General features: G+C 42.3%; 2 protein-coding genes across 5 annotated transcripts; one reads left to right on the top strand and one right to left on the bottom strand.

The window, feature by feature from the left end:
• The first annotated feature begins 21,658 nt into the window (after positions 1-21,658).
• Positions 21,659-55,524, top strand: PWWP2A (PWWP domain containing 2A). 4 transcript variants are annotated; one of them, XR_013998807.1, is made up of 5 exons: positions 21,659-22,315; positions 40,218-41,182; positions 50,615-50,734; positions 53,327-53,892; positions 54,230-55,509. XR_013998807.1 is itself a non-coding variant. In XM_081137426.1 (4 exons), the coding sequence occupies exons 1-4, from the start codon at positions 21,744-21,746 to the stop codon at positions 53,338-53,340; spliced, it is 1,671 nt and encodes a 556-aa protein (XP_080993552.1). In that variant the 5' UTR covers positions 21,659-21,743; the 3' UTR covers positions 53,341-55,516. The 4 variants fall into 4 exon arrangements, 3 of the variants coding, with proteins under 3 accessions (XP_080993552.1, XP_080993553.1, XP_080993551.1); XM_081137426.1 differs by having other exon boundaries at positions 53,327-55,516; XM_081137427.1 differs by lacking the exon at positions 50,615-50,734 and having other exon boundaries at positions 53,327-55,524.
• Positions 55,525-62,129: 6,605 nt separating this feature from the next.
• On the bottom strand, positions 62,130-95,193 carry TTC1 (tetratricopeptide repeat domain 1). The gene is made up of 8 exons (XM_081137429.1): positions 95,107-95,193; positions 93,717-94,073; positions 80,777-80,837; positions 79,572-79,684; positions 75,803-75,839; positions 72,357-72,505; positions 70,201-70,255; positions 62,130-62,742 (listed from the first exon to the last, which is right to left on the bottom strand). Exons 2-8 carry the CDS (start codon positions 94,041-94,043, stop codon positions 62,609-62,611), a joined length of 876 nt encoding a protein of 291 aa, XP_080993555.1. The 5' UTR covers positions 94,044-94,073; positions 95,107-95,193; the 3' UTR covers positions 62,130-62,608.
• Positions 95,194-105,252: the final 10,059 nt, after the last annotated feature.

The raw sequence follows: 105,252 nt of genomic DNA, 5'->3' as shown, positions 1-105,252 counted from the left end.
TGTACTTTTTGCCTTTAGATCTACTCCCTACCCTTCCCCCACTGGGCTCAGCATCTAGGGAGCTGAACTACATTTCCCAGACTCCCTTGCCCACTGGCTCTTATTAAGTTTGGCCAATGGGAGGTACTGACAGATTAGAGATGGGGTGGGGAGAAGACAGGATGTAGCCCCCCCAACCCCCCCACACCAACAATTCTGCAGTCTCACCACACACACACACACACACACACACACCAACAATTCTGCAGTCTCACCACTGCCACCACCACCACTACCATCACCACCCCCACACACACCCCAACAATTCTGCAGTCTCTGGCAGGATGGCCTCTTCTCTACCCCTTCCTCCAGTGTCCTAGCTCTCACCAGGTGGCCATGGCTCTCAGACAGCAGTCACATCATCGCTTCCATTATCCCTTCAGCCCTGAGGAAATAGTGACTTTCTACAGTTGTTAATCTCTAGGTTTCACCCCCTTTCCCTGGTTTTCATCTCTTCTGGCGCCTCTCTGGCTAGTTGCCCACAGTAAATTCTTTCTCTCTGGTGTAGGTTTTGAGTTCCTGCCTGGACCACACTGATGTGGGTGACAATGTGGACTCAGGTGGGAATGCCTGGATGCAAATCCCAGCACTACCACTTACTATCTTAAGACCCTGGGCCACTTACTAACCTCTCTGTGCTTCAGTTCTTCAGTCTGTAAAGGCGGAATAAGGGCACCGCACCTACCTCCTTGGCTTATTGGGAAAGTTAATTGGACTAATAGTTTGTAAAGTGCTTTGAATAATGCCCAGAACATATTAAGCACAATATTAATATTAGGTTTATGTTTTCCCACTTAATTTTTGCAACTCCTCTGAAAAACAGGGGCTGTTAGTATCCTGGCTTTATGGACAAGGAGATGGAAACCCAGAAACATAAAGTGACCGGAGTCACTCAGCTGTAACGATGGGATTCAGGCTCTGTCGTGGGACTCCAGTTTATGTCTGCTCTACCTTGCAGCCAACGCAAGTGACATTCAGCGGGCAGGCTGGGGACCTTGGTGGGGCTGCTGCAGCTTCCATGCTGGCTGGAGGAACTGAGTGCTTTGGCCTGTCCATCACCACATTCCTTATCCCCCATCCAGCCCATTCTTGCAAATGGGAAGCCAAGGCAGCCAGCAGGCTGCTCCCCGGGTTGGAACGAAGGGGGTGAGAGTGTTTCCTGGGAGAGAAAATGATGGTGGGGGAAGGAGCATAAGACCATGTTCACCCTCTGCATTGGACCCATCATTCATTGAGCTCTTCCTGTGGTGGCACATACTGTGCTCAGAGCTTTACAAGCCAAGCGACTTAAGATTCCTATAGCTGCCTGTAAAGGAAACCCAACTAATTGGCCTGGGGAAAATGCTAATGATTTAGCTCATGGAACTAGGAAGTCCAGGAATGGATTTGGCTTCAAGCAATGCATGATGATATCTTCATCATCATCATCATCACCATCATCATCTTGGTTCTATTTCCTTGTAAGAAATGACTGCATCCTCAGATGGACAGGCTCATCTCAGACTCGTGTTTTTCCAGCTCAGTTACTCCAGGGAGGAGAGAGCCTTTCCCAAGGCAGACTCTGGTTGACCTGTTGGAGTCTTGAGCTCATCCTAGAGACCAATTGCTGTTGCCAAGAAGGGGATATCATGATTGTCTGGGCATGTTCAGTGTCCCATCCCTGTGGCCAGGAAGAGGCCCAGGCCCTGTGACTGAAAGTCTCAACAGAGCACATAGAATGGTGTGGATCGCAAAGAAAGGAATGCTATGCAGACAATATAAAAAGAAAGAGGAAAGGAATGAATTCATGACTCTGTCAACATATATGCATTACTTTATTTAACCTGTGCTAATATTGGCTTCCTTTTGCAGAGGAGGAGGCCGATGGAGGTTGACCATTAAGAAGGTCACACTTAATGGCCCAGCCAGGATTAGGACCCAGGATTGCCTGACTCCAAAAGTACCTACTTTATCCATGGTAGTGCCTGTTCTCACTGGCCCTGCAGAGCTCAAGGACACACACGGGGAAGGGGGGAATCCAGGAGGAACCAGGAGTGGGAGAGAAGATAGAAGACTTTTCCCTGCGCCCTGGATTCACTGTCCTACAGTCATCTCCAATAGGAAGGTCCAAGGTTTCTCTGTGGGTAGGGAGCTCACCAGTATATTGTGCTCAAGGGCTCTGCCATACCCCCTTGACTGAGGACCCTGGCTGGGGATCCTCCAGCTCGTTTTCTCCTCTGTGAGCATGAGTCAGGCTTTTCCCTGGCCTCGGGTTCAGGGCTGAGCTGTGTTGCTTGCTATTTGTGTTTTTGTACACACGAGAAGCAGTCCTCCTCAAAGCCAGCTTGTCAAACATGGCCCAGCCACCCTGTTCCCTGATGAGGGTCCCTGCACCTCTCCCCAGCCGCTTCCTCTGACAGGCCACAGCCTCTCCCATCGCCTGGTGTTTGTGTCTCCTTTTGCCTGCATGGACAGCATTTCCTCTACTCTCTTTCTGGCTGACTCCTCATTTCGTGGACTCCAGCTCAGGGGGTCACTTCCCTTAGGAAGCTTGTATGACATACCTGTTCTCCCCTGGTCTAGAGGCCCCCTTTTCTAGCAGAGCATAACCACATTCTAGTAAAATTCTTTTCACTGGTCTCTTCCTCACCAAATCTTAAGATCTCTGAGGACAAGAACTTCATTTCTGCCCAGCCGAGCGTGGCTCAGGGGTTGAGCGTCGACCTAGGATCCAGGAGATTGGGGTTCGATTCCCGGTCAGGGCACATGCCTGGGTTACGGGCTGCAGCCGATCAATGACTCTCGTCATTGACGTTTCTGAACACAGTTGGTGCTCCATAAATGTGTGTGCAATTAACAAATGAATGAATGAAGGGCACCACTGGGACCTGGGACATTCTGTTTTGCAGGCTAAGACAGCAACCAAGACTGCTTAGGGTGTATGTTGTGGATGCAGACAGGGCAGGAATACAGCCAGGATCCTTGAGGCTACATGGGCAAATCCCTCTGATTTCAGAGGCCCAGGTCATTGCTGGCTTCTCTATGCCTTATAAAAAGTAAAGTAGAGTTTAGTTCTTAGGTAAATTATACAATAAATCAAAGACTTATGTGGAATATTGGAGTCATGGAAGCTGATGTCAGAAGGGGAATTTTTTTACTTATATAACTGAGGTCAGGGAGGAGAAGCTTTTCCTCTGCTCTCTCAGGTTCTGTTAATTCGGGGCCTGCAGATTAGCAACAAAAAGGACAAATTTAATTACATTCATACAGGAGTTTACAGAAAAAATATGACTCAATAAGGTGGTTAGAATTGGGGGTTTATATACCATCTTAAAAGGGGAAGGGGAGGAGGGAGAAGGGCATTTAAAGGAAAACAAATGACTTTTATGAAAGCTAATTGGGCCCTTAGAAGAGATGGGAGATATGATAGTTTTATGGCAATATCTGTCTAGGCTGGTGATTCTAGTCTCTAGTCAATCTTCCCAGGTTGTTCCCCAGGGAGGGCATTTATGACAGTTGAGTTCTTTTGGTGCTCTATGTTTTTAGGCAGATAGGAGATATCAGGAACTCAAATGCCTTCTGCTTAAAATAATTTTTATGCCAATGTGGCATATTCTGACCCCTTCACCGAAAGTCCAGGGATTTAACACTTCATCAGTTAAAGCTGGATCCAGGGGCTCAATGCATTTTGCCAAATTTCAGGCCTCTCTCTCTCATACACATCAGTTAACGGGTCAATCTGTTCCCCTCTCTCTCCCTCCCTTTCCATGTTGTCTTCTTCTGTGATGGCTCCTCCCATAACATGGCCAGATGGTCTCCAGCCCCTCCAGATGTACATCAAGCCAATTGCTGGCAATTTCTCTTTTCCCAAGAGTTCTAGCAAAATTCCTTGGGTTTGGTCTCATTGGACCCAGCAGGGGCAGAAACTGGCTGATGTACCCACCCTGGAGCCAGGAGGGTAGAAAGGTCAGGTGAGCCTCACCCAAACTGCGTGGACTGAGAGTGGAGGAGGGTGGTTTCCAGAAGGATAACTAGGGCGCTGCTAACAGAAGGAGCGCAGTGGATTCCAGGCAAGGGAAAAACCACAGATGTCCTTTATACAGAGAGCCATCTACAGTACGAGAAAAGCTGAATCATAGAGTTGTGTGATCACAGCCTCAGGAGTTTGGAACAGAAAGATTCCTTAGAAGTGGGCTCATGCAGCCCTTTATGTGGTAGCTGTTTGCCTGGTGCACTGAGGAGGCCCATCATGTCCCCGACTAATGCCTGAGTCCTGGGCAGCCTGAGGGATCCTGGCCAGGGTCTCCCTGGTGTTCCCTCTCTCTCCTCACTGCTCTTCTGCTGGAAGATTCTGGGTCACAGCTGCCCACGAGGGACCCTGTTTATGTTCCTTCCCAGTGAGCTCTGGGCTCTGGCCATCTGCCAGGCTGGCGGTCAGCCACATTGTCCATGGGCTATACACTCCCTCCTTGATACAGAGGCCCAGTCAGAAATACATCCGGGGCTCTTGGGGAACTAAAAGCAAGCCAGGGAGCAGGGAGCAGCCAAGTCTGAGGCTGGGGCTCAGAGCCCTCCTCTGGCCTAGGATGCTGAGCGTTCCTTTCCCTCCTCTCCCTCCACCAGCCCTGGGAGCCAGGGCCCCGCCTCTCCAGCCACAAACCAGAGCATTCTGTTCAGACCTGCTCACACACTGCTGAGGCCTGGGGCCATTGTGTTTCTCCCAAGTGAAAGCTAGAAGCTGGAGGAAAGAATGGTTAACCCAAACAAAGCCTTACAGCATGAAAAAGCCAGGCCTTTCCCTCTCCACCACCTTCTGCTGAAACTGCAGAAGCTCAGAGGCTCAGCAGAGGCTGAGCCAGGACTCAGAGAGGTTTCCCTGCGGTTCCTGCCATCCTTCCTTCCTTCCTGTTCTCCTTTCCGTTTTACTTCTCCATCCACAGAACGTTCCAGTAGAAAGAGAGCTTTAAAAATACCTCCTCCAGAGATTGCAGACTGGCAGCTCACTGCTCAGAACATGTTGTATTTGGCCCTCCCACGGTTTAAGAAAAATTTGAGCCAACATTTTAAAAACTGGGAGATTTCACATAAAAATGCATATGTCCAACTTCTTTAGAAAGCTTGGAAGATCTCTTAACACCGGGCTTGTATGTCCACATGGCACCAATTGTGATGCCGAGCAGACAAAGAGGAGGCATCCCACAGCTGCTCCTGTGGACAGGGAGTGGGTTGCACTCCCCCCTTGTCCCTCCCACCGAGAGCAAGTGCCAGTTGCCATTTTCCTTCACCCTTGGCATTGTTGTTTTTATTACTTTAGATAGTTTGCCTCTATGGTGCCTTCAGAAATCGGGAATGAGAGCCTGAGAGGGTGGCATGTTTTAAGGAAATCAGAAGAGAACCTACCTCTTCGTAGAAGAAATGAATAGTCCTCGATGTTTCTATCATTAGCTTGGCCCCAGTGAGCATTTGGGTTTACAACCCCAATCTAATCAACCCCCCTAGTTTTGCAGAAGGATTCATATGGGCCCAGAAAGGTACAGTCCAGTCTCAGGTATTCTCACCTGCACTACTTGGATGGGGAGGATGCTTGAGGCTCTCTCCAGCAACACCTGCCCTCAGCAGAGACGAAGACATCCTTTCTGAAGCAGCATGGCCCTAGTCTCGGTGCCTCTCACTTTAAGAAGGAGCCTGTGCTGAGGAGACAGCAGAGGATGAGAGGTCTGGGCCCCTCCCTTCCAGAAGCCTTCCAGGAAGGAGGGATGGGATGGGCTGGACCGCGCAAGGGCTGTCATCTGAAGAACTGTCTGGGAGCTGAGAGCTGACTTGTTCTCTGAGGCTTCAGGCTCTGTGCAGTGCCTCTGAGAGCAGGCGTCTCACGAGAGGGAAAAAGTCTCTATTGAGTCTTGCTGTTTGAAGAATGAGCTGCCTGGGGAGGTAGGAAGCTCCCACTTTTAGAGATGGTCAAGCAAGACTGAAGGCCACTGCTGGAGATGTTGTAGGAAATTAAGAGGTAGAGTGTCTGGGCTGAGTTGAGATGACCTTTCAGAGGTTCTCTGGCAAATATCTGAGGCTTTTTGAACCCTAAAATTACAGAGTTATGTGCCTGAGAGAGTATTTATGGCTTTTATTCAGATTCACAAAGGAGCAGCTGAGCCTACAGAAAGGTATTAAGCAAGCGGGTAGGTAGTCAGCACAGGATTGCTTGTGGCCGGGGTTCAGTGTCTTGCTCCATTTACCAGTCCTGCCCTCCCAGTGACTGCTCTCTCAACCTCTCTCTGCTTCTGTTTCTGCATTTGCAAGACAAGAATAATAATGGTAGCTACTTTGTGGTCTTGTTTTTAAAGGTTAAGGGAACCTTGTGTTTCTCCCACTGAACTGCGAACATCTTGAGGGCAAGGACCATGTCTAATTCATCTTGATATTCCCAGCACCCAGCTCAGTGCCTGGCTCTCGACTGAACGCAATAAAGGTTTGTCGGATGAATGAATAAGTGAAATATAAACTATACATCTCACCTTACAAATAATGACATTTTTTAAATCCTCACCTGAGGATCTTTTTTTCATTGCTTTTCAGAGAGAGTGGAAGGAAGAGAGAGAGAGAAACATCGATGTGAGAGAGACACATCGATTGGTTACCTCCTACATGTACCCCAACCAGGGTGGGGGATCGAGCCTGCAACCAAGGTTCATGCCCTGGGTCAGACTTGAACCAGGGACCCTTCAGTTCGTGGGCCGATGCTCTAACCACTGAACCAAACCAGCTAGGACCAAATACTGACCTTTGAGGAGAAGAATCCATATGTGGGTCCTTAGTTGCCCAGAAGGGCTTGCACTTGGTAGATATTTCTATTAACATCCACATTTACATATCCCTTATTATTATTGTTCACCATCACCACACACTGACAGATGGGTTGCTAAGGGAAACACAGGTGTTTGGGGGTACCCTAACTTTTGAAGTTGAGGATAAAGCGGCAGCATGGGGTAGTGGGTCTAGGACAATGCTGACCAGTAGAACTTTCCACAGTGATGAAACTGTTCTAAAGGAGGCAATTTCCCCCAGGTCATTCTAGCTCCTGAGCTCCCAGTAATGACCTTTTTTGCACCTACATCATAATTCACTTTCTCCCCTGCCCCATCCTACTTCCCTGTCTTCCCATAGCTGTTGGTTCTGAAAGTATCTCCAGTAATTTCCTGCATGCAGACCTCTCAGTCTACTTCCCAGAGAGCCCAGGTCTCAAACGGCACAGTGATAGGGGGTGTGGTGTTTGTGGAGGAATCGGTGATATTTGGGCCATGAATTTGCCATCTAGGGTCTAGAGAAATTATAAACCAGCTTTCCCCATAATGGCCCCTGGTACCTACACTGAGAGATGAAAAACAGCCCAGCCACAGCCCTGCTTCTCGGTACCAGGTTCCCGCCTGCACCCACACCTGGTGCCGCTGTCCTTAGGCAGCCGCTGAGCACGCGCGCCGAGGGAAAGCCCACACTTCACTAATCCCCGACGGTTCTCTCAAGCTCCTCTCGTGCTCCAAAGACTGCCAAGTGTGCTCTGAGTTCCCTGGCGTGACAGCAGGCCCCAGGGAGCTTTGGAAGGGCGGAGAACAATCTAACATCGCCAGAAGAGACAGCCTGTGGAGGAGGGGACTCTAGGCAGCACCAGTCAGAAGACTTGTGAGGGCTTCTCTGCTGTGTGGGAAGGAGAGGATAGCACTAGCAGGATAGAAGACCAGTCCCTTGGTGTACACATTTGCTGGGTGTGTCTATGTTCCATGTGCAAGCAATAGGTACCTTGTAAGTATTACCTAATTTAAATGTTTTACTTATTGATTTCAGAGAGAAGAAGGGAGAGGGAGAGAGAGATAGAAACATCAATGATGAGAGTCATTGATCGGCTGCCTCCTGCACGCCCCCTACGGGGATCGAGCCCGCAACCTGGGCATGTGCCCTGACCGGTAATTGAACCACGATCTCCTGGATCCTAGATTGATGCTCAACCGTTGAGCCATGCCTGCCGGGCAATATTACCTAGTTTAATTTGTACAACCCCTTATGTGTCAGGAACTCTGATCTTGTTTTCAAAGAGAACTCACCCAAGATTGCATAACTAGTAAGTGGAACTGCTGGGACTCAAACCCAGGACTCTCTGATTCTGAAGCCTGTGTTCCTTTCCTACCACTCCCATACTGGCCTCCTGCTGTGATTGCAAACCTAGAGGCTCAAACGCATCAGAATATCAGAGCTGGACCGGCCCTTTAGAAGCAACCCAGATCAGGCACATAGCTAGTAGCTGCTAAGCTATGTGCCAACACTGATCCATTGGTGTATATGATTAGAATACTGTGTTGAGAAGGACTCTGAGGCTGATTCTCAAGAGCACCATGATCAATTAGTGGCGTCCACCATGACAGGACTACGTGTGGTTGAATGTAGTTCTGGTCTTAGTCATCCCAGAATTGGTCTGACCCCCTCACTTCACAAACGGAGAAACTAAGATCCACAAAAGTGATGAGACTTAAGTAACATACAGGTTAGGTCGGTGGCAGAACCAGGACCAGAATTTGAGCAATGTATTCTTCCCATTGTCTCCTGAAGTCAGTCTGCCTTTTGTGTCTCTCCCTCAGATCCTGGCATAGGGGCTGCTTGCTGTACTTAAGCTCAGATATACCCACTTTGGGTGGCATTCAAATTGGTGGTGAGCCCTTAGGAGTCACGGGTCTCCGAGCCACCTAGTGCTATCTGATCACTGGACTGGGATTAGAGTCCTCATAGGGAAAGCCATGAGCTCATAAAGAAACTCAAAGAACTGTTCTGCACCACCCAAGTCTGGACCCCAGGGCCCACTGGAATTGTTGAACTGGGACCACGGCCTAACCAACTATTGGTTTCACTCTCTGGGGCTCCATTTCTCATTTGTCAACCAGGTTTATGTAAGATATAGGGAAATTCTCAGGGGCTTGAACAAAACCAGTGTGTTTAGTCTGTGGCACCCTCTTTGAGAAAATATTTGTTGTATATTCCGGTTTTCTCTCTAACTGTTGAATGATTTGTACTTCACTGTCCCAATGGGAAACAATTTTTGCTACCCCCTCCCTCCCACAGACAGAGGAAGGGAAAGATGCCACGAAGACTTTTCACAAAGCAGATAGGCACTGACTTGAGCAAGGAAACAGTAGTCAGTCAGAAAAAGCACTGGTTGAAGCTGAGTTGGCAATGGAATGAGTTCTTATCACAGTGTCTGTAGAAGCACAAAGGATGTTTGCATGAATGAATGAGTGAATGACTGACTTACTGACTGACTCAATTAAAGGCCACCACCTCAAACAAGCTTTGCTTGGCAACACTATTTAAAGTAGCTAACGTCCCCCTTCGACCCTTCGACCCAGTCACTTTCTATCTTAAAACACCCATTTCATTTGTTTGCAGCCGGTGCCACTATCTGAGATGATCTCTCTACAATCTATTTGTTTATATTCTGCCTCCCTTTATTCGAATGTTAGCCTTGTGAAGGCCGGAAACCACTGTATCCTCAGTGAGAAGAATGGTGGCTGGCACATGGTTGGATTTCATAAATACTTAATGAATGAATGACTGAATGAGGCACTGAGTCCCTGAGAAGCCATGTGGTAATACAGGTCTTATTATTAATGTTTATTATAACAGCTTTATTGAGATATAATTCAAATACCAGTCATTCATTTAAAGTATATGGTTCAGTGCTTTTTAGTATATGCAGAGTTGAGCAACCATGACCAAAGTCAATTTTAGAATACTTTCATCACCCCAAAAAGAAACCTCTACCCATTAGCAGTCACTAACCATTTCTCCCCCACTCCCCCCAGCCCTAGGCAACCACTATTCTACTCTCTGTCTCTATAGACTTGCCTATTTTGAACATTTCCTATAAGTGGAATTGTACAATATGTGATCCTTTGGGACTGGCTTTTTTTCAGTTAGCATATTCCAGGTTATAGTATGTATCAGTACTTTATTTCTTTTTATTGCCAATTAATATTCTATGCCAGATGAACCTGCTTGAGGTGGCTTTAGCGGCAGTCATGGTGGTGGTAGATAGGGTGGCAGTGGTGGTGGCTGTAATGGATTTGGTAATAATGGGAGCAATTTTGGAAGTGGTGGAAGCTACAATGATTTTTTTTAAAAATATATCTTTATTGATTTCAGAGAGAGGAAGGGAGAGGGCAAGAGAGAGATAGAAACATCAATGATGAAAGTCATTGATTGGCTGCCTCCTGCATGCCCCCTACTGAGGATGGAGCCTGCAACCCTGGGAATGTGTCCTGACCAGGAATCGAAACCTTGATCTCCAGCATCATAGGTCAATGCTCAACCACTGAGCCATGCAGGCCAGGTGCTACAATGAATCTGACAAATAAAAATTTATCCTCAAATTTTGGACCCATGAAAGGTCCCAGGGGCAGAAGCCCTGTCCCCATTCTCAGGATAAATTTTTTCCTATTGACTCTTTCCTTTTTGGCTTCCCCATGTGTCCACCTGCTTTAGCCACCTCAGGGAATTGAGTGCCAGGCCTAACAAGTCTGTATCCTAGCTACCTTGGAGAAAGGAAAGGACCTTGATGAGAGAGGAGCTAGAAATAGCAGGGGGCAGGCACATGTGAGCAGAGGCCACAGCTGTCTTTGTATCCCAGCTGGAGAATGTTCCTAGGAAAAAGCTAGAGCTTTATTAGAATTGTCTTTAGGCTGAGATGTCAGAAAGACAGGGACTTACTAAAGAAAGGAAACAAATGTGTTGAACACCTGCTGCCAGGTGTGATGCATCATGGCAAGTGGTTTCATGTACATTAGGTCATCCAATCTTCATAATATTCTTGAGGGTAGAAATTATTAACCCACATAGCAGATGGAAGAACTGGGGACCAGTGGGTAAGTGAAGGGACCAGAATGTAATCTCAAGACTGCCTCCAAAGTCTGTTCTTTCCCAGGGTACCTGGCATCTCTGAGGGCTGGTGCTCTGGCCACATTGCCTGGATACACTGATCAGCCCTATCTGGTCAGGCATTAGCTCTAGTCTCCAGCAGATGAATTGTGGGTGTGGCTGTACCACAGGCTATTAATTAAACCATCAATCTAGACTTTCAAACTTGGAGTTCCACTGCCTGGGTTTGAATCTGGGCTTTGCCAGATTCAAGGATATACCAATAGCTTGGTATATTTGAGCCTTTTAAGTGTAAGTGACCACTTGGTGTTTCTATGCCTCAGTTTGCTCATCTGTGAAATGGGGATTAGAGTGTAGTAAGAATGAAGTGAGTGAATATATATGAAGTGCTCAGCACAGTCACTGACCCATCGATGGAGGTCTATAAGGATTAGGTATTATTTATTGAGTGCCTACTACATGCTAGGCCTGGGGCTTAGGTTTGGAGATAAGCAAAACAAGGCCTGGTATTTGTTCTTTTTGGCCTAGTGCAAGAGGAAACAAGTAAATAATCACACAAATAAATAGAAAAGGCTATGTGAAGGACACACAGTTCCTATGACTGGGTAAGAAACTATGATCTGAAAGATGAATGGGTAGATGCTAAAGAGACAAGGAGGAGGGAGCAGCGCTCCAGGCTGAGTGAAAGGCAAGTTCCCTGAGCTCAGAAGATACTAGATCACCTGGTTTGAGACCTATTCTGTTAGAATCCGCTGAGCCTGTGTGCCAGTTTCCACTGGTCAAGGGCAAAGTCACATCTTCAAAGTTGATTATTGGACGAAAGCCTTCACAAAGACCATGAGTGGTTCTATCCGAGATTCTTGTGGGGTAGTAATAAAGTATGATTACTACTGGCAAGTAAGTGGTTAAAGGGTGAGTTTTAAGTTAAGACTGACCTGAGCCTAAGTCTTCAACTTTTGGTAGATTTCAGGTAACCTGTGGAGACTTCAAAACATCCCAGGGCCACACTCTGGGAAGTCTCGAGTTGGTGGCCTTATGTGGGTCTGATAATTTCCATTTTCTCATGTTTAGTGAGTAACGAAAACCCCAGAGTTCTCACTTTGAATCCTGGCTCCACTACCTACCATTTGGGTGAATTTGGGCAAGTTTTTTAACCTCTCTGAGACTCAATTTCTTTAATGAGAATAATAATATCTACCCAAAGGGCTATCATGAAGATGAATGATATGAGTCCTTGGCATGTAGAAAACATTCCAAACATGGTAGTTATTTTTATTAGTATTTTTGGCTACCAATGGAATGAATATTCTTTTGTTAAGTTTGGCAATGGGAATGATTTATTTTGGGAATTCTGATCCATTGCAGGCTGCCAATGGTTCTTATACCAGTTGCCAGGTAGATCAGAGCTATTTTCTTCTTTTTAAAAATATATCTTTCTTTATTATTATTATTATTATTATTATTACTTTAACATATCTTTATTGATTTCAGAGAGAGGAAGGGAGAGGAAGAGAGAGAAATAGAAACACCAATGATGAGAGTCATTGATCGGCTGCCTCCTGCACGCCCCCTGCTGGGGACCAAGCCTGCAACCCAGGCACATGCCCTGACCTGGAATCGAACCTCGATCTCCTGGATCCTAGGTCGATGCTCAACTGCTGAGTCACGCCTGGCTGGGCATCAGAGCTATTTTCAAATTAAGTCCCTGTCCTTCCCTTCTCAATTTCTCTTCTTTGAACTACTGATTCTAAGTGAACTTAACAGCACTTTGGCCTTAGGGGAATGTCAAGGTAGGAATGAATTAATTTATTTTACAAATCTTTGCCCTACTGACTGCCGGAGACTGTTCTAGCTGCAGGGGGGGGACAACTTGGGGGAGGGGAACCACAGTGACAATAATTACATATGTAAGTAGAGAAGTAAATAAGATCTATCATTTGATATAGTGACTAGTGATGAAAAGAAAATGAAACAGGTAAAGGGGTAGGTAGGAAAGGGGGAGGTGCAGAGTCTGGATACATTATGACCCTTCCTTCAAATTAGTCACATTCGGCTGCTTTACTCTTATTCCAAAGATGTTGATACTGTTCACTATGATTTTCCTTCTCTTGGAATAGCTTTCAGAGACAGAGCGCGTACTTCTGAGAGCATGTACTCTTTAAAGTAACCAACATTGCCCGGCCGGGGTGGCTCAGGGGTTGAGCATCAACCTATGATACAGGAGATCAGGGTTCGATTTCTGGTCAGGGCACAAGCCCGGTTGCCGGCTTGATCCTCAGTAGGGGGCATGCAGGAGGAGCTGATCAATGTCTCTCTCATCATTGATGTTTCTATCTCTGTCCTTTTCCCTTCCTCTCTCTGAAATCAATAAAGACATATTTTAAAAAAAAAAAAAAAAAGAAGAAGAAAAAAATTAAGGTCCTTGTAAATATTATCAAATTGTTTTCAAAAGGTAAATATCAAATTGCAGAGGCCTGACTGAAAATGCTCATCTAATCACTCCTTGACTCTTATTTGCTATTATCATTTTTTAATCTCTACAAGTTTGCTGGGGAAGCCATGGCCTCTCATTTTTGTTTTAATTGAACCAAAGCTTTCATAAAGACCATGAATGGTTCCACCACTTACTAGTTATGATGTGACCTTGAGCAGACAGTTCTAAGCTTTGGAGTCTGACAGTCCAGATGTGGGATCTTGGCTCAGCCATTACCAGCTGTGTGACCTTGGGCAAGTTACTTCACTTCTCTTAGCCTCAGTTTTCTTGTATATATGATGAACAAGATGGACCTCCGAGGTTGCTTGAGGAATAAATGATACCATGTTTGCAAAAGCACCTAGCAAGTAATAGTCATTGTAGTCACAAAGCCCAAAATGACTAAAAGGCTTGGTTATCATGGCCTCCCCTTATACTTGTAGCTTTAAAATGCCAGCTTCCCTAATGCCTGCAAATCTGCAACTTCAGGGTTGGAATTTGGAATTGGAGAAGGTGATTGCTGAGCAGATTTCCTCCCAGCTTTAGAAGTCAGGCAGCTCTCCCTAAGGGCTGAGCTCTGAAAGCTCAAAGCCCAGAGGTGGACAAGTCAGAAATCAATTGTAACTCAGGCATGGGGAGCTCGGTTCTAAATCCTGTCAGGTGGAAAAGGGGCTGACTTGGAGCAGCAACCCTGGTCCCCCAGGGCCTCAGGCGCTTCCTGGAAGGATACAGATGAAGCCGTCAGCGAGGAGGAGGCAGGAAGCCCAACTACGGCCTGGCCTTCACTGGATGTGGGGCACCAGGGCCTTCTCTGTGGGCTCAGTTTAGCAGTCAGAGCTTCCTGACATTTCCCATCAGAAGAGAAAATGAGAAGGGCTGGTTAGATAGAAATCCCTCTTCCATATTCACGCAGGATGGAGGCAAATGTGTTTGATTTCTTTTTAAGTACTCCTGTCACTTCAACTGTAATTACCCTTTCCCAAATTCAAGTAAAGACTGGGGGGGGAAAGGATATGAATCTATAATGAGATTCTGAAAAAACACAAAACTCAAAACTCATCTAATTTATAGCCAAATGCAAACTGCACTCACTTCCTGGGACAATTTTGGGGAGGTAGATGTGATGGAAAACGGGCTTTAGAGTTTACCAGTATGGGGGGGCATCAGAAATAAGCCACCCCAAGATGTGCCTCAGCGGTATTCAGATTACTTTGAGCTAAAGGCAGTTTTAGCTTCAGGCTCAAGAGAAACTCCTGCCCCTCCCTTTAACTACCTAGAAGAACTTGAATCAGGAGCCTTGCTCATAATAAGAGATTATCAGAGATAAAATTTCTGACCTAACTACATGGCAAACTTTTATTTACTGAACATCTGCTATCTTATTACCCTGCAATAACTCTCTGAAGCCCCCAAGGTGCATTACCTCATCCCTAGCTGAGGATGTCTTCTACCTCAATTCCCCTTTCTGTCTCTGAACCTCTCCTGCATGTGGGGTCTCTGAAGTTCTCATGTATGTGGAGTTCCCATACACATGTATGTATTAAGTTTGGTTGTTTTCTCTTGCTAACCTGTCTCATGTCTATTTTATTATTAGTCAGAAGAACCTCGTAGGGTAGAGGAAATTTTGTCCCTCCCCTTCACCAGATGTGGGTTCCAAAACTACAGCCTCCATGTATTAGCCAAATGGTTCTCAGAGCCTCAGTCTCCTCATCTGTTAAATAGGGATACAATGGTACCTGCCTCATGGGTTCTACAAAACCGAATGAGAGCCCAGCTGGTGTGGCTCAGCAGCTGAGCATCAGCCTAGGATCCAGGAGATAGAGGTTCGATTCCCAGTCAGGGCACATGCCCAGGTTGCGGGCTCGATCCCTGGTGATTGTGAGTGGGGGCATGCAGGAGGCAGCTGATCAATGATGACTCTCTCATCATTGATGTTTCTATCTCTCTCTCCCTCTCCCTTCCTCTCTTTGAAATCAATAAAGATATATTTAAAACAAAACCAAACCGAATGAGATAAAGCAAAGTAATAAGCTCTTAAGAAATGCCAGCTGTTTTTATTGGGAGACAGCTGTGAGGGGCAATGTACCATTTTACTTAGTTGAAATGTTCAATTTTGTTAGTATTAAAAACAGACTTTCTTTTACGAAATCATGATAGTACCTAATAATAGTGGTTTCTGGCAACCTTACCTGGCAAAATGAAGGGTTGGCATCCCTAAGCTTGTTCTCCTGGAGTAAAACGTAGATAATACCTTCCAGACAATATTGTTGTGAGATGCCCTACGCAGGTTGGCTGAGCTGGAATTGGAGTTTTCTGTGCCAGCTCAGTCTTGTATATATAACGGGAGCCACATACGTAACTGAAAATTTTCTGGTAGCCATATTTAAAGCATCAAAGCAAATGGGTAAAATTAATTCTAATAATGTATTTTATTTAAAATATTCCAACATGTAATCAGTGTAAGTGATCAATGAGATCTTTTATAATATTTTTCTTCCACTAAGTCCTTAAGATCTGGTATGTATTTTATACTTACAACACGTCTCAGTGTGGACAAGGTATGCTTCATGTGTTCAATAACCACATGAGGCTGGAGGCCAATGTGTTGGGCACAGCTCTAGAGGGTACAGCAGCAAAGCTATAGAGAGATACCAATTACAACACTTCCCCTCTTTACCCTTGTCTGATTCTTTTAAAAATGCAAAATCAAGCTATGAAAGCATCTTTCAAATTCACTTTCCTCTCTTTGGAATGTCTTCTCCCCCCCCCCCCCCCCCCCCCAAGTACTCAGTTCCTAGGCTGACACAAAGGAAGGCCTTGGGCTCTGGGTGAGCCTGGAATGGAAGTGGGATGTAGATTTTCTTTTTTGTCGATGACCAGCAGTTCTAGTAGGAGAATACTTTCTAATTTGGGAGTAATAGAAACCACTTATTAAGTGTGTCAGGCACAATGCTCAGTGATTTACATGCATTACTTTACTTAACCCTCACAATGACCCCAAGAAATAGGTTCTATTATTATGCTCTTTTTACAAATGGCTACTCAGAGAAGTTAAGTAACTTGTCCAAAGTCACACAGCAGGGAAACAGGCAGGACTAGATCTCACTGAATCTGAAGTCATTGCCAATACTAATGAGCGATTATGCCATTCTTTATCATTAGAAAGTTGCAGAGTAGGCCTCAAGTTCTCCTCTGACTCCCAGTGGTTCATTCAACCACTCTCTGAAGCTTCTGGTTTCTCAGTTTAAAACGGAATAAAGTCACTTTGCAGAGTAATTTTGAGAATTAAATGAGCTAACTTACTTGCAAATCTGTACCGGAAACGGAAGAGTTTTGTCTCACTACAGGAGCTCTAGTTCACTAGGGGCTCACGGTCTGATCACCGTAAATCCCGGTAATCTTCAGTGGCAGTCCCAGAAGTGCGACTTTGGTGCTTGGCACCAAAGGCCAGTAAGTTAGAAAATCTGGGATGAGACTAGTGGGCCCTGCATGCTCCTGTATGACGGGGCGCAGTGAGCACTGCGCAGGGAGTCAGGGCGCTCCTGTTCCACTCAGGGCTGTCCCTCAGAGGGGCTGAGCAACCTTGGGCAAGTCCCCTCTCCTAAACTGAGGGCCCAGGGCCAGAGAAATCGGAATCCCTTCCTAGCTCTGAGCTTTCCCTCTGCCCCGCAGGGGACCGCCCCACCCTCACCCACCGCACACACAAACACGCGCGGTTTTGACGCGTGTCAGCCGCGTCTGCAGATGCGCGCGGTGCTCTGTTCCCCAGCGGGCGGAGAGCGCAGAGGTGGCCTTATTGTGAATGAACATCGAGCAAAAAGCAAGCGCGCTGAGCCTTCAGAGAGAAGTCACTATGGTGACCAAAGCAGAGCGGGCGAGCGAGGGCTCCAAGAGCCCCCCAAGGTCTCCCGCCTTTCATTCCAGAGCCCTGCGCGCCTCCCCGAACAGCGAGCTCTGCTGAGTGAAGTGCCTCAAGGTCAAGGGAACAAAGGGAGACCGACGGCTAAATTGGCTTGTCTGTTCCCTTCTTTGTCAGCGCCCACAGACCTGGGTGGAGTGGGCCGAGTGGGAGAATTTCGGATTTGGATAGAGGAGTCAACTCAGAGAAGGGGGTCGCTTCTAGAAGTTCAGGGGCAGTGGCGCTGGGGGGGAGGGGGGAGCGGGAGCGCGCTGCTCCTAACGCCGAGCCACCGAGACAGCCAAGCCCCGGGCCTGCGCTGCAGCAGGAGGGCTCCTTATGAATCATGCAGAGTCCTTGGAGAACTCTTCTGGGACTCGCCGCTCGCCTTCCCCCAGCAAACACACCACAGCAACAAAGATGCGACTCAAAGGAGAATGGAAACAGCAGGCTGGTGGAGCCTCCTGCCCCTCCTCCCCAGCAGATGCCCCGCACCCCAGGCCGGCCTGGGGCTCTCTGCACACCTGCCCATGTTTGGAAATCCCCCTGGTACATACAAGACTACCCAGGCCCCCGTCTTATTCACTTATTTATGTATTTATTTGATGATGAAGTAAGAATTTCAACATTTCCCCCTTAGAAAAACACGTTCATTGTAGAAGAGTGAAAAAATTAGGAAAAGTGGGACGTGCAGATGGGCAAAAAGAAAAGAAAACCCCGTGATCCAAACCCCTGGAAGTAACGATACGCTTACTGAGCCATTTGTTTATGAGGTCTACGTTTTTGAAGGCCTACTGCATGCCTAGCACTGTGCTCCCTGTGAGAGGAGCAATAATGGAGAGAGGCCCAAACACGGGTTTTTTTCTAGGTAGAGGTGTACATGCATTCCTTTCTAAAAAAAAAAAAATCTCTGCTTTTTAAAAAAATATATAATAAATAAATAAATAAATAAATAAATATATAGTTTTATTGATTTTAGAGAGAGAGGAAGGGAGAGGGAGAGAGAGAACCACCAATGATGAGAGTCATTGATCGGCTGCCTCCTGCACGCCCCCTGCTGGGGATCAAGCCTGCAACCCCTGGGCATGCACCCTGACATGGAATCAAACCTCCATCTCCTGGATGGTAGGTTGATGCTCAACTGCTGGGACACGCTGGCTGGGCTACTCTCTTTGAGTTTTTAGCCAGGAAACTATAGTACAACTACAGAGCTTGAGATCAAAGTTCACTTGTGACAGTGAGGATGTTTTTGAACAGTCAGCTGGATTCCTTTATCCCTGCCATTCATCTACCCACCCATCTACCCGTCCATTCCTTCAACAATCCGTCCAATCAATCAACTATCCATCTGCTATGCTCTGAATGTTTGTGTCCCTCCAAAATTTCTATGTTGAAATCCTAACCCCTAAGGTGATAGTATTAGGAAGTGGGGACTTTGGGAGGTGATAAGGTCCTGAAGGCAGGGCTCTCATGAATGAGATTAATGCCCTTCAAAAAGTGACCTAAGAAAGCTCCCTTGCCTGTTTCTACCACATGAGTATACAAAGAGAAGTCTGCAGCTTGGAAGAGGGCCTCCATCTGACTATGCTGGTGCCTTGATCTTGTACTTCCAGCCCCCAGAACTGTAAGAAATAAATTTCTGTTGTTAATAATCCACCATGTTTGTGGTATTTTGTTCTAGCAGCCTAAACAGACTAAAACACCATCCATTCATCCAACTGTCCATCCAGCCGCAAATAACCATGTAGCTATCCATTCCACAAATACTGAGGGCCTCCTCTATGCTGATTCTATGTCAGGAGGAGGCTGAACACAAAAGTGACCAGGATACAACAATACTTATGAAAGCTGGGTTCCCACTAGATGTGGAACTCCCTGAGGGCAGTATCTCTTGTTTTTGTATCTGTAGTGCATAAAATATGATTTGGCTCCGGTCTTCCTTCCTTTTCAGGCGTATCTCACCCACTTATCTTCTTGCTGTTCCTCTTCAATGACATTGGTCTCCTTTCTCTTCTGGAAGAGACCTCTTTTGCCTCAGGATTTTTGTAATTGCTGTTCCTTTTGACCCAAATATTTATCAAGCAATGCCAATAGCTGGCGCCTTCTTATCCTGTGCATCTTGGCTAAAATGTCTTATCCTCAGAGATGCATTTTCTGACCATCTTATCTAAAGTAGACACTCTCTTCTCCCCAGTTACCCCCATCACCTCACCCTATTTATTTATTTTAAGGCATTGTTCACAATCTGTAATCATACTATTTATCCCTTACTTATTTTCTAATTTCCTAACCAGAAAAATAAGTCCTAGGAGGCCAAGTATTAAGTCTTTCATGTTTTTTTTTCTTGCATGGCTTCTGCCTCCCTATTTCCATAACCTACATGTAGTAGGCCTTCAGTATTTATTTTTTGAATAAATGGATGAAAAAAATTCATGACCAGATCTTTCCAGTATTAGGAAGCTTGAAGAGTTGTAGAAAACAGACCTTGAAAGATAGAGTAGAAAAGAACAGAGAGGCCCTTGAAAGACAAGCAGAAGAGGGTACACTTGATGGGAGAGCAGGGAGCTAGTAGAAGCTCTTGAGATGCAGAATGAAAAAATTATTTAGGAGGGTAACTTGGTATGCCCAATCTGCCATAAATCCTGAATTTTAAATAATTCCCTGCTGTGTCTTGCAGTGAATCACTACAAGAGGTAATCAGGTCCTAGGACCTGAACTGTATTTTTCTCCTTGTGTTTAATTGATAATGCTGAACTATAGATGAAATGATCACGGTGAAAACCCTGTAAGGTAGGATCCATGCCTGTTTCCTGCAGGCATCAGGCCTGCAAGAGATAAACTGTTCAGTAAATGAGTGCGTAAAACAATCATGCACTTAGAAAGACCTTGGTTGTACAGGATTTGCTACTAGCCATCGGTGTGACCTTTAAGAAGATCCTTAACCTGGCTAAGGTCAGTTTCCTTATCTGCAAAACAGAAAGAAGACTTAACTCACAGGATTTTAAATGAGAGCTTACGAGAAGGTCTTTGGCACAGAGTGGACCTCAGTAAATTCATTTCTTACTGTTACTCTGGATATGCTGAACATGCCCCAACAGGGATTTCCTACTGGCCTTTTCCCAACAGCCCCGTGGCTTGAAACAGTCAGAGCATATGGTGATATTTACTTTTTCTATTTTCAGTCTTTCCGACATAGAGCCAGAATTGTGACTCTGCAGCTTGCTAGCTGAGTGACCTTGGGCACCCTCTCTGTGCCTCAATTTCTTTATCTACAAAATAGGTATAATAATAGTACCTGCCTCTTAAGAATATTAAGGATTACATGAGATGGTATACTGTGTGTCTGTCCTAGTGCCTGGTACAGTGTAGGTTCTTAAATGGTAGCTGGAATTCTTTAGAATTTTATTTTTTACTCTCCTTCCTACGGGCAGCTTTTCTCCTCTCCCTTCTGTAGGCATTCTCAGCGCCTGCAGTCTCTTCTGGAGAGAACACTGGTGACTCTGAAATCTGAGAGAAATGGATTCAGTAGCTTCTTCCAGACAAGCAAACCAAGACCTTAAAGTAGGAATAGAGAAGTAGGAGCGCTATGACACTGAAGAGAGGCACTTTTTGTACCTGTACCGGCTGCACCCATTTTCCAGTGGTTTTGAGAACAGGCGGTGCTGGCGTGGGAGCCCAGCAGTGCCTCAAGACTGCTTTCTGGAGCCTTCATTAGATTAATCTATTGTGCTTTTCATTAGCATTTTCCTGGAAAGTGAAGTCAAGGAAAACACTCCTTGTGGGGCTGCAGTAGCTACCGTGAGGTTATAGAGGATGTTTTGCACATCATTTTATGCCCAGCACCTAGCACAGTGCCTAGCTTAGCAGGGACTCAAAAAGTGTTTGTAGAATTATTTTCAAACTTTAGTTGTCCTTCCCAAGGAAACTCGCCGTGCCCACATGCGGCCAGAAGCAGGTCGGCGCCTAGAAATAACATTTATTCTAAGGACCTCCGCGCAGGGATTCTTGGGAAGCAGTTTCCCTCCGTCAACTGGTTGTTGCTCCGCCCCCTCGGTCGCCTTTGAAAGGACTGGCGCGCCACGTGATTCCCTCCTTTCTCCCGCCTCTGAAAGCCTCAGCTTTTTGACTTTCCCCGCCCACTTTGAGCCCGCCCCTCCACCACGATTCGACAGTTGACAACTCACCCGGCCAATGAGAAGTTCCTACTCTGCATGGGAAGGATGGACTGACTAGATAATAGACGGCGGATCTGGCCAATGGGTTATCACAAGTGAGGGAGGAGTGTAGGACGGAACCAATGGCGCGGTGCCAATAACGAGCATCAGTGAAAGGGCGGGACGAAAGTGTTCGCTGGAGGGAGGGGAAGGCCCAGGGAACCAAGCAGCGCTGCCGCCACCGCCGCTGCAACCGGAGTTGGAGGAGGGAGAAGCCAGGAAGAAAATGGCGGCTGTGGCTGCAGAGGCGGCAGCGACTGCATCGTCCCCCGGGGAGGGGGGCGCCGGCGAGGCCGAGCCGGAGATGGAGCCTATCCCCGGCAGCGAGGCCGGTACTGACACCCTCCCGGTCACGGCCACTGAAGCATCTGTGCCGGACGGCGAGGCCGACGGGCAGCAGTCCTCTCCTCAGGCCGACGAGCCGCCGCTCTCGCCGCCGCGGGAGCTCGCCCGCAGCCCGGAGGCGGCGAGGCCGGAGCTGGAGGCTGAGGAGAAGCTGCCCGCCCGGGTAGTGGAGCCGGCGGCAGCCGCGCCTCAGGAAGGGCCTGACCTTCCACCTTCCCCTGCACCGCCGCCCGAGCAGCCTGCGGCTCCTCAGGAGCTCCAGGAGCCGCCGCTGCCTCAGCCCGCAACCCCGGCGCTCGTGCCGCCGGCGGGCGGGGACTCGGCGGTGTCGCAACTCATCCCCGGCTCGGAGGTGCGGGTCACGCTGGACCACATCATCGAGGACGCCCTCGTCGTGTCGTTCCGCCTTGGGGAGAAGCTCTTCTCCGGGGTCCTTATGGATCTGTCCAAAAGGTACCGCGCCCACCCCCAGCACGCGCCCTGGGCGCCCCTGTCCGCTGGGTCCCCAGGGAGGGTGTGAGCCAGGGCGGCCTCTTCACCCCCGCCGGCCGCCTCCCCGCCGCCCCCACCGCCCTCGGGTCCCGCGTGGCGCGCGCTCCGAGTGGGGCAGGCGCGCGAGGCCGGGAGAGGGCGGTCCCTGCCCTAGGTGAGCGCCCGCCAGGGCAGGTGTGCGGCCAGGTGAGGGGCGCGGGGGCGCGTGGGCAGCGCGGGCGGGGGTCCCGCGGCTCCCACCCCTCGCCCCTGGTCTCGCTCGGCGCAGCCCAGCCACGCTAGGGCGGGGTGGGGGTGGGCTTTAATGCAGAAGGCCAAGGGTTTTTGCTGAGCACGGGGTGCTGGGCGGGGGAGATCGCGTGTGAGGCACTTGTGTTCTGAAATGAACGCATAACTTTTAACAAGGTTGGAGAAAGGGGTGTGCGCATTGGGGTTCCCAAAAGATTACCTGTCATTGTTTATAGGGGAAGAACATTTATTTAAAATGAGCCTTTTGACGGTTATTCTTACTGTTAGAACTAATTCTCCTTAGGTAATCGTTCAACAGGAAACACATTTGGCTAATTATGATGATAGTTTGAAGGAAAGTCTAAAGACGAGAACGGATTTTTTAAAAACCTTGGATATCAAGATGGTGTGGTATAAGCGTTCGAATACTGATCTCTAATACTGTAGATATAGTTTAAATTTATGTATTAAGGACAAAAAGGTTGAGTTCACCCGCAGACCTCTGACTTAGCCAGCACATTTTCATCCTTTGATTTGAAATGTTTATGAGCGTTGCGTTAAATAGATAGAGAAGATAGCCTAAGTGTAGAGTTAACCTTTTTACTCTTCTTTTGCAGATATGAAGTGCAGACTCCCATTCACTGCTCTCCATTCTGTTTCCTACAACAGCACACACTCTGATGGTATCTCACCTGTTTGGAAATGGCTTATTTTAGTATGTTTTACTTTTAACTCCTTACCCTCGCATCAAGAAGCAAGAGACCTTTCCCATTTGGGGAAAAAATCTATTTAAAATACGTTTCGAAGCATGATGTTTGGGGCTAAAAATGAGGAACCTTTACAATTATTTCTTCACGTTGTTTAATCTCAATTTTTTTTAAGTTTTTTTAAATTTTGACTTGGGACTTTCGCACTACGGTTTTCATAGTTAGGAAGCAGAATAAGACTAGTGTGCTTTCTACTGATGAATTTAATAGCGAAAAAGAGTCAGTAGTGTGTATGCTATTGAATCAAACAGAAGTGAAGGCTGGTGATTGTGTGAGAATCTGGATTTCAAATCTGCAAAAGGAAGGTGCAGAAAGGTAAGTTGTTTCTGGAAATGGAATGGGTAGTGCTCTCCTCTTCTGAAGTGCTCATTGTGTTGGCGTTTTACATTTTAAAAAATTTTCTTTGGTAGAGAATTGCAATTTATTTTTTGAGTTTTGGTTTATTTTGCTAATTAGTGCTTCTTATAAACACCAGTTTCTTTTGTTGGGGAAGCTATTTTTATTATTAACCTTTTCCATTTTAATGTTTTGAAGTGAAATTTCAAAACATTAAAATGTAAAAGGTTAATATTAAAGTATTTTTTTAAGCCATTAAGAAGGACATCAACTTTTCATTCAACAATTATTTACTGAGCCACATCTGTGTGTAAGACACCCTCCCAGGTTTTCCTCATGCATTGCACTTCACAGGTGTTGCTTTTTTCTTCTTCTTACAAACTGAAGGCAAAACCCACCAGCAGCCACACTGCCTAGGGCGATTTTGTACCTTCAGGTGCACTTTTGGGGTTAGCTAATGATCCAGTAGATACCCTTTGTAGACTCCCAAGACCATACTATAGTCATCAGTTGCTTTAAAAATAGTTTGTATTCTATTTGAATTGGCCACTGAGTTTAACCTTTAGGTAAAAATAAGAGCTTCCTATTAAGTGCCTAGTATGTATTAGGCATTGTACCACATGCTTTATTTAGTCTTTATAACTCTTGTGGTATTTTCATTTATATAGGAGGAAACTGAGGTTCATTTAATTTGGCCAGTCATTTAGCTTACAAATGGCAAAGTAAGGATTCAAATATAGGTTGATCTGAATCTAAAAAGCCTATACTATTTTCATGTTAAACAGTCGGGCTGGCAAATTTTCTTTTAAGTAGTAACTAAAGAATTGCATATTTCTGAAATTTAGTGCTTATCTTGATTTCAGTACCAGTATGGGGTAATCCAGAGGCTATGGGTGTTAGAGCCAAGCAGACTCTTTAGCAGGTTAATAGCCTTTGGAGCAGTCTGCCTGGAGACTTCCCATTTGTTTAGCTGTATATTGGAATGCAGAGTAAGTGCTGAAGTTTTGGTTCTTGCCTGTTCAGTGAGATAGTCAAGAAAAAATTAACATTTGGGAGACTAAGTGCATCAGTGTATGTGTTCTTCAGTCTAAAAAAGGGCCAGTTATTGCTTTTATTAGTTATTTTATTCTAATATGCACAGTACAGAAATGCCTTTTAAAGTTGGAAGAGTTATTTACCATGTAGAAAGCATTTGATGCTAGAGTACAGGATTTCATATACGTGTGGACTGATCCAGAGTCTCCTTTTTGGCATTTGACATTCTTCCCTTTCCTTTCATTGTATTATTATTTTTTGCCTTATTTTTAGAGTTAGCTGCTTGAAGAACACATTTTTGAGGAGAATGTTTTTATGGAAAAAAGGAGCAGGACACATGTAACTAAAAAACTGAAAGAAAAGACAGTGGTACTAAATAGTAGATCCATCTGGACAGTGTCAGTGTACTTGGCTTCTAGTACTGGCCTCCAATTAACATTGTGACTTTGGGCAAATCTGTGCCTCTCTGCACCCCAGTCTCTAGTTCTTCTCAGGCTAATTCATTTTGACTTTTGGCCATTCACTTAAGCACAGACAAGCAAACAAACTTTATGCCTCAGTTTATTTATATGTGTAAAGGGAATAGAGTGACCAGTTGGTCTGGTTTTCCTGTCTCATCCTGATTGTTACTTCCTCCTTTTGTTCTTCAATGTATTGGCTTTGGCCAATAAATGATCCTAAAAGTGAGGTTATTTGAATATCTGGTTAAAACAGATTTTTCAAAAAAAATATGTTTTATTGGTTTCAGAGAGAGATGAGGTGGGGAGAGAGAGAAAAAGAAAAAGATCAACGATGAGAGAGCCATTGATCTAGCCTCCTGTTCCCTTCCTGCTGGGGATTGAACCGGCAACTCAGGCATGTGCCCTGACCAGAATCAAACAGTTACCTCCTGGGTCCTAGGTCGAGGCTCAACCGCTGAGCCATGCCAGCTGGCAGGTTAAAACAGATTTTATGTATCATATAGTATTTATTTGAAACTGAATGCCTTTAAGGTGAGCCATTCATTCTCTGGTTTACTCTAGGCTCCCCCACTATTTTATACCAGCCTTCTTAGGTAGTTTAAATTACCTGCCTACTCCTGAATTCATTAGCAATGTCTAATGACAATAGTGTAATACTAGCAGATAAAAATAATCAACCCACAAATTTAATTTAGTTTTCCTATTCCCTTTTCTTCCTTAACGTTATACTTTTGAAATTTTGACATAGGTACATTTGTTTCTTCATTTAGCATTATATAATCATACCTTCAAGTTGTTAAACCATCTTAATGATTTATTTTACACAGAATAATAAATCAGTGGTTTTTGCTTAATTTTTTATTATGAGAAGTGAACATCCATGTATGTATTACCCTCGTTTTGACATTTATCAACCGTTAGCCAAACTTGTGTTACCATATGTTCACCTCCACTGGATTATTTTGAAGCAAATCCTAAACATATCACTTGACCATAAATATTTCAGTATAGAGCTCCAAAAAGATAAGGACTTTAAAAACCGAAACTGTACTGCAATTACCACACCTAAAATAACAGCAATTCCTTTACATCATATGTCCAGTTAGGGTTAAAATTTCACAGATCTGTGTCAAAATTAACAGCTCAGTCAGCACCTGTTTTAATTAGGATCTAAGTAAAGTTTATATACTGCCACTGGTTGGTAAGTTTCATAAGGTTTTTCATCTGCAGTTCTCCCATTACTTTATTTCCTTGCAGTTTGTTAAACCATAGTTTGGTAGAATTTTCCACATTCTGGATTTTTTCCTATTGCATCCCCTTGCATGGGTTTCCATAATGTTTTTAAATAGTTCTTTTCCCTCAGGAGCAAACTGTGAAGGGACAACAACTATAGTCCTGTGAGGGCCTCTTTCGAAAGCTTTATTTTGAGTCACTAAAAATAATATGGATATCTCTTGCTTGCAGAAAAACTTTTAGACCTATCCCTTAAATATACCTCCAACTTCAGTAATTCCAAACACAGAAAAAATTAACCAGTCAAGATTATCTGCAAAGGCAAGAGTTTTCTCAGCCTTCTCAATCCATACCTGAAGGACAGTATTTCCTGGGACCTATGGTTTCTTTATGCACAGACGGATCATTTAAATTGTTTAGTACTGTTCTCCATGTCTTAAAACATAATTATAAAGCTACTTTGAAATCCTGAAAAATCTTTCTTAATTCCATTTTTTGGACCTGATATAAATTAAGGAAGGAATCATGAAGTAAATGCTAATGCTTAAAAATCCTTGTGCATTTATAATTTTATGGTACATGCTTATTAAAAGTTGTAGTTAGTTGTATTTCAGAATTTATCTTTTATAAATGCTGACTTTTTGTGTGTGTATGTGGGATACTGTTGCATTAAAAAGAATTGAGGTAATTTCTTTAGAAAACTTCAGATTTCACCAAGTTCCTTAATGCAGTTTGTAGAAAATTTACCTGTTTTTTAAGAAAATATAAACCAAGACAATGATTTTTTTTCTTTACAGAGACCATGAAACGTATGGTGCAATAGCCCTACTTTTGGTGGGAAAAATATACAGCCATTCTGGTGAAGCAGTGAGTAGTGGTATCAGTAGCTTACACTAAGCATCCAGGTTGAGCGTTTAGGCCCTCAAGTAGTATGCTTGAATGATTGTGTTGGGTTGCACATATTTAAAACAAATATTTCTGCCCACCCGGGGTGGCTCTGCCGTTGAGCTCCAACCTGTGATCCAGGAGATTAAGGTTTGATTCCCAATCAGGGCACATGCCTGGGTTTTGGTCTTGTTCCCCAGCAGGGGGCATGCAGGAGGCAGCCCATCAATGATGTTTCTATCTCTCCCTCACCCTTCCTCTCTGAAATCAATATTTATTTAAAAATAAAACAAATATTTCTTAGTGATTATTCTGCGCAATGTCCCAAGGTGTTGATAAAGGCCTCACACAGTAAAATAGCATAGAGGAAAGTGCTGATCACTTTCTGACCCAGACAGCTGTAGGACACCCACTACCATACTAGTATATATGTATATATATACACACACATACTATATTGAGAGTGAGCTCTTCCATTGCATGTTGGACTGAAATGAATTTTTTTGGAAGTGATTAGTTGTTGGACATTAAAAACCCAGTTTGAATCTGAGTGTAAAGAATCCTCTACATCATATTAAATTTTATAACTAAATTTTAAACTAGATAACTAGATGTGTTATATACAAACTACGCTAGGCATGTTTTATTGGACTTGGGATTTCTAATGAGGTTAATTTTCAGCCTTTTTTGTGTAAATGAGACCATACTTCACTGTGTACTGTGTTCTCGATGCAACTAGGTTTAATCTTAAGATCAGTTTTTCTGTGTGGGGCTTTTAAAGAGGTTTTGTAGTATGTGCTCATCTTCTCTGTTATGGCTGAGTTATTTTCATATTAATAAAAAAATGAAAAGTCCGTAGTGGTTATTTGTGCCTGTAAAGTGTATCTTTATTTCTTTATATTTATTGGCCCTGTTCTCCTTAAATTCCCGAATGGATATAGGCACACATTACCAGAAGAACAGAGCTTGCTCTAGTGGCAGATCTTGCAAGAAATTGAGTGGAAGTTAAGTTATATTCTGGGTGGATTTAATATAGAATGTTTTTGCTAAACAGTTTTTTTGGGCAGTGGGCCTCAAAAGAAATGTGCGTAAGATTTCTGAGCTCCTCTCCACCACTGCTTTTTTTAAAAAAATTATCTTTATTGTTGAAAGTATAACAGATGTCCCCCTTTTTTTCCTCTCCATTGATCTCCCCCACCCAATATCTGCCCCACCCCCAGGCCTTCCCCATACTATTGTCTGTGCACTTTGCATTTTTAACCTTGTGATTCTGATGCTGGTGATTCTCAGACTGTATTTGGAGATAATTGATTTTTTAGGGGGTGAGGGGTTGTTGTGCCAAAATAGTAGAATGATAAATTTGTTAAACCTGTTTAAAAGTTACTGGTTAATTTCAAATGGATGTAATTACAAAGAAGCAATACATGTGGGGATGGGCCACTTGGGTGGCAGATATAGATCCTTATTACAGCACTGGTAATTAAACTTGCAAGAAGTTTCTTAAATCTGGTTGACCACTAGAAATTTCGGTAGACTATAATTTTCACCTGTTTCCCTTTAGACCAATTTATATCACTTTACTGCAGAAGAGTGTTTTTTAGCTTTTGAAATTTGCACCTCCTATAATACTTGATTTCACTTTTCTGCATATTCCCAACATCTAAGAAGGCTGCCAAGCTTTACTTTCTGTAATTAATAATAGCTACTATGTATTTCACCCTTTTTTTAATCCTCACCCAAGGATATGTTTTCATTGATTTTAGAGAGGAACAGAGAGAAAGAGAAAGGGAGGGAGGGGAGGGGGAGAGAGAAACCAGAACATCGATGTGAGAGAGAAACATTGGCTGGCTGCCTTCCATACATGCCTGACCAGGGATTGAACCCGCAGTATAGATACATGCCCTGACCTGGAATCGAACTCGAAAACTTTTGGTGTACAGCACAGATGACACTCCAGCCAAATGAACCACCCTGTCAGGGCTGTATTTCCCACTGTTAATGCATGCGCTGTGCCAAACACTTTGTATACATTGTTTCATTTTACTCTGGAACATCCAATGAAGTGAATTCTAATCCCATTTCACAGATAAAGACACTGAGGCTCCCGGAGATTTAAGTAAATTGCTTAAATTTAAGTGGCAGATACTAGGTATATTGACAATGTTTTCTTTTTTTTTTCTTTTTAAAATATATCTTTATTGATTTCAGAGAGAGGAAAGGAGAGGGATAGAGAGATAGAAACATCAATGATGAGAGAGTCATTGATCAGCTGCCTCCTGCACGCCCCTGACCAGGAATCGAGCCTGCAACCCGGGCATGTGCCCTGACCAGGAACCGAACCCTGATCACCTGGATCCCAGGTCGATGCTCAACCGCCGAGCCTCGCCCGGCTGGGCGACAATGTTTTTCTGAATGATAGACAGTTCTCTAAGATTTTAAAACAACCCTGTTCTAATATACTTAACTATATTTTATCACCATTTTAGCTTATGATTTTGGTGGGGCTGTTACCTTGGTAGGTAGAAATGATAGAGCTCTCTGTTCTTCACACAACCAACCAGGCAACTGCTGCTGCTCTGAAAATGTGAATTGCTGTTCAGTTCAATTTAGTGACCTCTTTGGGCATTTTAGAAATGAGGATTTCTTGTTCATGTATGGTCCTGGGTCTTAAGTTAGGTATCATTTGTTTTGCCTTGGCTGGCCAGGCCCTGGCAACAATGGAGTCCACTTGTTGAAAGGAGTCAGATTTGGAGCTCCTAAGAGCACGAGATCAGCATTTAAGTGCTGGATGATTGAATTGGAAAAGGATTTTAAAGACTAAAACACAGTAAGTTGCTGGACTACCTGTTTATGGTAAAATAGGACTGTGAAATAAATTAATTGATTACATTTCTTTTTAAATGTATTTCTCCATCTGTTGAGAAATACTTAGACTTCTGTGTGGTGGACCCTACTGTACATAACAAAAGAAATGTTGAAAATACATAGAAATCATAATGGAAACAGAAAACTTAAAACTGCTTATGGTGTCTTAGAGCCAGGATCAAGGGAATTCTGTTCAAGTATTTGAAAACTGTGATGAGTATTTACATTAATAATTAAAAAGGTCCTTTACAGCAGTGTTCATTTTCTGGGAAAATGTCAAGTATGTTGCTCTAAGTAGTGTACAAAACTGAGTCAAGATGTGTCTGCTTGTAAAAATATTTTGCTACTTTGTGGCTGTTGTTATTTTTTTGGATGGTTATTTTAAAAAGAATTTAGTAGTATAATTGAACACTATACAAATGTTACTATTTTTTGCTTTCCAAAAGACTGAGGCATGTGTTTTCTCTATAGTTTCCATTTTTACTTTCAAACCTAGTTATCAAGGTAAGTTTTTTAAGAGGATTGTTAGAAGGTACATGACTGGGAGCTTGAAATCTAAATAATTAGTGTTTAACCTCTTTTCTTCCACCTTCAAAAACTATATGTGATTTTTTAAGGGACTGAGTACATTTTTATGGTAGAGAGATGTTTTTATAAGACTTTAATGCCGTCCCCTTCCCCACTCATTAATTTACAAAGATCTTTCCTCGTATTCTTGTTCATAATTGGTGTATGCTTTGTTTTTATGTTGCTAACATCATCCTCCCTTCTCACCTATTTGGATACCCATAGTCCTTGCAGATTGCCCTTGTATTAAGAACATCATTCATTTACTTAATAAAACCTAATACATTTTAATTTTAATATAGTAATAGTTCCTATGTATTCTGTCTGCTTACTGTGTACTAGGCCCTACGGTAAGCAATTATGTATATTCTTTAATCTTGATGACAGTTCTATCAAGTTACTTAACTGCAGTTTGAAAATCCTAAAGCTCTGAAAACTGAACTTTTTGTTACTTTTTTGGTGGCAAAAACCTATCATAACCTGAAATTATGTGAGGCTATTAGATCTATTTGTCCATTTAGTGTGAATGTTTTTTTCATTTCACTAGTGAAATAATAATATGCTTAATAATAGGGTGCTTATTACCAGGAAAATCATGAATTCTGAAGCCGGTCAACATCCATGGGATTCAGAAAAGAACATGTGGACAGCTGCCCTGCTCCCTTAGTGGGGAAGCTGGTGGAGGAGAGGGTGAAGGGAGGTGGTAGTTCAGAACTTGACTTTGGGATAACTGCTTGGATTTATATCCTGGCTCTGCTGTTTACTAGCTGTGTGGTCTGGGGAAGATCACTTACCCTCTCTGTTCTTAGTTCCTTCAACTATAAAATGGGGGTAGTAATAGCACTTTAATAGGGTATTGTGATGATTATCAATTACTGTAAATGAGTATATATTTAAAATAGTGTGTTCCACATGGTGCTGTATAAGTGTTAATTATTATGAAGTGTTAAGTGGTAGAACTAGGATGAATGTGACAACAGCTAGTATAGTCACTTAATATGGGTTCACTTGAATAGCCAACCAACCTAGATCCTGTTGCAGTGTGGGCTACCGTGTAATTTGCATCTTTAAAGTATCATGAAAGAGTCTGTAGAAACTTCAGGTAATACTGGCAAAGCATAACTTTCCTCTTTAATAAGGAAGCATGAAGTTTATATTTTACTAGGGATGAGATAACTAGGAATTGCTTGCAAATGGAGGGTGGGAGATGTTTCTCAGTCTTTTTCCCCCACTAACCCCTGGGGCACATGGCTTTGTGAGGAAATTTTGGGTTTTGTCGTGAAGAGAAAAAAGTCTCACTAGGGAAATTGAATTCTTTACGTCTCTCTGCTTCTTGTATGCTTTTAAAACCTAACAGAAAAGGACTCTTGAGAACGACATTCCAAAGTTAGGGAAAGGAAATCCTTTTTGTGCTCTTCGTACTTATTAAATGATGGGACCAGACTAGTATGTATAGCTGAGCTTAAGTTTTTAGCAGTGATTTGGACACTTTGAACCCTTTCACTGAACTCGCCTTGCTGAGACTAGTGTTCTCCGTCCACCACACCTACCTAACCTTGTAGCAGCCTCCTCTCTGCCAGGTGGCTTACCTGTCTTTCATTGCTTATTCAAACCCCTGAATCCTTGTTTGTCTCCTACAGAGGAGGGAATCATGCTGCTAACTGGTGGCTCCTGGGCTACATCTGATACCTCTGTTGACTTTCAACCACCTGCTCAGTGTTTTATTTTATTAAACCAAGTTAATTGGTTACCAACATTCAAAAATGGGTAACCACTCTTCACCATTTCTTATTTCATCTCCTAATCAGCTTTGGCCCTTCTAGGCGTATCATTTCCTGCAAATCCCACTGCTTGATGGCGATTCCGCAGTGCTTTCTTTCCCCCTGAAGTCTGTAGCCTCTTGGCAGTGACTAGAGCATTCTAGTCTTACCTACTGAAGTTGGGTCCTAAGGCTGGGACCTAGTTTTTTACCCTGACTATAATTAGCGTACTTGTACTTAAATGTAGATTTTGTTTACACTGGTATTTGAGGTGGGTTTTGTGGGTTTTTGCTTAAAATATTAAATATTAAATGTTTTGGTGGAATTGAGGTAAACTAAATTTAAGATTATACTTTTTAAAAAATTTGTTTTTTAAATTTTCTATTTTGAAATTAGTTCAAATATACACTCCATCTAGATTCACTAATTTTTAACATTTTGCTACATTTGTTTTATCATTCTTCATAGAAACATTTTTCCTTGAACTCTGAAAGTAGGTTATGTACATCCTCCTCCTTTACCCCTTAATACTTAAGCATTTATTTCCTAAGATCAAAGATATTCTTGTATGTAACTATAATATAGTTTTCAAATCCAAGAAGTATTGATATAGTACTTTTATCTAATTTGCAGCCCATATTTCATTCATTTGCCAATTTTTCCAATAATGTCCTTTAAAGATTTTTTTCCCTCCAGTAGATGATCTAGTTGCAATATATGCAATATAAAACAGAGCCTATGTAATAGGGACTCTTCTTCACTTGAGGTTTGTCTGATATTTGCTCAAGAGGATTCAGTTCAGGCAGTGTTGTTTCAGGGTACCTCATCTGCAGGCACACAATAGCTGTTTTCTTATTGGTGATGCTCACTTGGGTTCTCGCTCAGGTCAGGGTGTTGTCCTATCATTCCCCAGTGTAGTTACTATAATTTTTTTTTAATGGATGCTCAATATATCACAGCTGTTTTTCTTTTTAAATACATCGTTATAGGTTTCAGAGAGAGGAAGGGAAGGGAGAGAGAGAGGAATATCAATGATGAGTCGTTGATCGGCTGCCTCCTGCACACCCCCTACTGGGGATGAGCTCGCAACCCGGGCATGTCCCCTGACCCGGAATCGAACCTCGATCTCCTGGATCATAGGTCACTGCTCAACCACTGGGCCACGCCCGCCTGGGCGTTAGAATAATTTTTTGGCACTAATTGCTTTACTACCATGAAAATACACTGCTTCTCATCAAAGCTTCCCCTCTACATATCAGGGAGATGAAAAATTTTTAAAAATTTTAATTGTGGTAAACACATAAAATGTACAATTTTAACCATTTTTAACTTTATAGTAAATGTTAAGTACATTAATATTGTTGTGAAACACATCTCCAGAACTTTTTCTTGCAAAACTAGAACTATACCCATTAAACAGCTCCCTGTTTTCTCCTCCCTCCAGCCCCTGGCAACTGTCATTCTACTTTTCTCATTCTATGACTTTGACTACTTTAGATACTCTAAGTGGAATGATACAGTGTCTGTTTTTTTGTGACAAGACTTATTTCACTTAGCATAATGTTTTCAACGTTCATCCGTGTTGTATCATGTGATAGGACTTACTCTTTAAGGCTGAATAATGCATATATATGTACCATATTTGGCTTACCCATTTGTCCCTCAGTGGACACTGGGACTGTTTCTACCTTTTTGGCTATTGTGAATAGTGCTGCTATGAACATTGGTGTGCAAATAATCTCTTTGAGACCCTGTTTTCAATTATTTTGGATATTTACCCAGGAGTTGGGTGTGCTGGCTCATATTTTTAATTTTTTGAGGCATAGATGTACCTTTTTCTTTTGTAAAATTTTCTGTTACATATGACTGACTTGAATTTCATTTGTGCTGAAGTTCACTTGGACACAACCAATCTCAGATGAAATGTGGACCAAAATAAGCTTGCTTCACAGTTTTTCCTCCTTTATGGTTTAACTTCTTGCTAATTTAAGGAGAGGTAGTTTCTGAAAACCTCTACTTGAAATGAAATAAATCTGGATATTATTTGTTAAGTTAATTGAATATAAATTTTTTTCTTACTGTAGGTTCTTTAAGAGAAAAGAATTTTGGAAGGGAAAGTTTTCTTTTTGTCCTCTGTTGATCTCTTTAGTGGAGAGAGGTTTGGTCCAGCCAGAACACTGGAGGCCTGTCTCAATGACCCTCCTGAACTTTTTTTCCTGAGCATTGAATTCCCCAAGACCTCTGTTTGCGCACCTAAAGTTTATAGTGCCTTAGTTTTTTGTTGCTTTTAGTGTATAATATTTTTAAAAAGAATCTCCTGCAGTTGGAGCTTGGCTGCAGTCAGAATTGGAGGAAAGTATGAGAATCATTGTGCACTATTAAACTGTTGTAAACAGGAAGGAAGACTATAACCCTAGGTCAGAGATGAGTTGCAAGTTAATGCTGATGAACACTATAGCAGCATTTAAAAAATACTTTCAGAATACGAGTAGGAATTATAATATGCCTGGTTTTTTAAAGAATTGAGTAGTTTATGACATTTTTAGTTTTGGTCGAGGTATTCCTTTGGAAAGAGAATTTGGATGATGGTTATGAGCTTCATTCCAAGAAGTGATGCATATATTTAGGTATAGGATTGATTGCTAATGCTAGAAATCTTGAGTGAATACCACAATTTTGTAAAGCTTATCACTGGGCAAATAAAACCTTCATTTAGTCAAAGCTAGAATCAATACAATTCATATATCTAAAGTGGAACCTAAATAATAGAAAACATTCTCCTACTTCCTATAATAGCCACATTTTGAATTCTGGCTTCAATACTCTACATACACATTTGTTTCACCTTTACATAAGCTGAGGATTCTTTTTCATAGTGATTTTTCTCTTGCCTTGACACAAAATAACTGTTAAGCCCAAGTGTTCTTCCTCCTCAAAATTTTGGCACTCGTTACTCCTAAATTATTAAGAAGATGGCTACATTTAAAACTTTATATAGGTTCACAGGAAGTTGCAAAGATCGCACAGAGAGGTTTTTTGTACAATTCATCTGGTTTTCCCCAGAAACTTTAAAAAAAAAAAAAAAATCTTTATTGATTTCAGAGACAGGAAAGGAGAGGGGGAGAGAGAGATGGAAACATAAATGATGAGAGTCATTGATTGGCTGCCTTCCGCACTCCCCCAACGGGATCGAGCCCACAACCCAGGCATGTGCCCTGACCGGGAATCGAACCCCTATCACCTGGATCCTAGGTCGATGCTCAACCACTGAGCCATGCCCAGCTGGGCCAGAAACTATTTTTATTTATGCCATAATGCCTGAATATTTTTCCTTTAACATTTTTGGGTAGTGGTTAAAGAAGACTGAAAATGGGTAGGTGTAGACTAGGTCACTAAAATATTAATAAATATTTTCATGCTGTACAAAGAAGGGGTGGAGAAAAGAGGAGAAATACTTTGTGTCTTATTACTCAATTCCTGGAATATCTGTAAAACGTTCTTGTAAAAAAGCTTAGGCAAGGGATTTTAATCAGCCTTCTTCCTTACCATTATCATTAAAATCTTCCTCTGCTGAGGTTCCCCCTTTGAGCATTCATATGGAACATAAATGTCTTCACCTTAGAAGAAACTAAAGCAAAAAGTATTTGTTAAAAATTAAGATCCTGGTTCCAACTTATGAGAGTCTTGGCCTTGGGTCTTGGAGGCAGGCTTAGGCATCTGCATTTTCAAACACTACAGAGTATTATGTTGCAGATTTTCACAGACTACACTTGAGAAATTAGATTCAAGGATTTTAAGAATTTCTTTTTTTAAATTTTTATTTATTGATTTTAGAGAGAGAGAAAGATTGACTTGTTCCACTTATTGATGCATTAATTGGTTGATTCTTGTATGTGCCCTGACGGGTTCGAACCACAACTTTGGCATATCAGAATGATGCTCTAACCAACTGAGCACCCAGCTAGGGCATACGGTTATAGTTTCATAGGTTAGTAGCTTTCAAACTTTTGAGCATAGTTACAAATACATTTTACATGCATGTGAATCCATATATACACATATATGTGAAACAGATTCATTATTGTTACATATATGTACACTGATTTTAAAATTTCAGTCACAGCTGCAATCCTTGAGATTGATTTCACAACCATCACCACCCTCAGTTTGAAACACGGCCATGGTATTAAGTGTTGTCCGTATAGGGCTGACAGCATGATTGCTGAGATATGCAGCAGGATATTGATAACCCTTTCCCCTAAAAGTGATTTATCTTCCCTTCCTTTGAGGAAATGTTATTCTTTAAAACTGTTTTTCTGCTTTTCCCAGTCATCCACCACCCAGAATTACCAGTTTGTACTTATTTTTTTCCTTTTTCTTTTGGTGCTAGCAATTCCATTACACAATTAAGCGATCACTATGTTATTAAAAACATTTAAGGCTTGTATTTTATCTGCTTAAGAGGGAAAGGCAAGGGGGAAAAAATCAACCCAGCTGAGAAATTAATGTTCTTATTAAACTCCATGAGGGTAAACGGTTCAGATTCCATAGCTTATTTGATATAAATAACTTTAATAATTGGTTGGGTCATCGCCTGAGATTGATGATTATAAATTAAAGAGATAGAAAGGATCCCAAACTCCAGAATTATTAATTGGAAATAAGGTCAGATTATATGAAGTAAATTTTAGCCAAGAAAAATGGCTAACATTTATTAACCTGAATCCTTAAGGTAGGAAATAGTGTTAACCCATTTACACATGTGGAAACTGAACTTAGAGAGGTTTAGTAACACCTGAGGATACAAGGTTAGTAAGAGACAGCTGTGAAACTTTATGACAAACGGTGACCTGGTTATGGTTTAGTTATTCCTAAAAAAAGGGAAGGAAATTTGTTGATTGTTCAGCTATGGAAACATCATGTGAAACTGTAATGACAAAATGATAGCTTTTTAAAATTATTATTTTAAAAAAATTATTGATTTTAGAAAGGAGAAGGGGGAGGGAGAGAGAGAAAAAGAGACAGATACATCGATTTTTGTTGTTCCACTTATTTGTGCATTTATTGGTTGATTTTTGTATGTGTCCTGACTGGGGATTGAACCCCACAACTTTCGCATATTGGGACAATGCTCTAACCAATGGAGCTACCTGGCCAGGGTAAAGTGATGGCTTCTTATGAGCTAGAAACTTTTGTTTTTTTTAAAATATATCCCCATTGATTTTCAGAGAGAAGAAGGGAGAGGTAGAGAGAGAGAAACATCAATGAAGAGAGGAGTCATTGACTGGCTGCCTCCTGCACACCTCGCACTGGGGATCGAGTTTGCAACCCAGGTTTGTGCCCTGACTGGGAATCGAACCGGGATCTCCTGGATCCTAGGTTGATGCTCAACCGCTGAGCCACGCCCGGCTGGGCCAAACTTTTGTTAATACAAATAGTGGTCGTACCTCAGATAAGTTGTATTGTTTTATGTAGCTCTACATTGAAACATAAAAATTACCTCTCCTCTGTCCTGTCATCTTGAAGAAGTATTACTGAGCACCTATATATAAGAAAAGGCTAAATGCTTAAAGTGTCTTGCAGTTAAGTAGTCAGGAAGCAAACACTTAGGTACAGCTGCTTTGCTAGAATAAAAAGCCACTTAATTCAAAGTTTGATAATAGTCAGAAGGGTGTCCTTCCTTTGTGGACTAGCCCAGACCCAAACTTGTCCCATCTTAGGTAAAAAAAAAAAACTTTCCTCTTCCTTTGTGGTTTCTAAGTATTTGCTATAAGTTGTTGGTTTGTGATAACCAAGCTAATAAGATTTTAAGAAGAAAACTATGTGTTAGATCCAGATATCCTGGTGGTGGTGGCTCTTCCTATATCCTTGCCTGATTTTAGCTGTGTCTGAATTAATGTGTCTGTAGCCTAGTCATAAGTTACCTAATGTCAAGAATTCTTCCAGCCCAGCCGGGTGTGGCTCAGCGGCTGAACACCAAAATAGGATTTCAGAGATCGAGGTTCGATTCCCGGTCAGGACTCATGCCCGGGTTGCGGGGCTCGATCCCCAGTCAGGGGTGTGGAGGAGGCATCCGATTAATGACAACTGTCTCATCATTGATATTTCAACTCTCTCTTCCCCTCTCCCTTCCTCTCTCTGAAATCAATAAAGATATATTTTAAAAATAAAAAGATACATTAAAAAAAAAAAGAATTCTGCCTGGCCGGGCGTGGCTCAGCGGTTGAGCGTCGACTTAGGATCCAGGTGATTGGGGTTCGATTCCCGGTCAGGGCACATGCCCAGGTTGCGGGCTCGATCAATGACTCTCTTATCATTGATGTTTCTCTCTCTCTCTCCCCCTCTCTCCTTCACTCTGAAATCAATAAAGATATATTAAAAAAAAAGAATTCTTCCCAACAAAGGTATACTGAACCTTTTGGGGGGCATAAGGACATTTTAGAGAATATGAGAACCAAAGACTCGTTCTCCAGGATAACAGACATATACAAAACATTTGCATCCAATGTCAGTTTCTGCCTGACTATACCTGCAGCTACTCCCTGGGTTCTGAGCACCTCTGCATTAAAGGATTGGCATTATAATTGTATTGTGTTTAATGTTGTTTGACTCAAATAGTGTTTAAAATTAACATGTTAACATGTATATGATGAAATTATTTGGTAGTGTGACTTATTTTTATGTGCAGGAATCTTGAGTATAGCGGGTTTAGTTTAAGGGTTGGTTCTTGGTGTTTAGCGCAGGCAGATTAAGCCAGTTATTTCTAATTCTATATAAGAAACAAGGTTATTGACCCTGTTTTATTAGAAACTGAGAATAGTATAAAGATTTGTGTTCCATGCCATTGCTTTGCAAACTGGGTCTGGACCTGTAATGGAGTTTTGAAATCCATTTGATGCATCAAATAAATAGACAAGAGTAGAAAAAATTATCATTATGTATTATATAAGGTTAAGTATTTAGTGAAACTTTTGCTTAAGTGTGTGCATTTATATATGTATAGATGCAAGCACGTATATATAAATAAGCATTTTTGGATACAGGGTGGGGCAAAAGTATGCTTACAGTTTGTATGGAAAATGTAATAATTAATAAATAATACAAGAATAAACTATAAGTAAATTTTTCATGTACAAGTTGCCCTACCCTGTATTATCTGAATTTCTAGTACTTTTGTGGGGAAGTGGTGTGATGAAAGGCTTAAGAGTTGGGATACAAGAGTAAAGGGGCAATTATTTTTGAAACTTTAGTGGTTAATAAAGTAGAGATGTGATTCTACTGATTCAATATTTTTTGGGGAGCTAAGGCTGAATTTGTTTTGTGAAGCCTTTGAAAGCTAATCAGAGGAAGATATGTATATTACAAATTTATAAATGCGTTATGTGTTTAGATGTGTTATGTGTAGTCCAGTGAATGAAAAACAGATGTTAATATTAAGGTGTCTGGTATCCTTTGTCATTCAAGACCAGGAAGGTCTATTCTAAATAAGTTCAGCTATTCTGGCATTGCTTAGAGCGACTATTTGAGTATTTCTGTTGTAACCTAAAATGTGGGACCTATAAAATATGGAGGGCTTTGGAATTTTTGTGGGGAGGTGGTTGGTGGGTTTTTGTTCATTAATATGAAATAATTTTCAGGAAAGGTCATGCAAATAAATATTAGGTATTGTTTAAGAAATTGTATTATAGCCATTAATAGCTTCCTTTTTCTTTCATTTCTTTCAAAGGTTTGGGCCCCATGGGATCCCAGTGACAGTATTTCCCAAAAGGGAATATAAGGATAAACCTGAAGCCATGCAGCTCCAAAGTAATACATTCCAAGAAGGGACAGAAGTCAAGTGTGAGGTGAATGGTGCTGTTCCCAATGACCCTTCTCCTGTCCCGCCACCCGAGCCGAGCTTGGCTGAAAGCCTGTGGACTTCCAAACCACCACCACTCTTCCATGAAGGAGCACCTTACCCTCCCCCTTTGTTTATCAGGGACACATATAACCAATCAATACCTCAGCCACCTCCTCGGAAAATTAAACGACCCAAACGAAAAATGTACAGGGAAGAACCTACTTCAATAATGAATGCTATTAAACTACGACCCAGGCAAGTTCTGTGTGACAAATGTAAAAACAGTGTTGTTGCTGAAAAAAAGGAAATTAGAAAAGGTAGTAGTGCAAGTGACTCTTCTAAATATGAAGATAGAAAACGGAGAAATGAAAGCGTAACTACTGTGAACAAAAAACTCAAAACTGACCATAAAGTGGATGGGAAAAACCAAAATGAAAGCCAGAGAAGAAATGCTGTGGTTAAGGTTTCAAATATTCCTCACAGCAGAGGCAGAGTAGTCAAAGTTTCTGCTCAGGCGAATACATCGAAAGCTCAGTTAAGTACTAAAAAAGTACTCCAGAGTAAGAACATGGATCATGCAAAAGCTCGGGAAGTGTTGAAAATTGCCAAAGAAAAGGCACAAAAGAAGCAAAGTGAAACCTCTGCGTCCAAAAATGCACATTCAAAAGTCCATTTCACACGTCGGTATCAGAATCCTAGCTCAGGTTCCCTTCCACCCCGGGTTCGTTTAAAACCACAAAGGTACAGGAATGAAGAAAATGACTCTTCTCTGAAGACGGGACTTGAGAAAATGCGGAGTGGCAAGTTGGCACCCAAGCCCCAGTCTCGTTGCACCTCTACCCGCTCAGCAGGTGAGGCCCCTTCAGAAAATCAGAGTCCCTCAAAAGGCCCTGAAGAGGCCAGCAGTGAGGTTCAGGACACAAATGAAGTGCTTGTGCCTGGTGAGCAGGATGAACCACAGACACTGGGCAAAAAGGGCTGCAAAAGCAATATCTCTGTTTACATGACCCTAAATCAAAAGAAATCTGACTCTTCCAGTGCTTCAGTGTGTAGCATTGATAGCACAGATGATTTGAAATCCTCCAACTCTGAGTGTAGTTCTGAAAGCTTTGATTTTCCTCCAGGCAGTATGCATGCACCTTCCACTTCTTCCACCTCCTCCTCTTCAAAGGAAGAGAAAAAGCTCAGTAATTCCTTGAAAATGAAAGTCTTTTCCAAAAACGTCTCTAAATGCGTCACACCAGATGGCAGGACCATATGTGTAGGGGACATTGTTTGGGCCAAGATATACGGCTTCCCATGGTGGCCGGCCCGTGTTCTTACTATAACTGTGAGCCGGAAAGATAGCGGCCTCTTAGTTCGACAGGAGGCCCGTATTTCATGGTTCGGTTCTCCAACAACCTCTTTCCTTGCTCTTTCGCAACTCTCCCCCTTTTTAGAAAACTTCCAGTCACGCTTTAATAAGAAGAGAAAGGGCCTGTATCGCAAGGCTATCACAGAGGCAGCTAAGGCTGCCAAGCAGCTGACCCCCGAAGTGCGGGCTCTGTTGACACAATTTGAAACGTGAACATGGACAGTAAGGTAGGCAAGAACCATTGGAAGGCGCCACAGATTTTCTAGTCTAGTTAGGAGTAACTTCTACGAAATAGCCTGGCCAAGTTGGAGAGAGAAATTGCACTCAGTTGGCTGCTCTTTTAAAATAAAACTTAACTTATAGCCATTTTAGACTGAGAAGCTAAACTGAATAAGCAATCGAATTTTGTCTTTAAGGAAGTGAGATTTTAGCGGTAGTTTTTGTTTTGAAGTCTAAAACCACCCCAAGGCACAGGAGCCATAGCCTCAACTGAAAATGAATTTTTGCAGGGACTATTACTTGCCATTTGTACCTAGTACTGTGTGTATGTGTGTATATATACACGTACGTGTGTATATACATACATACTATATATAAATATATAGCCTGTCACTATGTGACACAGGTTGCATACTGGGGATTGCAGGAAGGGCTGGTGAGCTGGGGGGAATTGTGTGGATATTTAATGACTACTTGTGTTTTAATTAATGAACACTTAACCTTTCTATGTGCATAGTGACACAAGAGCTTGATACTTAGGTGTTTGACAAACTGAGATGCTGTCTATTCAGTTGCGGACTGGGGAAATAGCCCAGTATTTGGGGTTAAGACCGCCAGGGCTGGCTAGGTTTGAGTCATCACTCTCTCCTTTATTCAGTGGGGATTTAACAAAAGCTTTCAAACTTCTGGTTTGGGAGTTCAGATAGGTTTGTCTTTGGATATGTAAATAGTTGGTTGCTAAATTTGGTCAGATTTCTCCTGACTGGCTGTTCCTAAATTCTTAGGATACGTCCTGATGAATTACACTTTGTGAATTAATTGTCATACGTGTAATTGTTGCATTTTGGATGTACCTAATTTGATAATTAAAAAAAAAAAATTTCCGTTTAAGGTATCTGTTTGCAGGTCAGAAAATGAGAAAATGTAATTGTGTAATGCTCTGAAATGTAAAAAAACAAGCTGTAAATAAAATCGACTAAATCCAAATTATTTGTGTGTGTTTCTCAAAAAGCTTTGAAAAATTTCAAGATGGTAGAAAATTCTTTGTAACTGTGCAGAGGAGGTAAAAAACAAACTTATTTCCTTATTTGCCCTATCAGAATATAATATCTGAGCATAGATAATCTTAAAATGAGGTTTTGTAGTATAGAGGTCTGATATGCTTCTAGATTTGAGACCTTTCTGCCAGTTTTTCATAAAAGTATGGGTTTTAATTTGTCATTTCTAGCCTTAATATTTCATCACATAACTTCATTTTTTATTTTTGGGTAATTACAACCAGTCTCTTCGCTTTGGTCCTCTGGCTGCCTCAGGTATCATTACTTTTGGGGCCAGTAATTTAGCTCATGATATGTCCCTAAGTCTTGATTTCTTATTTGCCATTTTTAAGCTTTGTATTGTTGAAAAATATATCAGATTGCCTATGAAGGCAAGTTTATCCCAAGATTAAATTGCTTTCATACTTTTTGTATCTAATTTTTAAATTTGATATTATTTCAATTTGACACTTTTGGAAACGACATTTTTAAAGAGCAGCTTTTTGTGGATTTCTAAGTAATCCAACTTAAAATAGCTAAGTAACTATGGAATTAATAATGAAAAGATTAATGGAGATTTTAAATCAATAGTCTTCTTTCAGCTTCCTTAAAGTTATGGACTTCTATGATTTATGTACTGATTTCTGCAAAAGAAAGTAGAATTTCTTCTGGGGAACTCAGTCAATGCTTTTTGATTATAATAAACACACAATTGAAAAAACAAGATGTTTCACTTGAATAGAACATATTCTTTCCTGCAAACAGAAACAGCTATTAAAAATTTTTTTTTGATAACAGGTTGACAACGTGATTGAGGAGTTTTAAGGAAGTATCATAAAAGATTTTCCAAGTAATTGCTTCAGATTAGTGAATTTGTTCAGATACTTTTGAAAGTTTCATTATCTAAGGTTTAGATTTAAATGAGGGAGCAAAAAGTCACCTAAAATACGTAATTCCAAGGCTTCCTGTAATGATCCAGGTGAGTTTCATCTTAATGTGGTTTTGACAGTGATTGCTAATATAGTCCAGTGCTTTGGCAAATGTGCTTTTGTGGCATAAACCAAATTTGATTGGTTTCAGAAGCCATAGGGAAAAAGAAGAAAACAGTCATCATTGTTGAGTACAAAAAGAACACTCAATTTTATGTAGTCCATATCTTTGAGGAAAAGGTTTGAAGCATAATCACAAATGTGCATGATCTCTAATCATGCCAAATGGTCCCTCCATTATAAACTGGCAGTCTGGCATATTTCATCTGAAGTTTCAATAGGGAAACAAGTTTTAACAAACTTCTGAACACTAAGCCAATAGTTTCATATTAATGTTCTGTTCAAATAGAAATTTAAGCAGCTAGATAAATTTGCAGATGGAATTGGGTAATTGTAACCTTTTTTTTCTTTTATATTTCTCTTTAAAATGAAAAAATGAGGCATTTACTTGTATAGCAATAACCAAATTGATAACATTCCCCCTTGCATAGAGAAAACTAGGCTTGGGCCAGATCTCTGGTGGTCTAAGAAAAGTGGCTAAGACAAAGGATTAGCAAGGGGAGAAACCAAGTGAAGTAAGACCTGTAAAAGCCAAAGATGAATTTATTTCTAGAAATTCTCAGAAATTTAGTGTCAGATCATTTTTCTTTTAGTTTTCTAGGATTTATAGGCCAGAAAGCTGACTTCATTTGGAAAGAATATCTGTTCAACTCATTTATAGAAGTGGAACCAGATACCTAAAAGATGAAGTAAAGTAGAATTCAATAGTCTGAAGTCTGCACGACTCAAAAGTGTGTCCTGATGTGGCTTTGATGGGGAAAATCTATAAAGAGTAATTTTAGATTAGTACTAAGTAGAATAGGAATATAGATATGAAGGACTGCAGGCAGAGAATACGGAACTGTTACTAAAATCAACTATACATTAGTGGGTGAGTTTCTAATTTATAAAATACTGAGTTGCACCTCTGTGAGCAGATTGTACTTAATAGTGGTTTTGTGGAAGGAAAGATACACATTTACATTTCCTTGATAGACTTACATCCTTGATAAAGAATAACTGAATTGGGATTTGGAAATACCTTAAGAAATCTATATGGACCTAAAATTAGCTTCATTTTAAATTGTGAATTTTTTTATGGGTGTGCTGCATTGGTTCACTTTTAAGTATTCGTAGCAGAGAAGAGACTGGCAAGTGTTCAGAAAAGTTGGTAATGTTTTGATTGAGGATGTTTCACTTTGGGCCGGTGATGGCCTCCAATAGGGAATTTGCAGGGATAATGAAGACCCTTTTTTGAAATGGGGAAAATTTAGGGTTGGCCTTGGGATTGATTTTATTAAGATGGTTGCTATTGAAATGCCTGATGCAGGGAATTCAGAAGTGGAACAAGAGGCTGGTGCCATGTCTATTGCCAGGAGAAAAACAGCTAAGCTGCATTAATTACTTTTGCCTAGTTCTGACTTAGTTAATAGGCTCTTCATATTCTATATGTATAGTTTGTGTATACTTACTGTATTTCTTCAACGAAGTGAATAGAATTAAAAATGAAAGCTTTAGCAATTAATGTTATGCTATTTTGAATAAAAGAATAGGAAGTTTAAAGTCGATGATTTAGATGGTCGATGTCAGTTTTCCTGGATGTCCTGGTGTCTTTATCATGGATAGTTGACACTAAGATCAGACGAGAAACAGTTCAACTTTTAAAGAAAAAAAATCTTTCCTCAAGTAAGCAACTTAACATTTATAGACTCAAGGATTTTTTTTTCCCCTTTCGATTTTAGGTGGAAATTTTCTTATATTAATAGAACACTACTTGTGGATTTTTTTGATATTTTATACTGTTAAATATACCTAACAGCAAATTTACTGTTTTAACCGTTACTTAAGTGTACAGTTCTATGGCATTAAGCACACTCACATTGTGCAGCCATCACTACCATCCATCTTTAATTTGGTGTTTGATAGAAATTTTTAAAATTTGAGATGTCGTTCTAGGTTTTTGGAAATTAACAGGAATGTTTTTCTTGGTCAGACACTGACTAACATGCCACTGCAGGGTGGCTGCCAGGATTCTTCCTAATCAGCCTGTAGCTCCGTACAGGGCTTAGTGGTGCTTCTACTTTTAGGAACTGGAACTGCCTCTTAGTAAAATTTTTAGGTGAATTAGTGTAACTGCATTTACCTATTACATATATATATATTTTAAATATATCTTTATTGATTTCAGACAGAGGAAAGGAGAGGGGGAGAGAGAGAGGTAGAAACATCAATGATGAGAGAGTCATTGATCGAGCCCACAACCTGGGCATGTGCCCTGACCGGGAATCGAACCCAGATCGCCTGGATCCTAGGTCGACGCTCAACCGCTGAGCCACGCCCGGCCGGGCCTATTACATATTCTTAAAAGTAGGTTTTTAGGTTAAAACCATCTCCTCTCAGTGACAAAATCAATTGTTTTGATCAAATTTATAAATATGGAAACCATTTAAATTATTTGTTATAAAATTAGTTTCCAAAACTTATTTACATACCATCACACTTTGCCCTATTTTCAAATTTATGTCCTTTCCATATTTAAGAATATATATATATATTGATTTCAGAGAGAGGAAGGGAGAGAGAGAGAGAAACATCAATGATGAGAGAGTCATTGATCGGCTGCTTCCTGCATGCCCGACTGGGGATCGAGCCCGGCAACCGGGGCATGTGCCCTGACCAGGAATCTAACCACGATCTGGATCGTAGGTCAATGCTCAACCGCTGAGCCACGCCCAGCCAGGCTGTCCTTCCCATTTTTTATGTCAGTGCAACTAATGGAAAACAAACATGCCTGACACTTAAGAACTATTAACGTACAAGATCTTGTGTATTACACTTTGGTAGGACATACGAGTTTTTATATTGTCTTTAAGTCCATCTTCGGATGAATTGAATAAAATTTTAATGCATCTAATTAGTCTCTGAAAAAAAATAATGGCCGGACTCAAATTTTTCTTATAGATTTCTATGTTCTGGCACAAATTAAAGATTTGTTGCGGGGAGGTGTAACGCAAAAGAAGAAACTGTAGACTCAAATGATTAGGATTTATCAAAGTACTGAATTTGTGAGTCAAATTCTCATTTTCCAACTGAGTAAGATGTTTGTGGTATACGCTAACTTATGGGCCTTCTGTTGGACACTTGTTTGTAAAACAATTTCTTAAAACTGATGTTGGAAACAGGCCAGTTAAAAAATACCTGGTCTTAAAACTTGGTTTAAACATGAATTAAGTATTCACTTTTCCTTGTATCATAAGAATGAGACAATTGACCTCCTTTTATTGCCTTAGAAATCTGAGTCTTAACCAGAAGTCATGATTTAAAACTTAAAATTTTCTTCTATCCTATAGTCAGTGTTTAGAAGGAAAACCAGATATTCCATAGCTAAAGTGTTACGCTGTTTTCCTTTCACACTTTTTTCCTTTTCACACAAACTAAAAAATTTGTAATTATAATGCATATCAAGTTTTAGCAAGGGCTTTAAAAATATTTAAGATAATTTTGTAATCCTGTATCCTTTAGTTCTCTCCAACACACAGATTCACTTAAAAGCTGTTGGAAAAGCCCAGAAGGAACATTTTCACACCCCACCCCTTCAACCCCCTCTTGGTAAAGCAGAATTTGTTGCTTGCTTGGGGAAAACGTGTTGTAGAAATGTGGGGTCATCCTGTTGGGTGTAAACAATAGAAATGGAGACTTATGAGCAGATGACTTGACAGTTATGCAGGTGAGTTGGAGTGTTCATTAACATTTTGGCACCCATTGTGCTTGATATCAGGGTTTTATTGAGCAAAGTCAGCCTCATCCACTTTTCAGACACATAGTTGAAAGTACAGGCTCTTGAGCCAGGTTTCCTAGATTCAAAGGCCAACTTGGGTCTGTCACAAGCTGTGTGAACTTAGGCAGGTTACTCAATGTCATCATCTGTGAAATAGGGAAAATAATAGTACTTCCTCATAAGGTAATTCCTTATTAAAGCAATAAAGTTCTGGCAGAAGACCTGTCCTATATAAATACTTGCTATCATTACTACAACCACCACTTTCTGTGCATGGCATAGAAATTCCATTCAGGTAGCTTTTGATATCCTTTTGTAACATAGTATAAATGAAAAAAAAGTTACAGCAACGTATAAATTACAGTAATAGCATCATCCTCCATAAATAAGTAGGTACGAATTATTTCCAGCATGTGTGTGGAGGGCAGCTGGGTTGGAGGTCATGGGATTATGGTGAAGGGAGAAGTGCATTAACATTTCAACGGTTGCCCCATTCATTCACATATTGCTTAAATCCCAGGAGTCTGTTACTAGCAGATATCTACTCTCCCTTACGCCAGACACAGCGCCTGACAGCAGAAATGAGTCTTGTCAATGATGAACAGTGATTCTTGTTCAGACACTGATGTACTAACGACCAGTCACCATTTCAGGAGCCTGGCATGTCCCACCACGTTTCAGAGAAGTGTGAGGAGTGTCTCTGCTGGTGGAGCTCAGTGGATTAGAGGTCCCCCTGAGAGCTTTCCAAAGGTATTGGAGCCACAGAGCTACCCGTCAGCTCTTGGTAGTGTTAACTAGCTGATCTGCACAGATGCTGTGTTCCTCTGGGACCCTGGTGTGTTAGTGTTTTAATGATATCCTGCTGAATGGTGAAACGTGGACATTAATTTGAACATTTCCTTTCATTTTTTATTGCTATTGGTGTGATTGAGTAGGAGATGGTTTCCCCTTTCTAGGAGGGAAGTACTTCACATTCCAAGCCTTGATCTGTGTGCGTTGTGGCCACATTTTCAAGAGGGTAGTTTTTATTCATGGCTCATTTCTGCGATGCTGTTGATTACAAACCTGTGATTTTCCTCCGCAGTTTAGCTTTAAGCAGGGGACCTGGCTGGGAGTAGCACATCTAGGTGTGACTCTTGGCATGCTGGGAAGAACTCTGCGCAGCAGTTTGTCTAAAACCCTGGGGAAATAACTGGTTAGAAAACGAGTACTAAAGCTAGAAGCCAGAATGTATTGTTGATGCTTTTCCTGCTTGCTCATGTTGCAGCATACTACATTGTATTAAGAAAAAATTTGTTGAGTATTCAGCAAGATGATAGGTACATGTATATAATCTTAATTCTTTAGTTTTTCATTCTGGGCTTTCTTCTAAGAGCGTACTTCCTCGACTTCTTTCTTGTACTCTAAAAGGGAGACCGAGTGTTTACTTACCCTGTTCTGAGTTGTTCTTTTATATCTTTGCTGCCTCCCAGGAATAGCTGCCATAGTTGCACGTAAGCTTTGTCTTAATGGACAAAATAATTCCAGTGGAACCGCTTTCATGAGGATGTCCCTCCAGTTACTGTATCATCGTCAGGGCTCCCTGACTTTTCCTGATGGATCTTTCAGGTGTGATCAATTTCTAAAGAACCTTGAGACCCCAAAAGCACTGAGGGAGGAGAAACTTTGTATTCAACATCAGCATGAAAGACGCATGAACCAGTCTCTGGACCGGGGCGGGGGTGGGGTGAGGATGGAACTGGAGGAGAGTAATGCACAGGGAAAGGTGGTCCTTCTTGGGTGCAGCTTCTTGACGCCTCTTGCCTAGAATCGAAAAGGAGGTTCTTCAGAATGACTGTTGAAACCTAACAGGTTTACTTGTGGAGGGAGAGGTTCAAAAGATAAATTCTCTTGTGCATTCAGATTCCTTCTTGGTGTGATTGCTGTTGGGTTATAGTAGGATATTAAGTTTTCCTGTGAACAAAAGGATAAATAACCTCATTGTTAAGCCTAAGTTAAGGAAATTCTTCTTGGTTAAAATTCAAAATTGTGTGTATAGATCAGGTGTATAAAACTAGTCCTTTTCAATGTCAGAAAAGCCTTTTTAAAAGTTTGATTATATGTTATTGCTTCTGACTTAACTTAGCATTTAACATTATCTAACTCAGTGACGCCAGAGTTAATGATAGTGATATGATAGATGAACTATTTGTTTATACTTAAAGTAGGGAATAAAGCAGACTAGCAGATATGTTATAAAATAAGGCTTGAAGTAGCCATTTTTCATTCGAATTATGCTTAGTATTTGAAGTCTCTGTTCTGAACGTGCCTAAGTGAGAAAACTTATCTTGTCAAACTTGTTTCAAGCAGATATTAACTGGGGAATTCAGGTCCTGAATAGTGTGCACAGGTGGTCATTGGCATTAGAGGAGGGATTCAGGCACGTTTTGGTCATCCTGCAAAACTGTCTCGTTACTGTTGTAATGCGATAGATGGTGACTTCAGCCCTTGTTGAATACTAAGATCAGGACTATACCAATACTAGGCTATAGTTAGCATTAGGTTAGGTTAGTAAATGTTTTTGTCAGGAACATCAAATGCTTTGTGAGTTAGCACCGGAGGGCAGCATCTTGGTTGTGCCTGAAGGCAGTTTGCTGAATTGACTTGAGCTGGAGAGTGCCCTCTCCTGGCCAAGGCTGGTGTGTACACACTTCAAGTCTTCCTTAGTTTAGAAAGAACCAAAGCTTCCCGTTTTGTGAAGCCTGCAAGTTATATAGAATAATATGAAAATTCAACTGAATTTTGGTCTTATTAAAATTTTTTTAAGTGGATTAAAAAGAACTCGAATGACTTCTCTACTTTTGTTAACTTGGTTTTTTCTACCATAGGTCTCAACAAATGGCAGCTATTACATCAGACAGTGACGAATCCTGCTGCTCCCTTACAGTGTCTGACAGACCACTGTGGATTCAGACTGGGAGCATTGAAGTTAACAGTGAGACGGGCAGGTCTGTCTGTGTTCAGCCCTGCCACAAAGTGAAGAGGGCACCATGTCATCACTTGATCATTTCCAAAGTAGATGAGGCTAGATGTAAAAGAATTCATTAGTTCTTTTTCCTTAGTTTTCATTGGTAGCTGCGTATTCCTCATGTAGGTGATCATTTTAATGAGTGAAAATAACTTTTCATTTGATATTACCTGCTGTGCTAAAAAAGGAGAGCCAGCCTCCTTCGAGCTTCCATGAATTGAGAGGAATTTTTCCTTTGGTGGTAGAGAAGTTGGGTGTCAGATTATAGAATTAGCTCAAATAGCAATTGAGCCTCCCTGGATGGTCAAGTAGTGGATTTCTTTACCTTTTCACTATCTCAATCTTTCTTTGTCACTTTTATATTCATTACTTTAACTTCTTAGTCACTTCTTCTTAATGTATATGGAAAAATACATATGTTCATACATACTCTTAGTGAATTAACCTCAAAACCATTGTCATGTACAAAACAAAGAGGGTGGCAGGTGTGTGGAAATGTAGCTGTAATCTATTTCAGCATGTTTTTGAAAACCTGCTTAGATAATGCCTGAAAGGTTTACTTTGGGCTCTTATATAGAAGGGAAGGTTTAGGGAGTCTCTGGTGCTGCATTTGAATTTGTGATCTTTTTTTGCTTCCCTGAATTAAGGCTATTCAACCCTCTGGCGTTTGCAGCTAGTGAAGAGCTGTAATTGAGCTGCATCATTTCATGTAAGCTGTAATTTGCAAGCTGGGTCAGAATGGCACATTTTGGATCAGAGGATCAGAGGTTGAGGCTGGGATATTTTGGAATCTTACCTGTACAGGGGTGGCAGCTACCCTTGCAGTGATCTCTTGAGGGAATAGTTTCTTTAGTTTTCTACACCTCTCATATGAATAGTAAGACCTGCTTCAATCCTTGGCTTTCCTGCCAAGTTGTACAGGCCTCAGTCAGGTTGAAGCCAAGTAGGACTGTCATAAATAGACGGAATGGAAATGTACATGGGTTTGGCTAGTTACTATTTTTCTCCTTAAATTTATAAAACGAGGCTATTTACTAACAAGTTCCAAGTCTAAATTTATTACTATTATATTACTATAATATCCTAGTTTTCAAAAATAAATACTTTCCTTAGCTGAATGTGAAACTTTAAGTGTTAATCATTCTGGTTCTCCAGAGGCAAGGACTATACTCAGCCTTCCACTGGGATGTGTGCTGTGTTTACGGCTAGAAGTAATTTTTCATTGCTGGAGAAGAGGCGCGATAGAATACCGTGACGTTTATTTCTAGGCCTTGACCCAGTAAGTGAACGTGGCATGGCAACAAGTGGAAATTAACAGAGTTCTAGTAAAGAATGGGAAAGATGCCTACTATGAAGGGAAGTGAAATATTGGGACGGATGGGGATGATTTTTTTGTTTTTCCTTTTTGCATTCTGTATTTGTTATTCCACTGAAAGTACCATATCTTTGGTTTAAAAATACATTTGACCAAAAAAACTCATTGTTCTCTCCACGGATCACCTCCTGGAAATCAAAACTCTTACTGATACTTGGGTTCCCAGGGATTGTGGAGGATTTCAATGGGGTTCTTTCCACTTCTTGGTATTAAAGGGAGGTTGGGATGTTAGGCATTCTGGTCATGCTCTTTGGCAGTAATTTTCATAAGCCTAGTCCTTTTTATTTTTTAAAAATGTACCTACTGATTTCAGAGAGAGACAGGGAGAGTTGAAACATCAATGATGAGTCATTGATCGGCTGCCTCCTGTACATGCCCCACTGGGGATCAAGCCCACAACCCGGGCATGTGCCCTGACCGGGAATCGAACTGCAATCTCCTGGATCATAGGTTGATGCTAAACCACTGAGCCACACCCGCCGGGCAAGCCTTGTCCTTTCTGAATTTTCTGCTTAGAGTCCTGCTTTTTGTAGGAGGTCTGCTGCAAATGCCTCTGCTGATGCTTGCTGACTTAAGGGAGACTGGTCTAACCAGAGTGCGTAAGTTGTCTTCCAGGACAAAATGGTGCTCTTGATGCCTCTGATGTGCTGTGTTTACCTCTGGGGAGGCACCCCCTACCCTCATCTTTTTTGCTCTTTGCACATGTGTGGACAGTGTGATCTGCAGCTGATTTTTATATAGCCAGGTTTTATACATGAACTTGCTTCTGAAGCCTGTTACATGTCACAGGTAGCCTGTGCTAAACGCAGGCTGCTGGTGCTTCACAGCAGCCCACAGCAGCTGACTCACAAAGCTTAGTATTGTAACCTGTGAAATGGCAGTGTAAAGAACAAAGCTAAAATTTCCTTTCTTTAAAAATTTTCAAGTGCAGATTGTGTGAAGATGACAACCATTTTATTTGTGTTGGAATTTGTCCAGATACACTTTCAGAAAGAACATGAATGCTTCTGCTGGCTTAGTTTCAGTAAGTTGTTTCCTCAAAAAAAAAAAAAGTCAAGTTTAACTGATTTAAAAGAAAAAGTCAGGTGTGATCCCACAATGTATATAGAGCTTAATTTAAACAAAGGACCCTCTCCTTTTCTCATATAATTACTTGTGCTTAACTACATTTTCTTCCTTCTCTTTACTATATTTCAGCACAAAGACATTAGCAGGCTGCTGGTTTCGTGGACCTGTACCACAATGACACAGAGAACACCAGAGCACCAGGATTGAATGAAATTGGAGACTCAGATTTTTAAAGCTGCACTAAGAAGTAAATGTTCAGGCAGCAGTTAAACCAACAGTCTCTAAAGGGGCACCTGCAAATTGTGCTATATTAAACTGAAGAAAAGGTATTAGGGGAATATTTTCTAAAATATAAACTATCGCAATAAATAATGCATGAGACGAGAAAAGTGATGTGAAATACGCACACGAAGAATCACTGACAGTAACTTCCTTTGATTGTGAAGCTCTTATCAGTACAGTTTGGACAGGCCTGAACGGCATGGGATGATGGCAGAAATGTTGCATTATCTTTCGTACTAAAACTTTGTGCTTTCTCCAAGGTTTATGTTACTCAGTTCAGTATGAGCAAAGGTATTTCTAAAATGACTCGCCTATGAAACTGCAATGGTCACATATGCTGAGACCAATGTTCCCTTCAGGGTGCCAGTGGAAACGACAGGAAAGATTTAACATCGTGCTAAAAGGATGGCAAGGTACCCCCACCCTGAAATTATGACCTTTTCTTTCCTTGATAAAGCAGGGCTGTATTACCTTGAATATATGTTTGCTTGTTAGGACATATTAAGATATATTTATTTGCCACCAGTATTTAACATTTTGTGCACATTTTCATAACTACATTCTTAACTTTTAAATTCTGAGTCAGCATAGAGCGGCTAGTATTGATCTTGGAGTGAAAATGTATACTCTGAGAGCTAGTTCTTAAATCTACTGAGCTGGAAAGGCTTTTTACTCTTCCTATCTGTACTGATTATATCTAGATCTGAAAAGGTGACAAATCTGAATTCTGATGTGGCCCTCTCTCCACAGAGAGCCCCTGCTTCCGTCTAAGTGCAAGAAATTCTTACAGGTGGGACTTGCCCCTGGGGAACAAGCAGCAGGAACAGGCCCAAAAAGGTGGTGTCAAGCTTTTCATGAATAGAGCATGAATTGTTATTAATGCTCGTAATGTTTTTATCTTTGGAAAATACGTATTATAAAAAGAAACCTTGATTTTTCTTTTTTAATGAGTGGAGAAGACAATGAGAAAACCAGATTGACCTGTTAGTACTACATTTTTAAGGCATTTTATATTTGATGGTGCCGTACTTTTAATAAAAAAACTGAAGTTTTTTAGTGGCAATACTGATTTATTTTTTAAACTAGAAAGATAATCCTTATTGATTACTTAATACAAAAAAGGGAAGGAAAATGCCAAAAAAGTTCATTTGAAGCTACATAACAGATAACTGAGCATTTGGCTTAAGTGTTCAAACTTTATTTCATAATCTTACTGTGTAGGTTTGGGATTACTTAACTCCGTACTCAGGATTAACAAAAGGTTCTGGGTGCAAGTTTTAGAACATTTAATATACCTGACTAAGGATTTGCTTTATAACTCAAGAAGAAAAGGTAGGCAGTTTTGTTTCTGTGAGTTTAATGCAAATCCTAATTACACTGAAAGTAAAAGGTTTGCCTGCATTCTAAAATTATCTTTTTGGAAAAGTATTTATCATGAAGTCATTACACATGTGATGAAATCTGAAAAAGTCAGCTCAGGAACGGTGCCAGCAGGGAGTCTAAAGATTACCTGTCTCAGTGGCACCCAAGTCTGTCCATCCTGTCCTTCAGCTGTATTACCACCAGCAGTACCTTTCAGGTTCCCTTTAAGAACCAGACAACTCCCAAGCCACATGGGCTATATAATCAAGAACTTTAAGCTTTAGCATTACTTATGCAAGAGTGATGGAAATGACCAAGGAGTAATATAACGGCAAAAGAATTGAGATCAGGTTTTAAGTATCTATTTTTTCCTCATGACAAATTCTTAAAGGTGTTCTGTTATAAACCAGATTTTCGTTTTTTAAAAAATGAAACTTGGTGGTATTTAAAATCTAGACATACCATGTTGCTGTTTCACTTTCATTGCTTTAGTTGCTTAATATTTAAGCTTTGCTTCATGCTACCTTTGTCTGTATTTCATATCTTCAGAAGCCTATTTCATCTTGTAGACTTGAATGACAAAAATTGTTTCTCATCTGAAGTATGCTGAGACATAAATGTTAAAAGAATGTTGTGTAACATTTATCCAATAAAGTCTTGATATTTTTAAAAATTTAGTTATTTAAAAAACTATTTGCTTTTCAAGAGTTAGGTTTTAAAGGTTATTATTTTAACTATTAAAATTCAACCACTGGTTGTCCTTTAGGGAGCTGTTTTAAGTAGCACAGCTTCCTGAGGAGACCTGTAGGTTCTGAGTCACTGGGAGATTTTATGGGACTTCTTTATGTCTAGGGCTGGAGGAATGCAAATCATTAGGACCCTGTGCACAAACACTTGTTTTCTGCTGGAAACTAATAACATACCCTTCAGAGTTGGATGTGATTAAACAAACATCTACTGGTGGGTTTTTTGTTTGTTTAAGGAGTCCTGCCCTTATGGATAATTGGCTGCTTCTTTAAAAGCCCAGCACATCCAATGCGAAAGTGAGGTCAAGTGTTTGACCAGAAACACTCAGTTGTCAGGAAAAAATTAGCCTCTTAAAACTTACCAAACTGTTGAGGTTTTTCAACACTGACCCAAAAACTTAGGTCAGTATATTTTTTTCCAGAGTATACATGGAGTCTTTACTTGCAAACATGCTCCCATTTCAGCTTATCTAAAGGAGTATAGAAAGGAGGCCACTGGAACCTCGCTCTGGTAATAGCGTTTCTTCCTCAAGTTTCCTACTAATGATAAGGGAGCTACCAGGGAAGGTAAACAAGCCATGAGCTCAGTATCTGGAAGACCTACAGGAGATATCCCCCCCCCCCCCCCCCCCCGGGGCAGGAAATGGGTGATGAAACCCGTGGATACACTTAGGATCTTTTTGGTGCTATCTTCAGATAAGAAAATGTAAGTTCAGATTCATGCCCTGGAATCACGCGTGGACTGTACCAGCATCTCCCTTTGGGCGTGGTGGGTATGTCAATGCAAATAAGCTAGCAGCTGTTTTACTGCTTTTATACCTGGTAGCTTATTCCTCTTTCAAGTAATGTGCCCCCCTCAGTGCTCTGAATAGAGCATATTGGTTTTTAAGCCTACTTTTCTCTAGTGATGACTGTCTTGCCAAATCTCTAATTATTCACAATGAAATTTCATGGCCTAACAACTCCTTTGCTTAGAAATCAAGAAGGTAATGAACCTGGGATGAAAAGAAGATACAACTCCAGGAATACTGTGCCAGAAGAAGAGCTGGCCAAACACATTGGCTAGGACAGTGTCCTTAAGAGTACTTCTGGAGTTAGCCCTTTCATCACTGCCTTGTGAGGCCGTGAGTAGAAGCTTCTGACGTAAAGGAGGGACACTGATATTCAACTACTGCACTAGTCCAAGGTAGAGGCATGGGCTCTAATCGTAGTTTTATCCACGATCTTCCTGACAGAAGAACCATGCACTGGCCACAATGTGGTGTGGAAAATAGTCGTCTCACTCAACAAGCTCTTCAGTTCCTACTTAGTCAAGGCCCAGAACATGGGAGACAAGGGGATTTTCCTTGAAATATCCTATAATCTTTTTTGCTTCTGAATTCTAAGCCTAGCCCCTAACTCCCGTGGATCCTGAGTCTAAGGTAGAAACCTGTGCCCTAAGGAAGGTGTACTGGATCAGCATCGTGAAGAAGTGGAGGGGGACCTGATGTGTCAAGGCCCCAGAAGAGCACAGCCAGAGTGAGTTTCAGTAAGACCAGAACCACCTTCCAGAAGACAATGAGGGCAATCCCTCACATGTTTAAACACAGCTGCTTTAACATCGGTAGAAGATGATGGGCTGGAAAAGCTTTTGCAGCAGAAGCTGAGGCTGTAATTCCAGACTCTGATGCCAACTCCGCCAATGGCAGAATCTAATCCAATCCAAGTGTTCCACAGCCACAGGAAGTTATCAGGCCTTTCCTTCCAGTTGACTTCATGAGGCAGAGCTGCAAACAGCATATTCTTTAGCAGCCCCATAGGAGTTCCCATCGGGGTAGGCATATTTTTTAAGCAAGCCAGAAACTAGTAGCTGCGACTGAGGCCACAAATTGTTAGCTGTGGGCTTCCTTGGCAGTGGGGCAACAAGCCCTGCTTTAGCTACGGGGGAAATGTGAGCTTCCAGTTTCCCCTCCAGCGAAAGGAAAAAGAAGGTAGGGCGTTCTATTTCTAGTTCTGGCTGACAGAACTCCATTCCTGTATGATGGAGCCTATTACTAGCTGGTGGATGTCAGAGGATTGGAAAATTAGAAGATAACTGAATATTTTTGTTGTAGAATATTTTAGACATTTATAGAGTTATAGCAGTATAACAAATCCTATGTACCCACCCCTAACGTCAGCAATTACCAACTTACAGCTAAGAAGGTGGAAATTAAGAAAAAAAAAAATCTTTATTGATTTCAGAGGGAGGAAGGGGGGGTGAGAGAAACATCAATGGTGAGAGAGTCATTGATCGGCTGCCTCCTGCATGCCCCCGACTGGGGATCGAGCCTGCAACTTGGGCATGCGCCCTGACCAAGAATCTAACTGAATCTAACCATGGTCTCCTGAATCCTAGGTCAATGCTCAACTGCTAAGCCATGCCCGGCCAGGCAAGACTGAAATTTTTTTTTGCTTTGAAATAGGGTGATCTCACTAGTTTTCATAAAGTAATTTTGTAACTAGTTTCGTTTGCCCCTTTAAGGGTTGTAAGCAGTTCTGATGCTCTGTGGCAGGGGTGGGGAACCTTTTTTCTTCCAAAGGACATTTGGATATTTTTAACATTCGCAGACCATACAAAATTATCAACCTGGAAAATGGCTATGAGAAAAGCTCCTAGATTTATGGAATTTTGAGTCCCGCTTGTGGTTGCCATGGGAGGGCCAGACCAAGTGTTTTTGCGGTCCCTATACGGCCCATGGGCCAGACGTTCCCCACCCCATGCTCTGGTTATTTTAACCACACCTGGGCTGGCTGGTAGTAAGTAATTCATTTCTCATTCTCAGTCTAGTGTGGGCTCAGGGCAGCTCTCCTACAACACAGGAAGTGACTAGAAATGATCACTTCCCTCCTGTACAGCTCTTAATTGTGCAGTTCCCTGAAGGAACAGGTTTTCCAGCCACCTCTGGTAGAATGTGTATTTACTTTTTAAAAGGATCTGTAACTGTCTTGGGGCAGAGGGCAGGCTGAAAGGGACATGTCACTGAAACTGCTCCGTGAAGATTTTTCTAAGGTGGCTGATGTGTGCCAGGTACACCATATACACCATATATACTTCCCGTATTAGAGAAGTACGGGAGGGGTGAGGTAGGGAGGTGAAAGGGAAGTGATCACAAAAGGCAACAGGAGCAGCAGCTGGGCTGGCAGCCACCTCAGCTGCAGGTACACAGGCTGCGTCCTCGAGACTGCTGCAGCTCTAGGCTTTCCCTTTCAGGGGCAAGCTTAAGATAACTGAGGGAAAGGGACAGGCCCTCAAATCACTGATTTTCTGTTAGCATCTCAAATTTGCACTAGGTCTTGGAGGATTATTGGACTCTTCCCTTTAAAGATCTTTCTCAAGAAGATATAAGCAACCAATTAACTTGCACGGCTGTTTCAATTTTCCAGCCTTCCCCTCGACATTACAAGTTTTTCTAAACCAGTTTGTAAAAGATAAGATTTGTAGGTCGGCTAAGCTCTGGGGATCAGACAACCCCTGCACATACATCTTCAGTCAGGTTTACATTTAATACCTGCCTGCTCCCCATCCCAGGAGTCTTCAAATAGTAAAGTGCATCCAAAAAGTCCCTGTGCTTGCTCTTCTGAATCAGTCTGGATTCTAGCTTGAGCGCTGTGTGAACTGTATCTCAGCAATGGTCTAGAAGTCAGGTCAGAGACCCAAGGACCACCAGAAATAATCGCCAGGCCTAGCAACAGGTCCTGGGGTGGTACCCTACCTTCAGCTACACAGAATATTTTCAGAAATACGCTTGCCATTTATTAATTAAACATTTGTGCCTCTGACACTTGTGCAACTCTGAAGGTCTTGTCATTTTACTGACGTGCAGGTGTGGGCCCAGGACTGCGATGTTCAGGTCATTAGCTGGTGGGTTTGGCCACTCCCCAGCCTCCACATCACCTGGTGTAATATTCTTTATTCCTATAAGCACAATAACTTGTAAAGCCATAGGATATTTGGGGGAGGGGAGATGGAGCAAGAGGATGGAAGAAACCCAGCTGCAGTGCTTGTGATGGAAGGAAACTTGCAGAAAGTCAGCTCTTAGAAAAAGAGGTTGGATTTCAGGAATAGAATTTAACCATAGCTCTGGGCCATGGTGTGAAGACAGTGGACTAACCCTACAGTGCATCTATCTACACAGAAACCACCAGCTGGATGTGAATGTGTTATAGGAATACTCCCAGCTTCCCGGGTAAGCCTTGTGCAGAGGCTTTTCCAGTGGATGGAAAAGCTGCTCATGGGAATATTGGAAAGGTGGTTAAGAGACTGCTGACATACAAAGGACACAAGATTCAGTGGAAATGTGACCTGGGAGAAAGTGGGGAAGCTGAAACCAGACAAGCTGGGGATTTTTGAAAGTCTCAAGACAAATCCTTGCAAATATCCAAGGTGCAAAAATGAAAATTTTAAAAACAGAATACATGCTTACAAGCCAGGTGTAATGCTCAGTATCTGAGGACATTCTACATGGCTACACAGGAGGGGCTCCCTTGGCTTTAAGGGGCTCTTGTCTTTTTAAGCTGCGATTACTGAATTCACTATTCAGAAATCCTAGCTGAGCCCTCCAAAGTGGCCAGACTGCACACCTATCCATACAAAAACACCAGTGCAGAAAGTTAACCGGAACCACAGAAACCTAAGCTGACATTTGAATCACTTGCTGGATCTTAAATTTTTGAGGAAGATTGACTAGTCACTACTTATCTTGAGATAACAGATAATGGTTAGTAGCAAAGGGGGCATTTTAAAACAGGTACTAAACCAAGAGCATAGAATCTGAACACCTGGATAGAGATGGTTGTTCACACTGAGACTACTTGAGGAATGTCTTTTCATACTAATTTACTAAGTTTCTAGTAGAACAGGTGCTGGTGCTATTTTGAAATACAAACATCGCCCTTACCTTCTGGGAGCTCTGGTCTACTCATGGAGGCAGATAGGGAACAGATCATAGTATTAAGAAATAACATTTCTTTGAGTCTTCAAAAATATTCTAAACGGAGATCCAAAATTACTTTCATCCCCTGCGATATTGTTGAAATAAGAATACATACAATGTCACAGTGCAATTAACTGGCCCACTCACCAGAGGCATTTAATGTGGGCCCCGTTTGGCATCCTATAAGATTTCAGGAGGGAGGAGGGGAGAGGCCTAAGAAGCAACTCCTGTCCCCCCAGGATGGTAGCATCTTGAGGGCTGTTTCTAGGCAAACAAGTCTATTTCCTGTTCCTTGGTGTTCAGCTAGTCCTTCAGGAATCTCTCTCAGCCACTGAGCTCAAGTCAAATCTGATGAAGCGGTTCTCAAAATATAATCTGTTTCTGAATATTTTCATAGTAATATTAAGGATTATTTGCCTTTTTCACTGTCATTCTGTCACAAGTATGCAGAATTTCCCAGACTATGTGATGTGATATTGTAACAAACAGTACAGATGCCAGTGAGACTCTTCTATCAAGCCTCACATTAAAGAAATTGGCAAATATGTAGAATGAGGTCACTCTTATTAAAATGTACTTTTGTTTTAGAAGATTTTTCTAAAAATTTTATATTAACATGAAATGTGTTTACTTTTAAAGAATTAAATATTTAAGAAATTTCTCAGTTTTAATTTCTAATGTGGTAAATATAAACAGATTGAATCCACATAAGCCAAAAAGCTCTTTAAATGTTTTTGAGTGGGACGGGGTCCTGAGATCAACAGGTCTGATGAGAACCCCTCCAGCCCAACAGGCCACACGGGAAGCACGGCTGACGCTACACTACACCGCTCACATTTCTAAACACACGCGGGATCTCACACACCTTTCTGGGAAAATTAGATGCCAGATTTACCATAAAGAGAGCAAACCAAAATTAGCTGTATTTCCCCCCCTCCCCTAGTAAATTCTATGAAGAATTTCACCTCAATCTGGGAGACAAGCAAACCAGTCTCAATACAGCGCACCATTCCACCATCTATAGAGCAAGTCTAAGGGGCTCTGAGGAACAGATCCAAGAACCACCGCGATCCTCACCCTGCGGAGTGGGACCACTGCATGTCACAGAATTACACATGTACTTCATTTTTGAGATGAAATGCACATCTTGCCTTTGACACTCAAACCAGAACAACTGAAAGCTTTTCACCAGCATCGGCTAATGAGTACCAAAAAACACACACGAGAAAACAAAAGAAAACACACCTACCTTTGGAACCTCTGGGTTCGTGTAGTCTAAAAGAACACGGTTTTGTTCTGGGATTCACACACCACCACTTCCGAATCAAGCAATTTTAGTTGGAATTAAGATGAGGGCTTGGTCAAAACAAAAATGATTTTATAAGTATCTGCACAAACCTGGGGAGGCCGTTTCTGAATTCTAGTACCTGGCAGAATGGTCCACTCTTCAAGATGGTAACTAAGACTCTGGGCATATTTGTGAAATCCAGTAACAGTAACATTGCTTGAAACCAACACTGCTCCCAGAGCCAGAAAAGGCTTCTGCTTCAGCTGTTGTTACGGGGATAAAATTCACAACCCAGCTCAGACCATCACAGAAAGCGTTTATTACCACAGAGGAAATCAGAAGCCCATGCCCGGCAGCCTGGGCAGTGTGTGATCGGGAGAGGGGACAGCAGGCGGGACCCCCATCAGTCATGTTTGGGCAGTCTCCAACCGGCAGGTTTGCTCGGTCCAGGAGAGCTGGTGTCTGGGCTTTATGTTTGTATGTCTCAGGGAGGTCAGCCTTAACAGGCTTCCTCCTGGACAAAACAAAGGACAGAACCAGGGACAACAGCTGCACAGACACCACCTTAAAATGGAAATCAAATCAGGCTCATTACATCAGGAAGTGCATTTCACCCGGATCATAAAACACTAGGTAAGGGAGCATCGGGCTCTAGTGGATTAGCCTGTCTTTGAGATAAGATGCTTTTAGAACTTAAACACTGGCAGGGCCTTTCCCCTTGCTAACAGCAAGCAGCACACAATTTACTAGCCAGCTTTAAAAGCTACCGTTATCTTTGTTATCTGTTGTTATTTGGATTTTGAACAAAATTGATGGAGTAGGAGCCAGTAGAGGAATCCTGTTTGATCTGGAAATTTTCTGTGGAGAGTCCGAAAGGTCGGAGAACCAAGTTCCCAAGATCTTTTAATTTACCTGCAATGTAAAAGCAAAAAACTCAAATAAATAGAGGAATAAACAGAAGCAAGAAGATCCCCAGCTGAGCACGCCTTACTATCAGATTAGAAAATATGAAGAGTATCTCTTGGTAGTTAAAGAAACTCCTGCTTTTAAGACGATGAAACCTCAGTCCCCACCTCCCCTCAGGAGTGCAGCCACTTTGGTGCCACCCACCCAGGAGCCTGTGCTGGCTCCTGGGAGAGCAAAGCTTCTGTCCAAACTGGCCAGGCCCACCAAAGGACACAGGCTCGGGGATGAGTGGTGGCCGAATCCCATGCTGCTCCCAGGGAATGAAGGCACCTTGCCAAGCCCTGAGGAAAGAGGTCCCTCCAAGTCTGTTCTCCCTGGATGAGCAACAGCCACTTGCTGAATCTAACTTCACTTAGCAGTTTCTACTGAACCTGGATTCAAACTCAAGAGCCTGCTTTTCTACATACGGCCTCAACTTCCACACGGAACTCATCACTTTGTGGAAAACGGGAGATCACGTTCATTTGCACAGGCCCATCAACCACAACAGTCCAGTCTCGTCTCCCCAAGTTTCAGGCTTTAGGAACCACTGTTGAATTCCTGTCCTAAAGACATAACTGAGACACGTGCTGTAACCAAGGGTTTTTATGCTGATTCTACATACGAGAAAGTTATATAGAGAATTTGTCAAAAGTTGGAGTTTCTAGGACATTTGAGAGATTTGTAGGGGTTTATGGGGCAAAGGGATGGAGTATCAGACCAGAAGTGTGTGGGAAAATGCTGGCGAGGATGAGTCAAGTTTCAACCCTTTCTAAACTGTTCTAATTTTTCTTGTAGGTCTTCTGCTTCCAATGGAGATGAGAATGGGGGTAAAAGGGAAAGAAACCCCCAACCACCAGAGGTACAGGGTCCTCCTACCTTACCCGTTAGCAGCTTTGTCCCTCTGAGGTCTCCCACCTTGAAGTAAAGCCCAGGTAAAAAATTTAAAGATGCGTGGCCTTCAAATGTCTAGGCCTGTTAATAACTCATGGAAAGAACTTATGGTCTCAGTCTAAGATTCATCCTGCTGAAGCTCACCATATTCTGAAAAAGCTCCAGGAATGCAGGGCGACCACTCTCCAGGCAGGCTTCCCAAACTTAAACCTACAACACACATTCTCAGTGCTGCTGTTTAAGGAACGTCACTGGTGCAAACGACATCCCACATACAGGGGACAGCAGAGCATGGCCTTGGGTAGGCTGATGCAGAGGTAGGAGCCACAACAAGCAGAGAAAGGACAGGGCATCCTCAGGAAAGTGTCACCCAGAACTCTGGCAGTCTGTCTTGGGGTTGAGGGGAGGACAGGGAGGAAATGAACATTTAAAGAAGCCAAATAAAATGTCACTGCTGGCATAATCCGTGGCTCTCCTGACACGGAGTTTGCATCTCGAGAGTCCCAGGAGGGCAGCTCCACTTGGAGGAGCCTCTGAGGGCCACCACCTGGGTGGAGGGTTCACTGCAGGCAGGCAAGAGTGAGCAGTGTGTCCAGGGGATGGAAAGGTAGATGGGAGGGTGCATGGCATCAGGTTTAGGTTCTCACAAGCCCAGCCCAGCGTCTATGGTCCTTATGCCACAGGGAAGGCCATTGATGGTTTGAGAACTGAGCTTGTTAATGCCGCAACAAAGTGAAGAATGAACCAGAATAGGAGAGCCTGCAGGTGGGTCGGACAGAAAGGCAGTGTAACACTGGAAAGAGGCCATTTAGTCACTGACTAAACATCTGAACGTCTACGGTGTTGGGTAAAGCAGCTTGGAAATCAGGGTGGGGTCTGGGGAACATAAGGGAACAGCACAAAACTTTCTGGAGGACCAAGTTTCTAGTGTCTGAAAAGTTCACATTTTGCTGTTTACGATGATGGCAGAGGAGCACCTTCAGTAGAGATCATGCTCCTAAACACAGCTGCACAATCACACCCATGAATCTTCCTGCTGCTGTTTCAAGTCAGGTTGGACACTCAGACTAAAGCAGCTTCCTTGTGCCTAAGACAGGATCATTTGCCAAACTGGCCTACCTGCCACACGTTCCTTGCCAAACTGGCCTATCTGCCACACGTTCCACTGGCAGCCAAATTCTACCCCCACCTCACCATCCAAGCCGTAACCAATTAGGTTTCCATATTACCACCTGTAGGAAATCTGGCACCGTCACTCAGCCTGAAAGTGTCCAAGTCTCATGTATTACATGAGATCCCATGGCAGTGAAGAGTCCAAAACTTGGGCTCAAGACAGGAATGTTTACAACCAGAGATCAATGCTTGTCACTGGATCCAGTTCTGATGAACATTAATTTTGGTGCCTCCAAGCAACACCAGATTATGATAACTCAATCATCTCACTTTGCATAATTTCTCTCTGACCATGCAGTGATCAGTTTACCCCGAGGAGAGCCAGGAATGCCCTTTGTTTTCACCTCTTAAGATCACTAGGGTTTGATACCGACATTAACAAAATAAAAGATAATCATATGATCGTATCAACAAATGCAGAAAAGCATTTGACAAGATACAACACCCATTTACAATTAAAACAATAAAATGGGTACAGAATGAAAAGTACCTCAACATAATAAAGGCCATACACAACAACCCTCAGCTAACGTCACAATCAATGTTGAAAGGACTGCCAAAGGAAAGGGATTCTCCGGAGAGAAGCCGAAGGAGCACAGCAATTAGATCAAACAAAAAGCAGGGCACTGGAAACTGAAACTGCTGTTTCCCACTGACGGAAGGCAGCAGGATGGGCTGAGGTGCCCGTGCGGCCGGAGCACCAGCCCTGCACGGACACAGTCTATACTGTTAGGCAGGGTGGCATGAAGAGAAATGTGAAAACAAGACTCTGGATCTCCTACCCACACATTCGGCTTCAGCAGTTTTAGGAGACTAACAATTCTGTCTTTCTTGTGATGCCTGCTTGGTAAGGGAGCTGATTCTAGGAACCTCTACTGCACGCAGACCAGGGGAGCATATAACACACAGGAAAACCCCAGGGGAACATGCTGAATCCTCGCAACGACAAGTGACTTCTAATTCCACATCTACCTCTTGAATGTGGCATTACACAAGGTGATCTTCTCAATTCAGTTTATAAGTGTGCGCGCCGTAGGATGCTAGGGGCCAGGAGTGAACATCCGAGTGACTTCAGAAATCAGGAGGCCAGGAATATGAGGTGGAAGGTGGTCATGGTACATGATGACCAACAGGCCCACGGCTGTGCCCGAGCGGCCGGGCAGGGGAGCAGCAGAGGCCAGTGAAAGGAAGGATTACTAGGGCAGTGTCCCAGCCTGTGTCTCTGGTTCCTTTGGGGGAACAAATGAGTTTCATGTCATGGCTCTAGGCTCTCGGCCAGGACGGGCACCTGGCAGCTCTTGGTTAGGGTGGGAAGAACAGCAGCTCACGGAATGGCTGGAACACAATCTGTCCATCTATTAGGTCATACCTCACCCCAGGACCTGGGTGGTGTCCCTACCCACTCAGTAAATTGTGACGACTTACAGTAGGCTCACTGGATTTCTCCAGTGGCATCCTGTCCAAATAAACACAAGAACTGAAACCTGGCAAGGAGCAGCTGGCCAGAGCTGAGTCCAAGTCTAGTGAGTCGGAGAGCACACATTCAGAAATGTCTCCTATTTTTTCTCTGCGGCAGCTACAGCACAAGGAGGGAAACATAACACTCAGTGACAGGCCTGCTTCTGCCCAGCGGGGAGCTCTCCGCGCAGCTGCTGACTGCCACCCTCCCCGCCTCGCTGCGGTGGCCATGCCCTACTCAGCCTTTGATTCCTGTCCCTAGTGGCCTCTACACTGCCCTTCAGTCATCAATCACACCTCCCAACAGCAGATCAACTCGAGTGTGCACCATAAATACCCACAGGGGTTAAAACGCAGGGTGCTGGGCTGGAAAATAGGCATTTTGGACAAGTTGTCAAGTGAGGCTGGTCGGCACTGTATTTTGAGAACCAGCTTCAAAAGATAACTTGCTTTTGCAGCTGGCCAGTGGAATGTTGATCAGAAGCCTGGTATTAAAAACTAATTGAAGACACCCATTTCTGGTGATTAGAGGGATACGGCTGCCTGGGAGGAGTGTCCTTCTTAGATGTGAAAGGTAGCCCATTACTTTCTGGAGAAAGCAGATGGCTTTCTTCAACACACTAAGATGACAGGAAATCAAGGAAGAACCACAAACATACATAGATTCTTAGTAATTCCACTTGTTTGAGATTTCATGGCTGGGCCCAGATATAGGATAAAACAATTTGCAAATGATGGCAAAAGTCTTTATCCTGCAGATTTTTTTTAAATGCCTAGAACTTAAAAAAAAAAAAAAGTTTTTATTGATTTTAGAGAGAGGAAGGGAGAGGGAGAGAAACATCGATCTGCCTCCTGCATGCCTCCTACTGGGCACTGATCAAGCCCACAACCCTGGGCATTTGCCTCAACTGGGAATATAACAGGTGACCTCTTGGTGCATGTGACGATGGTCTACCAACTAAGCCACACTGGCTGGGCCCACAGTCTTTCCTATTTGTAATCAAGACTTGTTCAGAGACCTACGTTAGTATCGTCTGGCCTCCCAGCAGAGCTGCCCAGATGAACGGCTCACCTCACCCCCGCTGGTGGATGGACCCTCACCCCGGGAAGGCACTCCTCTCCCTGACCAATCTCAACAGCCACACTTCCGAGATGCTCCCGAGGGCAGGGTGATACACTAAGCATTTGTCCTTGGAATCCTACAGTTGAGCAGGAGCTTCGGAGATTCTGAAAATGTCTCACTGGTTTTCCTTTGAAAAATTTTTTTACTATTTACCTATCTATGTGAGCAAAAATTAATATTGTGAAATAGAAACAAGGAAATAAATTAGATACATAGATACTCATAAGGCTGTGCCTGCCATCCAAATCCTTGATTTCAAATATTTGTTACACTTGCCTGACTGAATATTCTGATTATAAATGACATACATTTCAATTTATACAAATAAAATACTTCTAGTTTTCTAACTGTGGTTTCAGATACAATTCTTTTAAAAAACAAAGAGGATCTATTATTTTTACACCAGTTGCCAAAACAAGCTGAGTATTTGGGGAGCTCTGTTCAGGATACCTGTTCCCACTCATCACGCCATCGCCCACACCCCTTAGGTCCAATCAGACCTCCCGTTCCTTAGCTTTCATGGCCAGGAGGCTAATACTCCCAGATGAAAGGACAAAAGCAAACACTCCAGTTGCAGGCTGCTTTCCTCAAACCTGAAGCCAATGATCGTCCTGTGCTCAGCAAGGCCTGTGGCACTGGAACTGATGGCCACCCTGGTCTCCACTCCTGTTCTGATGATATTTATACATGATAGGCTAGGAAGGGAGGGCAATTATGTTCTACCCATTCCAAATTTCAATCAGGACTGTCTTCCCAAGGAGGGGAGTATATAGGTCTTCTTTCTATCCAAAGGAAGTCAAGTTACAGAAAAAAAAGAAAACCTGAATAAAAGCTCATTTTGTTAAATAATCACAGAACTTCGTAAATACCAATGACAACACCGAGCGGTTTTAAAAATCTTTAATTGCCAGTCCTCCAGCAGAAGCTACCAATCCCACAGAAACTAGCACTAAAAATCGTGCCAAGTCCACTGCAAAAAGCTTGCTCTACTTCTAAGGAAGTGACATATTTTGTGCTCAAAGAGACTACCCTCCAAGGATCTCCCGGCATATGAACCACAGCCATGTCATCCGTAATGAGGGGAATAATACCAGAAGCTCTTGGGCTGAGAGTCCAAGCACAGGGCAATCTCTCCCCTCCAGGCTCTCCTATGGCAGGTAACACCCAGAAGCAATACTTTATTCATGATCCTTATATCCATTAAGAAAACAGACTCTGGCTATTCAAATGTACCAACCAATCATCATCTTACTTACCAAGCAACTTAAATTGTTTAAGTCCGATGAAAGCTTCCATTATGGAAGCAACCGAAGGAATGAGTTCAATTTGCATATTTCACATGAATGGAACAATATAAGTAAAACCCAAAGCCATGGAGACAGGAAACTCCAGCTTATTAGAATTTACAGTGACAGGGACACATGAAAGTTTTGATTCCAGCTGCAGCTGATGACACAGTAAGGTTCAATTTGCACCCATCCCTTTATGGCTTCATACTGGCTCAAAAACAGAGACAATGCCCAAAGACCAATGCCTAAGTGTCATTCCATGTCTGCTACAGTCATCCCTAAAGTCATCTCTCTCAGCATGAACTCCAGCTCAGCTAAACGCAAATACGTCCCCCCCCCCCCACTAAGATAAAGCATTATTGTTAGGAGAGAAGATGCTCTTTTTTGATGAAAGAGAACCTCCAAAATAATTTTTTCTGCTCAAACATGGTGTAAAGTGTAATTAAATGTGTAAATTATGGAGAATCTTTTTGGGGAAAACTGGGGAAGGCTCTAGAAATTGCCAGAGTCTAAAGCAGCTCTCCTTGGAGTCGGAATCCAGCCAGCAGGGTCAGAGGGCTGTGCATCGTCTAGGCTAATGGTTTCTTCTCAATCAACTCTGCTACTAGAGTGAACCATGGCGAAATGTGTTCTCCTTCTCTGGATCCTGATGCCTATAGGTCATAAATGGCCAGGCTCAATTTACTGTAAATGATTTTTCCTTTAGGCCCATGTGATTGCAATATATTAAATGTAGTTCACATGACATGTAGAAACTATTCATAATGAAGATCCTATACTCGATCTTGAGTGGGGAAGGATCAGGTACGTTATAAGCAGAATACGCTGGGCAGGTCTCTGGCCAGGAGCCGTCCCTCTCCTTAGTCAAGCAGACTGTTTATGAGAGCAATTCTCTCATTCCAACTATAAAATGGTCTGGCTAACAAAAGAAGCAACGAAAACACGGATCAGAAGAACCCATTTACCCTACCCTCCACCCACAGCCTTTCCTCCCTCGGTATTTATTCCTAATTAATTCCTGCCCTCTCCCATTTTCTCAAAGAGACACAATGCATTTTAGAAAAAGGAATTCCCTTGGTTCTGCCCCTGTACTAGCTGGCAGTGACTGCACCCTCATGAAGTAAAGCCTTAAGCTGTTTACCCAGTGAAGAAACTCAACTGTTTTCGCGACACTAGGGATCTGAAATACAGTTTGGTGGTATCCCAGGTTGGGAACTGAACTGTGTTTGCATTCTTGAAGGCAGGGAAATTTTCCAAGAAAAATAAATGGTAGTTTGGTTTTTAAAAAGCTGACATCCTCTGTAAACCACAGTGCTCCTTCTGGAGTCAAAAAAGCTAAAGAGCTCACTAGCCCCACGGAACTGCTGCCCACAACAAACGAAGGGCCCAGAGCCATCTCTAACTGCTGTGTTTCCCTGAGTGAGTAAAAATACTGTTGTCCCCACCCCCACTACTTATGGTCAAGGAAAGTAAGGGAAGCAAACTTACCCAACATTTCTTCCTTCAGTCTTTCATTTCGTTCTTCGATTTGCTTGGGTAATCTCTGAGGGGAGAGGAGGAGAAATGGGTTAGTAAGAAATCCCTGAGTGAGTTTGAATTTGAGAAACAGTAAAACTAATGTGAAAGTGAGATAAGGTTAAGTACAGATGTGTGACTTTAAAGAAGGAAACGAGTCTTTGTGGTTGAGCTACATGAATAGTTTTGCTTGGTTCACTGCTCTGTGCCCAGTTCTTGGCAACAGTGGGCCAAGGAAGACCCCAATAAAAATTTGAATAAATATATACACAAAAAACTGTTTGAAAGGATACCTACCAGAAGTTTAAAGTGCTGTGTGTACTTAGGCGGTGGGATTATGGGTGATCCTTATATTTTTAAATTTTTTGCTCATTCATATTTTTTACCTTGAAGTCCTTTCTTTATAGAATCTAATTTATTGAGAAAGGGTAAGATCGATATTGGATGTTCCTAAAGGATCACCTAGCTCAGTGTTTTTCAACCCTGACACTACTGGCATTTTAGACTAGGCAATTCTTTGTTGTGGGGGCTGACTTGTGCACTGTAGGATGCTGAGAGCATCCTGGCCTCTACCCACCTAGATGTCAATAGTCCCCTCCCAGTCATCACAGTGTCTCCAGATGCCGTCAAATGTCCCTGAGAGCCAGTAGAGAATCACTGATCTAGATCAGGGTTTCCTATGGCCGCCTTGAGGCCTGTAATTGGTCCCAATTACTCTGGGATTCCAGTAATAACTCAGTTATAATAATTCAAAAGAAAATAAATTCTTTATGCATATAATAATTAGTATAAAAGGCTTCCTTTCACAGAAGGCTTAAAACTGATATGACCAGGATAAAGGCTACCAAGAATCTGGCCAGGGTTTTCTGTTTTTTTGTTTGTTTGTTTTTAAATATATCTTTATTGATTTCAGAGAGAGGAAGGGAGAGGGAGACAGAAACATCAATGATGAGAGAGTCATTGTTCGGTTGCCTCATGCACACCCGACTGGGGATGGAGCCCGCAACCTGGGCATGTGCCCTGACTGGGAACTGAACCTCGATCTCCTGGATCCTAGGTTGATGCTCAACCGCTGAGCCACGCCCAGCCAGGCTTGGCCAAGGTTTTAAGTATTTCCTTTCTTCATGTTGAATTTAGTTAATCTTACCACCATTCAGAGGTATGTTAAAATTCAAATAAACGATTAAAACCGGTTTCAAATTGCTTATGCATTTTAATTATCCAAACCAGGCTGTCAACAGTTCTCAGGTTTGCTGGGTGAAATACTCATTCCAAGAGGTAAGTAGGAAATCCTGCAGAGCAGTGCGGAGCGGAAACATAAGCAAGTGAAAGAATCGGTGGAAGGCAGGAGGGAGTGTGTGGCTGGCCGTGAACTGGGACTGCAGCAGATGCAGTTCAAGAAGAATCCCCAATATACCCACATCCTCCCATTCACTTTTAAGAGGTCTGATTTTTATCTAGTCAAATCTTCCCATTTTTAAATGCTGGTAAGTGGCCTCAATTAAAAAACAAACAAAAAGCTGGCTTAAACAACATGTCTGCAGTTCTTCACCTCCCATCTGCTGCACACTGGGGCTCAGGACAGACCTCTCCACCCGAATGGCTCTGAAGAGTCTGGCAGTGAAGAAAGCTGTTTAGCTAAAGCCAGGGTTTCTCTAGCTGATTGGAACATCCATTATTTGGGGGAAATAACATATGCACATCCAGTTCAGTAGAACGTCTTTAGAACATACATTGCTCTGTGCACTACGGACAATCAAAGGGGGAATGCAGTAACATTTAGCTAATGTACAACTGGCATATAAATATTTAGAGGCAAAAGGACTACAGTGTTGGAGATAAGACTCACTTTGGTCTGACCTGTACAAGTACCATGGGCTAGATTTTCCTAGTCCAATGATGAAATAAAATTGTCAACCCTAGAGATGAAAGGTTTACAGACAACATAGAGTGTAATGATACATGGAGCGTAAATGATACATGGTCACAGTGGGTTGGTGGCCACCACTTCCAAGTTCTATATATTGTGATAACCTCCTCAAAAGTACAGAAATGGAATGCAGTTGTGTCCCGAGGATGATTTAAGATTCACTGAGTAGCAACATAAGGAAAAGAAGACTGAGGTTTACCATACAAGCTTCTCTTGCTTGGTGCACTGATGGGTCTTTTTCTAGAATGGATTTATAGTCTTCCAGGGCTTCGTCAAGCTTGTCAGTGCTCTCGTACAACTCTGCTCTCCTCAGCAGGGCCCTGACGTAGCTGGGGTTTAGCTGGATGGCTATAAAAGGAGAAGAGATCACTGTCACCATGAAGGAAAGGGGCCTGTACATCCTTGGCTGCATCAAGTTTCTTTATTAACCATCCTCCAGGGTCTAAAGGAAGAGTCATTTGTCAAAGACTATACCTGGGGCGAGCAAGCTTTGTAAAGACTTTAGGCTTTGCAGAGTAGACGGTCCCTGTCACAATTACTCAACCCTGCTATTGCAGCATGAAAGCAACCAGACAGTGGCTGAACAAACAAGGATGGCGTGTTCCCAAAAACCTTTACTTATGGACGCTGAGACTGGAGCTTCACATAATTTTCATGTGTCACGAAATACTATTTCTCTTTTGATTTTATGTCCAACCACTGAAAAACTGTAAAAACCACTCTTGGCTCATGGGCTATACAAAAGAAGGTGGGGGGCTGGCCTGGGCTGTGGCTGTCGTTCAACAAGCCCTGACACCACCCCAAGTCCTTGTCTTCACCTGCTGATCCTTCAGTTCAGAATAGGCTGGACACAGAATCCCAGTGTCTGGTAAGAGAGAGATTTAAAGAGCTGAGAGAAAACAGTCTAGTGGTAGACTCTGCTATCATTCTTATTTTTCTATGCCCCAACTACTGAGGTTATGCCTTGATTACTGAGGTTACATTTTTGGCTAAATGCTCACTGTTCCTTCAAACTTCTGCTCCAGCACTTTCAGGCATAATATTCTTTCCTTTATCCAATAACCACTGCCTTTCTAATAATCCTCTGCCCATGTTTTGGTGTGTGTATGGGGACTGGGGAGGCAACAGAGTCTGTCCTGGGTACCTTAGCTAGGCAATGCCCACCAAGAAGAGAGGTCAACTTTGCAGTGAGATACAGGGCTCCAGACCACAGGGAAGAGCTGAAGATATAAACTGTAGCATATAGATGGTATTTAAAGTTTCCTAACTGGATGAGAAAATACAGGGAGACAATACAGAGAAAAAAAGAAGGGGGCCTTATGTAGGACTAAGATCTAGGAGTTCCGAAATGTTGAGGTTGTCAGAGAAGCTAGCAAAACAGAAGAAACAGTGAAGGAAACAGAAAAAAAAATGCGGAATGATACACCGTACAAATGCCTTCTGGAGGCCAAGCAAGGTGAGCAAGAGAAGCAACTACTAACCCAGGCAAGATGAAGCGGCTGGTGACCTTTCCAATGGGTGTGGGCGAGGAGAGACTGGGAGAAGGCAAACAGACAGCAAGTGCAGGCCATTCTCTCAATGAAGAGGACCAGAGAGACGGCACAGGAGTCGCGGGGGGAAACTGGTGCAGGAGGAGGTTTTCTGAGAACCCAAACTCTTAACATTCCAACTTTATATGCTGCCAACCTCCCCTCAGCCGGTACATCATAGTCTTTAAAGTATCCCCAATTACATCATAATATCCATAGAAAACACACTCCAGTGATGTCTACTACTACATCTTTTAAAAAACTGAACCCCTAATTAACATTTTAACCCAGATGCTGCCCCCTTCTCAACTAGCAAATAGCTTCCAATAATGCAAATATGTACTGAAGAGAAGGAACTTTTCCTACAATGACTTAAAATCAACAAATCACTCTAACGTGATTTTTCCCCAATCCACGTAAAGAGAATCAACTTAACCTTTACTTATGCCAAGGCTGAAAACCTTAAGGCGAGAGGCCCACATGACTAGTGGTAACGAGCTCCAATATGACCCCAGAAATAAACATTAAGTCCTTTGCCAAGATGGTTTATGACCACAGTGGGAGTGTGTGTGTTGGGGGGCACTCCTTAATACAAATAAGCCACACTGGTGTCAATGTGTTCTGCGTATGGGAACAATGCATGTAGCCCATAAAGACTACGTAAGTACCTGGATATGGGTTTAACCAAATTCAAACACAAATCTGGAAAACACTTTCTTCCCCTTTGGGCTACAGCTGGAAATGAACTGTGGCTTAGTGTATGCCCTGCTAACCAAGCTTATAAGGCATTTTCTCATCATTTGGTTACACAGAAAGGAACTCTGAGAATCAGCAGCTTGTTCCTAATTTAAACTTTTCAAACCCACACATTGCATACAGATTAAGATTAAACGCCTTCTTCCAAATGAAACAGTACATTCAGAATTAGTTCTAGCCCAAGATAGTAATAGATGAGTAGTTAGCTAGATTCTAATGTAATAATAGTTTCATTCAGATACTATATAGAAATAGCAAATATAAAGAAAGCCCCAGTAGAGAGAGTGATAAATTAATGAAAAGAAAAAATAGCCTGGCCGGGCATGGCTCAGTGATTGAGCGTCAACCTAGGATCCAGGTGATCAGGGTTCGATTCCTGGTCGGGGCACATGACCGGGTTGTGGGCTCGATCAATGACTCTCTCATCACTGATGTTTCTATCTCTCTCTCCCCCTCTCCTTTCCTCTCTCTGAAATCAATAAAGATATATTAAAAAAAGAAAAAATTGAAGAGGGAACTCATGCTTAGTTAGTATGCGAGTTGGACGAGACACCATAAGGTTCTTTCTAACCTTACAGTTTCTGGAAGAAATTATTATCCAAAGAGAGGAAAACAAACAAAAAAATACAAATTACAAAGAGTAACAATTAGCTAGAAAAACTTATGAGTAGTAAGATGCAAGGAAAAGTGATAATGTGTGTTCTCCACACCAACCTACCAAGGTAGCTTTGAATGGTTAGAAAGGCAAGAAAAACTGTGTGGCCCATCAAGAAATTTCTGAAAACCAAACAATAGTGATCCTATGTCTGGGTGTCTCTATAAGTTGGTGAGATGAGAAGACCTTGACAGAATTCAGATAACAGACAGCAAAGTCTTGATTCAGTGTGTGGAACCTGGAAGGGGCATTAAAGTGATGGCAAGTAGGTTTGGAAGAATTATTACACCTGAAGAGAGTTCCGATTCCCAAACAGAAGCTGTCCTTCACCATGACTCATCCCCCTTAACTCCCAAATGCACAGATCCAGATGCCAAAAAGCAGCTGAGATCTTCAATTTCAATTTCAAAGTAAAGCAATTTGGACAATATAGGAAGTAAATTCTGTCCCACCAGATTATGCTGTCGAGGTAGCTTTGAATTTTTCTTTACATATTTTAAGACAGGATAAACTGACTGAACCACCCATTCAAGAGCATGCTTACACTAAGGTGACTACTACGTAACACCTCTAAGGCGGCTAAACCATAAAGCTTCTTCTTTAAAGACCTCAGAGAAAGGGGACATGTACAGGTGCCTGTCTCTGTTGATCTAGCTGAAGTGATGCTCTTGTATGTTAACATGTAACGAGACCAAAAAGCTGTACCTTTGCTGCAGTCACTGATGGCCATCTCTTTCTTGTCCTAAAAGGAAATATAACATTAATATGTGTCACCCTAGTTCTGTCTTAACAGCCCAAAGGCTCAATGACAAAGCTGATCATTAATAACTGCTTATGGAGATGCACAATGCTCTTCAAAGAAATCACACAAAAACATACAACTTACTTCCAAACTAAAGACAGCTCTGACTTGAAAGTGTTCTGCCAAGAAAATATTCAAGTAGCTTCTTCCTAAAGTATCTTTAAAGGTTGCTGTCACTTATCTATTCGATTTGCAAGATGCTTTATGTCAGAATGCTGACACTGAGAAAACTTTGTGATCAATAAACAGGGCAAATAACTAACATGAATAACTGAATTAACCCTCCTCTCTGGCTATCTGACCCAAAGTGATATCTTCCATAGAGTATACAGATGGTACTTCTATAGTAACACAGCGTGGCTCGTCATGTGGTCTCAGTTATAAACCTTAATTTATCCACTGATGAAACAAAAATACACAACCACCTCCCAAATAAGATATCTCACTGATTAAACATGCTGACTCTAGAAGCCGGGCACAGAGGAAAGAACACTGATGTCGAAAGAACTAGATTCTAGTTCCAACTGACACTACCTGCTGTTTAGCTCTTTCAACTCTAAAATGTCTCTTTTCCTCAAATTAGTTTCCTACAATATTACAGAAATATTAGTTCAAATAAATGTTCAATACTGCCATAGTAGCTACTATAGTAAATACTATTTTTCAGAATATTTTAGAGCAATGCCTACCAAACTAAATTATAGGATTTAATCAAAAATAGTCCCAGGATGGCCCTAGCCGGTTTGGCTCAGTGGTTAGAGTGTCGGCCTGAGGACTGAAGGATCCTGGGTTCGATTCCGGCCAAGGGTTCATCCCTTGGACACAGGCTCCATCCCTGTCCTTGGTTGGGGTGTGTGTGCGGGAGACACCAGTCCGCGTGTCTCTCTCACATAGATGTTTCTCTCTTCCTCCCCCAGCCCTCTCCCCCTTCCACTCTCTCTGAAGAGCAATGAAAAAAATATCCTCGGTGAAGATGAAAAACCAAGACAGTTCCTGGATGGAGACTGAAGGCTGAATGGGTGCAGGGCGTCCTTTGGGGCCATGGAAACGTTTGGGAGCCAGATGGCGATGGTTGCACAACATTTATAAATGTATTTAATGGCACTACGTTGTATGCTTTAAAATGATTAAAACAGTCAATTTTATGTCAGGTATCTTTTATCCACAGTAAACACAGAAGGTTCCAGAGTGGTCTGGGAAACACTAACTATATTATATCTCTTCCAATGTTCATCAGAGCTATTCACATATTAAAACCCCTAAAGTCCTGTAGTGAAGAAATCTGTCACTTTGTGTAAGCCAGTATTTCCCCAATATATGAGCTTTCTATAAATCTAAGACTCACAATGTCATAGTTTAAGTTTCTGAAGCAGGAGTGACTCTACAACTTAAGTGCACATCTGTCTGATGGTCTTCTTTGTGTCCCTAAGAACCTATCGTTAAGCTGCAGCGCATCTTATGCACAATCGGTCTCTGCAGATCAAGGAATTGTGGCGTTTTACTGCAGGCTCAAAATCTACTAACACCTCCGGGGACCCAGGTGTTGTCTGCTGCGTGTGGAAAAAATCCCAACTTCTTTATCACTCTTTCAGAACTCATATCAGTCTGTATACATATATAAAACAATGTAAACAACATAGAAGGACGGCAGTTTTAGAGTGTGTGGGGGGAAATGAACCAAAGAACTTAAATGCATATATGCGTGACCTATGGACACAGACAAGTGTGGGGAAGGCCTGGAGGACAGGGGTGGATGCCGGGTGGAGGGGATCAGTGGGGGGAGAAAAGGGGACATCTGTAAAACTTTCAACAATAAAGATAAATAACAATAAAATAAAGACAGTCCATTAATAAATGGCAAAAAAAAAAAAAAAAATTAGAATCTACTTTTTCAGGGCTCTGCCTGCTTTTGGGGAGGCAGGCATACAGCTGAAACTCTGTCCTCACACAACTGCTTCCTCTCTCTCCAAAGAGGAAATGCAAAGCTTGGCAGGGGCACAGTCAGGGATGCTAAGCCTGTAAACCTGCCTTTCAGAAATTCTCCTTAGAGCAGTGAACCCATCACCTCTGGGAATAAACCCAGAATGTGGCCCTTAATTGTCACAAAACATTAATCCTGGACATTTTCAAGTTTCAAAGTTTTGAATCTTCTTAAAAATATAAAAGAGTGCAACTTAAAAGAACAAAACAAACAACCCACCCCACTAGCAAACCTGCCCTTTATAAAGGAAATGGTCACAGAGCTATTTTGTTGTTGCACTCTCCTCAGATGTGACAAAGACCGCACGCTGCCCTAACTCAGAACCAGTCGTTTCCACCAGCCCAACCCTAGCAATATCAATAACCTGGCAACCTGGACACAAAGAACCCTACTCCCAGGAGCCAGATGGGATGGTGCACTTCCTCTGACACCGAAGGTGCCCTTGGTTCCATTTAGCATGACAACTTCCGGTCTGAGAACACGGCAAGATGTCTCCAAGAAGCAAAAGCAAAAGATGAGAATTTTCCAAACTAAGTGTAAAAACTGTTAGGTGTGAATTCCAACTGATATAAAATATACGAATGAGTATTGCTTTAAATACACTGAACTGTTTTACTTTCCCAAATACAAGATATCTGTTTATATATTCTAGAATTATTTCTTCTCCAATGCCACATGAATCACCCCCAAAATACTTCACTTTGGAGACTGAATCCAATAATAAAACATACAAGTTCTGGTTTAAAAAAACACCTTCCTGCATGTCTAAGCCTTCAAACACCAACCATCCTCCCCTGCCCCTTTTTTAAAACCTGGTTATCCAAAGAGACTTTGGTAAAGCACTAGAGAATTTCAGGCAACACCAATGAGAAAGTGACACAGATACCTGATCTAAATAAAAGACCACTTCACCCAATCTAGGGCCTGCTTCGTGGCTGCTTAAATAACCTACCCTTTGCACTTTGGACAAAAGTAGCCATAGTTAAGTGTATTGCTTTTTCAAAACTCTCATCATTTCAATCCAGCAAAATCTACTATGTTAACTAAATAGGAAATCAGTGAAATCAGTCAGAAATCTAACTTTTAATGCCAATGTGGTACAAGACAAATATACTGTACTCTTCTCTATTCTATATTCCCCCTACTACCCCAGGTTCTCAGTCCTTTGGAAATGCAAAGTGCTTCTGAACTTTCCCTGACACCTATTTTGCATTTAAGGGCATCGCTCATCCCAACTGGTGGACATTTCTCCCCATGTCCATACGCTCAACAGAGAAATGAGAATCTCAGGAAGAAGTATCCTGAAATCCAGAGTTTTCATCAGTGTTTCCTCTTGGGTCTTTATCTAGAATTCCAGAGGCCTCAAATGAGTGCTGGAGCTATTCCAGGCCACGCGCTGCTAAGGTCTGTGCTTCATTAACCTTCCCCAAGTTTGTTATAAAGAAGGCTGGCAAAGTTTCTACCAAAGTGTCCACCCACACACTTTAATGAGGAATGTTAGCAGTAATCTGACTCAAGTTTTTCAAAATATGCTTGTATCTTTCCTGTAACCTTTATATCAGGGAAATATATAAACAGGAAAAGGGAGGCACCAACGTTAGGGCCCTATGCTAGTTTCTGGAGAGAAGCTATCCTACAAAAACACTGCAAATTCACGTGCTTCTTAAAACGAAAAGGCCAATGTTACATACCTGTTTCATCCTTGCAGCAGCTCTATTTGAAAACAGAATAGACCTGTCTTTCTGGAAGCAGGATGGGCACATCTGAAGGGCTTGGCTATAAGAACTTTCAGCTTCTATGTAATCTTAGAAGATAAAAGGTGAGATTATGATTTTATTCCTGATACGACTGTACTCTTCTCTATTCCACAGGATCTCGGAGTATACAGCTCTCCAGTCATAGGACAGAGGTCTCCAACAGAACGTCTAAATGCCCAGCTCCCATTAAGCTTATCAATTTAATAAGGAGTTTTGAGAGGGGGTTTGGGAACTGGACAGACAAAAGAGACTGAAGTCTGGGATTAATGGCCTGTTGACCAAAGACCCTAAAAGAGAACATGGTGATAAATTTATATATTCATTGCCACACATAGAATGATGGACAGGGTCCTAAAGGAAAATTGCCTAGTCATGTCTTTCTCAGGTTGGAAATAGTAAATACTAAAATACAAAGAGATACGTTTTCAAAATCAGAACCATTAGTTCCTTTTGAACAAAAGAGGTGATGACTGATTAAACCAAGATAAAAGAAAAAAAATTTTAACCTAAAAATAACTAGGGAAATATGTTCCCACTCCTAGATTCTTAAAGTACCTACCCTTTAAGATGTGACAACGGCTATCATAAGATCAGTTTCCCAAAATTATCCGAATGAGCGGACTTATTCTGAAGCATACAGAGAAAATCCAAAAGGATGTGAAGAGCACCTCTCTGCTTACATCAACCAAAAAAAGAGGCACAGGAAAGAGCAGCCCAGGTACCGCAGAGCTCCTCGTGGGCCCTGCTGGAACCCGCGGGCTGGCTTTTATAGTGCTGTTGCAAAGTGAGGAATGGGGCCCTGGTTTTACAGCAGTGCAGCAAAGAGCCTTTTAACATTCCAGGTTAGAGATTTCCAAAGCCACAGCTGAAGAGTTTTCCTCCGTTTCTGGATTTATAGAGAGTGGATTACAGAAAAGAAGAACTATGCCTGTGCCAAGAGACACATGATAACTGGTCGCTGTCAGCTGAGAACGATTTGAACCTGGTAAAAAACAAAATTCCAAGTGCCGGGAGGCAGGCTGCATTGTGAGCAGTTTATTTGCTAGTTGTTTCCAAATGTTCTTTGGGGGTTTCTCCACAGACTCTACGAAAGAAAGAGTGAAGGTGAGAAGGCATCAGGGCTGAAGTGGTTCTCTTACCTCCTTTCTTAAACTGCTCATTTCCCTCCTCCTTCAGTCTAGTGCTCTCTTCTCTTCTTTTCTAAAAGAGACCAGAGAATGACAGACATAATTGTCACAATGTTATTTTAAGTGAACGAAATGGTCGGCTTTCTTTACAAATCAGGTTAACAAGCAGCAACTTGACTTTTGAGAACTGGGTCAGTTCTATCTAAATCTCCAACAGATACAGAGAAAAACACATAACCATCTGGCTAATCGCCAACGCATTACTGACTGTGTTTAAAATGCAAACCCTAGGTTTCCTATGTTTCTGTTTTTTGTACAGAATGGTAATTCAGATATCATTTAATTTCTATTTACTCAGACTGAAACTAAACAACATACTCACTGGTATACACACCACTGTAAATTCAAATTCTGTATGTGCTGCTTATTAATCGTATGATCTTGGAAAACTTCCAGATCTTTCTCAGTCTTATTTTCTTCATCTGAGAAATGAGGCTTTAACACTTTTATGGATCAATACAATAAAATACATAAAGCTCCCAATACAGTGCCTAGCAAATAAGGGCTCACTAAATATGAGCTATGATTCTTCTGTAAAATAAGTAATTTAAAACTTATTTAGCTACAAACTGTGGTTTGTGTCACAGAGACACAGGTATTACGGCAGAGTGCATTGTGGGGGATGTGCCTCGCCTGCAGGGTCAGGGCAGCATGCTGCCAGCAGCTTAACACAAGGAAATTTGAAGAGATTCCAATAAATGAATCTCCCTTTTCTTAGCTTCTTCAAACAACTCAGAAATTCACACAGATGCCCGAGCACCCATCAAACTCAAAGGCCAAGTGAAGGTTACTCTGGAGAGCAACGATTGCACATGACGTGCTTTCAGCCTGAACATCAGTGCACACAAGCAAAACCACAGAAGTCACCCCGCCTGCCACCTTTGGACACTGTGGGTTTTTTTAAATAAAAAAAAACACAACCCAAAACAAACAAAAAAACCAAAAAGGGAGAAAATACAGTTAGTAGGGTATTTCACGCACAGGAGAAGCCTGGAGCCTAAACCACTGATACTCTTAACATTAGGAACCAAAGTAAAAATATGTCTCTGGAGATTTGTAAATATGCTGTTGGGCGCTTCCTAAACACCTAATTATTATACTCCCGATGAAACAGAGCACTTGATGAATCTCAATAAAGAAATGAAAAGCTGGGTAGGGAATAAACTAAATCTAATTTTTATAGTAGCTACTAAGTGCCAGATGCACAGCAGATACAATGACAATTCATTTTAAGATATAACATATCTGAAGGGCTATTCTAAGGGAGTAGAGAAAAAAATAAAATGGGAGGTGGTGGTGGGACTCAAATATAAGAATGTGGCCACATTTACCTACTACTACCCAGGAGGGAGGTGCTTGGATTATAATGTTCTCTACTGTATTGCGTAGCATTTTTGGATGCAAGCAAAGACTATCTTAGGCAAAAAGTTTTAAGGGGGGAGGTTTACTGAAGAGATAGTGGGGGCTCATAGAATCCATGACAGGCCTAAAATACAAGCTTAGAAAACAGGCAGATATCAAGGCAGCTCTGTTAAGTCAAGAAGCAAGAAGACACTAAGTGTCTTTTAGTGGAAAAGTCTGGCGAAGACAGGCTTGTAATAGGAGCAAATGAGTCCTAACCATTCCCCCCTCTTTGCTACACCTAGATTCAAAGTCTTGATCAGAAGCATCAAATGAGCCAAGTGTAGTTCACATGCCTTGGCTGTCAGAGAGCGGATTGAGGGACATGGGTACAGTCACTTAACAAGATTACAATACAAAAAAATTCCTCCAAGTATAAAGGGGGGGTCGGATGCATAAGCCAAGAAAACCCCGTAATAAATCTAGTTAAAAGTTATTTCAACCTCAAATAGCCAAAGCAACCCTGAGAAAGAACAAAACTGGAGGCATCATGCTGTCTGATTTCAAACTCTATTACAAAGCTATAAAAATTAAAACAGTATGGTGCTGGCATAAAAAACACATACATTGGTCAAGGGAACAGAACAGAGCCCAGAAATAAACCCAGGCATACATGGTCAATTAATTTATGACAAAAGAACCAAGAATGTACAATGGGGAAAGGACAGTATTTTCAATGGTGCTGGGAAAACTGGACAGCCACACGTGAAAGAATGAAACAGAACCACCATCTTATACCATACACAGAAATTAACTCAAAATGCACTAAAGGGAGAAATGGGGGACACATCTATAATACTCTCAACAATTTAAAAAATGCACTAAAGATCTGAATGTTATACCTAAACCCATAAAACTCCTAGAAGGAAATAGAAGTAAGCTCCTTAACTAAAAAGTCTTGGTGTTGATTTTCTGAGTCTGAAACCAAAAGCAAAGGCAACGAAGGTCAAAATAAGTGAGTGGGATCACATCAAACTAAAAAGCTTTTGCAGAGCAAATGAAACCATCAACAAAATGAAAAAGCAACCTACTGAATGGGTATCCACAAATATCTACAAATCATGTATCAGATAAGGGGTTGACATCCAAAATATATTGGAAAAACTCATACAACTTAATGGCAAAAAACAAAAACCCAATGAAGAAATTGGCAGATGACCTGGACAGACATTTTTCTAAGGCAGACATACATATGGCCAACAGATACATGAAAAAGATGTCCAACATCATTAAGTTATTAGGGAAAAGCAAATAAAAACCACAATGAGATTCACCTCACATCTGTTAGGATGGCTATTATCAAAAGGACCAATAACAAGTGCTGGAGAGGATGTGGAGAAAAAAGGGGCCCTCATTCACTGCTGGCGGTGTAAACTGGTGCAGCCACTGTGGAAACAGTATGGGGGTTCTTAAAAAATTAAGACTAGAGCTACAATACGAGCCAGCAAGCTTCTGTGTATCTACTACCCACATTTGAAAACACTCATAAAGATATATGTACCCCTATGTTCACTGCAACACTTACAATAGCCAAGACATGGAAACGACCCAGATGCCCACTGCTGTGTGACTGGGTGGAGAAGATGCGGTGCATACAGACAATGGAATACCACTCGGCCATAAAGAAGATGAAACACTGCCATTTGCAACAGCCCGAAAGACAAAAATTGTATGACTACTCACGTAGGATACAAAACAAAAAGCAACAAATGAGCAAACAAAACAAAAACGAACTCATTCTTACACAAAACAATGATGGTTACCAGAGGGGAAGGAGGTAGGGGGAGGGGAGAGTGCGTAAAGAGGACCAAATATATGACAAGGGACGAAAACTACACTTTTGGGGGTAAGCATGCAAAAGTACATAAATGTTGCCCTGGCCAGTGAGCTCCGTGGTTAGAGCGTGCCCACACTCACCGAAGAGTCATGGGTTCGATTCCTGACCTCAGTCTGGGCATATGTGGGAGGCAACCAATCGATGTGTCTTTCTCACATTGAGATGTTTCTTTCTCTCCCCCTCTCCCTCTATCTAAAAAGCAATGGAAAAATATCCTCCGGTGAGGATAAAATAAAATAAATTTTAAAAGTAAGAGAATGTATAGATATTGAATTATAATGCTGTGCATCTGAAATATAACATTTACATAATATTTTTAACCAATGTTATCCCAATAAATTAAAAAATTACAAAACAATTTCAGTTAAGGTAAAAATAAAACACTATAAATATTAGTGATTCATTTCATTAACTTTAAATTCACACACCATGCATCACTGTCCAATAAAGTTCTAATAGCGAAATGAAAAGTTGGTTTCACATTAGAAAATATATCAATGCAAGGTAACATGTTACTAAGTTAAAAGAGAAAATTATATGATTTTCATGAATAAATACATCACAGGTCTTAAAGGCTTTTAATATATTTTAAAATGTTATTTCAAAAACAAAAATTCTTGCCAGGCAGGCGTGGCTCAGCAGTTGAGCATCGACCTAGAATCCAGGAGATCGCGGTTTGATTCCCGGTCAGGGCACATGCCCAGGTTGTGGGCTCCATCCCCGGTTGGGGGCGTGCAGGAGGCAGCTGATCAATGACTCTTTCATCACTGAAGTTTCTCTCTCTCTCTCCCCCCCTCTCTCAAATCAATAAAGATGTATTTTAAAAAGTTGGGGGAAATGCAAGTTTCTCATGCCCCTCCCCTGGAAAAAAAGTGCATCATGAAATTATAGGACTTTTTAAAAAAAACAAACCAAACCAAAACAAAAATTCTTTACAGGTCAACTCATCAATAGAGTTTAATGTCCATCCTTTAACAAATTCCAATCTCCTCTACTTTAATCTCAAGCCACTTTTTTAATCTAAATCTGTTCTCCAGTGCCAAGTCATCAGGAATGTTCTGACCACAGATGAATCACTCAGCCTACAAGGCCAGCTCCTGGGAAGTGTGTGTTAGCATGTGTGTAAGAGTTTAATTAATCATTCTTTAGTAAATTTAGAACATTAAGACCCCACTGGGCAAAGCCTAGATCCAAGGTACACGCGGAAGGAATTACTGATAAAGGGCCAACCTGAGCAGCCAGCCCAAGAAAAGTGCATAGTGTCTTTATAACTGGGACTAAAAGTTGAACTGGCAAAGAAAAGGGCTCCAGAACATCTTTCTAAGGCCAATTATTCTTGGGAAGGCATTTTATTTTTTTGACTGATCAATCACAACTTGGTGACCCATTAAGCAATAAACACTGGAAAGGAGCTGCTGGCTTCCACAGATTGTGTAAAGTGAGGATTAATGCAATTATCGATATCGTGCTGAACATCTCCTTGGAAACAGCTAAAAATAGCACTCTGAAGAGAAAGCTGCACTATCTCCCAGCTGTGCCAAGAGACTAACTTGATCCCAGTACAAAGACAAGAGTTTATTCTGCTGCTGGAACAGTCTTTCTCCAAAGGATGGCACGCACACTGTGTAATGGTACTGGAATCCAAGGACAGATTTTATAGTGTGCAAGTCCTACTTAACATGCTAAGTGCCAGAAGCAGTCACAGAAATGACTGCTACTCTGCAGCATTATCAGGTGCAGATCTGTCCAGGCTCCGGTCTAATGTGGTTGGGAGCCTATCACAGGCCTCAACAATGCCTTTTAACACATTCCAGAGCCTCACAGGGAAACATCTGCTCTAGAATTCTATCTCCATAACAGCGGGAACCCAAGAACTTTACAGGGCTCTTTACCCTTCACTGAAAACTCAGGGGAAACAGTGACATCATTCCGCATTGTAAAACCAGCGTAGGAACCATCAAGGAAATACCCAAACAGACGCTGCCCTCGATAAATGGAGTTTATTTCAACAGTTATTACCACAACTGCAAACTTCAGCCTGGTATTCAGAGTTCACCGTAACATACACCAGTACAGCATTTCACTGCTTAAAATTTGCTGTCACACACATTAGCTCATAAGAGGTGGGCATGATGGTATTTAACTATCCACTTTACAGGTAAGCGAATCAAGATTCAGAAATCTAGCCTGTATACTACATCAAACTTCCACTCCGACCTGCTCAACCCCATCTCCTGCTACTACCCCACACAAGTCCTCTCTTCTACAGAGTCTGACTTCTTTGTTGTCTCTCAAAACTCACCATGCTCAGTCTTCATTCCATCCTTTTGCTTATGCTTATGTTTCTCGTCCACCATCTTCCTCCCAACCGTCCAAACCAAATTTTCCCCCTTTCAAAGTCTAGCACAAACCCTATCTCCTCTCAAGGGCCACCTTTCACTTCCTTCCCACATGACTGCCTGGATCCTAGGTCGACACTCAACCGCTGAGCCACCCCGGCCGGGCATAGTTAGATTATTGAGGCAAAGATGACTTTCAAAAATGGTGCTGGGACAACCTGGTCATTTGGAAAAGGGTAAAATTAGAGCTGTATGTCACAGCACACACAAGAATAAACTCCAAGCGGACTGGAGGTCTAAATGTAAAAAGTGAAACCATACAAGTACTAGGAAAAAACACAGGTTAATTCCACTTTAAACTCGGTGTGAGGAAACAGCTTTCTAACTGGCTCAAAACCTAGCGAGGATGCCAAGTGATACAACTTTAAATCTTGGTGGAACCTGGCAAAAACGTCAGAAGGTGCTGCTCCATTTCTGTACCAACCATAAAGCCCCCGCTCTCGACCAGAGGCCCTCTCAATGCAGTGGCTGACTCGGAATGTCCTCTACACTTAGGTCGGCGAATGCAACAAAAGCATACTTGACTTGTAGCTTACAAGTGAAAACGCCTTCTATCATTATTCAGTGACAAAAGCTTACATTAAATATGTTTAAAAATATTCTCTTAAATAATTCTGCAGTGAGCATGTATTTAATAGACAACAGGGAGAAAGCCAAGAAAGAGGTTCACATCAGCAATTTCCATATTGCAAATCTATCAGCAGCTCTCTGCTGCCCTCCTGCAGCTTTGTAAAGTAATTGCTACAAAATAAAACAAGTCCAGCATGGTCACCAGAGATCAATCACATCTGGGTAAAAAGGAGACTTAAAAAAGGCACCTACTTGCGAAAGGGCTGGAAAAGGGAGGCACATCCTGTGCAAACCCCCTGAACCTGCCCCCAAAGCCCCCTTTTCCCTGATTTCTTAGTGAGCCAAAGCAGCCCAGCCTAGGCCATTTCCCCAGCCCTTCCTTGTTTCACTGTCCCCAGCTTTAATAAACGTCCTCTAAAATTCACCTGCACTTGTGCTGTGAACCTTTTCCTGCATGAAGTCAATAACCCACACACCACCAGCTGGTCCTAGGCAACCTGGTTCAGGGCCAGGTCCCCTTTCTGGTAACAGAAACATGGAAATCAAAAGAATCAAGTAACATAGGATTTAGGAAAAAAAGAGAAAGATAAAGGATGGGTATAAAACTTCTGTTCTAACCAATACTTCAATAATGGTTCCTTGTTAAAAAATAAACAGCCTTAGAGGAAAGAACAATCCTTTACCTTTTCAGAGCCTAAGGAAAATGTTTTAAAATCCAGATACCATGTGCTTTGGATGCATGTTCACCAAGTAAGGCTTTTGTATCCCTTACTTAAGTGGATCTATGTATGTATCTACTATGTGTAAATGAACTCCATGTGGAAACAACTGGCACCAGGGAGCAAACCCATGAAAATGACTAAATCTGCATTTTGCTTCCAGATAAAAAAAGGTTTTTCATTTTCAGGCAAGAATTACATCACCAGGACCCTGAGAAACTCCAAGTTCCTCCATCTTCACCAAATCTGGAAGGGCATCACCGGCCATCCAGGAGCTGAAGCCAAGGATTCCTTCTCACTTCTGCCCTCCCAACAGAATCCACCCAGCCTCCCAAATGTCTTGTTAACTCTACCTCCCAAATGTGTCCTGAAATCACTCACTTCTGTCCACTTGATCCACAGTTCAGGCTACTACCATCTTGCCCAGGCTATGCATTAGGCCCTAATGGTCTCAATATCCCCACCCTTTATTTTCTGCACAACCACCAGAGCACTCTTAGTAAAATGTAAATGATGTCCATCTCCTCTGGCTTAAAACTACCCATCTGTTTCCCATTGCACTTGGAACAAGCTTGAAATTCCTTACCATGGCTCATGAAGTGTTCTGTGACCAGACCCTCACTTCACCACCTCACCCTCTTCCTGAGTCACTGCTCCGGATACTGGCCTCGCCCTTTCATTGCCTGCATGCCAAGGGTACACCAAGCTTGTAGTTACCTCAGAGCCGGCATGTTTAACACATCTTTCCCCTGTTCCCTCCGAGTCTTGGCTGAAATGCCACTTCCCCAGAGAGGCCGGCCTTCATCTGGAGCAGTCTTCCCCATCCCCCCGACCCTCCCACCCTCACCACTTCATCTTATCTTTTGCATACCTCCCAAGTAGAATACACTTACGAGTGAAAAGAAACTGTCTTAGTCACCACTGTGCCCTTCCAGGTCTCAAAGTCTGGCATGTGGAAGAAACGCGAGTATTTCTTGAACAAGTGAATGAGATCAAAATCTCTAACTTGTAAGACCAATTACTGGCCCTCACGGAAAGATAACCATACTGTTCATTCAACAGCTATTTAACGAAGAAAGACTATGTGCAAGGCCCCATGACTGTGGTCCTCAAACTTTTAGTGTGCATAAGAATTACCCAGGGAACTCCACTGAGGTCTAAGGATTCCAATGTGACAAGTAGTCCGTAAAAGGTGACTCTCTTGCAGGATCAGTACCACCACAATATATTCTATAGGTCCCAATACTATAAGCATCTTTGTGTCATAATATTATACAGTAATTCCCATCTCCTAGCAGATCTGTCCTTCACCTCAGCCAAGCCTTCCAGAATCTCCTCAAATGTCAGCTAAAATCCCAGTCCTCTGGGCTGTCATATCTACATTTAGGTTTCCACAAAGTTAAGATTTGTTGCTGAAACGAACACACACGCACACAGCGCTTTCCTTAAGAGACTTTTCCTGTTTTTACCAAATCTTAACTACCCTTCTCTTCCTTAATTCCTCTTGGTTTATGAGTTCTGCTGATTGGCACTCTTAAGTGTGGATTATCTTCTCAGCCACAGGGCAAGTCAAGTCAGCTTGAATAACAGACTTAGGCTGCTAAGAGTTTCATGCTCCAACGACTGAGCAAGCCAGAGCCTCAGATTTTGGCTACTGATACTGATTCTGCCCAAAGGGAAACCTTTAGCAATACGTAGATCTTATGATAGCACTTCTTTCCCAAATCCTCAAAGGTCAGCTTTACGTGCTTTTGGTAAAAAATCCATCTTGGTTGTCAAGAATCAATTTTTATTTATATTCTGAAAATGGAATTACTTCTATTGTTTACAAATATAACACATGCTTACTATAAAAAAGCAAACAGTACAAAACTATCTTACAACAAACTCCCTCCAAATCAGACCCCTCAAAGCTACCCATTTTTCATAATTTGGTGTTTATTCTTCCAAACTTTCATGTATAAACATATTTTCACATAGATCTTTAACTAAAATGAACCGTCACTGTTCTATAACCTAACACCTATGTATCTCTGCCCTCAGTACTCATGCTGAACTTCTATGACCAGATGTATGGGCATTTCTCCCAACTCCAACTCTATGAGGACCACCAGCTGGTGTCCTACAGTTTAACTCAACTCTGACACTACACACCTGGAAATAGCATCAGATCCCACAGGTTAAGGGGCCCAGCCCCACAAGACTGGCCCCAGTCTACCCCCACTTTAGAAGCCAACTCTAAGACCAGGCTTTCACCTCTGCTTTTGACCTATTGGAGGTTCCCACGACCTAATCCTCAGGTTCAATTTATTTGCTAGAGTGGCTCACAGAACTCTGGAAAACAATTTCCTTACTAGACAACTGGTTTATTATATAGGATATACCCCAAGAACAGTCAGATAGAACAGATACATAAAGTAAGACATGTGCGATGGGGAACATACATGCCCCTGGATGTGTCATCCTTCTAGCACCTCCATGTGTTTATCAACTCAGTTCTCTAAACCCCATCCTTTTGGATTTTTAAGGGAGGCTTCACTATGTAAGAATGACTGACCAAGACATGGGTCATCAGTGATGAACTCAACCTCGAGCCCCTCACCCCTCTCCCCTCTCAAGAGGTGGGGCTGAAAGCTCCAACTGACAGGCAGACTTCATCCTTAGGGCTTTCCAAAAGTTACCTGGTTAACATTAACTTAGGTGTGGTTGAAAGGGGCTTGTTACGAATAAAATACACCTTTACTTCTCATCACTTAGGAAATTCCAAGGGTTTTAGGTATCCTGTGTCAAGAACTGGACAAACACCAACTATATATTTCTTATTACAAATCATATTATCACTTAATTCATTTAACATTACATTATGGGCATTTTTCCATGTCATTTCTAAGATTTAGCTCCTTTTTAATAACTTCATTGTACACTACTGCATAAATATGCCAAAAATATTTAAAACAATATCCTCTATTTAATATTATTTCTAATTTTCAAAAATTATGATGCTGCAACACATATTTTTATATACATCTGTGCATGTCTCTAATAACTTCCTTAAACGACTAGAAGAGAATCAGAGGTTTAAAGCTATGCTGTCCTGCAAGGTACTCAATAACCACATGTGACTATTTTAATTAACTGGAATAAAAAATTTAAAAATCCTATTTCTCAGCTATACTAGCCACATTCCAAGTGCTCAACAGCCAGATGACTGTTAAAATGTGGTAGCCAATGGCTAGTGACTACCGTATTGGACAGTGTAAATACAGAACATTCCTGTCACTGCTAAAGGTTCTATTGATATCCCTGGTCTAAAGAAAAGTTCATATAAAACTTGACACCTGTATCCCATAAAAATGATGTAGCAATGTAAACTCCCAGCATGAGTTTCTATATCCTCTTGTCAGCATCAGACTGATGTTCTGGTCTGATAGATGAGACATAATGTTTCATTTACATTTGCATTATTAAAGTCTTTTCACATTTTTGGGCCATTTGTGCTTACTTTTCTTGTTGTTGAATTATCTGAACTTTGTCCATTTTAAGAGTCAAATTTAAAGGTATCCTATTCCCAATTACCTATAAACCCTAAGCATATGTGCAGCAAAGAGACATTTCTTCAACTGTTTTGCTGGTTTCCTAATAATAATTTCACAAAGGCATTTACCAAAACAGCATAAAAATAGCTAACAGAGTAGTACCATAGTGGAGTTAATGGTTTACATTTCTATAAAATAACAGCTATCACTGTAACATTACTTTTAGGAGATATAACAATATAACAATAAAATTTCAAATTAAGCTATGCAAAAATATGGGGTGATATATAAAATATATATAAATATATTATATTTATACTGAAAGTCTAGAATAGGAAAAACCAACCCATGGGATAGGAATCAGAATAGTGGTTCCCTGGGTTGGTAGGGGTTGGGAGGAGGAATGAATGGTCAAGCATACAAAGGTAGTTCCTAGCATAATGGAAATGTTCTCTCTTGATAGGGTGTGTTACATACAGCTGTCAAAACTCAATGACTTGCACACAATAGAACATAAACAGTTTCACTATATGTAAATTATACTTAAATTTTTAAAGGTTTAAAAAGTATTGTGCTATTTAGAATATACAATTGACAGCCCTAGCCGGTTTTACTCAGTGGTTAGAGCGTTGCCACGGAAGGGTCCTGGGTTCGATTGCGAGCCAAGGGCATGCACCTCGGTTGCCGGCTTAACCCCCCTGGCCCCCGAGGTCGGGGCATGTGTGGGAGGCAACCAATCGATGTGTCTCTCTCACATCGATGTTCTCTCTCTCTCTCTCTCTCTCTCTCTCTCTCTCTCTCTCTCTCTCAGAAAAGCGATGGAAAAAATATCCTTGGGTGAGGATTAAAAATAAATAAATGAAAGAATATACAATTGATAGGCAATAAACATAATTTTAAATATTTCTAGAACTTAAAATGTGATTTCCTGGCCAGGAAACACAAAAAGTTTTGCAAATTTTGCAGACTACGTATAAAATCAGAGCCAAACCACTCAACTGTCAAGCAGGTGACACTGTAGAAAATTCACTGTAATACCAGGGCAAAACATATTAAGGCATCAGAAAATTGCTACCATTTTTAACAGACATTTCTCTAAAAAGTCTGCACCAGTGATATGAAAGCTGAACCAAACATTCACTTTCTGGAAAACCATTTCCCTAATGTTATCAAACAGCACTTGATTTACTTTTCCGAGCCATTCCTGCTGAGGTAGTTTATGATCTTGGCTCATTTTTGCCCTTTATCATTCTCTTCTGGTGGCACACACTAACACAAAAGCTAGCACGCGTATGTTAAAGCCAAAAGATTGAATAATGACAAGTGCCTAAGGAGAGACCAAGAGAAGATGCTCCTCCCATCTCATGCTACCTCCCCACTCCCACTGTCACTGCTCATTTATTATCTTGGCCCACTACCAATCAATCAACCTGTTCAGCGAGCGAGCTCTTCAGGGCTAAACTACAAGTCTTGTTCAAGTTCTTTGCATACAAGCTCAAATATCATGGTAACTTTTCAAACGACCTTGTTTATGAGATCAGAAGGATATGTGGAGGACACCAGGACTTCTGTCTCCAAAAGTGAAAGCTCGCCCAGTTAAGGATGGGGCGCAGAGGCAGGAAGGTGTATATTTTATTAGTATATTGGCCTTGTAGGAGAACAGCTCATTTTGTTATTAAATTCTAGATTATATTTTCTTTGGCTTTGGAATCAAACATATCTGGGTTTGAGAGTCAGTTACGCCATTTATGAGACACATGATCTTGGGCAAGTTACTTTATCACTCTGAATTCTGTTCTCTTATGAGGAATGCTAACAGTATACATTTCATAAGGCGTGTTGTGAAGATCAAATGTAAACACAAGTAACATTTTAAGCTCAGCGGCTGGCACATACTAGGTGCTTAACAAATTACAGCTACTATCATTCTGCATACACAATTCTGTTCCTTGAGAACGCTACGTAAATGATACAAGCCCCAGTCACTCCCCTCTGTAACCAAACTATCACCAGGACATTCAGGCAGTCATTTTTTTTTTTTGCTAACAAGGGGCTAATATAAACAGGCAGCATTCCACAATTCTAAAGTCTAACAATGTCCATTACAAGAATTTCAAGAGCCAACCATAGATAAGTTTGCAAAAAAGCTAAAAGGTACATTTACAGGTTAGAAAAGAATTACACAAGATGAATATAAAAAATCAAAGTTCAAAGAAAAAGAAATGGAAATTTTTTGCTATGCAGACACTCTATGCTTTCCCATCCTGCTGATTTATTGCAGATGCATCACTACTAATGCAATCAAGACACAGACAGGTAAGTTAATCTTAACCACAGGTGATGCGGTTTATGACACAGTGTCGGCCACATTTATTCACTTTAAAAAAGCAGTTTACGTGGCAGATCATGTGCAATAAATAAAATACTTACCTGTTTCTCTTCCTCTGGCATGTCTTTTTCCAGTTCTATTAGGTATTCTTCATCCAGTTCAGAGGAATTCACATCATCAGGTTTGTTCTCAACCTTGGCCACTCCTGGTTCCTCCTCAAATGAGGCGCTGCAGTCATGAAAGTGCTCCTCTTCTCCCTGGTCCTCCTGGGGATGGGCCTCAACATCCTCAAGCAGCTTGCTCTGGGGCTGGTGATCTTTGGGATTAGAAACTGAAGGACTAGCACATTCTGCTTCCTGGGGATCAGTAACTTTCAAACCATTGAACAGGTCCTCTGGAACCCTACAGTTTTCTGACTTCTCCCCCATGCTGAATCAGCCAGGAAGGTGAAGCTGGTTCTGGGAAAAGAGAAAACACGTTTGGCAAAGTTGCTTATATTAAAAAACAATCCTATCCAATCTAAACAAACTTCTCCATCAAAGCTCAAAATACACCCTAACTTCCTTTCACTAGCATTCATTATATATAAGTAGATTATCACGAGCCCATAGATAATGCCACACGTCATTTTAACTGATAACCCTTTCAGAACTTCTTATAAGCAACAAAAGAGACGGATTTTAATGTGACTCTTCCACTTTCCACTGCTCGAATATCCTGGGAACAGCAAAAAATAGGCAGAAGCTAAAACAACGGCAAGATAAATGAAGTGACCCAAAGCTTTATTTAGAACGAACAGCCAAGTCCTACATAAAATGCACCCTGTCTTTCCAGCACCCCACACGAAGGTCAAGAATACGTTCCTGGTGGAACTCGAAATGCAATCCGTGCCCAGTGATCATCAACTTCACCCCAACCCATCAGATGGGGCCCCTGAAGATTACAGTGGCAGTGGAACCCTGGCGCGGGTGGTCCAAATCAGGATCCCCGTGGGGGTCAAAATCAGGCACTAAGAGTGGTTCTCAGCCCTGGCTGCACAAGACAACAGCTGGGGCGCGTGAGCCCAGATCTTATACTCCACAGATTCTGATTAATTGGTTTGACGTTGGGCTAGAGCATCTGTATTTTGAAAAAAGGCGTCTCAGGTGATTCTAATGTGCAGCCAACTGAGAACCGCTATGGGAGAAGCTGAGTCAGACGGTCACAGCCCCACCCCTGCGGTCGCAGTCAAGTCGCTCCAACGACCCTTGCGTAGCGACAAGAGCCTGAATTCGCACAGGCTCGTCCCAAGCAAACTTAAAACAGCAATATCTTAATAGGGAGACTTCGCCTCCACGGCAATGTTTTCGTCTCTCCCCGCTCCCGCGTCTACAGGAAGAACGCAGGAGTTTGAGGCCCCAGGAGTCAGACGAGCCCCCCAGCACTTCCCAACGACTCGCCCGCCGGCCGCGACCCTCACCGCCGACTAGAAAGACCCAGGGGCTTACTCACCGCTTCGCAGGTCCTCCCTGCTTCACCTTCCCAGCCTCCGAGATCCTCTACTTCCGCTCAGCAAGTACATTTCCGTCGGCGCCGACCAATGGCGTCGCTGTTGGCGGAGCATTCTGGGAAGTGTAGTGGACCGGCGCTATGTGACGTCATTGTACGGACTGAAAGAAGAGTGGCGGTGGCCATCTTGGGTTACGGCCAGACTCCGCGTTTTAGCACAGAGGAGAAAAGGAAAAGACAGTGGCTGTCTCTGCTCCATAATCCTTCGCTCTGGCCTCTCTCCTCCCGGCAGCGTAAAGAGGAATCCTGAAGCCTGAACCTTGTCCAAAAACAGTTCTCCCTCTGACGGTCTTCAGAGTGTGCCTTTCAATGGGTCTACCGCTAACGCAGAACATTTTTCATGCTACTAAGTTGTTTGCCTTTTCCACACTCCCCGCGTGAATGCACAGGGGAGTTTTCCTGAATTCTCCACTGTTTTCACTACCTATGTTTTGTTTTGGAAAATACTTATAAAAAGCTTATTTAAGTTAGCATATAATGGGTGTCGTGTTACCTTAAAATTTTTTTAGCATTTATTAACTCATTTAAGTTCTGATCTCTAATGCAGTAAATATTGATAGGCATGACCCACATGAACAAAAGCTTTTCGTGGTCCTCAGTAATAGTTAAGCGTGAAGAGATCTTGGAACCAAACGCCAACTGTTGCCCTGCATATGCCGTTCGAGAAAAGTTCACTGCCCGGGGGCGTGGCTCAGCGGCTGAGCATCGACCCGGGATCCCGGCGACGGGGGCTCCATTCCCGGTCAGGGCACGTGCTCGGCTGCGCGCTGGACCCCCAGCAGGGGGCGTGCGCGAGGCAGCCGATCAATGACTCCTTGATATTTCTCTCTCTTCCTCTCTCTGAAATCAAGAAAGATATATATATAAAAAAAGAAGAAATGTTTCTTAGCCCCCAGGCGTTGTGCTGGGAATGAAGACGTCCCTCAGGGTGGTCAGCCGGGCAGCGGCAGTGGCAGCAGAGCGCCCTTAGCTTCTGTAATCCACAGAGCCTGCTGCAGAGAGCCGCAGGGGCTCCTTCAGGAAGGAGCGCAAACTTGCCTCTTTTATTTATGTCTAAATGAGGTAATTCCTACAGTTCTGTTTTTGTGTAAGTCAAAAGCTTTAATATACTAAAAGGAAACCTTAAAAATGTAGCAAAAATTTTTTTGAAACTTTTAAATATTTCTTAATTTTTAAAAATAGCAGGAACTTCACAGATGTAAGTGGTTAGGCCTCTTATGACCTATAAGAAGTCCTGTTGATTAAATTCTGGTGAGTTTTGGAGCAAAATAAATAAAATAAGCTTGAGTTACAATGTCAGCTTTTTTACTTTACTGGCTGTTCAGCTTTGGCCGATAATTCTAGTAGCTAACATTTATTGATTGTATGCTTAGGAGGTGCCACATGCTGTGAGAAATGCTTTAGGTGGGTTATTTGATTATTTGAATTCTAATTCTGCTTCTGCCACTTGACTAGCTGTGTGACTTTGGGGCAAATTACTTAATGCTTCTAAATTTTAATACATAAATTGGGATGGGTAACTATTAAGTTTACTGGGAGAAAGAAATGATATCATCTAGAAGACAAGGAGCACAGGGCATGGCACACAGTGTTTAATGAATGTCAGATATAATAATGTGACAGGTCTTGTGACAGGAGCTGAGAACAGGAAACGGAAAGGAGACAGAGTCCCTGACATCCCACATCCCCAGGAGCTCATGAGCGGGTGGGGAGGAAGATGAAGGCACTACTGAGGTAATGGAAAGACACTTTTTCTTTCTACACCACGAAGAACCAACAGCCACTGGCCTAGTTCCCTAACGAGACACAGGCATTCCTAGGAGATATTGCAGGTTCGGTTTCAGGCCACGGCAATAAAGCGAATCATTACTTTTTGCTGGTGGAGGGTCTTGCCTTCATTTGTGAGAAAACACAGCCTCTGTGAAGCACAGTAACAGGAGGTGTGCCTGCATCTGAGTTAGGCGGTTGAAAGAGGCTGTTCATTCAGAGAGGAAAACAGGAGAGGCTGAAGGCCTCAGGAACATATCAGGAGATTTTGGGGAATGTTTATGTTATCTGGAAATGATTCAGATAGTGAAAGAGTACTCAGGATTAAGTTTAATGTATAAGCCTTTTATTTATGTTTATTTAAATGACTTGCTTTTTTGGATTAGACATTAAATGGCTGACCATCATCTCGAGTTTTTTCCTTGTTGACGAATTTCGTAACAGAGGTAACATTGAGCTTATTTAATTAGTAAACCCAGGTAGAGAAAGTTGTACATTTGCATGACACTCAATATTGATAACAAATAAGACATGACTGTTTTTATTAAACAAACTTAAACCAACTTTTATCAAAGATTATCCCAGGTCATGTTGTTATAGCTCGGAAACATAGTAAAAGCTCGGAAAATTCCAGGACAAGCGGACTAGGGAAACAGAGAGTTAAACAGCAGTCTGTGGCCACCTAGTAAATCCTATCTTCCCGAAACCAAGGACACTTAAGGTTTGCACTTCTCCTCCCCAGCCAGAGGGCAAATAGCTAAAATCACACTATTCAGGGAGACAGAGAACAGAAATCCATTTGCCAACCACACCCAAGGACAAGTGAAGCTAAGAGAATAAACCTCAGTTTGCTACAGCTGCATAACGCTGATGAGTATTCTATTGAGGTCCTTCCCTAAGACCTCCCCTAAAGGGCCAGCCTTTAAAACCCCTGAAAATATAGGTCCCCAGGCAAGCTCTCCGCACCCCCTAGGGTGGCACGCCAGCACCATCCAGTCTCCCCTCCGAGAGGACCCCATGAGGCTTGCAACCAGGGGAGCAATGGGCAGCGGCAGCTCGTCCCGAGCTTACCCCCGAACCTGTCTCCAAGGCCCCTTCTCTCTGGCTTCTCAGTGCGCGAAGGCAGCCCAGCCTGGGCTCTCCTGTTATTTCTGTGCACCTTCCTTGTTTCACTGTCCTAAGTATATTTTTGCTGCGGCCAATAAATTCCTTCTTACTTTGCTACACTTTGTCTCTTGACTGAAATCTTTCCCTCAAGAGATAAGAACCCCTCGAGGTTTTCATCATCTCCCCAGTAACAATGTGAACTTGAAAAACATTTAGGTTAATTCCTACATTTCTCAGAGTATACTTAATTTATATAGTGCTTGTTTGTCTTTAAAACAATGGAATAGAGCTTTTTACAAATTAATTTTGGTAATACCATCTGGAGGTAGAAAAATATCACATATCTATCTATATTATACATAGACATATATAAATGGACAGACAGACACAAACAGATCTTTCAAATTTTTTAGCCATGTCTCAAACTCAATAGAATAGTTAGATCCAAATTGTGTTTCTGGCAGATGGGCCAAGTTAAGGTTACCTGCTCAGATGGCCAGAGTCTCTTACTGAAGATATTTATTTACATACTTTTAGAGTAGGGATCCTTTTAAAGCTGTTTTTGGTGTCATTTTGTATCTAAAAAGCTTCTGAATACCAAATAATGCATTCCATTGTCTCCCAGAAGTTTGAGATCCTCTCTCTAAAACCCAGTTTCCCCAGAATGGCCACTACAATTCCAAATATCCAAAAGTTCATCCATTTTCCCCAAAAGGCACAGGAGTCTGGTCCAAGGACAAGGTGAAACCTATCTTGCTTTTGGATTCCCTAAAACATCTTAGCTATGAGGGGCCCTGTTTTCCAACAGCTATTCCAAAGTGCTGAGAATTGTGTGTTTTCCCCTCTTTTGAAGAGGATGGGTGACTTGCCTAGAAACTTCCACAGAAACAGATACCAGAAAACAAAACAGAAACAGAAAGCAAGTGTGCACAATACAGTTGGAGAGCTCAGAAGGCAGAGGGAGGGGAGCTCAGATCTAAGAAACACCCCACATATAGTAACCTTAGCTGCAAGAAGGAGAAGTGGCCTTTGAAGGTGATCTATATCTCTAAAAACGTATATGGATATATGCTTGGCAGGAAAACTCAGCGGTCTTTCAGTGTCAAGCAAATGGCTCAGAGCCTGGTTAAAGAAGAGGCCTTTGATGCTGGTGACGGATGGATGAAGGTACCATGCAAAGAGGAGACTGAGAGTCTCGGAGGCAGTCCTCCAGAAGGCTGCCAAGGCAAGCACCCTGCACTCGCTAACCTGATTGCCCAGCCCCCCTCTACCCCCACAACCTTGGTCATTTGGGCCAAGAAAGGAAATTTGTGCCCGAACCACAAACGGAATGACTGAGCTAGCACATTTTCCCCCCTGGGACTCATCAACTGCACCAAACAATATATTGAGTTAGGAAACATCCATCCGACTTTCGCTTTTCTATATTAAATGTCCATGCCTATTTTGAAGCATAAAGCACTGAGTTCATGATGTACAAACCTTTGCAAGTTCAGGCAGTGGGCCGATTTGGGTCCAGCAGGTGGCAAGGGCAGGGTACAGAAGGAAAAGGGGAGGCTGGGTGTCAAGCATGGTGCCGAACATCTTTATCTGTCATTCCCCTCGCTGAATCCTCCCAGGTTCCCTTTGAATGGGGAGAACACCTTTTCCCTCCAAAAAGGAGACTGGTTTCTTTGTTGGTCTCTGATCAGGTCAAAGCAGAGGCAGTGAATATTTGGGGAGCTAAGTAACCTATAAATTCCTCAGCGAGCAGCCGAGCCCAGGATTCGGATCTCAGCATGGGGGTCTCCTCTCTGGGGGCTTAACTGTTAAGAGGACGCCTCTAACCACCCCCCACAGCTCTCATTATTTATTCTCTCCCACAGAAATCTGTTTCATGAATCATGGCACTTGATTATTTCCAATTATTATACTCACCTCTTATGTGTGTGCTTTTTTCCTGCTAGAAAGTAGAGTTTTAGAACAAGAGTTGGAACGCGTTTTCTGTAAAGGGCTAGGTAGTGAATATTTTAGGATCTGGGGGTCATGCGGTCTCTGCTGCAACTGCTGGACTGCTGTTGTCAGGTGAAAGCAGCCATAGACACCATGTAAACAAATAAGTGTTCCAATAAAACTTTATTTACAAAAAACAGACATCAGGCTGGACTTGCCCAGTGGGCTGTAGTTTGCCAACCCGTTTTAGAGCAAAGATTGTGGCATCAGATGAGCAGAGACTGAACCTCAGCTCAGCCCCTGACTAGTCCATAAAGTTTCAGAACAAGCTCCTTCCGCTCAATAAACTTCTGATTCCCTGTAACATGGGATAGTAACAGTATTTTTCTTCTGGGTGATTGGGAAGCATAAATGAATTAATATATGTAAAATACTTAGGACAGAGCCTCTCTTTCAAATATTTGAATGTTAGAACATTAGCTTTAAGTTTCACTAGGGCAGGGGCCATTTACATCCCAAGTGCTTGACACAATGCCTTGCAAAGGTAGATACTCAAGAAACACTTGTCAGCAAGTGAACGAATGAATGAATGAATGAGCGAGTGATCTCTTACTAGTCCCAAGATATAAAAATCAGGGTTTATTTGTTGTTTTTTTAAAAAATATAAAAGTAGGCTTTACTTGTTCTTTTTCAGTAGCATTAACATTTCCCCTAAGCCTAATTTTTAGCTGGGTTCTCTATACAGCTCAGATCCCAGCATCAGACTGAAATTCTCTCAAAGCCAGAAAAAGGGGGAGCTTCCATTGCACAGAACATCCTCTCCAACAAAAACATCCCAAGCATTTCCATAAATCATGGGGGAAACTGATCAAAATACCAGCTTGTTTCGGAGCCATCTTTCCTGGCCAAGCTGACCAGCTGTGTCTTTGAGTTCAAGACCAAAAGCATTCTGTAACATGCCAAACATCATTTGAGGTTCTTTCTAAAACATAATTGAACAAATCAGATATTTGTAGATCTTTACTTTGCTATTTAAAAAATTCATGATGGCCACCTCAGCAGACTTCTTAGAGGAATAAATATTTGATAAGTACTCACGGATATTTTAAAGACACAGATTATGAAATAGGAAACCAACTTCCCTGTCATTTGTCCGATTATCCCTGTGTTTAGAGACTGCAGAGAAAATGACTTGTTGATCTATGACTTTTTTAAACCATGGTATATTGGCTCAAGTTTTTCAGAGGGCATAAGACAATTGAAGCTATACGACCCACTGGTGAAATCTCATTTCATCTCGTGTTCTTAAGTAGGTTCACCCAGGTGCACTTACGGTGCATTTTCCTCTTTATTATTGAATTTTGCGCTAGCTCAATCCCAACACCAATATTTGCTGGTGTCAGCAAATATGTGGCTGTGTAGCGGGACATTTATCCAGAAGTAATAGAAAAACATCAGCATTTCTGGGAAATAGGGCTAAAGTTGAATAATTTAATAACATTCAGCATTTGCTTAGCACTTCAGAAGCTGGCCCCATGTAACCGAATATGCATATGCTCTGCAACTGAGTGTGCTTACTGTGGATTACTTTGGTTCTCCTAGCAGCTCTGAGCTAGACAAAGCATGCATATTCCCATTTTACAGAAGAGAAAACTGAGGAAACAGAGAGCTGAAGGGACTTGTTCAGGATGACGGTGAGAGCTAGTGGCAGAGTTTCATTTACAGCCAGAGGGGCAGAGAGACGTCCTAGCCCAGGAGGTAATCTCATTTGTTCCACGGGCTCCTTTTTCAGGCCATGAAGCCTATGGGTCCCTTTTCAGAAAAATGTTTTTTTAGTGCATAAAACAAAACACACAAGATTAGGAAGAAAATAAATTCTGTTGCAAAAAGTTACTGAAATATTTAAAAATATTTTTGTGACATAAATCACAGTTTTGAGATATATGTACCTATAATCACATTAAATATGGTAGGTGTAATAACTGCCATAGTTTTGAGGTAGTGATGAGAATAAAACATTATTTTAACATATCTCAACGACTATAATACCCTGTAAAAAATCTGTGATTTCTTTTGGTGAAAAAGTCACAGGTTCTGCTAAGATTCTGTGGTCTGTTGCCTACAGTCATAATAGAAGGAAATGCTCAATTTTAACTAGAGGTTGGCAAAAACAAGAATATAATATAATATTTATCCCCCCATCCAAACTCATGACCCTTCCCCTTGACCTCCGAGGCCCCCTAGGGGTCTGGAGACCCCGAGCGAAGGACTCATCTAGTCCAATTCCTCATAAAACAAAGGAGAAAACTGAGGGGCAGAGAGGGAAAGCGACTTAAACTGGAACCCCGGGGTTGAAAAGACCTTCCTTCAAGGCTGTGAGGAAAAAAAATCGATGCAATAATCTTAGTAACGCTTAGCACAGTCAGGCCTGCACGGCCACCTGGCAGGACACTGACCGCACTCGTGGCAGAAACACAGCTAGGGCTTTCTGGAAATCTCCTTAAAAGGGGGACAGAGTCAGCTGTATGTGCCTTAGCTCTTGCCCCTCTCCCCCTCCTGCCGGGAAGAGGGACCTCACGGCCGCATTAGCAGGCAAACATCAGAGGAGACACGGGCTGCTCCCGACCCTGTGGAGCGGCCTCTGCCCCCGGGCAGCCCACCTCCAGGCTTCTCGGGTGAGAAACCAAAGCCTCTGACCCGTCCCAACCACCGCTACTGGCGTCTGCCATGTGAGCCACACTCACGCCTTGACACACCCAGCTCCTCGGGGTGCCAGCCCCTCTGAGCCTCTCAGGCCTGAGGGCACCATTTAAGGTTTCTTGGCAAAGATTTGTGGACACAAAGGAGGTAACCCCGCGCCCGGCACATGAAAAGGCACATGTTGTCATATCCCTGTTTCGGCGCATTGCTGTTCAGGGCGCTGCCTCCCACACTGGCTCCCAGCTTCAAAGTCCACCCCCCCCCTGCAAAATCCCCCCCCTCCCGCCCCCAGCCCTCTGGGGCTGCAGCTCCGGTGCACAGGCCTCCCGGGCGACTCAGCCTGGAGTGAGTGCTCACCATGCCTCACGGAAAGGAACAGTTTATGAAAATGCTGACAAAACACCTAATAATTAGTGGCTGACAACCACAGGCATGGAGGCAATTAGGGGGTTTACATAAATCCAGGGACTGAAGCAGCCTCTTACTCCTCAGGTTTCCTGCGCGAGCCCTGGAGATGCCGGCTCTGCCGCGGTGCTGACCTCACGGGGAGACGTGGGATGGGAAGCGAGTGGAGAGGTTGTGGGGGCTGCAAAGCGCCCCCCTCCCGCCCCACTCCCCGCTCCAGTGACCACTGTGCTGGACCTTCTGCCATCAGAGCTGGGGACCCATGGGGGTGCAGAGCATGTGTAAGCCCAGGGGCCCAGGGGGTCAAAGGGTAAAGAGGCAGTGGAGGTTCCTAAAGACACATCTGGCCTACAGTCTGGCTCTATTTCCCCACCGGGCCCTTTTCTTTCCCTTAGCACTGATGGACTGGGGACCACTTGGCACGCTAATACCTGCAACGTAGGCTTCCTGGGTGCCTAGGAGTGAGGCCCGTGACTCAACACTCAGGGCTGCATTGCCTGTTTAGATGTACTGGGCAGGCTAAAATTTGTCACCCCCTTTCAATTAATATCCTTTTATCGTCATCTTTTTAAAAAAATACCATTCTAAAACTTCAGGTAGAAGAATAGGACTAACTCGACACCGAGCACCACTCCCCAGAAATTATATTAACAGTGTGCAGTGTATCCTTCCAGAAGATTCCCACACCCTGACTGTTATGGACTGAACTACTGCATCCCCCCCAAAACCATGTGTTAAACCCCTAACCCCCAGTGTGACTATTTGGAGATCAAGGCTACCAGGAAGGAAGGCTAAAGAAGATAAGGGTGGGGCCCTAATCTAACACGACTGATGTCCTTATAAGAAAAGAGCCACCAGGGATACACACTCACAGAGAAAAGGCCATGTGAGGACACAGTGCAAGCTAAGGAGAGAGGCCTTGTAGAAACCAACCCTGCTGACATCCTGATCTTAGCCTTCCAGAGCTGTGAGAGAATAAATGTCTGTCTCTAAGCGACCCGGCCTGTGGTATTTTGCTATGGCAGCCGGAGCTGCTAATACGCTGACTTAATTCTAGAAGTACATGAGCGGGGTCATTTCTCAGAATATTACATTGTGCTCTTAACCTCTCCGTTTTTCCCCTTGCTCCTTTTACCAAGCAAGTAGTCAGCTTTTGCAATTCCTTGGCTCAGGGGTGGCCAACGTGCCCCCTTCTGGAGGGTGGGTGGGATTCAGGAGGAAGGGAGACTGACCAGGCATTCTCCTGTTGTCCGGCCATCCCTTCCCCTGCTGGAGTCACAGCAGATCCCCAGTCACCCTCAGGGTCAGCTCGAGAGGCCGTGCACCAGAAGCCAGCTTCTGTCTCCTCAGCTTTAATTTCCAAACTGTAGGCCTCTCTGGCTCGCCCCCCTTGCTCCATTGCGGTGACACAGTGACAGGGTGGGGGTGCACCGGGGTTGGTACAATATGAGTTCTTAGCCAGAACTTGTCCACAGCCTGTAATTTCTCAAGGTTTGATGGGCTACAGTTTCCAAGCAGTAACAGCAGTAATTGAACAGCGCACTTCAGTCATTAGCATATTCACATCGTGGTTTTTGCTATTTCTGTGGTCCTCTATTATTGACATAAATTTTAAAATAATTTCATTCTTTTCCACTTAATAATAATGATATTAAAAGGAAAATTTTATGTCATCTGCATAATACCAGTGCCACTTGCTCTAAAGGGAAGTTTTCAGTAAAAGTAAACAAGATGAAAATAAAATAGTAAAATTAAATTTGAGCTCTGAGCCTAAGCCTGCTATCTCTTTACTTAAATATATATATGAGAGAGGGAGACTGGCGACTGTTAGAGACTTACTAGCACCAAACTGAGACTTTCAACGTGATATACATCAGAGGGAGTAGAAGGGACTAAGCAGAGAGTACATTCTCATTTTATGGTTCCATATTATTGCCTGTTTAGGTTTTACTTAAATCATCCCACAGGCAGGCAGAGTGCAAAATACACTACCTGAGCAGTTGTGGCATCTTAAAAAATTAGGGTCAGAGGGTCCTAACGAGATCACCTTCCTCCTTGCGTAGATGAAGGAACTAGGGGCCCCAGGGGGCGATGAGGACATGCTAACTTTAAATTTTTTATTGTGGTAAACTTTTACTGTTAGTGACATCGGGCACATTCACAGTGTTGTGCAGCTAT

This window comes from Miniopterus schreibersii (genome assembly GCF_964146895.1).
Source record: "Miniopterus schreibersii genome assembly, chromosome: 4".
In the NCBI taxonomy this organism is placed as follows: domain Eukaryota; kingdom Metazoa; phylum Chordata; class Mammalia; order Chiroptera; family Miniopteridae; genus Miniopterus; species Miniopterus schreibersii.
Note: the sequence above shows the minus strand (reverse complement) of the source record. Positions and strands in the feature narration are given on the sequence as shown.

Bases quoted from the DNA above. Each gene is read 5' to 3' on its own strand.
- PWWP2A (XM_081137425.1), top strand. From the start codon at position 21,744: ATGGCGGCTGTGGCTGCAGAGGCGGCAGCGACTGCATCGTCCCCCGGG. The intron at 22,316-40,217 runs GTACCGCGCCCA...TTTCTTTCAAAG, and splicing joins CTTATGGATCTGTCCAAAAG to GTTTGGGCCCCATGGGATCC.
- TTC1 (XM_081137429.1), bottom strand. From the start codon at position 94,043: ATGGGGGAGAAGTCAGAAAACTGTAGGGTTCCAGAGGACCTGTTCAAT. The intron at 80,838-93,716 runs GTAAGTATTTTA...GGTCTCTTTTAG, and splicing joins TGCCAGAGGAAGAGAAACAG to AAAAGAAGAGAAGAGAGCAC. The intron at 62,743-70,200 runs GTAAGTTTGCTT...TTTACATTGCAG, and splicing joins ACTGAAGGAAGAAATGTTGG to GTAAATTAAAAGATCTTGGG.